Source organism: Callithrix jacchus, chromosome 5 (genome assembly GCF_049354715.1).
Source record: "Callithrix jacchus isolate 240 chromosome 5, calJac240_pri, whole genome shotgun sequence".
Taxonomy (NCBI): Eukaryota; Metazoa; Chordata; class Mammalia; order Primates; family Cebidae; genus Callithrix; species Callithrix jacchus.
Genome location: NC_133506.1, coordinates 17854435 through 17998613, shown reverse-complemented (window position 1 = coordinate 17998613; position 144179 = coordinate 17854435). Strand labels below are relative to the sequence as shown.

Here is a 144179-nt window from a genome sequence, read left to right as displayed (position 1 = left end):
TTCCCATAGGTTTATAAAGGCCTTGGGAAAGGTCAGAAAACTTAGTTTTCTAAAATCACCTCGGTATATTCTAAGCCTTTAGCCTGGGAAAACCAGATACGGTAACAGGATGAGTCCTGGTTAACTGAATAGTTAACAATTTACTATAATGCCCCCGTTCCTTAACTATTCTTAAATGGGATTTTCCCGTAAATCTTTACCCCTTCCCCAGGTTTAGTGAGAAAGTTATGGTGCTCAAGTCGTTGTGTGACAAATCCCTTCCGTTCACACTGGTGATGTTAATCATCTGCCAGGTTTCTGTAATCCTTCTCCACACTCCTGAGAGAGGAGAATTGCAAAGTGACAAGTGACTATGAGGTGTGTCCTACACTAACCTCAGGAGAAAGGGGCCCCTTTTCACTCACATCGCTTCCTCTCACCCTTGGGGTAACAGGAGTGTCAAGGAGCTGTGGAAGAAATAGTCCAGACCCGGAAAGTTCAAGTCAAGGCCCACTGGGAGGAATGTGCTGAAGCCTTCCAACCCTTCTTGCTGTTGCTGAATTATTTTGCCCTGGAAATCACTGAATACCAAATAGAACATCCACATAGAAATCCTGTGTGTAATCCAAAGACTCTCATAAGTGAGGGTCTGTAATTCTATGGATTGCTTTTGGGAGAGCAAAGGGTTTGATTATAAGAGCTAATTGGGTGGTCCTTCCAACTCTGATCTTTGAACTTCTACTGATTCTAAGATAATATTCATTGACTCAAAAATTCCAAACAGCTGCTTTGTCTCCAAATAGTATCAAATGGTAAGTAATAGAAAATATTTAAGAACTATATTACTTCTGGACCCTTCAGTTTGTACTACAAGATGCTAACAATTAAGATCATGATGATCACTTGTCTATTTGTTGAATATTTATGATGTACTAGTCATTTTATGGAGGACTCTATAGGCATTTTCTCCTTTCTTTCCCTGAAATATAATTTCACATGAAAGTCTAAATGACCTTTGAAAAACACAGTTCTGATGATGTCAATCCATTCTAATATCTTTCACAGGCTTCCATTATTATTCACACACTAAAATTTAAAGCTGGGCATCATGGTACACACCTGTGGTACCAGCTACTGGGGAGGCTGAGGTGGGAGGATCACTTGAGTCCAGGAGTTTGAGGCTGCAGTGCTTTATGATCATGCCTATGAATAGCCACAGCACTCCAGCCTGGGCAACATAGAGAGACCCCATCTCTAAAAATAAATGAAGAAGCAATTTTTAAAAATATTAATAACAATGATACAGCTAACACTTGGTAAGTACCTACCTACTATGTATACCAGACAGTATGCTACAAGGTTAACATGTGTTAACTCATTTAATCCTTATTAAGATTATATGAGTTAAATACTATTATTGAATCCCCATTTTACAATGAAGAAGCCAAGGCTGAGAAGTTTAGCAATTTACATAAGGATGCATGATGCAAATAATAGTAAACCACTTGATTGACTCCAGAAAATCTGGGTCCAGAGTCATCATTCTTAACCACAAGCCTTTATGGCAAGTCTCTGAATATAAATGCCTATGATATGGCCCACAAGAGTGACCACATAGCTCATAATCCAAATCAGAACACTTTCTGAGAATGAAAGAGGGTGCTACAAATAATTACAGCAGATCACACAAGTAGACCAGAAATCTCCCAGGCAAAGCAGGACTTATAGAAGGTTCTACTGCTCTGGCTACCTGCCTGCCAGCCTCATCACATACAATTCTCCATTTACTCTCTAGGCCCTTCTTTCTGTCTCTTCAATATGCTATGTTGCCTTTGGATTCATTTTTATTCCTGCACAAAATGAAACACTCTCCCCATCTACTCTCTTCCCTCTCCTCTGCTATTTAGCATGTATTTATCCTGTAGCACCCCAGCTCATGGTGGTCCCCGGAACTAAGTTAGGAAAACTTTTATACACTCTATGAGACAGCATTGCTGTGATTTTAGTTATTGTGCTCCACTACCTCCTGGTATGCTCCACATGGACAGTGTCTAGATCTATTTCCCCTCCCCTGGTTACTACCCTTATACCTGGCACAGATTAAGTGCTTAACAAATATTCCCCCCCGCCAAAAAAAAAGAGGAAAAGAAAGAGGAAGGAAGATAAATGACAAGACACTGGTTTTTGTTCAGATCATATAGATATGAATGTATTTATCAATTTATTCAACAAATATATATCTAGTACCTTTTCTATTCCAGGTACCATTTTAGGTGTTGAGAATATATCTGGAAATGATAATTCAGAAAGCAAAAAAAAGTTAAGGAGAATGATATGATAGGTAAGACTTACTTGGAAGATATATTTAAAATTGGTAGCTGCTGTGGTCTATATGTCTTTTCAAATTCACGTATTGAAACTTAATCCCCATTGTTGTGGTACTGAGAGATGGAGCCAGCTGGGCACAGTGGCTCACACCTGTAATCCTAGCACTTTGGGAGGCCAAGGTGGGCAGATGATCTGACATCAGGAGTTCAAGTCCAGCCTGGCCAACATGGTGAAACCCCTTCTCTACTAAAAATAGAAAAATTAGCCAGGCATGGTGGCTCGCACCTGTAATCCCAGCTACTCAGAGGCTGAGGCAGGAGAACTCCTTGAACCCAGGAGGCACAGGTTGCAGTGAACCGAGATTGTGCCACTGCACTGCACTCCAGCCTGGGCAACAGAGTGAGACTCCATATTAAAAAAAAAAAAAAAGATGGAGCCTTTTGGGAAGTGATTAAGTAATGAGAGCTCTACCCTTATGGATGAATTAATGCCTTGCTAAATGGCTAGCAGAAACTCACTGAGGCCCCTCCTATTTGCCTTTCTTCCCTTCCACCCTGTGAGGACACAGCACATCTCCACTCTGGAGGATGCAGCAACAAGATACTGTCTTGGAAGCAGAGAGTAGCCCTCACCAGACACCAAACCGGTCAGTGCCTTGATCTTGGACTTTCCAGCCTTCAGAAATGTACAGAAATAACATTTTTGTTCCTTGTAAATTACCTGGCCTCAGGTATTTTGTTATAACAGCACAAACCAACTTAGATGGTTACCACGAAGAATTCTCTAGGTAGGGGACATTTGTAATAAATCTGATGACCAAAAGCCATGAGAAGTCCTGCCAAAGAATGCCAGACAAAGAGAAATCTGCAGGCTAAAATAGACAAAGACCAGCTTGGCTAGAGAACAGACTGGGAAGAATGATTGAGAGGGGTTGGGAAGATTAGCTACTTCATATGGGACCCTTAAGTGATGGCAAGTTCAGATTTTATTCAAGTGCATTGCAAAGGCTTGGGTTTTAAAGAGCAGTGTAAGTTGATTTCATTAACTTTTTTTTTTTTTTTGAAGACCACTCTGGTAACTGAATTAAAAATAGGCTAAAGGAGGACAAGAGCAGAACATAGGAAAACACTGCAATAATCTGGGCAAAAAACGGCAGTGAATAAAGAGGTATTCCATGGAGGATCTTCTAAAAGTTTAATGTGTCCAGATAAAGAGCAGATTGTAATTCTGCAGGTTGGGGATGGGGCCCGAGATTCCGAATTTCTAACAAATTTTCAGGTGATGCTAATATTGCTGATTTGATGACCACAGATGAGAAGGAAGACTTCTTGAACTTGCTGATAGATTGCATTTGGAAGGCATGAAAATAAAACAATCAAGTGTTCTTGGGTGTTTTTCTTTGAAAAACTACATAGATAGTAATGGCATTTATTGAGATGAAGGTTCATCACCTCCCTGCTTTCCGAGTTACCCCACTGCTGCTTGATGAGGACAGGAAACTTTGTAGGAGGATTGAATAACCACTGGCTTTGGAAAAACTGGCCAAACTTAGGATGATTATAGTGAAGCACGTTTCTGTCTTTAGTAGAAAGATGACAGAAGCCAGGATGATTCCAAGCACTTAGCTGTAAAATAGCCCATTTTCTGATGAGGATGCATGCATTGCCAAGTGCTTGGCTTACATGAGTGGTTTATAGATCATTCTTTTCCCAGAGACATCAGGTGCCCTCAAAATAATTGGGTCAGAGCACAGCTGAAATAAATGGAACAAAGGAAATTATTCTTATACTTTTGCACACACTGTCCAGCAATTGTTCTCGTGTCCCTAATGAGCCCACAGTCTTCATATTCTTCATAGAACTTGTTTAACTCTGTCATCAACAGTTCTTCTGTAATCTCAGTACTTAAGGAGGCTGTGGCAGGTGGATCACCTGAGGTCAGGAGTTCCAGACCAGCCTGGCCAACATGGTGAAACCCCATCTCTGCTAAAAATACAAACATTAGCCAGACGTGGTGGTGGGCACCTGTAATCCCAGCTACTTAGGAGGCTGAGGTAAGAGAATCGCTTGAACCTGAGAGGCAGAGGTTGCAGTGAGCCAAGATCGCACACTACACTCCAGCCTGGGTGACAGAGTAACACTCCGTTTACAAAAACGAAAGAAAGAAAATAAAGACCTGTCACCGAATAGTGCTGAGCAACAGTGAAGTGCACTCACAGATGAAGACTTATGCTATCTACAAACCTGAAACCTGTCCTTCAACATGCATTATGGTGTATGAAGTTGATTGGTAATCATTTGGCTTTAGATATGCCTCATAAACTGAATCTGATTTTATAGGTTGGGAAACTTCCACAGTTGCTCCTAAGAAATGGAAAAACATGGCAGATCCAAGAATTCTTACACTTACACAATTATCATACTATTCTTTTTGTGTCTCTTTTCCTGTGCTTCTCCCACCTCTTAGGGACTATTTACCTGCTACCTGCTGCACAGCTCACACTGGGGTGGGACACATATACACAACTCCCTGAGCTTTAGACTCCCATAAAGCAGCATTTCCAATAGGCCAGAGTTTTTTCTGATTTTGAGGATCACTTTAAGCCTGAAAATCATATTTTCAGGCTCAAAGAAAAATTTTAAAAGACTTATAAAAATTATCATAAGACTCTTCAGATATCAACTAGGATTTCCCAAAGAACATTGAGCAAATGAACCAAAAACATATGGATTTAAGTTCCCCCTAAATTAAATGTGGGTTTTACAGAAGGGTGTGAGGGCAGGGGTCAATGTAGGAAAGAATATGACAAAATGATTGTGAATCTTTGATAAAACTATTTGAAAAATCCATTTTTAGAAAGAAAAAAAACTGCTGCTTATATTTCCAGTTCATCCTGGTTTGAGATGTTAAGTTTGCTCCAGTTTAGAGAACTGTTCTCTGATCTTGATCTTCAATGATGACCTGATAGAGCAGACCAGAAACATAGTTTTCCTAGGCCTTTTCTTTGTACAGTTTCAGTGGGTTTCATTCACCAGCTTTGATGAATGAAAGGAGGCCGATGGTCTGCAAGTATTATCCTCTTCAGAAATAAAGTCTAGGAAGCATTTTGCATGATCTTGATCTAGTGCCATTTGCAATCATAGTACCTTCTCCAATGAACTTGGAGAAGATCAAGGAAAACACATTATTACTTAGCAATGGAGAAACAAATCTGCATTTAAGACTTGTGGTCTCAGTATCCAGAGCAGAATTTTGAACAAAAAAGAGATGCTCTGTACTTACTTCTTGATTCATTTTAATAGCAATTGCAATTCAAACAAAATCCCAATAAAATGACCTTGATAACTCTCCCTGTGTATAACCAAGGTCAAGTCCAATTTACATTCTTTTCTAAAAATGCTGCTTTGTCACACTGCCAAGGACAAAGGAAGGTTGAGTTCAACTATATATCTTTTAAAATCTTGGGAATGTTTTAACAAAGAGAAATTTTTCTCATAATTACCATATAAAATGTCTGAAATCAATGCCTGCAATGCTTCTAAAGTTTAAAAACAATGAGATGTCCTTTAATCCTAAATTTTTCCTTAGTTATTTCATTAATCTGCTTAGCAAATCCTTCTTTTAATAGACAATATTAAGGCAAACCTACGTCAGGGTCTGACAAATTGACATATTTCCCATCTTAATGCAAATCCAAGAATCATTTCTACAATTGGAATATAAAAATGGCCCAACCTCTTACAATGTTGGCCTCCTTTGTCCATTATGCCTGCCTTTCCACACTTTTCCCACAACTCTCCCAAGTCCACCACAGGCCCACCCGTCCTCATTCTGTTCTTCAGACACATTGAGCTTTGTCCCATCTTAGGGCTCTGATGATGGCCATTCCCTCTGCCTCGATGTTGCACACTCCCATCTTTGCACGCCTTGCTACTTATGTTTGTTCAAGTGCCCATCCCTGACCAATTAACCAAAAGTGCTTTCATTAGGCCTGCCCTTGCCCGAGTCATTCCATAAACCATTAGGCTGTTCATCTTTTCTCTGAGAAAATTATCAATCTCAAAACTTATCTTGTTGCTGTAGTTATCTACTGGTTTATTTCTGTCCTATCCGACAAACTGTAAGCTTCATGAAAGTAAGGTCTTATCCAACTTGTTCATCAATCTATCTGAGGAACTTACACAGAATAGGCATTAAATAAATATTTGTTAAGTGGATGAATGAATGAATGAATAAAGCCATGTAACAATTACATGCCATTAGTGCCCTTTCCAGAGCTGTTCACCAATTCTGTTCAGCCTCAGCTGCGGTGTGGTCCATGTGCTATGAACTCATTCCTGCCACATTCTCTGGAGGATTACTATTGAGCAACTGGAGCCACCTCACCTGCAAGGAGTTTACAGTCCCCCTGAGGCATCTCATAGGCAATGAATAACTGGTGCAGGGAGGACAGACTCTTACTTCTCATGTACAACAAACTGGTGGCGCCACTCACACGCCAGAGCTCCTTGCAGGATCAGGCTAACACTACACTTTACCTGGAATTTCATCTTTTTTTATGCTTCTTTTCATTTCCTGCCCTGTTTCTCTCCTTTCCTCCCTTTCTCCTCAGAGCACTCCCTCAATAAATAACTTTTTCCCAAATCCCTGTCTCAGGCTTCTAGGGAACCCAGTCTAAGACAAGCCATAAATAACAGTTCATAAAGTCAGCATTCATCCCACTGATAATTGTAGGCAGTGCCCAGTTAACATTTAATTTGTGTTATAAAGAATTGCTACTGAGTGTTCTTAATACCACTGGGGAAAGAAAAGGTGCAGCTTTTACAATAGTGATCCAGGAGTCCTTGGAGAGCCCTTGGATGAATTGACAAAGACTCATGGATTAATTTGCACATCAAGCTTTGCCTGTAAACTATACTAATGATATGTTTCACACAAATATATATCCATACTAGCAAATGCATATGGGTATCATGATACTAAAATACTCTTTATTATAAAACATTCAATTCAGAGTAAGGTTTGGTAATTTTATATTTGGCAATTTTAATACTCTTGCCTATGAAAGAGTGTTTTAATGTTAAAGAGAGATTCTCATACTCTGAAGAGGGAAGGGGTGTACTATTGATTTAGAAAATAAAATTCCAAAGTAAAATAAAGGGAAAACACTGTGTTTAGAGAATCAATCTAATGTCCCAGGGTCAAATTCCAAGAAAAAGTTGCTTTATCTGCTTCACGTCCTCTTTTTTTTATACTCCTTCCTAAACATTTTCACTCATTTTCTTATCAACTACAATCCTATAAGTTGAAAAATCAGTCAGGCTAATGTGAAGGATAGGGGGTCAATAACCATTCCCACCCTGGTAAGAAATTGCCAAGCCATTGATTGAATAACTATGTTTTGAGAATCCACTCTGTGAAAGGTATTAAGAAAGGACAGGTCTTCCTCTTAATAAACAAGTTGGGTTTTTTGTTTGTTTGTTTTGTTTTTTATCATCTGGCTAAACCAAGGTAGAACAGTAAGAGAATAAAACTTTGGGACTGAAGAAATTATATGAGGCTGGAAACAAGCAAGTTGGAGGCATGAAACACTTTGGGTTTAGGGAAGTGAGAACCCTGTTCAAGCATGAGCCAGTGGGGAAAAAAAGAGGTACCAGGAAATGAGGATGATGACCAAAGAAAATTTTCTCTGGTCAGAAATGTTACCTGTATCATATGACAAGGAACTTTCCTGACCTAAATCGGTGCTCCCACCACTCACCACAGTGATCTTTCTGGATAACAAAGCTGTTTTTCCGACCTACTTATTAATATATATTATGTGTGTGTGTGTGTGTGTGTGTGTGTGTGTGTGTGTGTGTGTATCTGAACATGCATTTCAATCTGTAGAGTACTAGGTCTTTGTTCACAGGTTTGTGATGATACTATTCATTGAAAATGAGCTATGATTTGGGAAATAGGCCAGCATTTTTCCAAATGAAGTAACCTCTGTATTGGCTAATAAAAACTCCTCTGTTCAACACAGCAAGCCTTTGTTACCACGGTACCTCATTGGCTTTAGATCCTATCTAGAGGTCTGAGGAGAAAGTTAGACATTCATTCAGAAAGGCATGTATTGATCACCTATTATGCACCAAGAGCAATGCTGTATACTGGGGAGCTGAAGATATATTAATGAAACATCTCACTCTGAGAAAAATCACACTTTGAGATCCTACAGAAACAACAATTAATTCTGCCTAGTGGAGTAGGGAAGGCTTTGGAAGGTGCTGATGTTCTGTCTGGTCCTTAAAAAACAAGGAGGTGGAAAAGGAGGTCAAATCACCCCAGGTAGCTGCAAAAATCTATGCAAAACTACTGAAATAGGAAAGTATGGCTTAATTGGAAGTAGTGAAGAGACGAGTCAAGCTGAAAAATATTGCCTGCACAAACTTTTATGCATTTAGGACCATAGGCATTTTGATGTACTATTTTGTAAAGTACCTATTCAAGTCTGTGTCTATTTTACTATTGAGCCATTTGCACTTTTCTTGTTGATTAATAGAAGCTCTCTATATATTCAAGATATGAGTCTTTCTCCAGATACACATACTGCAATTATCTTCTACATGTTGCCTTTTCTCTCCCAACCATGTCTTCTGAAAGGCAAAGGATCTTAATTTAACATAGTACTTTTGGGGCCTTGTTTAAAAACTTTTTCATAGCCACACTATTTATCATTCCCAAAAGCTGGATGTAACCCAAATGTCCATCAAGAGTAGAATGGAACCAGGTACAGTGGCTCATAGCTCATGCCTGAAATCCCAACACTTTGGGAGGCCAAGGCAGGAGGATCATTTGAGCCCAGGAGTTTGAGACCAGCCTTGGCAACATAGTAAGACCCATATCTACAAAATATTTAAAAATTAGCTGGATGTGGTGTTGCATTCCTGTATTCCCAGCTACTCAGGAGGCTGAGGTGAGAGGATTTCTTACACCTGGGAGGTCAAGGCTACAGTAAGCCCTGATCATGCCACTACACTCCAGCCTGGGTAACAGAGCAAGGTCCTGTCTAAAAAGAAAAAAAAAGTAAAATGGGTAAATATCCCTTCAATAGAACATTATGCAAAGATAAGCATGAATCAGTTTTAACCACATAGACAATATGAATAAAAGAAACATAATGCTGACTGACACGGTAGAATAACTACTGCACGGTTCCATCTATTTAAAGTTCCAAAAAATAAAACTCATCCATGGGGTTAGAGGCCAAGACAAGTATTACCCCTGGGGTGATACTGACTGGGCAGGACCTCCAGGGGCTTTTGAGGTGCTGGTTGTATTCTGTTTCATGATCTGGCTGCTGGTTTCATGCACATGCAAATTCATCAACACACATTTTTCTACACTTATGTTATACTTTTATAAAATATTTGCATTTAAAAATGTAAGAAAAGACCACCTAAGGAAGAATGGTAGCCAAGTTTTGTTTCTTAACAAAAATTTCAGAATTTGCAGATCCCTATTAATAAGTTAAGGGTATATAAGAAAGTTTTTACGTTCGGGGCTTTAGAAAGACTAACTTGCTATGAGAAGGAGTGGGTTGTATGGATATGATGGGAGGTAAGGAGACCCATTTGGAAATGCGACAACTGTCCAAGCAAGAGATGAGGAGGCCAGGTTAGAAGCAGAGGCCTTCGCTATGTATAGAGATGATCTTGCGTTTTTTTCACTGAGTGTTTCTTTAAAATCCATGCACCAGTGTCATAAGACCAGAAGCACCTGCACAAAGTGTGGGGGGCAAAGGCCTACAAGTCTTTAACAGATGTTGAGTTTTCAAACAATGCTAGATCTTGATAAACAAAACTCTCTCCTAGATTTATTAAGCCCAAGCATTTTTGTCTGGCTCTTGTCTTAGACTGTACGACATGAACGCTGGTACAAATCCACATATGGATTAGTGGAAAGTTATAGAACTGACATAATATTGTTTTGATACATTTTTCTTTCCTCCTTTCCACCGCCCTCCCCTGCACACTATTCAAGTCCTCTTGCTGGGTGGTTTCCACTTGTCTCCTTAATTCCATCCTATGTCTGCACGCTTGTTAGGAGAAAGAGTGATTCCTTTTCTGGAAAATGAGGAGCTCTGGAAGGCAGCTACTGCACAGGCAACTCAGGTAGGCAGAGTGATGTAAGCTGGATCACAGCCAGACCTCCAGGCTCAGACAGTGCCACAAAGTCTCCCACAGGCCCCCAGTGTCAGGACCACATTGGTGCCACCTCCAAGTGGCAGTAGGGATGGGACAAACCCCTAGCTGTCATTAGTGTTGCTCCATTATGTTCACTGGCAGATATTTATTGGGCATTTCTGACCGAGCCACCCACTCAATTGCATGCTTCATGGGAAAGGCCAGGAAGGAAACATGAAATCTATTCCAACTGCTTGAAGTGAAATCATGATCAAAAGAACCAGTGTGCACCCGACTCCTTCCTGCCTCAGGCCCTGCAAGAGTAGACTCTGCCTGCCCAAGATTTTATTTTAAAAAGAAAAAAAAGTACATAAAAACTTAAGCACAGTATCTCCAAGAGCAGAGTCATGAGCTGAGAAGACACAATGAATTGCAGGTTAAGCGATGGGTTCTGATTTCCTGATCTTTCCAGCATTTCTCCTTGGAGCTGGTGTTCTCATACCATCATCTAGATTTTACCATGAGATGCTCTCTTCTTGTACATTTCCAAACCCTCTTCTATGCTTTATATCTTATCATCTTATGGAAAGGCTGCTCATATGGTTCAAAACCAACTCCAAACTACCTTCCTGAGTTTGCCACATGGCCCTCTCCTGGGAAGCTGAGATGTCAGAATCAAAGTCATTCTGCCCAGAAACAAAAGCAAGACTTCTCCACCTGTCTTTTCTGAAGGAACATCATTCCTGCAACCCACTGTTCATCCCCAAGGACTCCCACTTCTGCTGGACATAAGTGCCGTGGCTTTCTCACATGAGGAGATACAGTCTCACTCACCAACCTGCGATAATTTCTGAGTCTACTTCAGGTCACATACTGACAGTTGCAGAGTGGCTGCAACATTAATAGTAATGTAGAATCATGAGAAGGAAGGTTTCTGAAGGTTTCTCCCAGGCCAACTTAAGTCTGAAAAGTCCTCAGGACTAATCAGCCTCCAATTTACTCATGAAACAACATAACTCTCTTATTTCCTGGCCAATGAGTCATAAAGGGCATCATTTGTTTCCGGGCATCCACTCAATCACTTCTTAGAAGGAAGCTTTGAGTGGCCATGTACCAGACCTGTCCCCTCATTAGATACAGCAAATCCGTGTCTCCCTGAGGTGAATCCTTCACTGTTCCAAAGTATATGGAGAGCAATATCTTAGCTGATTATGCAGTAGACACCTAAACTTGGAATAATACTATTGGCATTTTTAGTCTTATAATGAAAATGGCACTAGAAGTTTTCCCATCTTTTCCCCCTCCTGTTGCACATTTATTTTGAAGCCTGGCTCATCTTATCTTCTGAACTGATGGAAGTCATACCTAGAAGTGTTTCTTAGACACTTCCATCAAAGTTATCATTTCAGCATATGAGAACACTGTAGTAAACCAGAGATTTGAGGGGTGAACACATAACATACCACCATAATTACAACTTCTCTGAAATCTTGTGTTTGTCTTTAAAGTTCATATACTATTTATTTACTCCTCTACATTACTGTGCCCTTTTTAATACAGAACTAGCATTACAAATTGCATAACATCATTTTTAGTTGGCGCTTAAGAAAACTGCACCTGGTTCTATTCTATAGCTAGTCTTGCATGGTTTTGAGAAGCAAAGGACAAACTTCATGAGACCCTTTGACAGATGGAAATAGTAATTCATTTCAGTAAGTGTTAATTAGTATATTAAAATTGAGCATACAGGAAAATGCTTGTTAGATGTCACATGTAGACTGAAGTAAAAGAAAAGCGAGAAGGAAAGAGAATGAAAGAAGGATGAGAGCTGATCCTTTGCCCCCCGCCCCTTTTTTAGGAGAAAGAACAGTCTGGGAAGATTCTGTATCACACTCTTCCGTAGCAACATGAGGACAGAATGGGACTTTGAATTCAAGTGGGTTGCTGGCTCTTCCGTACTTACAAAGCCAAGCCTATACCTGCAGGTGATTTTTCTTTAATTTTTTAAATTTTTATAAATTAAGGGAGTAAATGTGCAGTAGTGTTACATGGATATATTGCATAGTGGTGAAATCTGGGCTTTTCATGTACCTGTCACCTGAATAATGTACATTGGACACTATAGGTGGTATTTCATCCCTCACATTCCCACCTTCCCACCTTTTAGAGTCTCCAGTGACTTATTCCACTCTGCACAGCCATGTGTACCAGTTGTTTAGCTTCCACTTATAAGTGAGAACATGTGGTTTTCAATTTCTGCTTCTGAATCATTTCACTTCAGATAATGGCCTCCAGTCCCATCCATGTTACTGAGAAATAAGATTTTATTCTTTTTACGGCACCAGCACATAATTTTATCTGGTATCTCTTTCTGGAACAAATTACAGGGATACCCTGCTCAGTGCTCCAGCCTGTCCAGTGTTTCATAAACATATCATTTCATAGCTATCATCCTAATTCACCCCCAAAGTCCTGGGGACAGTCTTCTTTGATGAGTATGGAAGGAAGGCAATAGTGATAACACGAAAGGATTTCCTATGAGGATTTCCTCATAGTCAAAAGACATGACTGTGGAATGGAATTTAGTAAGGAGAGTGTCTTGGGTGCTGGAAGACTCTAAGTCTAGTGGGTACTGATTATTGTAATGGTCACATGGCTCATCAAAATCTATGTGTGGGTTTTGTATTTTACCACAAGCTCAAACTAAGATAACACACACTTATTTGACACACAGACCTCAGAAGCACCGAGCCCACTTATGGCTGATTCATATATGACATTGTCTAAGGCCCTGTTGTCATCTCAACTCCTATTCAGCCCCTCCAGCCTCTTCCAAACAAAAACTTGAATAGAATCAAAACTACACTTACTTGTGATATTTACCCTGACAGAAAGTCCAATTGTCATGTCTCATAATCTCTGGAATTGTTTGTGGTTCGTTTTTCCTTCCTTTCTATTTTAAGTCAGGGTCTGGAAGCAGAGACCAAAGTGGGGATTCACTTGGAAGTAATTTATTGATAAAAGGAGAAAGGAAAAAAAGGAGAAGCAAACTAAGGGTGTGGTCTCAGCTGGCGCCTAATCTCAGTCCGATCCCACAGGGAGCACTGGAGCATGGATTGCACCACAGAGTTGCCTCCCTCCCTTTGAGGCAAAGGGTCCTTTTGTGCCCCTGCATCAGTCATTGGCTGTTGGCCACTCACAGGGACAGGGGAGTTGCATAACTTCCCAGGCAATTCCAGGCTAGGCAACTCCCATCTGGCCAAGAGCAATTCTCCAAAGAAAGAGGCAGCTGTGAACCACTAAGAGCCAAAGCTAATAGCACGTGGATATGGAAACACCAGCCTGGTCAAGGGGATCTCAGTGGGTCAACAACAGCATTCTTATACTTACCATCTTACTTCAGTCCAAAAGATACTCCTTTGGACAATGTTTGGGTTCCTAATGCTTCCTTTAAACAATTCTAGTGGAGCAGAATATAATAATATACCAACTCATAGTGTTTATTAAGAGCCTGCTGTGTACCAGTCACTTTTCTAAATGTATCATGTTTACACAATAATCTATAAGGCAGGCTTGATTATTACCCATATGTTACATAAGAGAAAATATAGTGACAGAGTAACTAAAGAACTAATCAAGTTAGTAAGTGGCAGAGCCAGAGTTAGGACCCATTTTCTGAAAACTGCATTAAACTTCCTTCTGCCTGTAGCCAAAGGGTAGTCGCAAAAGAGAGAGAAAAATAAGCTCAGAGCTAAAGTGGTAAAATTCAATTATATGAGATACCACACCCAACTAGGTGAGAAAAAACAACAACAAAAAAGCCTTTTGAATTATGGATATAAGAGCTTGAAGACAGTTAATAGTCTTTTGTGTATATGTGAATTTCAAAAAAACATCTTGCAGTTTTATCCACTTGGTTGATGTTCACCATTTGAACTTTCAACATTTAAATCCCATGAAAGTGCTATTGCATAAGACGTGACTCTATGCCAAAGGAAATAATAGCTAACACTTGTTAAGCAGTTTCTGTGTGCCAGGCACTGTTCTAAGCCATTTACATGGATTATATCATGTAATCCTCAGAACCTTGCCATGAGGCAGCCTCATTTTCAGATAAGGAAACTGAGGCACAGAGAGTATAACTAATTTGTCTGAGGGTATATAGATAGAAAGCATCAGGGCCAGATTTTCAAGTGAGCAGTCAGGCTTTAGAGCTTATGTTCCTACTTCCACTACCACGCTGGCAGAAGAGTTGTAGATGGCTGGAGCTGGGAATCACGTTGGAGAGTCTAACTTCTCCAATTTAAGATGGGAAACTGAGGCCCAGAAAGCATTGGTAATTTCCACAAGGTCACACAGACCCAGGATGCTTTATTTTCATGACAGTGCTATCTATATTTTGACAAGTTTTGTTAAAGAAAAAAATATAAACCAGAGACGGTGTCATTTAATTGACAAGAATTCAGGAGTGGGTTTTTAAATGTCTGAAGTCTCTTTTATTCTTCTCTCCCAGGAAGCGATAACACCAAGAGTTGTTGTTTAGGAAAGCAAGGAAGAAACATCAGTGTCCTGTCTAGCATCAGAAAAAAATGACCTCTTATTTCTACTAATGTTATGAATTCCTCACTCACATACACCGTTGTGATGTGACTTCCAAGTTGCTATTCTATTTTCTGGCTGGAACCTGCAAATTCCAATCTGAATTTAGGGAATGGGAAGGAGGACCAGAACCAGTGTTTATTAAATACCTACTAAATGTCACATTTACTATGCACAGTTCTATATATGCTATGTAAATTACCCATAAAAAATCATTGGCATCACAAAGTGTGTCAGCTAGCATTTGCTGCATAACAAACCAACCCAGAATGCAGTGACTCAAAACATAACCATGTATTACTGCTGGTGAGTGGATCAGCTAGTGGTTCTGCTGAGCCTTACAGGCTTAACTGATTCCAGCTGGATTCCCTCATGTTCCTGCAGGTAGCTACTGGATTAGCAAGGGGCTGGCTGGTATAGGATGTCCTCGGTGACTCATTTCTGTTCCATATCCTACAAAATGATATTCCATGCATGTTCATGTGGTAGTGGTAGAAGAGAGTAAGCAGAAGCCATAAGGCCTCTGAGCCCTAAGCTTAGTTTGAACACACCATCCCTTCCACTCCATTCTGTTGACCAAATCAAGTCACAAGCCTGGCCTAGATTCAAGGATCAGGGGGAGAGGAAAACAGATTCCACCTCTTGATGGAATGAGCTGCAAGGTCACGTGGTCAGTGGCATGAATACAGAGAGTGATAGAAAATTGGAAACTTGTCTGCAATGAACCAACCGCAAATGCCCTGGAATATTCCAGATCACTAAGTTGTATGTTTTCCTCCAAAAACATGTTTCGCTTGCATATCTAGACTACCTTTGAAGATTTTCAATTTCCCTTTAGTTTCGCTTACAGAAAAATTCATGAAAGATGCTGTAGGGTTTTAAGATGGCATATAGAATTTTCAGTTTACCCAAGTAAGACAAATGACCATCTAAACCAACAAAAGCATGGGTGCTTTTATTCCAAATAACAGCAGGACAAAGCTAATTCTACTTCTCCCCTCTTTATCTACTACCTCACTCACTGTTTGAAAGAAGAATAAGCTAGACAGGAAGCTTTATACTCCTGCCAGTTGGGTTTGGTAAGAGACCAGCCCAACAGCCGAGTATCTGCCTTTAGGGAAGACCTGTGGCCTCAGCCAAAATAGAAGCACACCTAGCCCTGGCATTTTGTTTCACAAATAAAAAATAAAACATGTTATTTACAAAAAAAAAACCCAAAAACCTCTAAATCAGAGATCACAGATAGTTTTTATCCTATATGCCAACTCCAATTGGTTATGAGAAGCTTCCAGGGGTGCTATGTTGGAAATATTAGGCGTCAGGCAATTCTAACAAAATTAGTAAAGCACAAGAATTTTCCAGCAACAAAATATCAGTGACTGATTCCCACCATTAGAATAAATTTACAGGGTAAGCATATTCTCATATCCTGGGCCTCTTTCTCATTGCTTCTTTCTACTTCTACCTGGACCGTTTTTGAGAAAGGCAAGTAGAGCAGCAACTTTCTATCATAGGCTCTGGAAGATGAACACAACTTGACTTTTTTTTTTTTTTGGCCTTTTCAAGTGTGTAGATGGTAAAGATCATGGAAGAACACAGGTAGATCTATAAGTACAATCTATTTCAAAGATCAATATATTGGTCCAGACTAACTAAATCTAACCCCAGAAGGAATATTTCTAAAACCCAGAAATAATTCAACAGTATCACAGTGGAGTGCAAATTTTTTTTGCTTGCTCTAGGCCTACCTTGACATGTTTCTCAAGATAATATCTATCCACTGAATGGAGAGGAGTCTGAAGCCAGACCTGTATGGTCAGGCTCCACTTTAACTTAAGGAGAAACATCTCAGACCCAGAACAAGGCTTATCAATGACACAGCAATGTACATGGTATAGTGAAAAGAACACAAAACACAAAGGTTCAGATTCTGTCTTTCCAAGTTTAACATTTCTCCCAGAGTCTCCTAAGAGATGTAACATAACCATCTCAGCGTTTGTGATGAGAATAAAATGGGCAAATATGTAAAGCACCCAGACTAATAACTGGCTCATACAGTTAGAGAGGCTAGGCTCCCTAACTATAGCTATTATTATTAATTGCAAGGCAATAATAATTTTTATATAATAATTATATACTTGTGTATAATAAATATATGTAATAGATAATAATGTAAATAAAAATATAGCCATAGCAAAAGCAAAGTAATTAATTTCTATTATGTGCTAGGAACTGGATTGCATGCTGTACTAGAGAAAACTAAAATATAAAGACTGTTGTTTATCTTTGGGAAATATCTATTTGGAGACAAGATGAGTATATATAAAATAAGTAAGAGCCGTGGATAACAATATGTGAAATATTCAACTAGATTCTGAGAATACTGAGACTCTAGGATCATTGCTTCTACCTCTTGTCAAAACAAAAAAATAGTTTCTCAAGCTCATTGACATTTCCCTTTTCTTATGACAGTTATTTGAAGTGACTCGACCATCCAAACTTCTTTCATCTGATCTTTCAATATTTTTATTTGTACTTTGAGGGTAACCAAATCATTATGTCCTGACCTATATAAAGGATAGGCCATCCTCAGCTAAAGAGAATGAGACCACCACTCATCACTCTGTGCCCCATCTTATACTTTCAACATAATTATCACCCCCCAGCTCAAGTATCATGGGCCCTCAATGAGGTACAATAAAAGTGACAACAGGCCAAGGCCTGACACTTTCAAAATTTTCCACTAGATGCCAATGCTTTGAAATATCTTCCTTTCTTTCCATTACTGAGATGTCATTATGCAGGCAAAGCATGTTCTTAATTGCCCACAGTAGGCTAGAGGCGGGATACATTGTTCAACAATAATTCACGTCCTATTAAATGTCAAAATTGGACTCACGTGATTCAGCCACTGCCTCACCAAGTTACAGGGTGGAAAATGTACATAAGCTAGCACCCTTGTGAACCATGGCAGGGAGGTGATCCCTGAGCCCCATCAAAATTCAGGAAACAATGACTGAAGCATGAGGACGAAGGTCTTTGTCCACTCATAAAGCAGAAGTGATTGTAATTAATTGCTGATAAAATATGAAAGCATTTCTTGTTGCTAGAGATCAGGTACTAAAGCATAGCACAACTCTTTCCTGAGAGCTTGGGAAAGACATGGCTCTGAACTGTGCTTGTGAGAAGACTAATGAGTTGATCTGTGTTGTGGGTATTTGAGGAGGAACAATAATGAGAGCCATAGAGGATGGAGAGAAATCCCAAAAGGTAGGCTCCCTCCCCAGGTTGACATGAACCATCCTGGCTAACATGGCTCCTCTAGCAGAAGGCTGCTTTTGAATGATTTCCCCAAGCAAATAACAATAGGAACATTGATGGTGAAAGAGCAAATTCCACAGGTGATTGGCTATCACAAGAGTAAGAATTTTAAAAAGAGTGGGAGGGTGGGAGAGAAAAATCTGCCTGCAGTTAATGAGTTAACATTCAGAAATCTTTGGAATATAAATTTTTGGAATAAATGTTAGATATTATTCATTTTAAGGTGATATTTGATTAATTCAAATATACAAAGAAAAAGGTAAAAAGCAGGTGGTAGTAAGTGCATTTCTAGAAAAGGTGTTTAAAGTGTCTTTGAAGTCTAAAATATACGGTCCCTAACATTTGAGCCTCAGGTTCAGGATGTGTGTGTTTGTGCATTCAGGATGGGAGGGTGGCACACAGGGGCATGATTTTCTTCAGTACATTGAACTTCACGGTGGTTTAGAAAGTGATAAGAAATATACGAAGAATCAATATATACTAAGAAAATAACAATTTAAAATAAAGTGTAGAAATCAGGTCATATCAGATCTAATTTGATATTCCTAAATGACTCAGGAAATGGTTTCCCAAACAGGGTCATGGGCTGAATAAATCAAAATTATCAGGGGGTCATCAAAATACTAATTCCCAGGACTTCACCTAAATTAACCAAGTGGGAACTCTAGGAAAGAGGTTCAGAAACTTAAAGTTCCGTGGGCAGTGGCTCACTCCTGTAATCCCAGCACTTTGGGTGGCCAAGGCAAGAGGACTGCTTGAAGCCAGGAGTTCAAGACCAGCCTGGGCAACATAGCAAGACCAAGTCTCTGTAAAAATAAAATAAAATAAAATAGCTGAGCATGGTGGTACATGCTTGTAGCCCCTAGCTACTAGGGAGGCTGAGGTGGGAGTATCGCTTGAGTCTAGGAGTTTGAGGCTATAGTTAGCTGTAATCATAACACTGTACCCCAGGCAGCAAAGTAAGACTCTGTCTCCTAAAGAAAAGTTCTCAAAGTGATTCTGACACCAAGTTTCTTGTGTAAGTAACAGTTTTCAGTCTTGCAGCAACTAAATTCATAATTATGCCTTCAGTAGGAAAGAAAACAGGATATGAGAAGGGGAAATTGGGCCCAGTTCAGCCTCTGTCTCTGAGAAGTGCTTATCCTACACACCTGTTCTTTCAATTGCAGCATCTCCTGGGAGCTTTTTAGAAATGCAGATTCTCAGCCCCACCCCTCACCTACTGAATCAGAATCTCCACCTTAACAAGCTCCCGCTGTGGTTCCTGGGCACACTGAAGTCTGAGAAGAATGGTCTAGATCAAGTCATTCAACCTCTCAGAGTTTCATTCACAAACAGGTGGACTTGAAGCAGATTTCTAAATCCTCCTCCCAGACCTACTGCTGCATGCTGACCATCAGAGTGAGGACACAGAGTGAACACAATAGAAAGTTTTGGATAGGATGCCAGAAAAAAGAGGGTGAGATTAGGTACACACACACACACACACACACACACACACACACACACACACAAATAGTTTTATAGAAACTATTTGTCTAGAAAAAACCCAGATCCCATGACATACACGTCCTCATATGAGATCCTGAGATTTTGCACAAGCAGGAGCAGTCCCTTGCTGGGGATGGGAAACTGAGGAAGTGAGAAAGATTGTGGACAACTCGACACCCCAGGGCAAGTCCAGGGGAGAGGACAGACTGCAATCCAGGTGTCTGGGCGCCCAGCCCCAGACCACCCTGTCTTGTTGTCTCAGCTGCATCAGGAAAAAATTAAGAAAATAAGAACAGGACATCATAACAAAGAAAGCAGGTGTTTACAGGGGCCAGTATATGGACATTGCTCCTCAGTCCCATCCTAAAGCCATATCAGTCTTTGGATTATTATTTTAACCTTATTAAAATTCACATCATTAAAATTGAGCATTAGGGCCTTCATATTCTGACAACCATTCTAGCCCTCCTTCCATCTCCTGGCCTGTATGGTTTCACTTTGGAGGAACCAATGTAAAATAATTATATCCTGCTAGTTCCCAAGAGTCAGATGTCATGCATCCTGACTGGCACCTTTACTTTCAAGATTCTAGAGCTCAGTTTCCCATTGTTTACCCTTCCCTGGGCTCTGTAGGTAAATTATATGTGTCCTTATTGTGAAATTCCCATGTCAGGAACTCAGACATTGATACATGGAATGATATACTAATGTGTATTCACTTACCCTAATTGCATAAGAAATATATGAACATAAATAACATTCAAACACACGGAAACATGGAACATAAAAGATGACATTTCCTTTCCACACAGCTCCCCATTATGCTGTTACCACTAACAATGCAGCGCCGATGTGCCACTCTTTAAATTTTTTTATGCATAACTTTTTTGAAAACAAGAGCATACTGCATATACTATTTTGCAACTTGCTTTCTTTACTGTATATCTAATGGTCATCTTTTTAAGTAAATTTATAATGCTCTCTCTTCTTCCTCATGTCTACATTGCATTTCAGCATTTCCCCAATCATGAACCAATCCATGGACACTTGGATTGCTTCCAGTTTTTCTCTATTACAAACTATGCTGCACATCTGAATATGTAACATCAGGAGTGCCCATGTGAAATGCAAGCTCTTGGTATATTATGTTTGCAGATTGCCGATTTGTCTCCCAGTGCACCTTTCAGTCTTCAGCTGGGATTGTGGTGGTGACAGAAGGCTGGATTTATTGGAGATACAAAGCATTTGGAATTATGACCCCCACTATTTCTATTTGAAAGTCTGTTTGTGACAACAGCATGGCCAGCATCAGGCATTATCAGACTTTTGAATCCTGGTAAATTTGACAGGTGTAATTCTACCTAAGTTATGCTTTACTTTGCATTTCTCTTTTTAAAGCAATTTTTTTGTGAATTTCCTTTTGTATAAATGTGACTATTCTATTCTTTTTCTGCTATTTGTTTGATATTAGTCTTTTTCTTATCAGTTTGTGTGCCTCCTTAAAGAGTAGAGCAATTCACACTTTGACAGAATTGCAAATATTTTTCCCAGCTTGTCATTTATCTTTGAACTTTGATGTTGATGTTTTTTCACCAGGTGCAAATACTTTTTTTAATCAATCTTTTTATTTTATGACTTATGAGCTTTCCCTCCTCCATAATTATAAAACAATTTTTTGCATTTTTTATGTTTTCAATATTCCCTTTTTAACATTAAATATTTTGCTCATTTGGAACTTATAATGTAGGGTGTGATGTGTTATTTAGTTGTCCTCATTCCCTGAATAATCTTTATTTATTGATTTTAGATGTAAACTTTGCCCTATATTAAACTCTTATATGTATTTAGGTCTATTTCTACTTTCAATTCTGTCCCAGTGATGTCATTTTATTCTTATGCCAGTACCAGGCTGTCTTAATGTGTTTTTATAAGATTTAATAATAGGGTAATCACTCCTTGCTACCCTTCTTTTTCAGAATGTTGCTAATTGTTCTTGATCATTTATCTCTCTACATAAACTTTGGAATCAGTCTATCTAGTTTTAAAAAATATCTTATTATTGGAATCATAAAATTTATAGATTAAAAAAATTGGCATCCTAATGTTTTCTTCCTATCTATAAACATATCTTTTCCATTTTTCAAGTCATCTTTTATGTCTTTATATCTACGCCCCAAATTGTTCATCCATGTCAAAATATTTTTTACAAAACAACAGCTTATGACCTTACATGTAGTAAAAGTATCAGATTACAAAGAGGGAGTATAATTTACCTATGGAAAAATGCTAGCCTGAAACACCTAGACGTGAACTCTCATTAGTGAAAGATAATATAAATAATCTAACCCACACTAATTCTTGTCATACAAATTGTTCTTCTCCATTTACTGAAAAACAGAAATTGACACTTACAGCACTTAACATAAAAGAATTTCTTTATGTTAAGAAGATAGGTGGATGGGTGAATGGATGGATAAGTGGGTGAATAGGTGGGTGAATGGTTGGATGGATGGATAAATGGGTGGATTGATGGATAGATGAACAAATACCAGATTACTGAGGGAGCTTGAATCTCTGCATGTCTTTTGTCCATTCCTCACATTAATTCAATTCAACAACTTCAGGATTCCACCAAGGCATATGGAAAAACAAAATGTTGGTTGGTTTTCCTTAATTTATTTTCTTTATTAACAGGAAAAAAAAGCAAATCTTTAAAACTAAGATTTAGTAAGAAAGAATGAATGTTGTTCTCCAATACTTTCTCTTCTGTGGTTTTGCTTTAATTGATCTTTCTCCCACTGGCCTATAGTCCATCTGGCATAAAGTATTGCTGCAGATGGAGAGAAAAGTAAAAAGCTTGATTTAAACCACGGATTGATTTTATATTTCCTAACTGGCCTGTGCCATGTGTCATGGAGGACACAGGAAGGGGTGTGAGTGGTGGGGTTGGATGGATGGTGGGTAGAGTTTTTTTTTGGCTGAATTTTAACAAAAGAATTTTGGTTTCCCCATGAAAACTGAAACATGAGCCCAGTTCACTGACATACAGTCTCCACTGGAAACTGAGAGCCCAACACAGAATCATTGCTCCAGCTTCTTCAGATTTCAAGCCATTGTTGTGTTTGTTAATCTCTCTTGCAGCTGTGTTGGAAACTCCTTGGACTCAAGGTAAATCAGCTCAGGTGGCATTCTATTACAACCAGAAATCTCTCTGATGCTTCCATTTGCAATCCTAACTCTACAGTCATTCTTCCAGAGTTTACTCTGCCTCAGAGCAGACCATAGAAATCAACGGAAAGAAATAGGAAGAGGCAAACTTGACCAAGGAAAGGATTTTTTGATGCCCCAGGATGACTTGTTCTTTATTAGTGGGTCTGATGCACATGCTCTAACTTCCACTCTAAAAACGTGGACACATTAGGACCAGGAGTCTTTACCTCAAACACCTGCAACTTCTCCCTTAGGATTTTTTTTCTGAAACAAAAGTGTTAGGAAGTTAATGTCCTCAAAAGCAGCCTTCACCCAGTGACTGATGGCAATAGGTGGATACATACCCCAACCTCCTCACCTCCCAGGTGAGTTCGCTCTGAGGCACATTATACACTGATTTCTAGAGTCCACCACCGGGGTATTGCTCCATTTGTCCACATTGATATCTGAATAGCACTTCCCTGACTGTCTTCCTTTACCTCCCTGTCTCACTTTCCTGCCCCTCTGCTAAAGTTTCCTAGAATGACCTCCCCAGTAAACTACGTGCTCTGTAGTCTTTGTATCTGTGTCTGCCTCTGTGGAAAACTCAATTAAGATAGACTCTGTAACCCAGTGCAGGGCTCTGTACACAGATTACTCTTTGTAAATTACAATAATCATATAGTCAAAACAGAAAAATTAGGTGTGGGTTTGTAATGGAGTTGAGAAGTGAATGCATGATATGGGAACAGGTAACTTCTGCCTGCTCCTTCTAACCCTGTTCTTTCCCATTTTATTGCTCACTCATCATTTGCTCCAAGCCTCTAATACAATTATGCTGCTCTGATTTAGATGTCTCTGACACATATATGCATTCTCATCTCTGTGCTTTTGTGCATGCCATTCTCACATCTGAAAGACCTCTTACTGCTCTTCAACCTGCCCAAATGTTAACTATCCTTGAACATGGCTCATGTTTCAGTTTTCATGGGGAAACCAAAATGGTCTCATTAATGGTACCTGTCTCAAGCTTTGCCTCTTCCAAGATGTCTCTTGTGTCACCACTAAGAGAATCACAGCTTGGGTAGCCTGTTATTCACAACTCACCGCTTAATCATAGGCTTTGTATAACTTCTAACTACTGCATATGTGATTGTTCTTGTCTCCCTAATTAAATTGGACTTTCCTTGGGAATAATCACCATATTTTTGTACCTCTCTACTCCTCCCAGGGCCTAAAATAGTGTGATAAACACAATTACTTGTCAGTGTATGATTTATGCTTTTAAGTAATAAAACAACATATATGTGTATGACCAATAGTAATGAATCATTTTTAATGATCTTCAGAAAGGCCTCTTTCCTCTCATGCAAACTGCCTGGTAGACACAGTTATCATAGCATCCTTGGTGATCCTTTCTAGAAGTTCACAAAAGACAACAGGCCACAACAACACCTTGGTTTATACACACAACTTCCCACACTGCTTTAAAGGCATAATAAAAGATAATGCTTCTCCCTCATAAATAAAAAGTGCTTAAATGTAATTTTGACAAAATGTGTCCCAGGGGTGATTGAAGTCTTTTCTTCTCTGTTGTGATTTTAACTGTTATAAATAGACAACCATAAAAGATTCAAAAGGGAAAACCTTTTAAAGGCTTACTCCAGGACTTGATACCCTCCCCACTTTATTTTTCTTAGCCCTAATGCCGAAGGAAAACAAACACTTATCAGCGTACTAATGGTGTTTATTTCCCATCTGCCTTGGAAGGGTGGCAACATGCCAAGCCCCGAGACAGTTCACCAGAGTGCCAAGTGAGCTGAAGTCAGCCCTTCCATTCACTGTACCCATGACTTCCACTTTGGGGGCCATGGAAAGATTTAGGATCCTGAATTTCTTTTTCCCACCTGTTTCACACTGTGTACCTTTGCCACACCTAAGCAGACTTTCCCAGGCCTGGTGTAGATCAAATTACTTCCATTCTGCTTATGAAGTCACAGACACCTTTATGCCACTCTAGAAACAGCCCCAATGAAGTCAGTAGAGGAAACTCAGAAAGGCTCTTTGCTCCTGCTTTGCCCAGAGTCCCAACTGTTCATGCCAGAGCTGCCCTAGCAGGGAACAGGAAAGCTGTCAGCCATGAGCTGGAGTCACACCCACCTCCTCACCTATACCACATTGTCTCCCCCATGCTGCACCCAGCAATGTCTGGGGAGCTGGGAAGAGCTCTACTCATGTTCCACCACAAGGCTTTTCATCTTCCGGCAAGAAATCCCTTACCAAAGCAAAGTTCAATTGCCCTGTTCAGGTGCAAGGGCCCTGAAAGATCCCAAGAGAAGAAGTAAGCATTTCCTGCTGTTTTTCTGTCACCTTTCCAAGCAGCAAAGCATACAGAGGAAGTAGCTCTACTTTCTCCTCTCCTTTCTCCATGTCTTAGCAGTTTTGGCACTGACATGGGAGCACACGCCCAAAGCAATCATGTCTACAGCAAGATTATGCTTCGGTGGTGATATAATTCTCAATGGCACCCCAGTGTATCAGCTGTTCCAGTGCCTCTTATAATCCACTGCAACTGAAACCTCCCAAGTTCTTGACAATGGGCTTCCTCATGCTGACTCTAAAAGACAAGCAGTAATTAGGTAACAGAATCTAATATCTTTTTAAACAAAGTTCAATTCATTTGTAAGGGGCTTTTAGTGACTGGGGTGAACATGCAGCCATTCTCTATTTTTGCCAAAAATCCTCTCAACACACGAGAGTCATAAAAGGATATGGCTGAAAAAGTTTTAGTTGCAATCATTCCTCTCATTTGTATAGAGCTGCTAGAACTGCTTTTTTCTTTTTCAAATCTATTATTTTAGTTGATTTTCAGATGAATAGACAGCATGACTTAGTAGTTAGGAATGCTGGTTCCAGATGTCTGAGTTTAAATCCTGGCTCAAATCCTTACTGGCTTTGTGACATTGATCAAGTCATCTACCTCCCACCCTGTGTCTCTACTTTCTTATCTGTAACATGTGAATAGCTTTTGTATATACCTCATAGAGTTGAATTTTTAATGTATATATGTATATATATATATATATATATATATATATATATATATATAGAGAGAGAGAGAGAGAGAGAGAGAGAGAGAGAGAGCGAACACATTTGGAACATAGCAAGTGCTAAATAATTATTCCAATTGAGAGTGAAGGAAAGAAAAGATTAACAGATTCCACACCTGGCCTAAGCAATCCTTCGGTGAGGTCAGATATTGTCTTAGCTTGGGCTCCCTCAAAAGCAGGCCCTGAGAGCAGCATTTGGGTACAAGTGACTTATATGGGAGCTGAAGCCCCAGTAGAGGTAGGGAAGGAAGGGAGGCCACTGGGCTGTGTTTATGACCAGTTTACTTCTGCAGGAAACTGGGCACAGTCTTACTTGGGACCCTTGAAGTAACTGTGCAGAACACACCACATACCACAGGACTATTCCTCTGAGGATGAAGGTAGCTGGGGAATTTATCACCAACTCTGTCCCTCATTTTTGAGAGCTGTCTCTGGGACTGGGACCTTGCAACAATGTCTTCCAGACTGCTCCATGTATAGGTGAAGCATCTTCAGAGGATCATATGCATTCAAGTTTAAGGATGCAGGAAGCCATCAGCACATACTTAACCTATCTGCAAGTGACTTCCTAGCATGGCCAAAAGAATATGAGCAGGGCAACGACAACAGTGAATACAGGTGTGCAATGCAAGTCTTAAAGCTCCTGGACCATCTTGTGCATTCAGACAGAACCAAAGCCAAAGGAACCCAGCCAGGGAGGACCTATCCTAAATTAACTTCTGGAAAAGGATACCGTACCATCTTTCCTGGTAACTCATTCCAAAGCCAATCAGACTTCATGGCATCTTTTATACCATCAAAATCCCTTTGGGTGAGATCTTTTCCTCTACATTAATTTTCAACAGAGAGAAAGATAGAGTAAGGCTGACAATATGTTTTCATTTGTAAAATAAAAGGTATAAAAAAGGGCATGGCATGGCTTTAGAGCCTGTTAGGTATGCAGAAAAGAATGTTCTCTAAGCTGAATGAAATGTTCTACTAAAAAAGTGTAAAAACCTATATGAAAATGCCTACCTTCAAATAAGTTGACCCCTCTGCACAGGAGTCACTCCATACATATGCTTCCAGAGTTGTATTTTTGGAAAAACTAAAGTTTTACACAACTATCTTCAAGTTGACGAGTTTACACTTCAAAGACAGAATGCACACCTGAGCCCTTGAAGGCAAAAACCAAACAAAAGTCCTTAACTTTTATCAAATACTTTCTCTCTGCTCTTTCCCATTCCTCCAGGGAGAGCTTCCATTTTATCTTATCCTTCCATCCAAAGGCAAAAAAAAAAAAATTTCAAAATCAATTCATAAATGCAAGAACTTGTATCCATCATCCACTTCTAAATAAAGAAGGGGGGAATACCAAAGCAAAACAACCACACCTATTATAACTGCTTTCTTTGACGTCTAGCCAAATCTTCTTAATATGGACAAGATACAATAAGTGACGAGGAGATGGTAGTTAGGGACGCTGGTTCCAGATGCCTGAGTTTGAATCCTGGCTTTTATTTAGAATGTTGGTTAAGCCCATTTGCAAGTAAGCATCTTTACATCTTTTCATGTGGAGGCCTTATTTTCTCTATATTTGGGCAGGGTCCACCGAAGTAACCAAAAATCACTCGTCTGCTGAGGAACTGTGATGTAGACCAGAGAAAGTCTCAGTTAAAGTAACTGAGGCCAGAAATCCACAATGAAACTGTACTGTATTATTTCATTTTTCAGACTTATACATTCTCCTACACCCCTTTCATTGGGTATGATTTATGTTTGGTTGATTTTGTTACAGGTCTGGAATGTTTACACAAAGGCTTAATAGACATTTACTTTGGAAGTTGTTACATTGTGAGATAGAATCAAGGAATTGGCCCATGGCCGGAGTCAGAATGAGAGGCCACCTGGAAGTTAATGATCACTTTGCTAAGACCAGAGGCCTGTTAACAGAAGGTTCTAGAAAAGTAGAGACTTCATGTAATAACACATTTTATTCAGGCATACATCTTTGGAATGACTAAAGAGAAACCCATGTTTCATAGAGATATCCACCCCAGGACACAACTATTTAATACCTTCATGCTTTAATATCATATTTTGTGCTCTACAGTTTCCATATGCTTTTATGTAACATTTAAAATAATGCTATCCAAAAAGATTCCTGTAACCCCATTTATCAGATAATCTGCTTTACATATTTCATTCATGCTGAGTTTACCTTTGAGGCAAATATAAAAGAATTATGACTTTCACTTTACAGATGAGGAAACTGAGACTCAGAAAGGATCAGCAGGGACTGGCAAAAACCACAGTCCCTTCAATAATTTCGCCACTATTCCACAGCTGTTTTGTTTAAGCTATTAGCTTTTTCTGGGATTCACAAAACCCACAAATACTTATCAAGAAGCATTAACATCACTGGGCTGAGCATAGTGGAGGATAAAAATAAATGTAATCTCCTTGAGATTACAACCTAATTTGGTAGAAAGGACTATTTCTTGAAGTGGCTTGTTTTTACATTCAGAGAGAGGGTAACTCTTTGTAAGAAATTCTCTGTAGTACACAGGGCATGGACAACTAAACAAGTCAATATAAATATATGTTACAGCCTTCCATATGGTATAGTATGAATAATTACCACTTTAAAGAAAGGGCTCAAAGGAATCCTTTTTTAATTTTAAATTCTGTTGCAGGATGTGCAGGTTTGTTGTGTAGGTAAACATATGCCATAGTGGTCTGTTGCACCTATCAATCCATCACCTAAGTATTAAGCCCAGCATGCATTAGTTCTTTTTCCAAATGCTCTCCTTCCCCCACCCGACCCCTCAACAGGCCCCAGTGTATGTTGTTCCCTTCCCTGTGTCCATGTCTCATTGTTCAGCTCCCACTTGTAAGTGAGAAAATGCAGTATTTGATTTTCTGTTCCTGCATTAGTTTGCTGAGAATAATGGTTTCCACCTCCATCCATGTCCCTGCAAAGGACATGAGCTTGTTTCAAAGGAGTCCTTCATAATAAAATGATACTTGACAGACATCTGAAGGAGGTAAAAGAGCAGGCTATGCAGGTATCTAGAGGAACACCAATTCAGAAAGAGCAAACAGCAAGAACAAATAACCTGAGGTAGAAATATGCTTGGCTTCTTCACAAACAGCAAGGAGACCAATTTGGCTAGAGAAAGACTAGGAAGAGATGGCATAGAGAAGAGACGAAGGAAGCCTGGTCATGTTGGACCTTATATGCCAGAGGAAGGGATTTGACTTTGACTCTAAGTAAGAAGAGATGCCTTTGGAGGATTTTGAATAGATAAGTGACATGGTCTGGTTGTTTCTTTAAAAGGAATCATCCTGTGTTCTTTGTGAAAGAGTATAGAGGAACAAGGCTGAAACGGAGATACCAGACTTGAGAGATGGTGATAGACATGGTGAGATATGGTTGGAGTCAAGATGTATTTTGAAGATAGCTTCTGTGGGATTTTCTGGTGAGTGGGATGTGAGGTGGGAGACAATGAGAGGAATCAATGATTGCTCCAAGGTTTTTTAGCTTGAGCCCCTAGAAGGATGGAGTTGCCACAACTAAGATGGACAAGACCGGGGGTGGAACAGATTAGGAAGGTTTAGTCAGAAGGTCAGTTTCTGTCTCATGAAGTTTGAGATACCCATTAAATATTCAAATAGGGGTATTGAAAAGACATTTGAATGTATAAATATGGAGTTTAAATGAGAGACATGAGCCAGAGATATAAACATAGGCATCATAAGGTATTGAAAGCCATGAGACTGAATGGGATCATCCAAAACATGAGTGTGGATGGAGAAGAGGATGAAGATCTGGACTGAGGGGTAAGAGAGCTCAACTTTGAAAGGCTGAGGATTCCAGGAGAAACCAGCAGAGAACATCAAGAAAAGTCGGCAGAATAGGAAGAGAATAAAGAGAAGCAGAGGCTATGCCCATGATAAAACACTTATGCAAGAAAGCTCATAGTGGCTTCATTCACAGTACCCCCAAGACAGGAACAACACAAATACCCATTAGCAGGAGAATAAGTAACCAAATTGTGGGATAGTCATACAAGGGAAAAGATACTCAGCAATGCAAAAGAATAAACAATTGCTACCCATGACAACATGGATGACTATCCAGATATAATAAACCAGATAACAAAAGAGGACTCACTCTCTGATTCCATTGGTAATAGAATCAAGGAAAGGAAAAATGACTCCATAGGTATAGAGGTCAGAACAGTGGTTTTCTCTGTAGTAACAGGGGTACGTATTGACTAGAAATGGTATTTAAGTGAACTTCCTAGAGAAATAGAAATGTTCAATATCTTCATCCAGGTGGCAGTTGGACAGGTAGATCATATACAGAAATGCATCAAGTCATAGCCTTTAAAGTATGCATTTTACTGTAGCTAAATTATGCCTCAATAGTAAACACAAGAGGGGAAGGAGGGAGGGCATGATAATGTCCTATACTATAGAATGGCACAAGACTCCTTGCCCTCCATCCCCTGATAGGCCCTGGTGTGATGTTCCCCTCCCTGTGCCCATAAGCTTTCATTCTTCAACTTCCACTTATGAGTGAGGACACGTGGTGTTAGGTTTTCTGTTCCTGTGTTAGTTTGCTGAGGATGATGGTTTCCAGCTTCATCCATGTCCCTGCAAAGGACATGAACTCATTCTTTTTTATGGCTACATAGTATTCCATGGTGTATATGTGCCACATTTTCTTTATCCAGTCTATCGTTGATGGGCATTTGGGTTGGTTCCAAGTCTTTGCTCTTGTGAATAGTGCTTCAATAAACATACATGTACATGGGTCTTTACAGTAAAATGATTTATGATTCTTTGGTATATACCCAATAATGGGACTGCTGGGTCAAATGGTATTTCAAGTTCTAGATCCTTGAGGAATCACCACACTGTCTTCCATAATGGTTGAACTAATTATACACTCCCACCAACAGTGTAAAAGTGTTGCTATTTTTCCACAAAATACCTAATATAGATGACAGATTGATTGGTGCAGCAAACCACCATGGCACATGTATACCTATGTAACAAATCTGCACATGTATCCCAGAACTTAAAGTATAATAAAAAATAAAAATAAAATGAATATTCTACAGTTAAAAAAAAAAACAAGACTAGTGTAAATTATCTTTGCCCTTATAGAGCTTACTTATCAGACTGAAAATTGCAAATGCATAGATTTCCTCTTCAGAACAAGAGGACTAAATTGTTATCTTTTTACACTCTTTCTACATCCTCTTGCTCTTGCCCCCACCTATAAACATTTCAACCAATGATCTCAGTAACCACAGCCCCAGGTCTGCTCTGCTAGGCCACTGGCCCCCGAGTACCTTAGAGGACACAGGAGATAATGTTGAACACATTGCCTTGCTAACCAACACTTTTGCATGACTACCCTCTGGCTCCAGCCTCCTCCATGCCCTCCCTGCTCTTGCAGTTTCCACTGCTCCCCTAGGTTGGTGACCTGACCCTTCCAGTTCTTCTCTGCTATGCCCCCCAGTGATTGTGCTGTGCCTCCCCACAAATTCTCTTCCCTCTCGTACACTTCCACCCTACTTCTTATTATACGTGTAATCCCAGCACTTTGGGAGGCCAAGGCAGGTGGATCACCTGAGGTCAGAAGTTTGAGACCAGCCTAGCCAATATGGTGAAAGCCCATCTACTAAAAATACAAAATTTAGCTGAGTGTGGTGACATGCACCTGTAGTCCCAGCTACTTGGGGTGATGAAGCACAAGAACTGCTTCAACTTGGGAGGCAGAGCTTGTAGTGAGCTGAGATCACTGCCACTGCACTCCAGCCTGGGCAACAGAGTGAGACTCTTTCTCAAAAACAAACAAACAAAAAAGCAAGGAACCAAGAAGATGATACTTTAGAGGCAGTTCTGAAAGCAGTCAATTCTAGGCAAGAATTAAAAATGCTTCAGAGCTGACATGTAATCCCTTCCTGGAATGGGGCTCCCAGGATGACCCATGCCCAAGCTCTGTCCACCACATCACCCCACTCTCAGCTCCCTGCCCAGGGTCTTAGGGCAGTCACAGGGCAACAGATCACAACAGTGGTATGTTGGGCTGACTTAACTTTTCCACAAGGGAAGTTACAGAAGAACCTGGCTAAGGACTCAGACCAAGTAGTGAGAGGGAAGGAATGACGAAAACTGGTGAGGCTTCTGCAACTTGTGTTACTGCCCTTGGATTGCTTCCAGGACTGACTCTGTGGGTATGAGACTCAAACCACCACACAGAGCCCTGTGCTTAGAGGGGTCCCATGCTTGGTTTAATGCTCTGCTGTCACTATCTTGAAATTGTTAATAATTTTTTAACAAGTACTCAGATTTTTATTTTGCACTGGGCCCTGCAAATAAATTTTGTAGCTGGTACTGATTGTTTCAACTCGGTTATCAGCAAACCAAACATCACTGGTTATTTTTATATACTCCACCTTGAGCCTTCTCTTCAGTAGATTGAAGTTGATAAACTGAGAGTTATAGACCCACATTCAAACCTCTATGGAGACCACTGTTTTCAATGTGTAATTGCAGGAAGATAGGTCGGTTGGATTTCTAGACTGGGAATTCTTCCCCAAAACTGGAAAAATAAGGAAGTCTCTACAAACTGAAAGTCAAGATGATGACTAAGAATGTATTGAAAAGTAAGACTTCAAATAAAACTTTCATCCCTGGCTTGAAGATGATATTAAAACAAACTTACTGCTATGACAATATTCAATCAGTCATAATGCCAAATGGTTGAAAAACACACATGATCTAAAAAATAAACCCAACCTGTCATTTATCAGAGGTAAGATGTGGTAACACAGCCAGGTGGGGTTACAAATCAAATTCTGGCAGTGGCACAAATATAAAATAAAAAGAGGAATCTGGGTAATCCACTGAATAACAATTGCTTCTCTTGACTCCCCCAAATAGCTAAGGATAGTATTTCCAGAGAGTTCTATCTTATCCCTGAGTAATACTCAAATCTTCTATGTTCTCAGAACTCTAAACTCTCTCCTCCTCAGAAAAGTCTTCTCTGGCTATTTAAGAGCAATTCAGTTTTATCTTTCAATTATTGCCCCTTTTCAATAAATCTTTGAGCTTTTAAAGGCTCTTCTGGCCCTTGTCAGCATCAGAGTCAAAAGGCAGTTGGGGATGAGTAAACACACAAGGTGGTCCTTGGTAGCCAGGCTCCGTGCCTGGCTGTAACCCTTTCTTTTTATCACCCACAGTATACTTACTTCTTGTCATGGAATTCACCACGGCAGCCAGCCTTCTCCTCCAGCTCTATTTCCTCCCCTGCCCCTTTACTCTCAAAGATGACCTCTCCACCTACTTCCATGGGAAAATTGAGAACATCTAATGAGAACTCCCACAAGTTTCCTCCCAAACTCCTTAAGTTTTCTTTGGATCATCACCCAAACTTTCTTCCTTCCTGCCCATCTTGGAAGAAACATTCCCAGACACATGGACAGGTTAACCCCTTCACCTGCCTTCTACCATGCAAGGGCTTTGCACTGATAATTATGGTCTCTGTTTTCTCCTTCCACTGACTACTTGTCCAGCTTCTGAACACAGGCTCAAGTCTTTTCATTCAAAAACAAACACACAAACACCAATGACATCCCCTCCTCATTCACGCTTCACTCTCTTGCCTTCCTTTTTCTACCAATCCAGTGTTCACTTCCTCTTCTTTCTATGTCTTCAGTAAAACAAAATACAGTCTCAGTACCATCTAGCACTAAATTTAGAAGGCATCAAATAAATGTGAGACCCATTGTATCAAATAAATGTGAGACCCATTTCTCAATTTCATGCAGCTCAGCTTTTCCTCTCTTTTGTCTTTTGATATTATCTTTTCAGTGACTATAGCCTTGAAATAGAGTTTGAAACAAAGTAGTGTGATGCCTCCAGATTTGTTCTTTTTGCTCAAGATTGCCTTGGCTGTTTGGGGTTTCATGTGGTTCCATATGAATTTTAGAATTGTTTTTTCTAGTTCTGTGAAAAATGACATCAGAATTTTGATAGGGATTGCACTTAAATCTGTAGATCACTATAGGTAGTATGGACATTTTAACAATACTAATTCTTTCAATCTATGAACATGGAATATGTTTCTACTTATTTGTATCTTATTCAATTTCTTTCATCAATGTTTTATAGTTTTCATTGTAGAAATCTTTCACATTGACCAATGAAACATCATAGAAAGCCCAGAAATGAGCCTACACATTTACAGTCAACTGATTTTCAACAAAGGTGTCAAAACACACAATGGGAAAAGGACAATCTCTTCAACAAAGAATGTTGGAAAAGCTAGATATCCACATCAGAAAATAAAATTGAACCCTTACATCATACGATACACAAATATCAACCCAAAACACAATTGTCTTTTCTAGGGTTAGACACATCCAAGGCCTGGGTTTGACACCTGTCCTACTTGTAATCCCAGAAGCATTCTTGCTTCTCAAGATGAGACCTCTCTTCCTGGTTTCTGTGATGTTGGTTTCCCATTTGCTCAAATAAAGTGTCCTTTTCCTATTCTTGTTCATCACTTAATGGAAGTTGTTTCCAAAAATACCCCTCTTGGCTTGTTCTCTTGGCTCAGTATAGTGAGCAGAGAACATCTTTATTCCATGAAGATTCTCATTGGCTCCCATCCTCACTGCATGATTCTCAAAGGTATTTTCTTACTTCTGACCTCACAACCAAATCACAGACCACATCTCCTGCACTTGTTAAACACCTTCAGTCACCTGCCTTACCTTCCTTTAAGTGTGGCCCACCAGTTCTTTAACCTCTAGTTAACTAAAGCAGAATGAATGTGACAGAGGGATCCATCTTGCAAAACTTTCAGGAAGTTTCTTATGTAATTCTTGCTGTGGAAAGGCACTGGTGTCAAACCGAGGCTCAGCAGGCCTGCAGGTAGAATCAACAGGCAATTTTACCCAGTTGGAGAAAGAGTGTGAGACAGGGAACAAAGCCAGATCCTGATCCAAAACAGCAAAGTTGCACTTATGTGCTTGGCACTGTATCTTTACCTCTTGGTCCTCTTGGAAATTACATTGTTCAAGACATTGATAACAGGCAGAGACATCACCAAAAATTAAACAAGCATTGCTTTCACACCTAGAGATAGAAAATTAACTACTTACTTGGCCTGCAAGTCAAGGCACAACGGTGTTGCATGAAGCAGGAAGGGATGGGGCGTCTGACTTGGGCACAGTGGATCAAGAAAAGCTGTGACCTCTTTTCCACTTATTGTTCACACTGTAAATGCTTTCCTTCCATCAATTAAAAGGCCCATGTGGATTCTGTCCCTCCAATTATTCATGGTTCTGTTAAGCATCTCTCTCTGATTGAGACTCAGTTTTCTTAGTGGGAGTGCCTGCATCTGCTTTCCTAATCATGGTATTCCCAAATCCCAAGGAGCTCTGTGAATGATGCTCTCCTGGAAGACACTGGTGCTAACATTTCCCTCCCTGAGTTAGGAAAGTTCAGAAGAGTTAATAAATTTTTGGCTATGTTCATGTCCCACCCTCCCAATAACGGGAAAAAAAAAGTCTCTTTTGAACAAAGGAGAATGAAAAAAAAGCTCTCTTCCTCCACCCACAGCCTGGGCTCCCCATCCAGGGCCTCGTGTTAATTTCAGACCTCACCCTGAAATCAGGGAGGCCTGTGCCCTTGGGACACTCACCACCCCGCTCGGCATGACCTGCAGCATTCACAGCTTCCGAGTATCCTAATGTATTCCATATTCCAGGAGGTTCTCAGAAGGGGAGGGTAATCATTGTCCCATAGTCTCTCCACGCTTGCTTTCCCACTTACAGAGTTCTGCCTTCCCTGATGCCATGTGGCTCCTTGGGCTTTGCTTAATCAAGGCCATTGCTGTGGAAGTCAGCTGTGCACAAGAGGGCCTGCCCAGAAGAAAGCAGGGAGCTATGGCTTTGCCTTCTCGCAACTTAAATGGAGTATCTAATCAATGCCACACCACCACTTTTAGATAAATGGAATAAGCAAACACCCAGAGGTATAAAAAATTATAGGGAAAGCTGAGTGGAGAGGAAGACAATAGAATGGTGCCATTACTTTCCCCTAACCACCATTTTGTATCATATTAATTGAAAACTATCAGCTTTCAGGTTCATCCACCAATGACAAAGTTGGAATTAAGAGTAGCCAACCCACGTGAAAAACTTCCAGGCTTAAAATGAAGTAAGTAGTGACTCAAACATAATTCTGGCACTTTGTGGGGCTAAAGCAGAAGAATTTCTTGAGCCCAGGAGTTCGAGATTAGCCTTGGCAACACAGGGAGATCCCGACTCTACAAAAGATTTGTTTAGTTCTTAATAGGAAAAAAAAAAAAAAGATGAAGTACTGATCCCACCAAACCTAGCCATTTGCCTGACTACTAAACCTAGATTCCTTAACTCTGCCTATCCAATTTATCAGGAATCCCTGGCTCTACCTCCAGAATACCTCCCACATTCAGCTCCTAGCTCATCTCCTTTGCCACTACCTTTTTAATTCAAGGTGCTATCATTTCTTGCCTAGAATGTTACAACTGATGGCCAACTGGGCTCCCTGCCTCCCCTTACCCGCATCCCACTCTCCAGACTGTAGCTGGTGAGAGTATTTTCACACCCAAATTAAATTCCAAAGGTTTCCCACTGCCTTTGAGTGGAATCTAAACTTTTTACACAGCCCTCATAATTTTCCTTGAGCTGTCTTCTTCTCTCATCTTTACCACAATTCCCTAATACTCTCCCCCTCACTTACTGTGCTTTAGGCACGCTGGCCCCCTTGCTGTCCTTCCATTGCACCAAGCTCTTTCCTATCTTCCCAGATGGGGTTTCCTAGTACAGAGTCTGTGATGGGGATTCTTGTGCATGTGGTTTATTGAAGGAGGACTCTAATGACAAACCTACAAAATAGTTTGGGAGATAGAACAGAGAAAGGGAAGACACCAATCAAAGGTGAGTGGCCATGCTTGACCATCTAGCTAACGTAGCTACTCTGACACACTGCCCTTCCAGTTAGTCAATATCATTATCTGATAATATCCTTTTTCACTGTCTTAAATTATATTTCTTATTTAATGTTCACATGCATGTGTATTGACTCTCTCTCCTACTATAATGTAAAGTCCATGAGACCGAGGATTCAGTCTTATTTGCCAATTTAGTGGTAAAGTCAAAATATTCTGAAATGAGACTTCCAAGTTCAATTTCTGACTCCACTATTTAATAGCTATATAAGCTTGAGCAAGTTAATTAGCTTCTTATAAGTCATTGTGTTGCTGACTCCCATTTTTCAGATTAATAGGGTCATTTGAGGATTAAATGAGTTCATGCAAGTAAAGTGCTTGGAATACTGTCTGACACATGTTAATTATTCAGTAAATGCTAGCCCATGAGATGTGCCTTGTATATGAATGGATGGATGGAAAATAGATGGATAAATGAATGAATCAATGACTTCCTTGGCAACTCAAGCTGCCACTCTGCTCCACCTGTATGAGATATAGCAGAAGCCATGGGCATTTCTTTGACTTTTCACCTTTTAAGGCTACAAAAGTTCCTATTCTTTTTCTCAGTCATCATTAGGCATCTAAAGTACCCAAATTAATTTTTGCTTCTCAGTGATGCTTGGAACCACCCAATAACCATCTCAACCACACTCATTGCAAGTCTATAGACTTGAAGGCTTAATTTTCTGGTCAGCAGCATGCTAAATTCTGGAGGCAAGGCTCTAGTCCCACAGTCATAAGCACTCACTGTTCTACCAACAACTCTCTCATTGCTTTGCTCAGGGCACCCTTGCCATGTAATCCAAAAAGCTGGCTGCATCAAGAGGAAAGGAAGCTTTCAGTAAGCTTCAGCCACCAAATGAACTGTGGTTTTGTCTGTGGCCTGGATGAAATGGAGAAAGGTCCAATTAGTTCAACTCTCCTCTGAAAGGCAGAGTTTATGGGAAGTAAGAAGCAGAGGCAGTCATTAAGCAAATAGAAACTGACCAATTTCTGTGAACAGGCACTGTGGGGAACATAAACCGTATCATAGGAGGAGATGAAGAATAGAGGACCCAGTTCAGAAAGCAGTTGCCCTGAGAGGAGATAATTTTATTGACCTAAATTTTTATTAAGGAGGCTTTTGTATTTGTTTGGATGAAAAGGTTGGATAAAACATTTACGATTAATGGAAAAGCACCAAGAACAAGCCTAACCAACCAAACCATTATGGAAAGACCAGGCAATGTATTTGTCAATGATGGGGGAGAAAAAGAGCAGTGCAAACAGAAGTAGGAGAGGGAAGTTAGAAGGCAGAGGGAAGAGAGAGGTGTCTTGAAGAGCTGTCATTGTGTTGCTGACTCACATCCTTCTCTAAGGTGGCTAAATTCAACAATGCCTGGTCTGAGGGGAGGTTTTGTAGAAGCAGTGGAGTGTCTGGGTTTCTGGACCAGCAGACTTGAAATGATCCAGAGACCACACCTACCCTGAAGGCCAGAGGACAAGTGGAGGTAAAGGAGACTCAGGCAAGCTTGGCCTTTGTGAAGGCCATGAGATGGGGTTTGCCCCAAGTTAACCCAGATCTCCAATGGATCAAGAGGTTCTGCAAATACCTGGGCATCATCTAGATACTTTCTCACTCAGGGAGATGTTAAAGGGCAGACACCCACATCCCAATATCCATCTCTGTGGCCCCATTTTCAAACTGGGCTTAGAATCATCATGATCAATCATATACCCAAATCTAAGCTAATGAACAATTTTAAGCAGTGGCTGAAGGTTCAGAAATAGCATGTAGAAAGGCAGGCCCATGAAGATTATCCAGCATCTCTTTTTCTGCATAATCTTGCTGGGTGATTTCATTCACTCTCTTGGTGTCAGATCTCATCTGCAGTCTGGAGAATCTTTAGCCCAGATCGCCTCTTAAGAGTTGTTGTGTATAGCAGTCACTAGCCACATGTGGCTACTGAGCACTAGAAATGTAGCTAGTATGACTGAGCAACTGCATTTTTAAAACTGCATTTCATTTTCATTTCTTTTTATTATTTTTTAAATTATACTCAATTTAGTTATAGAAACACCTTTAATGATGTTTAGAACAATTTAGGTATGTAAACCTAATTTTTAAAAAATTTTTCATTTTGATTTTTGTACGTAGTAAGTGTATAAATTTATGGAGTACATGAGATGTTTTGATACAGGAATGCAATGTGAAATAATCAAATCATGTAAAATGGGGTATCTATTCCCTCAAGCATTATCCTTTGTGTTACAAACAATTCAAAGCTTTTACAACTATCAATTTTTTCATCTATAAATGAAAATTTAACATCCAAGTTGAGGGCTCTGTAAATGTAAAATATAAATTGGATTTAGATGATTTAGTATACAAATGTCAATTTTTCATTAATAATTTTATATTGACTGCATGCTGAGATGATAATATTTTGGATATACTGCATTAAATTAAAATAGTATTAACATTAATTTCATCTGTTTCTTTTTATTTGTCTTGATGTGGCTACCTAAACACTTAGAACTCCATACATGGCTCACATCATATTCCACTGGCCAGCACTGCTCAAGAACCATATGGCCACATCCCCCTTATGTTGTTCACAAGTACCTCAAACTAACATATGCAAAATTACATCATCTGTTGTCTCCCACCTCACCCCAACCTCTTCCTCCTCTAGAATTCCTTAAATGCCTTCATTCATCGGATTATATTGTAAAATAATCTGAAAGTTATTCTTGATGCTTCAAAGTCAGTACCATACAGTAGCATGTAGCTTATGCACTCCATAAGGGCAAGGTAGTATCTGCCTAGCTTATGATTCCATATATCTACACTTAGCCAAATGTATCATGTGGTAAGACCTCAGTAAAGACTTTCTAAATGAATGAATGAGCAAACAAGTGAAGGGGTGACTCACCTCTGGCATGGCTGAGAAGATAAAGCACGCATAACACAGTTAAGCAGAAAAGGGACATTCTAGTGTGCTCCCTAGAGCAGCTGGCCTTGAGGAAGGAAGTCAAAGTCCCTCCTACAAGGCCACGAAGCAGTGACATGAAAACTGAGACTCCAGCAGCCCCCCTATACCCGGGGGTCTGGAGATAACCAAAGCAGTCAGGACCTTCCCTATGAATTAAGGAGATTTGGGACGGTTTTAGCTTCCTGGACCCACACCCTACTCAGCTTTGCAACGTGTCCTCTTTGCTGGAAGGGGAATTACAGAGACAACAAATCTAGGTCAGCAAGAACCATGGACAGACTAAGTAGGGAGTGGACAGCCTCTCTGAATGCCAATTAAACCAGAGCAATGACCAGTTAACAAGTACAAATGAAGAATAGGCTGAAAAAAAGTCAGGCTCATCCAGAAGTCTGGTGGCCTAAACACCATCCCAGAAAACAATAGCAGTGAGACTAGCTACCAACCATTGACATCAATTCATACAGCACATACTGTGTGCCAGGAGCTACTTTAAGTATTCCTTTCTTCTCACATTGTCTCTCTGTATGTATCCATGTATGTGATGTGTGTATATGTGTGTATGTGTGTGCTAGCTTCAGTCTTCATAGCAACCCTATAAAGTTGTAATCATTATCACTCCCATTTTACAGATGACACAAATGAGACATGGCTCTGGGATTAGAACCCAGGCCATCAGTTACAAAGTCTGCATTTTTAACTATCATGCTATTCTATCAACCATAGATCAGTGAAAGGAGGGATCAAATCCTAATTTCTGGAACACCAGGTAAGATTATGAACCATCTGCCCAGTGTTCTGACAAGTTTATCCAAGGAGCATATTTGGGACCAAGAGAAGAAATAGGCATTATTCTCTTCTCTGACACTAGTCACATTCACTCACTTCTGCATTAAACATGTAAAATTTATTTATTTTTTTTAATTGCATTTTAGGTTTTGGGGTACATGTGAAGAACATGCAAGATAGTTGCATAGGTACACACGTGGCAGTGTGATTTGCTGCCTTCCTCCCATTTTTTAAGCTCTGTCTTACCTGTATTTGTATTTATACTAGTCTCTTCAGACGAGGACTTAATACTCTTTGCTACTACTGCAAGACTGGAAGCTCTTAAGGAAAACTGGTATATTTGGAGGGCAGAGATCCTGAATTAATGGAGAGTTAGGTTGGTTATTCTATTTCTGCCTCCTTGTGCCTTAAACTGAGGAATGGATTCAGCTAAGCACAACTTTGTAAAAGAGTATGGAGCAGGGTCCTCAATCAATGGACCTCGGGGGCAAGAGGAAAGTGGGGACACACGGAGCTAACATTGTGTGATGATATTTGCAGTAGTTTAAGACAAGCTAAACAAACACCAAAAAAAGAGGAAACAATAAAACTTCTGACAATATCACTATCCCCACATTAACATTTTTAGAAAGAGAGACATAGAAGGGAATGATATAGAAGAGAACAAGAGAATGTTTGCTCATTACGTCAACACTAGAATAAGTGTGGGAGATTGTTTAGGAAGGAAGATTGCAGATCAAAAAAAATGGAACTTTTTCTAGTCATAAAAACTGGTCAAAATTGAATTATCTCTCTTGTATGGTTTTGAACTACAGTTTTGGAAAGAGACCTCAACCAAAGTTTATTGATCACCAGAATTTGAGTTTGAAATTGATGACCATTTAATCCCTTCCAATTCTAAGATTTTATGCCCTGAATGTTAGCAATATATATTCTATTAAGATACAACTTATACTCCATGAACTTTACCATTTTAAAGTGTATAATTCAATGATTTATCATATATTTGTAGAGTTGTACAACCATCACCATTTTCCAATCCCAGAATATTATTATCAACCCAAAAAGAAACTTTATATATTAGCAGTCATTCCTAATTCCCCCTCCCTCAATCCCTGGCAACCATTAATCTACTCTTTGTCTTATGGATTTGCCTATTCTAGACATTTGATATAAGTCACATAATATGAGATCTTTTGTGTCTGGCTTCTTTTTTTTTTTTTTTTTTTTTTTTTTTTTGAGATGGAGTTTCGCTCTTGTTACCCAGGCTGGAGTGCAACGGCGCAATCTCAGCTCACCACAACCTCTGCCTCCTGGATTCAGGCAATTCTCCTGCCTCAGCCTCCTGAGTAGCTGGGATTATAGGCATGCACCACCATGCCCAGCTAATTTTTTGTATTTTTAGTAGAGACAGGGTTTCACCATGTTGACCAGGATGGTCTTGATCTATTGACCTCGTGATCTACCCGCCTCGGCCTCCCAAAGTGCTGGGATTACAGGCGTGAGCCACTGCACCTGGCCCATGTCTGGCTTCTTTTACATAGCATTAGACTTTCAGTATTCATCCATGTTGTAGCATGAATAAGTATTTCATTCACTTTTATGGCTGAATAATTTTCTATCATCTGGATATACCATATTTGGTGTATCCATTCATTTGGTGGTGACTATTTAAGTTGCTTCATTTTTAGCTATTGTGAATAAGGCTGCTATAAACATTTATGTACACTTTTTTTGTGTTTTCATTTCTCTCTGGGATACACCTAGGAGTGGAATTGCTGACTTGTATAGTAACTCAATTTTTTAACCTTCTGAGGAACTGCCAGACTGTTTTCCAAAGCAGCTGTACCATTTTACATTCCCACCAGCAATGTATGAGGGTTCCCACTTCTGCACATCTTAGCTAACAGTTAGTATTCTCTCTGTATTTTATTACAGCCATGATGGTAGATTTAAAGTGGTATTTCCTTGTGGTTTTGATTTACATTTTCATAATGACTAATGATGTTAAGCATCTTTCCATATGCTTATGGCCCATTTGTATACCTTCTTTGGAGAAATGTTTATTTAGATTTTTGTTCATTTTTAATTGGGTTGCCCTTTTATTATTGGGTTGTAACAGTCCTTTATATATATTCTGGATAATCTATATATCTGACTTTCACTCTAAGTGAATAAATTTGAAACCTAGGTAAATTATCTTTCTAGGGAAAAAAATAGGAAACTTGAAATTCTTTTTTTGTCTCTCTTTTTTTTTTATTGTACTTTAGATTCTGGGTTACATGTGCAGATCATGCAGGATTGTTGCATAGTTACACACCTGGCAATGTGGTTTGCTGCCTCCATCACCCTGTCACCTACATCTGGCATTTCTCCCCATGTTATCCCCTCCCGACCTCCCCACCCCACCGCTGTCCCTCCCTTGGCCCCGCCCAACAGACCCCAGTGTGATGCTCCCCTCCCTGTGTCCCTGTGTTCTCATTGTTCAACACCAACCTATGAGTGAGAACATGCAGTGTTTGATTTTCTGTTCTTGTGTCAGTTTGCTGAGAATGATGGTTTCCAGATTCATCTATGTCCCTACAAAAGACACAAACTCATCATTTTTTATGGCTGCATAGTATTGCATGGTGTATTTGTGCCACATTTTCCCTGTCCAGTCTATCATTGATGGGCATTTGGGTTGGTTCCAGGTCTTTGCTAGTGTAAACAGTGCCACTATGAACATATGTGTGCATGTGTCTGTACAACAGAACAATTTATAATCCTTTGGATATATACCCAGTAATGGGACTACTGGATCAAATGGAATTTCTATTGCTAGGTCCTTGAGGAGGTGCCACACTGTCTTCCACAGTGGTTGAACTAGTTTATTCTCCCACCAACTGTAAAAGTATTCCTACTTCTCCACATCCTCTCCAGCATCTGTTCTCTCCAGATTTTTTAATGATTGCCATTCTTACTGGCGTGAGGTGGTATCTCAATGTGGCTTTGATTTGCATTTCTCTAATAATCAGTGATGATGACCATTTTCCATATGTTTTTTGGCCTCATGTATGTCTTCTTTTGAAAAGTGTCTGTTCATATCCTCCGCCCACTTTTGGATGGGTTTGTTTGTTTGTTTGTTTCTTATAAATCTGTTTTAGTTCTTTGTAGATTCTGGATATTAGCCCTTTGTCAGATGGGTAGATTGCTAAAGTTTTTTCCCATTCTGTTGGCTGCCAGTTCACTCTAATGATTGTTTCTTTTGTGGTACTTGAGAACCTATTATGAATAACCAAAGAAGAGATTATGAACATTTATAAAGAGCAATTTCCCTGTTCTCTCTAAGCCCCTCTCATCCTACCCTACCTAAAATTCCAAAAAGCATCAAAGCCAGTTGGTTTCAATGGTGAATTTTTCAAATGTTCAAGAAAGAGATAACATGTTCCAGAGTCTAAAGAAAGGATACTTCTTAACTTTTTATGAAGGCAACATAAAACTGCACCAAAACCTGAGAAAAAGAGCCTGAGAAAATAATTATAGAACAATCTTACTTGTACATGTTGACATGAAAATCTCATAAATTAAATATTAATAAATGCAATTTGTCAGTACAGTAAATGGATACTACATGGGAATAATCTTTGGAAATCATAAGATGATTTAGTAATGGTAAGTCAATATAATTAACAATGCACATGAATTAAAAAACTCAATATTCAGAAAAGGCATTGAATAGGAACATTTATTTCCAGTTCAACAACACTCCTTAGAACAGTACAATACCATCTCACACCTTATACAGAATAACATCAAAACATCTGAAACTATTTTTTAAAATAGTAACAATGTACTGAAACAGAACTATCATAAACTCCTGGTGGGAGTTTAAATTGGTCAAATCACTTTGAATAAATATTTGATAGTATCTATGAACACTGATAATCTACATACCATATGACCAAGGAATTCTATTCTAGGCTGTATATCCTAGAGAAATCCTTGTGCATTTTATAAACAGACATAAACAACAATTTCCATGCCAAAACTCTTTAAAATAGAAAAAAAATGTGCATGGAGTATGTGTCTGTGTGTATATAAGAATTTGTATATGTGAGCATGTATATATATATGAATATGTATGTATATGTGTGTGTGAATATGTATGTATATGTGAGTGTGAGGGTTATAGGTATATGAGAGTATATATGTGAGTACAAACACCCACTCACAGACACACTCACATATGTACTCTCATATGCATATACCCCCTCACACACATTCATATACATATACATAATCACAGGTCTATACTCTTACACATATAGGTTTGTGTATACAGAGGTATATGTATGCAAGAGTACCTGTGAGTGGGTGTATCTGTATGTATGTAGGAAGGTGTGTATGTATATATGCATGTGTGGGTGTGTACACATGTGCATATATATGTGTGTGCATATGTGCCTAGGTGCATATGTGCCCATACATGTGTGCATATGTGCCTATACATGTGTACATGTATAGGTATGTATATACATGTACATATGTATACAAACACACAGAATAGGAAGAAATATATTTCAAATGTTCCACATGAATTTGTTCTGTGTTTTCGGGAAGAGTTTATGCTCATTAAAATCTGAACCTGTGACTTGTGTTTCTTTTGGAATTTGGAAGTAAGTTCTCAACAATATTTTTAGAATTAAATTTGGCACCAACCAGTACCCCACAATTTCTACAGAGCAGCAAGAATTCACAGACCAAATTTTGGGAATGTTTTTAGCTCAGTAAAAGATAGTTGGTGGAGAGAATTTTAAAATAAAATTGAAACCCTAGAGATAAGTTTATTTTAAAATTTATACTGATATAGACATAGTTATCCCCTTTTCTGGAATTCATAGCAAACATTAGGAGCTAAGAGATTTGAATTACCTCTAAATATTTGACAATTTCTCAAAAATTGCTAAGATGTGTTAAGCAAAGACAGAGAGTATACAATGCTGTAGATGACCTGCTTTATTAGCCAGAAGAACAGAAGAGGATCCACCAGGTGGACTTTGCTTCCACTCCAGACCAGTGAGTAACTCACTCATTTGGAGAAGGTGGCATCAAGGAGCCAGCAAAGGTGGGGGACCACCTTCATGGATCCTGTACAGCAGGAAAGAGAAATGGTGGTGTTAATGGCAGTGATGAATGCAGCCTTCTGGTCCTGTGTAGGAAAGCTGTAAACTCACAGGTTCAATCCCCAGGATAGGAGAGTGGGGTCTGGAGAAGAGCAGTATGGCCCAAACCTGAGCAGACATGCTTAGTGATTGCATCTCGCTGACAAGAAGACACGGCCATGGCTTTTGTTCTGCATGCCTGGAAAGGCAGACAGAGCAGGAGAGCTATCCAAAAGCAAGAAAAACCATTTCCTCACAAAAGGAGAAGTTATTCTCTTATTTTCTTTTCCCCTGGAGCCTGAGTCAGGCAGGAAAGCAATACCCTAAGGTCAGATCTAAGTCAAAGAGGTGAGAGCTCAATTCAGGTTCAATTCCACAGGCTGCAAGACACTCACAGCCCAGATGGACAATAAACCAGAAGAGCCACAGCAGCAGAAGCAATGTCTTATTCCCAAATAGTGCTTAGAGCCCAAGGACAGTCTCTTGCACTTCAGCTCATGCTCCCCACACAGCAAACCAAGCTATGCTTTTTCTGGGTGGCTGGCTCAAAGAATCATACATTACAGTGGAAACTCCGATTTACTTCATTTACTGCCATTTATAATATTTTCCACTATTTGTAGATAATAAATTCATCCTTTTCTTTTTTCCTTTTTGTCAAAAATTATGCAGGCCACTCCAAAAGCCAAAACTGTTCCAAAATCCTTCTCAAATGTCTTCCCCTTCATTTTCTCTGATAGCTTTCATGGTTTCTTTTGAATGGCCCCAATATAAACCAAATTAACAATGCTGAACAATAAAAATTGTTATCTTCATTCACTTTGAGTGGCAAGGGACGTTTTAAATGAGCAGGCTTAAAGTAGACAGATTAATTAAAGTCCCTCCCAGAAAAATAACCACCCATCAAATAAAGTTTCTTCCCAACCCAGTCTAGCTCTGCATCATGGTTATAGACAATTTTAAGTTTATCTGAAATTCATTTAACATGCAGGAGTGAAACCACGAATTCTGTCCATGGGATTACATCTCAGCAATTGCCTCACCCAAGGAGACTTTCAGAAGGATGTTAAGCAGGAGTCTTAGCAGAAGAAGATCAAAAGGAGGGAAGGAATATTCCAGGATTACTTTCTTTCACAGAATCCTGGTAGTTTCCTCAGCTTGTGAAGAGCCAGACACATGTTGCATATGTGCTGCATGTGGAGAAATTAACATACCACTTGGAAACCTTACTTTTTATCAAATAACAGCCTCACGGCAAAGCATAATGAACAAAGCCCAACAGCATCTCTTTCATTTCACTGGCAAAATTGGAGCAATAAACATGTCAACAGCTCATTGCTCTTTCTTATAGTCTGTCATTGTTTGCTTTGGCAACAGCCACTATCCTAGGGCCAGCAAAAAAAGTGGACATACTGGACAAGGATAAAAGGTGTCAGCCAGCTGAGTTCATCACCAAACCCCAACTTGGTAAAGGAAATTGGTATCCAATTTGTGTGACTGCTACTGCACATAACTAAGATGCTGAGTAAGGCTGAATAGCTATCCTGGAGGAGGGGGCAGAAAATTACTTTTGTTCCACTAAAAGTGAATCCTAATTGGCAATTCTCTACAAAGCAGAAAAGGGAAGACATTATATTGATTGTTTTCTAAGATTTCTGAATCTCTAGGGAGATGTTGTCAGCATCCTTCAGTGCTCGGAATATCATTGTTCCAAGGAATCATTTTTTGTATGTTGCCTCCTCCTGTAAAGACATCTATAAAGGTACCCTATATTTCCTACATTAAGTAAGGTAAGTGTTCTCAATTTATGTACTTCAGTCCCTTCCACATGCATCTTTTTTCTCATTAACTTGTGTCTTTATATTGAAAATGTATTTTTTGTAAACAAAACATAGGTGGACTTTACTCTTTCACTCAATCTCTGTCTTTTAATCTGAGTGTGTAATCCATTAATGCGTAGTATAATTATTTATATAATTCAGTTTAGCTCCACATGCTTCCTATTTGTTTTCTATTTGTTTTACTTTCCTTTGTTCCTTTGTTTCTGCTTTTCTGACTTCATTTGGATTAATGAAATATCTTTTAGTGTATTTTTTTTTTTTTTGAGACAGAGTCTTGCTCTGTCACCAGGCTCTGCCTTCTGGGTTCAAGTGATTCTTCCGCCTCAGCCTCCTGAGTAGCTGGGACCACAGGCTGCGCCACCACGCCCAGCTAATTTTCTGTATTTTTAGTAGCGACGGGGTTTCACCATGTTGGCCAGGATGGTCTACATCTCTTGACCTCGTGATCCGCCCACCTCGGCCTCCCAAAGTGCCGGGATTACAGGCGTGAGCCACCACACCTGGCCCTTTTAGTGTATTTTTAATCTACTCTACCGGTTTTTAAACTACATCTCTAGTTTTTTCTATTAATAGTTACTCCAACGATTATAAAATACATTCTTAACTTGTCACAATCTATCACAAATTAATACTATACCAGTTCATCTCTAATGTATTAATCGTATAAAAGTATGCTTCCATTTACTTCCCTTCTATCTTTATGTAATTGTTACCATATGTATAATAAGTAAATCCCAGAATACATTGCTTTACTTGAAATAATCAAAGATTGTTTAAAGAGAGTAAAGGGGGAAGACATTGTATATTGACCCAAAATTCATTGTTTCTAGAACTCATTTTTTCCTGTAAAAAACTGAATTTCTGCTTCCATTCAGTCCTTTTGAATAACTAAGCATGATAAAAGCTAATGCAAATTAGTGCCTGGCTGAAGAGCTAACCCTAGCAATGACCAGTAGGAACGAACAGTAGCTTTCTTGTAAATGTGGATACATATATCACACAAGCGATTTGCAGCAGGGACTTAGGGCCTGCTTATTCTGGAGGAGAGAAACCCAGAGATGATGGAGTAAGCCTCAGAAGGCTGTCAAGCCAAAGGTAAAAATAATCTCTGAAAATTAGATCTAAGATCAAAGAGTTTGAGAAACTTAGAAGCTGATTTACATTCAAGATAAAGAACTATGACTATTCAACATGGAAAAAATGTCTTGAAAACCAGCAATTCTCCATGACAGGGCTGCTCAGTCTGGGGAGGCAGCATGACACAGAGGTTGAATGTGGGCTCTGTCTGGTGTCTGACTTTGAGTCTGACTCCTACCTCACCATTTTCTAGAGATGTAATCTTGGGTAAGTTCACCAACTTCTTTGGACTCATTTTCTTACCTTTAAAATGGGCATGATGATAACAGGACATGCCTCAAAAGGTTGTGGAGGAATCACCTGGAACCTGCCTGGAGCACTGCCTGGCATGTTCTGTTCTGATTACTTAGTAAACATCAACTATTACTCTTACTGTTGCTAGAGGACTCTTCATGTTGTTTCCAATGCTAAGATTCTATTTTGTTCTGAGTCTTCTGTCTTTTATTATGCCTGAAGTCCAAAGCAGAAACAGAACATTTGTTTCCATATCACTGCTTTCTTCTTTCACTCAACCTCAATAAACACATGAGAAATACTCTGTAGTTTTTGTTTAATTGTTAATCACTGACAGGAATTACTTCTTTTATTGAAATAATCTACCAAGACAGGAACTATGGCACAAATACATCATGTCACATTCCTAGGACAATGAAAAACCACAAACCATAGATAAAAACAGACTTATTCATTGATGTATGCTATTGAAAACTGGTCAGTAATGAAAGAAATAAGACTTGTCCTCAAAGTTATCAGACAGTGGAAAAACAAGAGAACTAACTTACGATGACAGCCAATGCTATGAACACTTGTAGGTATTTTAAAGTTCTAAACCATCGCCATGACAGGACCCACTAATTTCATTTTGCAAATGTCATGACTGAAGTTTGGAGAAGTTTATGTTACTCTTTCAAATGCACACCTGCAGCTATACTCTTTCCTCTTTCCACCATATCAATGCTACATCATGTCCATGAGGACAAGGGCACCTAGGCTATGTCAGGATCTAGAAAACTAGGTATCAATGTAACTAGACTCAGTTAATGAAAGGTAGTACACTTGGATATCAGCAGGCAACCAAAGAGGGGGCTGAGGAGACAAATTAAGAATAGAACTTAAATTTAAGTTCCCCAAAAAGTAGACAAGAGTCAAGGACAAATTGAAGTAGGTCATCGGGAAAGTAAAGAAACAACAGCAAGAAAGTGAAGTCAAACAAAAGTAAAGGCCGTCAATAAAGTCTGTTTACCAAACAATTTAGTGCTGTGGACAACTGGATGGAGCTTAACCTCACTGGAGAGCTCTGGGAGCCAATATAGAGCCACACACCTCTGAGTTATTGGAACCAGTGAGGGAAGGAGCTGGGATGCTTATGCACCAGTCCAATTTTTTTTGTCAGTCAGTGGTTGAGAGCTGTCCCTGTAGGGCATAATTCCATGGCACTCCTACCTACCGTGTAAATGAGCAGAGTGGCCTTTGATAGCAGAAGAAGAGTCTCAGACTAAAAAGGGCAAGTGTGGGCAATGTCAGTTCCTGACATTGTCAGTAGGTTGATGGCTTAATATATCAGCAAGAACCTAGGCTAAGAAACCACCTCTATAGAAACCATACATATCACCTAAATCAACTCTTTTATGTTGATATTGAAGTAACTACAGCCATATAATAATATTATTATTATATTATTATTATTGGATGACAACAACTACTACATATATCAGCAGTTCATTCCTTTCTATTTCTCAGTTGTATTCCATTATATGGCTATGCTACCCTTTATTTATCCATTCTGAGGCCAAAAGGCATTTGTTTGTTTGCTGTTTTTGATAGTTATATGAATTTGTGATCCGTGCCGCACACACTGATTTTATTTTTCCTTCTCTGGTAGTTTAAAGGAGTTTATTGTGTAGATTAAATCCACTTTGAACGAAAGTATTTTATATTATAGTTTTCTACATGACACAATAGGTGTGCGTACTGGAGTTCAAGTGCAGGGAATTACAATTAATTTGCCTTTAGTGCACTGAGCATCCAAGGGCAATTAAAGGGCAATTATTATTATTATTATTATATTAACTACTGATATATATAGTAGTTGTTGTCATCCAACAACATGGATGAATCCAGCATGGATGACTCTCAAGTGCATTATGCTAACTAGAAGAAGCCAGATTCAAAAGGTGATATTGTAGGATGCATTTATATGACATTCTAGAAAAGGTGGGGGTTGGGGAGAGCGTTGACTCTAAATGGACAGCACAGGGGATTCTATGGGTGATCGCTATGTGCTATGTTGATTGTTTTGGAAGTTATATGACTGCATACACATCAAAATTCATAGAATTGCACACCAAAAATAGAATTTTATTATGAATAATTTTTTTCAGCAAACCAATCAAATAAACAAATAAAGCAATGGTAGGTTCCTATAGCAGCAAGGAACCTCAAAGTTAAAAACCTAACTCAGGGCACAGGGTTTGTGAAAGTTCCACCCTTTTGTGCTTCAGCCATTGGCAGCAGAATCCCAGCCCCTTAGTAACTGAGATGGTCCATGATTAAGGCAAAAAATGTGCAGACTAACAGATTCTTTGAACCTCCACAACACTACACCTCCAGCCCTGTGGTAGAGCCAAATCATGTGGATTGATTGCAGTCCAGTACCACAAAAATGACAATCATTCAATGAGATAAATAACAAAATGTTTAAAAGAAGAATATCAGACTTTTTAAAGGTTGGAAACATAATTTCAGTCTGGAGACTAGGAATCACATGAATGGTAAAACTGTCTTTGCTAATATATGAAGCGTTTAGGACAGAGGAAGGAATATAAACTCTGGAACTCGACAAAATTGAATGTGAACTCCAGGGGTGACCCTGGCTCACCATAGGACTATGGCAGATTGAATTTGGGGCCCAATTCCTCTCCCCTCCCTGGACCCTGCTTTTTGCCATGTGACTTCACAGTTCTGCCCCTGGCACTGTGGACACTGTTATACTTCCTCAACCCTTAATTTGGGGCTCAGTGAAGAGATCTGGTTTGGCCAATGGAATGTCAACAGAAGTGATGACACAATGGTTCTGAGGATCTACCATAAGATATCACATAAGTTTCTGTTTGCCCTCTTGAGCTTTTCCCATCTTGTGTGTAGCTGCTGTTCCTTTAGCCTGAACCTCGAAATGATCACACACAACATGGACCATGCCAGCTAATCTCCTGATGTAAGAGCAAGAATCAATCATTCTTTGAAGTCACTGAGTTTCCCGGTGTTTGTTATTCAGCATTACTGTAGCAATAGCTAATGGATACAACAATCTAGATGAGCATCTTTATCTCCCATTTATCCATTCATTCATCCAAAACAAATTTTTTTTGAACTCATAAAGTATGCTATGGAATAGAGTAGATGTTAAGCCTTCTGCCTAGAGATAAGCCTAGTTATCTGTGTATCCAAAGCTCATGACCATGTGGGTACAAAGGAGGTCACCAATGCACATATTTTGCCAGTTCCAAACCTGCCCATTTATGTAAGAAGTCCAGTCCAAGGGTAATTCTTGTCAAGCTCTGAGCTGATCTGGGCTGTAATCTGACATTTCTCCATCCACACTCTGTTGCTCATTGCCTCCCTTGCCCTCCATATCTCTGAAGTCTGCTTTACTAAGCTGTCCTTGACTGTGAGGATCTCACAGCACTGTGGGTACTGAAGCTTTTAGCTGTGCTAGGCACTAGCCCCATGGGGCCATTTCAGTTTAAATTTAATTTTAAACTTATTTAAATTTGAACAAAATTAAAATTCAGTTCCTCAGTCCTATTAGCCTCATTTCAAGTTCTCAATAGCCCTATGTGTCCCATGAATACTCTATTGGACAGCACAGATATAGAACATTTTCCTCATCACAGAAATTTTTACTGGACAGTATCAATCCTAATGTGTGAGTCCCCTCTTCTAACTTGCTAATATTGCCCTTTTCTTCCCATGGATCTATACATGCTGTCAGGGTGTCTTGTGCCAACCTCAGTGCTAAACCCAGAACCAACAACAATGCAGACCCTATTGCAGAATCTGCCTCATCACAATGTTTCCTTCTTTTAGAATTAAAAAAAAAAAAAAAAAGAATACTCTTGGGTCTCCAGAGTCCTTTCCTGAAGTGTGGCTTCTGCTGTAACCCTTTCCCCTACCAAATCCCCTCACGCCTGTAATCCCAGCACTTTGGGAGGCCAAGGCAGGCAGATCATGAGGTCAGGCATTCGAGACCAGCCTGACCAACATGGTAAAACCCCATCTCTACTAAAAATACAACAACTAGCCAGTTGTAGTGGCACACACCTGTAATCCCAGCTACTCAGGAGGCTGAGGCAGAGGAATTGCTTGAACCCAGAAGGTGGAGGTTGCAGTGAGCCGAGATTGCGCCACTGCACTCCAGCCTGGTGAGGAATAAATGCTATAATATATTTGTCCAGGAGCAGTGGCTCACACCTATAATCTCAGCACTTTGGGAGGCCAAGGTGGGTGGATCACTTGAGGTCAGGAGTTCGAGACCAACCTGGCCAAAATGGTGAAATTCCGTCTCTACTAAAAATACAAAAAGTAGCTGAGTGTGGTGGCAGGCATCTGTAATCCAAACTACTTGGGAAGCTGAGACAGAATAATCACTTGAACCTGGGAAGCAGAGGTTGCAGTGAGCCAAGATCACTGCACTCCAGCCTGGGTGACAGAGTGAGACTCTGTCTCAAATAATAACAACAACAATAATAATACGTTTAACAGGTTCAGTGAAGGACTTGGAGAATAGTGGATATCAAGAAATGAGACTATTTCCTCTAATCAACTCAAGTGTATTGAAATTGGACAACATTTTCTGATGCTAGATACTGGCTGATTCCCTTACAGTAATGCCTAGTCAGACAAGTTCATGGATGACTAGAAATAACTCTCAGCTAGGATCCATGATTATTTCCCTTCAACTGCACCAAGGTCTTATCCTTTTTGCCACTGGAGGAATTTAAAAAAAGGGAGAGATTCCTGATTAGAGAATCCCAACTCCAAATAGAAGTCTGCTAAATGATTCTAAATGGTTCTAAAGGAATCTCCAGTTCCTTTGGCTCCTTGGCAGCTGCTTTCAGAAACATATCATGACCATTTAAAAAGTCTCAACATCTTGGCCACTTCTCTGTTGATCTCCCTACCTTGAAGGTACTTTGAAGTAACATTCATTCATTCATGTGCTTAAAAAATTAACATAGAAGGAGGCCTCATTGGGAAGACTAGATCTGTCCTGAAGGAAGAATTATTAAGGAAGAACAAAGCTACAGGAGGGTTTCTGTTGTGTTTTCTTCCAAGCTCTTTGGAATTTTTGGTCTTGGACAGACAGATCAGCACAGCCCATTGCTCCCAAGTTTCCAACCCCAAAATATTTTTCTTAATTTTAAATCTTTGAAGAAGAAATGCTACATTTGCTTCATGATTTTTTACTATTGAACATGATGGAAAGAGAATGCTAGCTCCTGTCTCTTGTCCCCCAGTGGAAGTGGGGCCAATGGAAAAAGCTGAATGTTGCATTTTTCTGCCCATCTACTGAGATTTTCAAAGCACACCACTAAGAAAATATCCCTATTTAAAAAGAAGTTCATCCCTGTTACTTATGGCTTTGATGACTAAATTTGAAAAACACTTACAATTCTAAAGTAAGTGAACCCTCAGCCCTTCTAAGATTCCAGATCCTAAACATCCCCAGACACTTCCTCTTAGAGGAACTGGCAGGATAAATTTGCATTTGCCATTCTCTAAAAATTCTGATCACCAGACAGAACTGCTTTGAATAGGCCTTTCAAACTCCAATGCATCTCATAATATTTTGCATGAAACTTTCCAGCCATAGTATTAAAACTCTTTGTTTATTCTGCTTTTCTATTTCATTTTCTCCTAATTTTGCATGTTCTCCATTCTATTCCAGAGCTTGTGGCTTGTTCCTATTCCTTCTTTGTACCTTTCCCCTTATGTGTTTCCTTCTGCCCATGATGCACAAGACCCCTGATTTTCCCTTGGTCTATCCCAACTCAGTCAACAGCTAAACCTTCTGCCAGATGCCACAGCCACAAACCTAGGACTCATCCTTGATTTCTCATGTCCAACATCCAATCTGTTAATAGGCCCTCTTATTATGAATGCACCATCAAAACATTTCCAGAGTCTATATTCATCTGCTTCCTCTGTCCACCCCTCACTCTAAGCCAACATTATTTTCACAATGATATCCTAATTGGCATCTGTGCTTCCATTTCTGTTCTTCTACAATTGATTCTTCATAAAGCAGTTGGAGTGATCTTTTTAAACATATATAAGTTTATTTCACTGCCCTACATAAGCTCACCAATAGCTTCCCTTGAGACTTCTAATAAAATCAGAATTTCTTAGAACTCTTCCTAAGGAACAGTTGGTTCTGAAGGATGTAGCCTGTTCTTACCTTTCAACCTTACCCTCTGGACTCATTTCCTATCATTTTCTCTTTGGTCTCTATAATCTAGTACACTGGGCTTTCCTCTGCACTTTGAATTTTCCAACTTTCTCTTGCCTTAGGACGTTTGCATTAGCTGTTCTCTCTGTGTGAAACAGTCTTCCCCCATAACTCCGAATAACCAACTCATTCTTGATCTTCAAGTCAGTGTTATTTCAGAGAGGACTTTCCTGACCACAGCTCTCAAGTCTTTCTGGATTCCATCCTCCCTGCATGTATTTATACTAGTTAATATTTTCCAGTTTTACTACTTTGCTGATTGTTGTGCTATATTGGAATGTTACTCCCATAGGAGCAGGGATTTTCATCTATCTTGTTCACAGCAGTATCCCCAACACCTAGAGCTGTAACCAACACACAGTGAGCACCGAATAAGTTTTGTAATGAATAAGTGAGCAACCCTCCCAGAATTATTCTCTTCTTCTAATCTGAGAGGGGTAAATAGGCTGATTTCTTTGAGGAGCTATTCTTCATCTCAACCAGAGAGATGATGTTACTCTCTTTAGATGAGACAGGAAGAGAAAGAAGTTAACATCAATTAAGGGCTCACTCTGTGGTTGGCATTGTTTCATCCTCTAAACATGTTATATCATTTAATCCTTATAATACTTCTTTGAGTCACCTGCATCTTCATTTTATAAATAAAAAGCTGAGCGCTAACTCTAATAAGAGCTGTGTGGCCTCACCTAGATTGTCTTTAAATCTCACCACTGTGAATAATAGCTGCTAATGCTCAGAGCCACCTTCTTCTCCTGAAAAGTGCTCTCTTATGACAGAAATACCTTACACGAAGATTGCATGCCCCGTATTGTCCCCTAGGTAAAAATTGACTGACACAGGGGTCCAAAAGTTGACCATCCTCTTGGGACCAATTCCGTGGTAGAAATTACCCTCCAGGGCTCCCCACAGGATCAGTCTAAAGCTAGATTCCAGCCAAGCTTTTCCACACTTGCTCAGCATCCTCTCCTGCCCCTCCTGCTTCCCTCATTCTGGTGCACATTTCTTCTGAGAGCATCCCCTTAATACATCATATGCACCAAAATCCCCATCTCAGGCTCTGCTTCTAAGGAACTCAACTCTAAAACCCTTAGAAAGAATGAATCCCACAGTCAAAGTCATAGAATTAATATTGAGCAGAGCTAGAATTTGATCACGGGTCTGTGTGATCCTTGGGCTCTCACCACTGTACCACACTCACTCTTGAAATTTTATTTTTGAGCCTTCATGGAAAACTGCCATGGATCATTCTAGTATGAGAGTTTCTAAAATATGCCTAACACCAAAAAAAATAAATTCTGCCACAGGAGTTAGTGGCCCTTGTACAGCATGAAGGGGAAAAGGAGGCATAAGGGAAAAGAGGACAAATGGTAGCTAAGGGACTAGCTCTGTGTCCTTCTAGATCCAGAAAGCCAGTATCTACTCTGACCTTCAACACAGCATTTGATTTCTCCATCTGTTTCTTTATCTGAAAAATGGAGTTGGCATCTACGGTGAAAAGTCATACTGCAATGTCTGCTAGGTAGCAGATGCTCTGAAAATTGAACTAATAGTCTCCTAAATCACAAATGTTGCTACCCAATTCCAAAGCTCTCTTGAGAGTCAAATCCTAGGTCTCCAAATATGTTCCTCTCATTTCCCACTCCTCACCATCACTTTTTCATGGAGGCTGGTTTTCAGTGCATATAAAATAAGTTGGTTCAACTAGTTAGGAAAGGACTGGGCATTGCCAGAGAGCTGGGTGTTGTGGGGAGAATACTTCACTGGCCTTTATCTGAGGCATCTAGCTCTGCCTGAGCATGCTACTGGGAGATGGTGCTGGTATTCACACACCCCAAGTGATGCTACAAGAATGAAGACAATTACACATTGTCCAACTATGCAGAAAACTATGATGTGCTTGCTAGACACATATCTAACCTCCTTGATATGAGAAAAGGAATTGAGTGTACTTCAAACTTATTTAGTGCCTTTAAATGCCTGGTTGAGCCATAAAAAAATATCACCTTCAATGTCATAGTTAATATCCCCTATGCCAAGAACATACAATCATTATTCTGTTCATTCCTTACTAAAGACCTGTATTTTTAAATACTTCTTCCCATTTCCAGAAGAAACTGAGACTTAGAGTAGCAGTCCGCAAATTTTAACATCTATTAGAATCATCTGGATGGCTTTCTAAAATCTAGATCACTGAACTTTATCTCCAGAGTTCCTGATTCAGCAGATTTGGGTTGCATCCAAGAGTTTGCATGGACCACACTTTGATCACTGGCTTAGAATTACATAACATTTATAAGACTCCAACTTTTCTCTGTTTACATGATAAAACTTCTGCTCTTTGCTATGGAAAGAAAATCTTTGCCTAGTTATTACCAGTGATGCGCTGGACCTGGCTCCTACTGGGTCACAAGAGCCAATGGTTATAATCTCTTCCCAACTTCACATTCAATTATATCACTCACACTGGTAGCCTGAAATCAGCGATGATGGGAGTATGAAAAACATGGAAATTGGTAGACACTACAAATCAGAGTTATTATTTACTAGAAGTCAGTTATTAAACTTCTACCAGGAGACTACAGATTATGGTCATGTCTTCAGATTTCTGTGCTCATTCTCCATCCCCTTAGAAGTAATTCCTCAGTGACCAATGGCCATGATGTGGCTAGGGAAACGGTTCCATCAACACAGTCATATGGGTTTTAATACCACATTCTGAAGTCAATTTCTTTTCTTCACTTTTTTTGTTTAAGAGGGAAAGTGAGCAATTTAAACATGAACATCACCTCCTAAAAATCACGGTGAGCACAAGACAGCCTTACTGTGGATACTTGAGATTTGCAAGACTTTGTGTGAGGTCATTGCATGGATCACATCCCTTCACTTATATTTGTAAGAAACATTTTTTGGTAACAAATATTCTTTCCCGGTCACTAAATTAGATAAAGCGGGTGGAGAAGAAAAGACAGTGATAGGCCTTGCGAAGCAAATAGTCTATCACGTGGGCTTAGGGAAAAACAAATTTTCTGATAGAAGAAAATCAAAAAGAAATCTTCACCTTGGAATTCTTATTGAGGTTCCAATTTTTAAGTGGGTAATGCATCCATATACACAGTACAAAATCCTATAGGTACAAAAGGATACACAGTAAATTATAACTCTCCCTCCCACCTTTGTTTTCCAACCACTCAGCTCCCATCTTCTTGGAGGAAAAAAAATGCTACTTTCATTCTTTGTTGATCTAAAAATATATTATGCACATACAAACAAAGAAATATTTTCTTTTTTACACTAATGATAGCTCATAATACAAATTGCTCTTCATCCTTCATTTTTTCATAACAACATACATTGGATATTATTCTTTAGCAGTACATAAAGATCTGCCTCATTCTTTTTAACCATTAACTGTAAGATATTTATCCAGTCCCCTATTAAAGTTGTTTATAATATTTTTCAGTTGCAAACAGCACCACAGTGAATAACTTTGTGCATTCATTCCTTCATCCACATGTGGGTATTTCTAGTGCACAAATGCCTAGAAATAAAATTCTAGATCAAGAGACACTTGCAATTTTAGTCGTTATTACTAAATTTCCCTCCAATTATTTATAGCAATTTACATGGCCATCAATAATGCATGACAGTTTCAGTTTCCTATCTTTTAAACCAAGTATATCATTAAACACTAGGGTGTTTGCCAATCTGGAAAGTGAAAACTATCATATTATAGTTTTAATACACATATTTATGATAATGGATGAGGTTCAGTGGCTTTTTACAAATACAAGATTCACTTGTATCTGCCTTTTAGTGAACTATCTGATCATATATTCATCCATTTTTCTACTAGGTTTTCAGTCTATTCTTATTGATATGTAGGTACTTTTTATATATTACAGAAATTTTTCTTTATCTGATATGAAATGTAATTTTTTTCATATGGTTATTATAAACTGAGAAGAAACCCATTAACCACAGGACCTTTCGTTTTTAGCCCACAAACCACGCCCTATACTTAAATACATTTGAAAGGAGTAAAGAACTTTGGTTTGGGTTCAAGAGCCACAGACAATATTAAAAGTATTTATCTCCATCTAAAGCTATAGCTTTCTAAAATTGTGGTAAAAACCCATAAGCTCCAACTAGATCACTTGACAGTAACATATGGAATCTGACTCCTGAACTAACATGAAAAAGAATCCCAGCATGAAGACCATGAGAAGTGATGGAGAAGGACCAGCTTTGGTCTGTTGTCTCAGCAAGTGTCAGAGTGGAATGCTAGGATGTTTTGGGAAGCTTGCTCACTTGTTTATTTTCAAATGCCTTTTGAGAACCCATAAGGAAAGCATAGATAAAAGCAGACAGGACTAGAGATGGTTACTCCACTAGCTATGGGGGTTCATGTGGGCCTTTGAAAGGCACACTCCACACCCACGCTCTACTCTGCCCTCCAAAAAGAAATATGCAAACTGGAAAAGGGTACAGCATGAATCATCTACACACAAGTCCCTAGATGTGCCTGGGTTTACTTATAATAGCAGCTTTCTTTCACGATTCAACAAATATATCTCTTACAAATAGGCAACTTTCTGCTTCAATGCAGGATTGCCAGCTCTCAGCTAATGCCAGAGCCGTCTGGACTATCCCTCACTCCAAATTAAGGTTTTCTTAAACACTGTTTTCAAGAAGTGGGGGGTGGCTCTGGTTTATTTCCGATAATCAAGTTTTGCAAAGACTTCTGGTTAAGAAAACACCACATAAGCCTCTAAATCCCAAGGAGGCCCAATATAAACCTTAAGGAGAAAAGATAAAACTCTCAACAGGCGCCAATGTCCTGGGGCTCAGATCTTCAGAGCAGCGTGAAATCCACACTTCAGGTGGCTCCAAAATGGAACTCCCTAGTCTCTTTAAAAAGTGGTCATCAGACAGTATCTCCTGAAAAATACTGGCAACCAAGCCTTTAACTGCTAACGAGAACACCTAAAAGGGTACTTGTTGATCTACAATTTTATGCCTGTCCCTGCATCCTGCCACAAAGCAACATGCCCAAGAATGTAGATGGAAATGAATGACAGGCTGAACTCGTGTTGTAAAAATGCCAAGATGTTAACTTAAGAGGAGTTTGGCACCCCAAAGGCAAGTATAACACTCATTTTTGCAAGATTGAGGTCGTGTTTCCTACCTTTTTTCCATCTCCCATGGCTCCTCACACTGGGTTTAATGCACAGAAGGTGCACAACAGACGAGGATGAACAAGTAGGCACTCCCACAAAGTGCCCAGATAGTTCCAGGAACATTTTACTCTTCCCTGTCCTCCTGGCCAAGCCCCCTACCCATTCCGTAAGTCCTATTGCAGTTCACTCATTTTCCAAGAACCTTCCAGGCTGTTTATTTCAGTTCATATTGATTTCTATCGCTACTGTCTTCCCACTTTCTGCACTAGGGTCAGAATAAATTCAGCACTTAATACAATTCACCTTCTTTAATCATGGGCTCCACATTTGTGTGTGGATCTTGACCTCACGGCTCCACAAAAAGCTCCTGGAACAAAGAAACATTGACATTGACATGCTCCTCATAGCATGCAGAGAAAAGAAATGAACTTTGCTCTTCATGTTCTAAGTCTTTCATGCTATTCTCTCTGTCTGAAACATCTCCTTTCTTCATCTTTATTTTCAGGCCTCAGTTTAGCAATGTCTTCCTTTAGGAAGGCTCCTTAGATGCCCTGTATTTATCTCTATGACAGCGGCCATCATGCCATGTGGTAATGGCTGCCACATGGATGGACTGTGTCTGTATCAGTGAGTGAGTGCTGCATACAAATCCACCACACCCCAAAACTTAGTGGGTTCAAACGTGAGTCCATGAGCTGTGCCCAGCTGTGTCTGCTCATGTATCTGTGGTTATCTGGGTGGCACTAGCTGATCTAAGATGGCCTTAACTGGGCCATCTGCCTGTGACCTCTCATCCTCCAGCAGGCTAGCTTGAGCTTGTTCACACAGCATCTGGGCAAGGTTCTGAGAGAAAGAAAAGGAGCAAGAGAGAGATTCATACAAGATATTCTGATGCACAGGTGAAGAACTAGCACAAGGTTATTTTGCTGCATTCTATTGTCAAATCAAGGCACAAGCCTAGCCCAGATTCAAGAGTGAGGAAATGGATTCCTCTTGAGAAGAGCTAAGTCACATTACAAAGAGGCATGCTCCAGAGAAGGGTGAAGAAGTGTAGCCACTGCTGCATTCAGTCTCCCATACTCTCCCTCACCAGACATAACCTCCTTGCAGACAGATATGATGTTCTGTTGTTCACTGCTATATCTCTGGCCTCTAGGACAAGACTGGCAGAGAGCAGTCTTAAACAAATACATGAGATAATTAACGAATAGTGCTGAAAATAGAGAAAATGGGGAGGAAAGCCCTCAGGATTTATCATCTATGTGCGTGGCTGAGTGCTTTATTTAATTCTTCCAATTTACTTCATTGGTTCCAGGAGCACAGTCTCAGGACTCCTCTGGCATTGGCTTTGTCTACTTTTAAAATCTGGTTTTCTGTTTGTCAGGTACTATTCTAAGCATCTTATATGAATTAGTCAATAAATTATTACACAGACACTGTGAGGCAGATATTATTATCTCTCAATTTACCAGTAAGGAAACTAAGGCACAGAGAGATGAATAGCCTCTGCAACTTCACAGTTCGAAAGTAGCAGAGGTGGAATTCGAACTCATCTAATCTGGGTCCCAGGTCAGCTGTCTCAACCACTACATTACATTGTACCCCAAAACTTGTGGCTTATATATGCTTTCCCTATCTTATCTACTAGACAAGTTCCCTACTTCAATAGAGTTGTCCAGTACAGTGGCTACTAGCCACATAAGAATATTTTAATTTTAATTAATTAAAATGTAACAGATTTAAAGATTCAGTTTCTTATCACACTGGCCACATTTTAAGTGCTCAGTAGCTAATGGATTCCAAATAGGACAGGGCAGAGAACATTTCCTTCATTTCAGAAATTTCCATTAGACAGTATAGGTCTAGAATATTCCTCTCTCAAAGAATTTCCCTGAGATCACAAGGAGACTAAAACCTGAAGCTTTTAGGTTTTATTCTAAAACCTAAAATGACAGCACATATGATGTGCTGTCATGTGGCCATTTACCAGCAATGTGGGAAATTGGCAACTTGAATTCTGGGGTCCTTCAACATGAGCATGTGTGGGCCACCGAGGCATCACAAGTTGATATTCAACTAATGAATATCACCTGAATGCAGAAATCATGCAAGCACGAAAAGTAACCATTTTTCTTTTAAACCTACGCAATTTACTTCTCAAAAACTCTATGCCCTGGCCCCACACATACTCAAGGTAGAGGGGTACATCTTTTCTGGATGGGAAAAACTCCACTTGATATGGGGTGAAGGAAGGCATAATACAGAGAAGCGCAGTGAGAAACCTTTTCTTGGTGAAGAGAGGAACAGCTGGTGAGCAGGATCGAATGAGGCTTTTGGAATATCTGACGCCCAGAACTAGAGACCTGGCCAAGGATTCTTGCTTCTCTGAATTTCGCTTTAAATTTGATGTCTAAGTAATTCCAAACAGCTGAGGAAATTTTAGCTATGCTATATAAATATCGCTGCTATTTCTCCACTCATAGCTTTTCATGCCTTTATTTAAATTTAATGATCTGCTCTGCAAATTTGGCTAGGGTTCTCCTGAAAGCTGTTTGTTTGGTATTAAAGGTGGGTGACAACAGATGAAACATGGGGTGATGCCTTTCTTTGTGCCTCTGTTTGCAACTTCCCACCAACATTCTGAGAGCAAACACCAACTAGACACTAGACTACAGATGACTTGTCTCTTTTTCTATCTAGGTATTTCCAGAACTCTGAAACCAGTGAGAAAGTAACAGTAAGAAGTCAGCCTTGAAGAGGATCTTGTGGGTGTCTCAAAACTCAGTCATGGTTGGGAAAATAAGAAAGAGAAATTAGTGCAAATGATATGCCATACCACGTGGATTGTCTTTGATGTCACTCTCTTTTATTATAAAGTCTGCTAAAAGGTGTTTGTAAAGTTTTTATGACTTTCAAACCATGATGAGTTTCCAGAAACTAAACCTCAACCCACTAATGATGGATAATTTGATAACTGAATATAGTCTTATACTGCAAGTCATTCCCTTAACTGCTCAAATCCAGGTTTTATCTTTCCTCTTCCTTTTATTGTAGAAGAATATAATTAGACCTGAACTCAGATGTTAAGATGTTTAGAAAACATCTTTAGAAAAAAGAATGGAGTCTGTGGAGGAAGATGCACTACTAATCTTAGGATACTGCTCAAATGCAGTTGAATAGGTTTAGAAAATCTCTGCGGTTAAATTCCTCACCTTTCCCACCAGGATGGTCATTTAATGCCTGTCATATTTTTACCTAATACTATAAGCCCCATACACCCAGACTCATCTACAATATCAGCTTCATCAGAACAGCTAGAGTGGAATATGATCAGTGGCAAAGATTAAGGGGGCTTTGCAAACAGGGGAAGGCATGTTCCATGCTAATTGCTAATCAGTTTCAGTCAATATGGCACCGTGACAAAGGCAGCAGGCCTCATCTAACAAGAAGGAGATGGTCCTGCTTTTCTGGGGTACAATATGTCTAAGGAAAAGAATCACCCAACAACCCCAGGTGACTAATTTCTCTATAAATACATTATTGACATAATGGAAGCCTTTTTAGTGGGATTATAACTATCCAGACAGCTGCTCTGCTAGTTGAAGAGAACATGGTTGACAAAAAAGATTTAAAGGAAAGAATAGAGGAAAATAGCAAACCTCCAGCCAGGCACACTTAAATGACCCCATTTGCTTCAAAATAATAGGATCATGTTGCAGATATGAAAGGAAAAGCCAATGCGCTTAAAGCAATCGCTTTCTGCACGCTCCTCACCATTTCTCTCCCACTGCTCAGCTAAGGGCACTGTTCAACAACAAATGGAGACGCCCCCATTTCCCTTGTGCCAGAAGCAGGCCTTTCAAAGGAAAGGCCACATTGTCTGGTACAGAGTTCTTTAAAGGAATTAGGTTTGGATTTAAAAGGTCTCTTAACGTGGACATGTTCTTTGCTTCCACTGCCAGGCTAACTTTCATAATTTATATGAAACTCTTTGCAAGTTTTACTCAAAAAAAGCAATTCTTTCAGATGCTGCTCTTCAGGAAAAAAATAAGCATATGAAAAACTGATCAAGGAAAAGAAGAATTGCCTTAAAAATCACTTCCACAATTAAATTTCACTTGGATTTCAAAGGACCTTAAATAAAATAGTATCTCTTCATTGTCCTCTATTAAGAAAAAACAATGAAAATAATATATGAGATTGTCTACATTCTTTTAAGGCTTATGGAAAATAGTGCTTTCAGATAAGACTTGAGAGAACATAGAGCCAAGTCTATGACACATTTCCTTATGTTCATCCGCAGTGTCTAGTGACTTACACATTCATTCATTTGGTAACTAGAAATTCAGCGGAGAATGAAACGAAGTAAAATTCTGCCCTCAGGAGCTTATATTCTAGGGGGGAATGCCTTAGGTTTGATTCTCATGGAGCAGAGCCTAGGATGGGGATTCTTTTACATGTGATTTATAAGGAGGAATCTCAGGTAAAACCAATAAGGCAATGAGGAAGCACAGGGCAGAAGAAACTGAGAAAGGATATGGTTTCAGCTGATCCCACAGACAGCCCTGGAGTGTGAGTGGTACCACAGAGGCTGAGTGGCATACCCTCCCAAATATGCCCCCATCCCACCAAACCCCATATCCTCTCCATTTCTCCAAAGTTAGTCAAGGCAATAAAACAAACACATGTGACACTGTCAAAGGCCTAACACAATAGGAGGTGTTTGAGTATTTTTTTGTTTCTTGTTCATGTAATAATTCCATACAGATTTTCTTGATCAAGCAGTTCTTCAAGCTTTGAATCTAGAACCTAGGTTCTTTCTATCTTCTTGCTTCACCATCTTCACATACACAACTTCCATGATGGAAAAAGCAGATGTGGAAACCCCTAGAGGGTGCTCCTGGGAGTTTTGAGGGCATGGAAGCAGCACACATCACTTCCACCCGCATTCTATTGCCCAGAACACAATCAATGATCAAACTTAACTTCAAGGGAGGCTGGGAAAGGTTGCTTAGCTGTGTGCCAGAAAGAAGCGAATACACATTTAAAGAACATCTAGACAGTCTCTACCATCCCTCCTCTCTGACTCTGTGCTCAAAGAACCCAGAAGAATGAACATGCAAGTACCTGTAGAATAGAGAAGACCTTCTCCCAGCTCTCATGACTGTACCTGTGAAAGGGAATCTACTGCCCAGAGACATCTCTGCCACTTAAGAGTGATGAAGAAGGCAAAGGATGGGAGTGGGGAAGAGGAAAGACTTGTAACTTCGCAAATCTGATCTTCTAATTCTCATTTATTTCAGCTCAGTTTCCTCAACTGTCAAGCAGGACAAAGACCCAGTGATATCTACTCTATACATCACACTGGAATTTTTTAGAGGGAAAGTAAAGAAACAAAGAATTCATTTTTGTTTAAATTCAGCAAATTTGAGAGCTTTGGCCAAAGTTACAGTAATTGATTAGTGATGTAGATAAACTCTAACACAGATTTTTCAAGTCCTACTGTAATGGCTCTCATAGCAAACATGAAAGCTCATGGAAGAGTATACATCACTGCCCAAGTGTACAGTGGAATTGTTTTTTGTTGCAAACGTGTGGGTTATCATCACTTTTCAGAAGGACATTTAGGGGCCCACAAAGGAAAATTCTCCAATCAGTCTACAATAAGATTAACAATATCATGAGGCACAGCTAGCTCCCAGAAGGTGGTGATAAAGCCATTAGCTTATTCACCAGAGAATGCTCATTTCCTATTAGGAAAACAACCCTCTTTCAAAAGGAACGTTTGCAGGCGGGAGCAATCAAATGACAAGAAGTAGGATCATAATAAAGAGTAGAATGAAATCGAAATCTTGCATAAACACCCAAGATAACTTGGCTGGGTGATTCTCACCCTACTTACACATGAGCATCACATGTAAAAGCATCACATTTTTGAAATGTGAATGCCTAAGCCCCACTTCAGATAAAGTAAATCAGAATCTTTAAGGTAGGGCCCAGACATCAGGATTTTTTTACAGTTTCCAAAGCAATTCCATTGTGTACCTATATTTGAGAGCAACTGCTCCTCCCGTGGGTCTTCATAACATCTTGTTGAGAGTGAGGGACCCCTGAGAGGAAATGGGGGCCTGAATTATGCAAATAAAAGGTCTGAGGTATGAGCAGAGCATCTGGATAATTATGAGAACAGACACACTAAACTCCCACAGTAGCAGGACAAGCGGCCAGCTCCATGCCCTTCCTCCTGCCACATCCTACCTTCTGGAGTCATTCTTGTCAACATCTCCCAACCTTGTGTTCTCTTTGAGGGTGTCTTACATAAATAGTTTCTGAGCTTCCATCACCAGCCTGAGTGAGGTTCTTCAGGATAGGAAGCTGATAAGATTTGGCTCTGTCTCCACCCAGATCTCACCTCTAACTGTAATAATCCGCACGTGTTGTAGAAGGGACCCAGTGGAAGGTAACTGAATCATAGGGGCGGGGTTTTTCCCATTCTGTTTATAAAGGAAAGAGTTGTTAAACCTTTATAATTTAACGGGTTTGTAATTTAAATGCAGACTAAGAATAGTCTGCATTTGTTGAGCATTTACTACCTGCAAAGCACTGGGCAAAGAGCTTCACAAGTGTTATCTCATTTCACACTATAAAGTAGGTAATGTGACACCCATTTTTCAGAGAGGTAAGCTAAGGCTGAAAACAAACAACTTGCTTTAAGCTATCCAACCAACAACAGTAGAACCTGATTTCAAATCTAGACTGCCAACTTTCAAAGCTCTTGCAGTTAGCCAAAAATGGTTGCTAGATATAGGGTCCTATTCAGTGTCTTGAGCCCAACTACCCTTCAGAGTTAGAAACCTATAAGGGATGGAGAGGGAAAAAACCTGAGATTTATTTTAAATAAAACTTTTAGGGATTATAAAGCTCAAATATTGCATAACTCCATAACATCAGAAAAAATAACATAATTATAATAAAGTCTTTAAAAAGCCAATTGCAATAATTTCCTGGTCCATGCACATGCAAAGCAATCAATCTTTTAAAACTCTACCTGAAATATGAAAGGGGAACACAGTAGATAGAGAGCCCTAGAATTTTTTCACAAAGACAGTGGATATCATAGACTCAGAGCTGACCTTGACCAAAAAAAGGTATATATAGCTTCCAACTTAGGAAATCTAAGCTCTGTAAAGGAAGGCAGCATATTTTAAATCCAAAGGGCATCTTTTTATTTTTAAAAAATCCAAAATATTAGGGTTTTCCTATGGAGAAAAGGCAAAGCCCCACGTGTTTAGAGGAGAGCTGATTTGACCAAGACTCAGCTGTCAAGAGCTTTATTATTCTAGGAACTCAGGGACTAGACTACATTTCAACAAATCAAACCAATTATACTAATATTAATTTTAATAAACTATATATAAGCCAACCAAGTACGATAGACAAGTTGTAAAAATGGTCTCAATTCTTTACCTTCCCCTGGTTCTCTACCCTTGGCTATATAATATAGCAGTATCTGCCCCATGTCTGTAAACTCACCTCTGTGATTTGTTTTGGCCAATTAAATATCAGCAAAGGTGATGTGGGCAAAGGCTTGAAACGTGTTTCCATTTAGTCTGTTGCTCCTCAGCTCTACATATAAGCATGCCCTGGCTAAATTGCTCAAGGTGGAGACATGTAGAGCAGACCCCAAATGTCCCAGTCAAGGTCTCAGACGTGAGGAAGTCCAGCCAAGATCTGCAAAGTTTCCCAGCCAAACCCAAGCTGATAGGCATTTGAGTAAGCCCTACCAAGCCCAGCTCAGATTGGCACAACCACCCAGCTAAACCACAGATTTATGAACAAAAAGATTTATTGTCACATGCATCTGAGGCTGTATGGCTACTTGTTATGTTGCATTATTGTAGCAATCTATAACTGATATATAATGTAATAGAAATTATATTTATGACCACTTCTAGATACTCTACAAATATTACTACCATTATACGTTTTCAATAAAAGGTGTCCTTCCTCCAGCCCCACTCCCAATTTCCCCTAGGTTTGAATCTCTCCCATCTCTTGAGTTATTTTCAGAGCCAAAAAATTTCCTCTATGCCTTCTGGCAATCAGTTATTGCTCAAAGATATACCTCCCTAAAGGTAATTTGTCCTGTATTCCAGAGAGTTAAAGTAGACCCAAGCTTTATTTTACATCTCTTTCTTCTCCATGCAACTGGAAGCTGAACTTTTTCACAACATCAGGTACAGAGTAGGCACTCATTAAATATTATTTGAATGAATGAAGTAAAATAAAAAGTAAGATTGACCTTAAACGGGAGTAAACTCAGAGTATCTATTGGTCTCTTTTGGTCACAAAGATGAAAATCCCATACCAAATTCTTCAGCAAAAACAAGCATTTAACTGGTTAATGTAACTTGAAATTTCCATGGATGGCTGAATCCAGGCATTCAAACAATGCCATCCCATCAGGACCTAGTCTCTCTTTGGATCTCAGCTCCATCTCCTACTTTGTTCATTTCTTTTTCAAGCTCTGAGTGGCACCCCTGAAGCTACAGTCTTACATCTTTCCAATAGAAATAAAAAAGGTGTTTCTTCCCCACAAGTCCCATAAAAGCCTTGATTGGTTCTCTTGACTCTGGCTGTATCACATCCTCATCTCTGAGTCAGTCACTTTGGTTAGGGAAATGCAACGTTCTCATTGGCTGGGCCTGGAGGACATAAGAGGTGGTGGTAGTAAATGGGGGACACCTTCACTGAAAGAAAGTGGGTGTGGATTCACAAAGAAAAACAACAAGATTAAATAGATGTTGCATCCACCCAGGCTCCAAATCTACCTAATTAAGCAGGGGAAACATACATGAGGTTATAATATATGCACACTATATCTGCCTCCTCTTGTGCCCCACCTAGGGTCTCTTACCACCACCCCCACTTTCCACTACAGCATTGTTGTTGCAACCAGATGTATGTGATGTAACTGACAGCATCTTAGTTCAACTGTGTCATGTACCTCTCACTTTATACACTGAGCCTTTATGCCACAGTCATGCAGGATCCCAGACGGAACTCAAGCAGCCATTCTGGCACACATGCAAACTCAGAAGTGTGAGGGAATTAACTTATGGGACATCCTTGACCATGAGTGATGGAAACCAATGGAGAAATACTCCCTTCTTCTCAGGAGACAATCCTGCATGGCTCCTGGGGCTCTGGATGGAGCCCAAGTGCCCACAGCAAGAACCAGCTCAATAATTCACCATGAAATTGGCTTTTCCACTTTCTCTGCTTCATTCTCCCCAATCTCCTGTTCCTACTCCCTGGAATCATTTTCTAAAATAACCTGCACACAAACCCTTGTCTCTGGCTCTGCTTTTCAATGGAATCTAGGCTTAGGTGCACACACACATTCACACCCAAAAATGTACACACCCATACATATTCCTGCCTAGCCTCACCTATGTGCAGGAGGTGAAAAAGAAATGCAAAACTAGATAGGAAAAACTATCCTTTTCCTCTTCTTTCAGCTTAAAATCACTTTATCCCATCCACATTCATTTCTCCCCATCATTAAAAGGCCTTCTGGCCGGGTGCGGTGGCTCAAGCCTGTAATCCCAGCACTTTGGGAGGCCAAAGTGGGTGGATCACGAGGTCAAGATATCGAGACCATCCTGGTCAACATGGTGAAACCCTGTCTCTACTAAAAATACAAAAAATTAGCTGGGCATGGTGGTGTGTGCCTGTAATCCCAGCTGCTCAGGAGGCTGAGGCAGGAGAATTGCCTGAACCCAGGAGGCGGAGGTTGCAGTGAGCCGAGATCGCGCCATTGCACTCCAGCCTGGGTAACAAGAGCGAAATTCTGTCTCAAAAAAAAAAAAAAAAAAGGCCTTCAATAGCTTTACTAGTAGTTCTATAAGAAAACAGAACTCCCTTGAAAACTTCCCCAAAAAATTCTCCTCCAGATCTCAAGAAGGTTCTCTCTCTAATCAAGCACAGACCTTCAGGGTTACTAACCAGGAAGCAGCAATGGGAGGAGATCAGGAAATTGGAAGCGATTATGTATAACTTAGCCCATAAAGGGTACCTAGGATTTCCATATGTAAAGAAGTGACGTGAGCAGAATCTGCGCTTGACACCTAATATGTGAAAGGCATCACTTGTATCAGAGCTGCGGTGCAAGTCTGTCTCCCTGGAAACAGAGATAACATTCATCTCAATGACAGCACCACTGCTCTCGCAGAAGGCCCAGCCACCACAAAGTAAGCAGAAATGGTATTTACACTCACATTGTCTAACTTACCAAGCAAACAAAACACTGCTCTTCCAAATTGTAGAAAATATAAAAAAGATCAAAATATAATTAACGTGTATATTATATATTCACACATCAATAGTTTTTAAAGTATAAAGATTCAAAAGCTAGGTCAGCAAAGGATGAGAACAGATGATTCGTTTAAAAGGATATGGAATTAGATTACACAAAGGAAACAGAACAACCTTGTTGTCACCAGAGATATGCAAACTGAACAAGATGCTGTTTTCAATCAAAATGATTTAAACAAACCTACCATCATTGGCCATAACCAATAATGGTAGCTCTGTGTGTTGCTAATAAAACTGCCAATTGACAGAATGTTTGGAAACGCATTTGGCAATATTATCAAGAGCCTTCATTCCTTTCATTCCTTTTGATGGTATAATTTCATCTTTTGGTATCTTTAGGAAGGAAATAATTCTGGATGCAGAAAACAAACAAATCTGAATTTATAATTATCTTGCCCACTTGCAGCATTACAATAGCAAAAAATATGGAATATTATCTTCTAGTAAAAGAATGCTAATGCAAATTACAGCCTGTTAATGTAACATATTATTATGCAACTATTTAAATTATATTTATCAAAAATTTATAATAATATATTATTAAAATCATGTGAAATAAAAAGACAGAAATCATAATTATATATGCAATATAAATAAAATTCTTGTTCATATTGCATATAGAAGAGAAAAGGTAAGGCATGTATAAAAGTTTGAAGAAATAAATACTAAAATCTTAACAAGCATTGTGTTTGAGCAATTGGTACTACGCTTTGCTTGATTTTTTAATGTTCTGTAGTATCAAGTACATACTTAATGGGAATAACTCATTATTTTTGTAAAAGATTATTGGTTAAAAATTACACCTATATAGCAAAATCTAAAACTATATGAGCCTGTAGACAGTATTAGAAAATAACACAGAAATATAAGCAGTTGTTGCATTTGGATCCTAGAATCAGAGTGATTTGTATTTCCTTTATGGTCTTCATAACATTGTTTTGCAACACCGCATACACACAAAGAGATAATACTGAATTGATTTCAAGAGAGGTAGTTCCTCTGCTCCACAGGGATGAATCAAAATAGATTCCTGCAGTAAGCATCAAGTCATTGCCCTGGAAATCATGACGACTCAATGTTCACAGACGTAAATTAAAGCAGGTCCTCTCCCAAGTCTGAATTAAGGACAGTCCAGAGATTTGGAAACTTCAACCATGATCACGCTCCAAAAATGGAAAGCCTAGGCCTTTTGCCTATCAGAATCTATTACACTGAAAAGATCCTCAAGAAGCAAAGCCAAAGGAGAGAAGTCCCAGCACATATAAACATATCCACGCACATAAACACATTCATTATTAAATAATGGGGGGTCAAAGGCATTCGGCCACAGCAAAGGCTCGGCCATCCTAGATAATGCCTGGCTTCCTACCTTTGGACCCAGCTAAATAGTAGTAGCTTCTTTAATTTCTGGATACCAAACAAAGCTCAAGAGCTAGATTCTAAGTGAAGGGTTTGGGGGAAAGAAGGAGCTTGGGTTAAGCCAAACTGCAGTTCAATTTACTGAAAGCTTCAAAATATTACCAACTCTGTTTGAAATGCATCAGCAACGGTTCGTTTTTTTCTTTTTATCAAAACACATTTAGACTGTGGTGAATGACAGCATAAATCTTAAATAGAAAAGATACAGGGAAAAAAGACCACCCGGGTAGAACATAACTGTAAATGTGTCCATAAAACTATATTTGAATTCTGATCTTATACACAGAAATGCATTTAACCTTCCCAGCAAGACGCTTTCACCAACTTCCAAAGAAAGTGTTACCAATTAAGCTAAAGAAACTTTAAGAGTCAATTTTAATTACACCAAGAGATGCTCCAATCACTTCCCAGCTCCAGCTGAAGCTTTTACTAGAGATGGCTGGAACCAATTTACGTGCTTTTATGTTGCGTCTAGACTTTAATAAGCGGTTTGAGCATGAAGCAAGCTGATGCCAGCATCAAGCAGGCTGCGTATACCCTGCATGTAGCAATACAATAACCCTCAGGTCCTAGCCTATTCTTGCTGATATCAGGGAATATCCCACTGCAATGCAGTTTCAAAAGCAACAGGATCCAGCCTTTATGATAAGATTGTTGCCCCTGTTCCTTAGCCTTAAGTTTTCTTTTCTTTTCTCAATACCAAATGCCTTAGAAGATCAGACGCTCTAGGCTTTTGCTTAGTCTTAAAATTAACAGTGGGGAATGGAGATAAATGATCTGGAGACAGGTGTGCCTCCCAGGATAGAGCAGCTAGAGTCAGGTGTTGTGTGTTACCTACTAGCAAGTGTGAACTTCTGCAAGTCAGATGGCCTCCTGAGCCTCTGTATTCCACGTCTGTAAAATGGGATTCCTACCTGATGTTTTATGTGGATGAAACACAGTCCTTTTATAGTTGGTCAGGTTCCTAGGAGGCAGACTGAGGCCAGTATTCACAGATCAAGAAAGTGCTACCAGAAAGCTCCAGGTGGGGAATGCTGGATCGCAAAGGGGAAGAAGTCAAGCCAGGGTTGATATTCCCTGCAAATTTCCAGCCCCTGCCTAATTCTGCATAAATCTCTAGAGCATAAATTATACCTCAGAGTTTGTCCTGAATCAAAGCAAAGGAGAAAGGCTTTCATAGTCCTACCCTGGTCAGTCCTTGGCTACAGATGGTCTGGGGGTAGTTGGTTGGAAATGTACACTCCCAGGCACTTACAGCTCTCAGTGCAAGGGAAGCAGCTCCAAGTGCCCAGAGGTAACTTTCAGAAAGTGACAGGTTCAAGCTGTTGGCAGAAGCTGGGATTGATGCAGCAAGCTGTCTTGGCAGGGCACAATGTTCACCCCACTTTGGAAACTGTGTTGGAGAAGTATTGCATGAGTGACAGCTGCTACTAACGTTTTTAAGTACTGGTACCTCTTACAAAGCACATCACGTACATTAGCAAATCACTTATGAAGTATGTTCAGTTACTATAACCATTGCACAGTGGGGAAAACAGGCTCAGAAAGACAAAATTACTTATACTCACAGCCTTAGAAGTAGCAAAGCTGGATTGAGAACCTTGTTCATCTACCTCCAGAGGACAGAGCCCAAGTTCCTACTTACTCTGTATACCATTGTTATCTCTGAAGGTCTAAATTAAAAACCAAAATGGCAATCACTTTCATGGGATCCATGCATATAATGAAAATGAGTGAAATAGAAAGATTTTAGAGACTTGAGTGAAACAAAACTCCAAACAAAACACTTTGACCAACTTATGGGACCAACAGGCAGACAGTTTAAGACTCCTGAACTTTCCATGTACCTGTCTGACTTTTCTCATTACTATCAGAGGCTTCGTAGAGAGACTCTGGCCAACATGCACTTAAGTTAAACATTTTAGTCTTTGGGACCCATGTGGTAGCTTATAGGGAGGAAGAAAATAAACTCCTGGTTCCATGACCATCACACACAATGACTGGATTGTGAAAGGCCCCACCTGGAGTCATTCAGTGCATCTGCCCTGTCTGGGTCTTATTGTCTCTGAGCAGCATAAAATGGATTGCCAAGCTTGGTAGGATTTCCTTCACTCTTTTTTGGTAGGGGTTGGGGGAAGGGAACTTGTTTTGTTGCCCAGGCTAGTCTGAAACTCCTGATAATAAGCAATCTGCCCTCATCAGTCTCGGGAGTAGCTGGGACTACAGGCACGTGCCACGAGGCCTGGCCCTGGGTTCCCGTCTCTTGACCTGACACTGACCTAATGACAGCAGGTGACTTTGGTCATTACTGCATAGTTCATAGTTGCTCTCAGGTTAAAAAACAATCTTATTAACTACTAAAATCTATTCTTTGTGAATATATATTTTCAGAGATTTCTGCACAAAAGTGTAAAGGTATAAGTGATAAGTTTTACACTGAAATGTGTGAAATTGACATTTTTGTAGTTTAAAAAGAGTTGAATATCAGCACGTTCACATGGTTCAACACATAGGTCACTGAGAGCAAAAGGAAGAATAAAAGATTAGATTAGATTTAGATTTGCTGAGGCTCCTTCATGGCCCTTTCAAATTGCTGAATGGTGTGCATCATGAGTAAATAGGCACAGTTGTTTGTTAGAGCCATTGCTGTCCTTCACCAGAATGGTGGATAAATGACAATAGATGACTAAAACTGGAATAAAATGTATTATAAATGCATCTGATAGTAATAACTTAGGCATACCCTTAGGATGACCCTGTATGGCAGATGGAACTGAATGTGTATTCTGAGCTAGGGAATCCAGGAGTGGCCAGCCTAGAGTGCCTTCCTTGTCTATGAGGAACATCTGAGTCCCTGTCTGGTTCCATAGAACACCGGCCATATAGAAGATCAAGGCCCCAAGTTTTAGACTGAATGATGATTGCCAGGTGGAGGTTGTTAGAGGGAAGGTGCTCAGTGGAAATGCTATATAAACTGCATGCTTTTTGCAAGCTGTTGTGGTTTTCCCACCTAGTCTGCCACCTCTGGGCCATGCAGGTATCTTGTCCAGCTCACTGCCACTGGACCATATGCAAGGCAGTTCTCCTGTCCAGCTCACCACCACTGGACTCTCTCCCCTGTATGTAGCCCCCAGTAAAACCCCACGTCTCATTAGTGGGCTTTGCATCTCTTCTTCAACCTCTTGAACATGCTGCCTATCCCATTAGAGTCAATAGAGGTTCAGCACAATAGCAAATGGTCTAGAAATGTGGTGTCAACTAAACATTTTAGCCAAACGTCGAGAAGAATAGATTGATTCGAGTTTCCTCTAATGGGTCTATTGAGGTAGTTTAATTAGTGGATAAATAGTTCAAAGGAAAGTAGCAGAAAGAGGAAAAGATCAATTGTACCTGGGAAACTTTCAGACTGGATGACCAATGTTGAACAGAGACGTCCAAGCTGCCTTCCTCTCATGCCTGCAGCTGCAGCATCTGTATAAATCATACATGTTATTTACAAATTATATTCCAGCTAATCCACATGCAGATAAAACTTGAAAATTCAAGATTTAAAAGGCAAAATCATGACTGTTCTGCTCTGTCACTAACAAGAGTTCTAATCACTGAATTTCAGGTCTGGTGTGAGAGACTGTTTTCTAGTCCACGGATGACACATGAGTTTCAGTGTCTATGATGAGTTGGATTGCTGGTGCCTGCCAAGGGCACTGAATGGAAGCGTCTTAGGTCTTATTTGGGCTTGGTGGGAACAACTGTCATGGTCTGTTGGTTGTGTCTATCCTGGGCATGGGAGAACTGGTGGTCACACATGCACCACATATTTGTCATCCCTGCCCTAGGCATGGAGCCCTTGAGGCCTCAGTTTGCTCACCTGTAGAAAAAGACACTTGAACTGGGCTATGTCTTAAAACCTTCCATGTCTAACACATTGGGGTTTTTATTTTTTTTTTCTGATTAGCTGTAAGTGTGATATCTTTCCTGATATTCTGTCACAGATTCCTGGTTGCCCAAATTTTTATTACAGTGAGACAGCAGCAGCAATCCAATGATAGCTGCCCCTTTCTTTACTTTTTCATGTTCTGAGCTACCTCTCCTGACTCCTCTGACCTCAGCTGGGATCCACTCTATCACATTGTTTCAATCATGTAATAATGATATCTCCATATCGTGCCCTAAAATGATATCTCACAAAATTTTGTCACATCCTCATCTCTCTGAATTTGCTCCAGAGAATTAAACATCGATTCATCCCGGAATTGAGCCATTGATGAGTGTACAAACATCATTCCCATTAATTTGCAAGTGACTACTTTCAAGTCACTGAAGAAACTAGATAGGACATATGTGAAGACTTTATGTCTCTGAAACCCATAATTTTGATTAGCTTCTTCCACAGAGACATGACAAAAGTAATGACAACAGCAGCTGCTAGTTGTTGAGTCCCCTGATACGACAGCCCCTTAAGAGCATAAACTCAATTCTTACAACTACCCCTGAAGTTGAGTGTCCTGGATAGCCCATGCATGATATGTTTGGATGCACCATACCTAAAATCCCTGCATCAGTCAGTCCAGGTTCCATCATGTAATACCTGTTTCACTCATAGGGTTCACTAACGAGAGTTGCAGGAAAGGATTATTTACAAAACTATAGTCAGAGTTAAGGGAACCAACTAGGGATGGTGAAGCACCCAGCGTCCAGCAGAAGTGGGAAGCCATTACCACCTGTAGATCTGGAGAAAAGAGCAGCTACTAAAATGCCAGAGAGAGTTGTAGCCAAGGTGGGGGCACTGATGAACAGAAGCTGTGGACCCTGCCAAAATGGCCACATGGTAAGGGACAGATGAAGACGAAATACCCCAACTTCTCTCTCCTTCATCATCTGATCACCTCCCAGTGCTTCCCACTGGCTACACCTAATGGGAACAAGGCAGCATAGGCAATGCAGTTTATGGAGCTCAGCCTCCAGAATACATAGCAGGGCAGAGAAGAGTGGAGAATGATCTGAAGCGGCAGGTGGAGCTTACCAAGGACAGTCCCCTACTGAGCAATGTAGCTGTGTTTAATGTCATATGACCCTATTGGCCTTGCCTTTGCAGATGGTTACAGGGATTGGATCCTGAACCAAATGCAACTACCCATGGGCTGAGCCAGCTCTGAGGAAGCCTGGAATGAGTACTCTTCCAGTGGAGAGTCCCTCCCTAATGGGTGGTCACCTCCTGACTCAGTGGGGTTCTCTCTGTTGGTGAGGTTTAAATGGAAGACAGAGACAGGGAAAGAGTGGAAAAAAGAAGGAAAAAGCCACGTTGCCAGAGTAGAGACACACATACAGAGGGAGGATGAGACAGGAAGAAACTCTGCCATGAATATGGTGGCCATGCTTCTTAGGAGGGCACTGTCGTATCCTGTGAAGTGATCACTTGCCACATTTCCTTAAGTGCAAGTGTTCCTTTTAGTAATCCCTGATCTCCCAGGGTAACCTGAGCCTGCCTTTGATCGTTACAACCTGAAAGGCTCCAACTAGCAAAGTGCAATCACTCTGATACTACAGTTGAGCTAACTGAACTAGAAGAATTAAGAATATACCCTAGGTGACACAGAAAATAAGTTCCCACAAAGGAATCTAAACCTGGTTCCTTCTGCCACAAGCCCATAGCCTCTCCACAGAGCACAGTGCCAGTTGCAACCCAAGACAGAGCGGCCCTGATAACAGAATTCAAGGACAGTTTTCTGATTTTTTCAAGAAAATTTCCCAATGATTGTAGAATTTCCACCAGTAAGCGCTGATAAATGTGTCTATGTCTTTTTTTTTTTTGCCTGACACGCATCCTTTTAAGAGCAATTCATAATGATCTGCATAACACAGGGATGTTAAGAGGACATCTCAGAGCTGTTGGCAGATGTTCCTGGCTAAAATGACTTTCTGGAATGTAAGAGAAGGATATTTCACACCAGCTTCCATTTCCTTTCCTAGGTCCCTCGAGACCTGACTGTGACCAAGTCATGCTCAGAAGGATATGTGACACAAACAACATTTGAACTTAGAACAGAAACTGTTTCAATTATATGCATAATAAAATATTGCATATTTCATTGCTTCAGCTGGTAGAAGTAATGGAACCATACTTGGTGATGTAAGTCACTGAGCTATAACAGAGCAATCGGGAGATTTTGGCTGGCAACTGAGGACTAAGAAATGTGCAGAGAAGATGTCAAGACCTGCAAAAGGTTTTTAAGCCTTCCTGCCTCATGGATGCTTATATTCTAAGACAGGGTAAGCCTGTGTCCTGCAATCCCCAAATGAACCCCTTACAGTCTTTGTCATTAATCTGAAGGGCAAGTCCATTTCCACAGGTCAAGCTTTGCAATGAAGCTAAAAACCCAGTGTGGCAGTGGAAAAAGCTCTCAAATGTTTTTCCACATTCAAACCAGGGCTTCCTTATCAAGTTCATCAAAGCATTTTTTAAAAATATAAATGTCTCACCAATTTGCCCAGGAAGAATAAATCTTCACAGCCACCTCAAAGGCTTGACAACTTTATTTTCATTGTGTGGAGCTGGGTGGGTCCCCTGAACTGGGCTTCCTAAAAGGACCCACCCCTTCTCCGCAGCTTCCAGGCCTGCCACTCCAGTGAGAGCGATCAAAGGGGAAGGAAAGCTGAGCCGCTGAGCCTCGAGGAATAAAGCTAAAACAACAGATTTGTTTCTTGGCTTCTCTCTTAAATACGGGCAGAGTGTTTAAAGCCCTGTAAGGAAACGCTCTGGGGCCCTGGATGTGAGAGAGGCACATCTAAACCCTTTCCCAAGAGGAAATCTCTCACCTCGGTGGGGTAAATTAGCTCATTAAGAGCAGCCAGAAGCAGGCAGGAAACCTGGGAAGTAGGAGCTTTAATTCAAAGCATAGAAAATTATAGATTTCTTTACACATTAAAAAAGCATTTATCTTGGCTGAAAATTAAACAACTTTTCAATGATCAACACATGGTTTAAATCTGCTTTACTAATTTATATCTCTCCACCCATCTGCCTAGTTGTTCGGCTACCAGGAAATTCAATTCTATTCAATAGATCTTTCTTAAACACCTACTATGTGCCTGTGGCACATTTATAAATTGTAAAAATGCAAAAAAAAAAAAAGGCAAGTGTCCTTCCTTTTGTTCAGCAGGTGATACTCACATGTATTAAAAATTGAACCCAGCACCTTGGGAGACCAAGGCAGGCTGATCACGAGGTTAGAAGTTCAAGACCAACATGCTAAAACCCCCTCTCTGCTAAAAATACAAAAATTAGCCAGGCGTGGTGGCACGTACCTATAATGCCAGCTACTCAGGAAGCTGAAACGGGAGAATCACTTGAAGCCAGGAGACAGAGGTTGCAGTGACATTTGCATTTCACTTCTCAACACTTGTTTTTCATATATACCAAGCATTGAGCTCAGATGGGAACACCACAAAATGGAATGTCAAAAGAATTGTCTTCAGTGGAATCAAGTGACAAGATGTGTAAAAGGGGTAACAGGTAAAGCAAGGCAGGGGACTGAACTGTAGAGAGTGAAGTTTCTCCACAAGGTTTTCTAGAGGAAACAGGACCCAAACTGATCTTGAAGTCTACAATACAAGCAAAAGTGGTCCCTAGAGGATCTGACTTCAGTCTTTTCTCTGCTACTGAAACCACAGACAATTTGAGGTCTCTGGACCTTAATTTCCCTCTTTAAAACGATCACATTGTCCTAGAATTATTCATGTGTTTATTTATTCATTCATTCATTCTTTCTTTCGTTCTTTCACTATTCAGGGCCCATTATCTATCCCATATAGTCTTGACTTTTTATGAAGCCTATGGGCCTTTTGTTAGTCTAGTATTAATAAACTACTTTTGTAGTTTAACATTAATGCATAACTTTATTAACACTTTGTAAGGACTAGGTCCAGTGATAGGCTTAATAACCACTGCAATTTCAAAGTATCAATGTGTCTACATTACGCAAGGATCTGTGATTTCAATTGGTGACAAAAATCACAGACCCCACTAAAACTACATTTTGTTGCTCACATTCATGATTGAAGGAAATGCTAAGTTTCAATTAGAGATAAGTTAAAATAAATACATAAGTTTTCCATCCATGTTCACAGACCCTGTGTTAATTTTCCATGGCTGCCATAAAAAGCTACCATAAACTTGGTGGCTTGAGATAATAGAGATTTATCCTCTCACAGTTCTGGAGGCTGGGAGTTCAAAAGTAAGGTGTTAGCATGATATTCTTCCATCCAGAGATGCCAGGAGAGAATCTGCTTCCGGCCTCTCACAGCTTCTGAAGGCTGCAGGCAGGCGTTCCTGGGTTCACCAATCTCTGCCTCCACCTTCATAACACTTTCTCTGTGTGTCTCTGTGTGCACACATGTGTGCACATGTATGTTTGCCTAATCTTTTTCTCCCTCTCTCATGAGGACACTTGTGATGGCATTTAAAGCCCACCCAAATAATCCAAGATAAGCTGGTGCTCCCAAGATCTTTAACTTTTTCTCATATTTTTCCATGTAAGGTAACATGAACAGATTCTGAGGATTAGGAAGTGAGCACATCTTTGAAGAGTCATTTTCAAGCCTACCACAGCACCTCTGAATTCTACTCACACTTTGTAGAGATCTATGGATCCCAGATAAAGAACCCTTATCTTTTACAGAGATCACATCAAGGTGCCCACAAGTACAAATACACCTATAAGACCAGATAGTGGTAAGTGCCATACAGAAAACTAAAGCCAGGTAAGAGAAATAGATCAAGGAAAGAGGTGATAACTGGACAGGGTGGATGAAGCAAGAGACTGAGTTATTTGACTTTGCAGCTGAGAAATATTCTAGGCAGAGAAAATGGCAGGTACAAAGGTGTGCAGTTAGATGCATGCTTGGCATGTTTGAGAAGAGGACAGCAGGCAGGGTGTATGTGTGGATGAGCAAAGGAGTGAGAAGTAGAAAGTAACATGTCAAAGGTAGTTCTTGAGCAGATCATGATCCCCAAGGAATTTGTAGACCATGGGAGAACTTTGGGGTTTATTCCAATGCCTTGCAAAGTCCCTTGAGGATTCAGAGTAGAAGAACACAGTACAGTGTCTATTCTGGAAGGATTGCCCTGGATGCTTAGGGTGAGTTTGTGGTACAGCGGGGAGACCAGAAGAGCAGGCATGCCCATTGGACAACTACTACCAGCAGGACAGGCAAGAGGTGCTGGCGGCTCAGATGATGGTAAAGGGTAGAAAGGAAGAGAAAGAGTCAACGTGGGAATACATTCAGAAAGTAAGGACTTTCTAAGGTGCCTGAGATCTCAACAAAAGATTGTGACAGTGAGGGGTTCAGCGGAGAATGAGGAAGCCCAGTGTGCCTCTTTGACTGCTGGACTGTGATCACACAGAACAAGGTACAGCACAGAGAAGACAGAACCAGAAGCTTGCACAGCAGAAAGGAAGACTGATGCCCACCAAGGCAGACTTTGTTCTGTTGTGCCCCCTCCTTGACATGGAATTTAAGATCTTTATTTACTTGTCCTTTTCCATCTAGAAAGGTAGTTAAAGGTAAATACTAAAACAGCTGTCTTGATTTCATTGCTTAAAATTACTTGAATAAAGGGATATGCTGAAATATATTCAGAGGACATTGTGTCCCCCAAAAGTCCTAACCCCTGTGTGACTGTGACCTCATTTGAAAATGAGATCATTGCAGATATAATTGATTTAAAATGGAATCATATTGGATTAAGTTGGGCTCTAATCTGAAGATTGACGTCCTTATAAGAAGAGAGAAATGTGACCCATACATAGAAAAAAACAGCCATGTGACAATGAAGGAAGAAATTGGAGCAATTGCCAAGGAATACCAAAATTGCCAGCAACCACCAGAAGCTAAGAAGAAGCAAGGATGGATTTTCCCCTGAAATCTTCAGAGTGAAAAATAGCCCTACTCACACCTTGATCTCAAACTTCTATCCTCTGGACCTGCAAGAAAACGGCTTTGTATTGTTTTAAGGCACCCAGGCTACGGAAATTAGCACTGCAGCCCTAGGAAGTGAATACAGAGAACTTGAATGAGAAAGTGAAAGTGACATGATGGCCAAGCTGGGACTTGGGACAGACTCCTAGTTCCCCTGCTTATTTGCCACATTGCAATCCATTGCCCACCCATGTTGATAGGAGGAGCGCAAAGAAAAGTCTCTCTGCTCACATGAATCTCCTCTGACATAAACTGTCACCCCAAATTCCCATCATCCCTGCTTTGACCCAATGCATGTAAGAAAAGCCTCTGATCTCCAGGAGGGGCTCAGACATGCATGACACCATGACCAATCCTGGTGGTTAGCTCCTTTGCACTTTTCAAGCCATCGAGGTTGCCTCTGGGGGAATAGGACACAGGATAGGAAACTGCATTGAGAAAGGGTCAGGAAACATGTGGAATGTGGGGAGTTGCAGGAGAAATGCCCTACTGGCAACTTCCTGGCATCTAATGATCTGTGTGGTGGCAGAAGGAAGTGGGGGTGGGAATGAACTTAGATGCTCATGATAAGGTGGGAAGACAGTGGAAGGGCTCAGAGGAGAGTTGCCATTTAGCTCAGAGTAGAAACACTTGAGAGTTGAAACACTTGAGGCAGGCACTGTCCCTTTGTGTGGCCAGCTGACAAAAGGCCAGGAGCAGGATTTTGAAGCTTGGGTCTTCATCTCAGCTCTGCTATTGGAAAGGATGGAGTTACTGAACACACCTGATAGCATATACGTGGCCTCCCTTTTTAAAGCCCTGATAACTAAAAAGCATTTTTAAATCAATAATCCTTAGTTGAAATTAATTGTTGGATAGGGGAAAACAGAAGTTAGTGTGGCTGTCACCAGACAAGGAGCATCAAGATTACAAACTCCAATGTTACTATTTTGATGTAGACCATTTTATAGATTGTGTTTATAGATTGCTTTGAGTTTTAAGATTATCCCATTGCGCTGAGGTCAAGAAGGCCCACTAATTTGCATTGCTTGAGCCTGTGGAACTGAGGTTTAATATTAGTCAAACTGGATTGATAAAGTATATGGACATTTTTCTACCTCACATCTAAAAACCAATTTAGGAAAATGAAGAAAAATAACATCTAACATATTCAGTATGCTAACTTTTATATCGGTTTTCACTTATTACCTCTAGGCAAAGAGTCCCTGTGGGTAATTATGTTTGAATATAGCACCAGCCTCTTTAAAAATGGTATCATGAGCAATTAGCAGTTCAAAATGATCTTGTTATACGAAGTTTGATAAAATTGTCTCTATTTGAGAAAATACTACAGCAGCCTTCAAGTGTAAGACCAGTGGGCTCACATTGCCTATGAAAACGCAATCAAAGAGGCGCACTGAAGTAAGATGTGCGTCATTCAAATGATTTAAATTATAGTTAAATACCTCACATCTTATGCCATGCTTTTGATAAAGCAAAATAAGGAGTGTGAGCATCTGACAAGTTGAAGGCACACACTCCTCTTGTTTGACACTCTGTCCAGTCTGAAGATGCCATTCCTGGATATGAAATGAGTTCTAATCAAAGACATGCCCATTCCAATTTGAGAAAAACATCATGGTAGTTTATAGAAAATTTCCTTTCTGCACTGACCCACAACCTAAACAAAAGGTCAAAATCATTTAAGTTGTTTCAAGACCGGACAGTTGTGATATAAGCCAGCAATGTGGTGTGGATGAAAGCCCAGGCAATTCCTTTGCAAGCTGCAGAGCTAAGTAAACACGATGAAAACCTGCTATTGTTTACTCCGATACCTTAGTCAACACTTTGGAATCACTTGCTTTGGGCCCTTAGGTAAAGCTGTTTTTAAATTCTCCATTTCACAGTCAAGGTCAACTTCTACTACAGCCAGCAGACCCAGAACCCGAAGGCCACTTCTCTCCTCACATACACATGTTCACTCTCACAGACATCAAAGAAGGGTCTCCTGAGACCCAGAGGCAGGATGGGGATTAGCTCCCTCTCTCCTCTTTTACCTGAAGATTAAATGCTAAAGAGTCAGAGTTTAGGTCTATCAAATACGGGAGCTGCAAAGCAAGAAATAATACATTTGAAGTGAAGTACATACAGATGGATCCCAAATTTTTTGGCCATAGAGATTTTAGCAATGTCAAACAGTGCTAAATTATCTTCTCACCAAACCATCCAACTGAGACTACAAAGCCCTCTGCTTCCGATATCACTCTTTATGGCCACAGATTATCAGTGGGATTTAAAAAACCAATTACCATGATGCATAGCCCTCCTGGCCTCCGTATTTGCACAAAGACCATATACATAAATCTTGATCTAGAAGGCATGAGGCTTCAGCCCCAATCATCCAGCCACTGATACTACCTAGTAGGGTAACTTCTGTGAATCACTGAAGCTCTCCAGAGATGTGTTTTCATTTCTTAAAAAAAAAAAAAGGATGACTCGAAAAAAGCATTTGAAGCTTTTCCTGTGATGTCTAATAACTAAATGACAGAATCTAACTGCATAACTCCATGAGCGCGCAAGGAGACACTATAAACTTAAAAGAAAATAAATTCTCTGGGAGAGTATTATCTTCAATTATGAAGTAAAGGACATTAATCATTAACACTACACCACTGGCAAAGAGAGATAAATTAAATACTAAGGTGACTCTGAGCTGTGCCCAAGGTGCTGACCCGAGCAGCTCGGCTGGTACAATACCAACACTAACAACTGGATGTGCAGCCATGACCAGCCAAACCTAAGATGCCTGGGATTAGGGAAGGGAGAGGGCACATATACAGAGCTAGTCTAGAAAATGATCCAAGGCCAAGAGTCGTGTCTCAGGCCCTGTGACAAGGCAGAGGATACTGCAGTCAAGAGCATTCTTCATTTTCAACAGGCTGGGTTCATTTGCAAGTACACAGGAGCCATATTGTACACAGAGGATTGGTGTCCTGTCCAGCCCGTAGAAGCCTTGTCAACAAAGAACACCCTCCCTGAAGCACAGAATTATAGAATCACTAAAATGAGACTTAGAGGCAATATATACAAATGCTTCCAATGATAAGTATCTTACGACTACTAGGAAGAAACAATGTACACCTGCGCCACTTCCTCATCCTCTGACCCCCCCCCACCCACAACACACACACACGGAGCAGTTTCTTTCGGCTTTGACTGCTCATTCAGAATGGCCACTAAGAGTTTAGCTAGCTCAGATAAAAGCAGAAACCCAGGCACTCTGCTGGCAAACCCTCGATGGGTAGAAATCCTGTGGATTAGTCAGTCATATGCCAATCCATGGAAGTCAGACACACTTTGTGGATATGTGCCAAGCATACAAGTTAGAGCATGCTACTTACCCCCTTGAAAGGCTATGGAACAGTTCTTATGATTGATTGATTGGCCAATCAGTTGGTTGGTGAGTTGAGTTCATTGGTTCTTTTAAGGATTGGTTGCTTAGTTAAGCTGTTGTTTGGGTTTTTTATTTTGCTTTGCTTCTTGAGAATCGACTAGACTATCTAATGTATAATGCTTCTAGACAAGAACACAGAATAATATCTTTCTGAATTTGGAATAAGCAAAGATTTCTTAGAAAGGCCCCAGAGAGCACTAAATATAAGAGAAAAAAATGATAAATTTGACTTTATTAAAATTAAAATTCTCTGCTTATCAAAACACATCTAAGAGAATAAATAGAGAAGCAACAGGCTAGGAGATAACAACTATATCTGAGAATATATAAAGAATTCCTACAACTCTATAGTAAAAAGATAAGCAACCCAATTTTTTGAAATTAACAGAAGACTTGACAGACACCTTATATGTAAAGGCCATATATATATATACAGCCAATAAGCACATGAAAAAGTCTTCAATATTATTATAATCAAGGAAATGCAAATTAAAACCACAATGAAATGCTATTTCATACCTGTTAGAATGGCTAAAATGAAAAATAACAATGACACCAAAAGTTGGTGAAGGTGGGACCAAATGGAACTTTCATATATTGCTTATGAAAGTATAAATGATACCAACACCTTGGAAATTAAGTGACACTTTCTTAAAAATGTAAACATGCATTAACCCTGTGACCCATCAGTTCCACTCCTGGGTATTTATCCCAGTTTATAAAAAGACTTAAACAAAAATGTTCATAGCAGCTTTATTCATAATAGCTAAACACTGGAAACATCCCAAGTATGCATCCACAGGACAATGAAAACACAAACTGTGGTATATTCACGCAGTGGAATAATACTCAACAATAAAAAGCAATAAATGATTGATACATGCAAAACATGGATAGATGGATCTCAAAAACAGTATGTCAAGTAAAAGAAGTTGGACATAAAGATTACACATCATGTATCTCCCATGTAACCCCCATGTGGGTCCCATGTTACCATGTTACCCACAAAGGGACGCCTATCAGACTCACAGCAGATCTCTCAGCAGAAACCCTACAAGCCAGAACAGAGTGGGGGCCAATATTTAACATCCTCAAAGAAAAGAACTTTCAACCCAGAATTTCATATCCAGCCAAACTAAGCTTTACAATCGAAGGAAAAATAAAATCTTTTGTGAATAAGCAAGTACTCCGAGATTTCATTACCACCAGGCCTGCTTTACAAGAGCTTCTGAAGGAAGCATTACACATAGAAAGGAACAACCAGTGTTATCCTTTCTAAAAATATACCAAAAAGTAAAGAGTATCAACATAATGAAGAATTTATATCAACTAATGGGCAAAATAGCCAGCTAACATCAAATGGCAATAATTTTACATTTAAATTGACTAAGTCCCCCAGTCAAAAGATACAGCCAAAACCCATCGGTATGCTGCATTCAGACCCATCTTACATGCAAGCATACATAAAGAGTCAAAACAAGGGGATGGAGAAAGATTTGTCAACCAAATGGAGAGCAAAAATAAATAAATAAATAAAAAGAAGAGGTTGCAATTCTCACCTCTGACGGAATGGATTTTAAAGGAACAAAGATCAAAAGAGGACGTAATGGTAAAAGGATCAATGCAACAAGAAGAGCTGACGATCCTGGATGTGTACACACCCAATACAGGATAGGTAAGACTTGTAAAGAGACTTGGACTCCCACACAGTAGTAGTGGGAGATTTCAACATCAATATTAGATAGATCAATGAGACAGAAAATTAATCAGGATATCCTGGACTTGAACTCAGATCCAGAACAAGTAAACTTAGTAAACATTTATAGAACTCTCCACTTTACACACACAAGATATGCACTCTTATCAGTACCACATCACACCTACTCACAGGTTTAAATGAAATATTGGTTGGCCATTATTAAGCACAATTGATGGTATAAGGGAGGTTTTCAATACCCATTTTTAGACTGCATTCTAGCCTGAGCAATTAAGCAGCACTCCCGTACTCTCTCCCTCCTCCTCTTCCTTTTTTCCTCTTCTTCATTCCTTTTTTTTCTTTCTTTCTTTCTCTCTTTAAAAAAAAAGATTACACATCATGTATTTTCAATTGTATAAAGCTCTAAAGGAGGTCAAATGAATCTATCATAATAAAAATGAAAATAGTAATTGTTTTTGGCAACAGAAGGGAGACTGTCCAATAAGAAGCCCAAAAAAACTTCCTGGGGTGATGGGATTGCTTTGTGGGTTACATGTGGGTATGCATTTGTCAAAAATAATTGAACTCACACTTAAGATCTGTGGAATTCACTGTAAGTAATTTATATATCATCAGTTGAAATATAGAGAAAAAAAGAATGGGCCATCTCAGGGAAAGAGATGATGACATAAAGATGAAAATGGCGGTATTCCAGTCCTCAAGGACTCTTCAATGATGGGGGAAACATTATTTCTCTGACAAGATCAAAGGGTGTAGGGGAGGAAAGGACGGAGTTACTGAACACATTTGACAGCATATATGTGGCCTCCCTTTTTAAAGACCTGATGACTAAAAAGCATTTTTTAACCAATTGAATAAATAATCCTTAGTCTAAATTAGATAGGATTATTTAATTGAAATAATCAGGATAGGGAAAAACAGGTTATGTGGCTGTCACCAGACAATGAGCATCAAGATCACAAACTTTGGCCAGGAGCGGTCGCTCACACCTGTAATCCCAGCATTTTGAGAGGCTGAGGCAGGCAGATTGCCTGAGATCAGGAGTTTGAGACCACCCTGGGCAACATGGTGGAACCCCGTCTCTACTAAAATACAAAAAATTAGCTGGGCATGACAGTGTTTTCCTGTAGTCCCAGCTACTCAGGAGGCTAAGGCTCGAGAATTGCGGGAACCCAGGAGGCAGAGGTTGCAGTGAGCTGAGATCGTGCCATTGCACTCCAGCCTGGGTGACAGAGCGAGACTCCATCTCAAAAGGAAGATTACAAACTCCAACATTACTATTTTGATGTGGACCACTTCATAGATTGTATCCCAAGGGCTTTGAGTTTTAAAATTATCCCATTACACTGAGGTCAAGAAAGCCTACTAATCTGCATAAGGCACAATCTTCTTCAGGGGTCCTGAAGACCTTGCAAATATCTTCCCCATTGCCCTGTCCCACTGCCCAAATGCCCACATCACAAATTCCTTTGGGTTAAAGTAGAGATAGACACTTAAAAACCCAATACCCCACATCTTCCCTGAAGCCCATCTTTAACCCATGAAGTTTGAAAACTTGGTCTTCCCTTTGTAGACATTCTTTCTCAAGTGATACCCTTCCTATCCTCCCACAAGCTGTCCAGCTTTATTTCCTGCATCCTAAAACACACACATCAGCTATAAATTCAGCCCTCTTCTCAGAGACTTAATCCAGAGTATTAGATGGATCCTAAGAATGGAGAGCTGGTGCATTATAACACCAGGCTTGGGAAACCCAAAGGCAGACAAAAAGAGCTAAAACACTCCACTTCCTAAGCTTCTAGATTACTCTCCTGCAGCCATTGACTGTTGAACATTAAAATATCATAGTAGCTCCCTCTTTGAAAGTTCAGAGTCACTGAGCACCCAATCATGCCTCCCTCTTCATTAGTTCCACAGGTCACCCTGTCCCAATTCATACATAGCAACAAACAAGCCTGACCAAATAAAAACAAGCACGCTGCAGCCCAACAGCAGATCTGAAAACTTTTCAAAAATGAAAAACCACAGAGCTGAAAAACAGAGTTACGTATTTGGTCTATTAATGAAAATAAAAAGAAGAGAAAAAGTCAATTAAACATGAGAATAAATCCACCTGTGGGTCCCTATCTCTACTGAGGTCACCAGAATTCCCTCCCTCTTTATTTGCAAAGTGTTCAGAAGCTAATGAAGGAAGCCAGCAAATAAACCAAGATTAATGGCTGATTTGTCATCTGGGAAGGAAAAGGTGAGCTCCATGCCTCAGCCAGAGGAAGCAAACCGGAGGAGGTGGGGGCTGATTTATGGGGTTGGGAGCAGACTAATTAGAGCCTCATGGCAGGAGATAAGGGGGACCAAAGGCATCTGGGGAAAGCAAAGTGAAATAAGGCAGGGACCCAGCAGAGTACTTAGTGCAAACTGCAAGCTGGAGAGGGCAGGGGCCACAGAAACAAGCTCCAGATGCAAAGCAGACCAACTCTGAATTCCAAGAAAATTGCCTTTTGGAAAGTTCCCAGAAGCCACCAAGAAAAGCCTATGTTCCTGCATCTCAGATAAGGTCTGGAAACAAAGTCATCGTGGCTCAGTTTTGAAGAGCTGCCCCCATGCAATTGCTCACACCAAGTGGCCAGTATGCCAGGGTCACCCAGCCTGCCCTCCTGTGTCCTTCCTAGCCCCGTTGCTCGGTGCTCCAATAGGTCGGTTGGTTGAGCAGAAATTGTCACCAAGATGTAGCCTTCACTTTGAAGGACTGCACACACTCCAGCTATGTTTGCTTCCCACAGACTTCCTGCATGTAGAGAGGAACCATCAGGGTGGCAGTGGGGCTGAACCTGGGTCTGGAAGAAGCAGCACACAAAGGAGGGAAAACCTTCCATGCATTGTGCCCTTGAGAGAAGCCCAGGCTGGACAGTGCAGGGGTGACCTGTTCAGACGACAGGCACTGTGTTCAGGGTAGGATCTCAGAAGGTCATGGACCACTGGAGGGTATCTGGGAAGAAGGAGATTGAGAGAGAGGACATCCTGCCTTATTTTCCTGAGAAAAGGCTCCTTTTCACAGAACAGCTGGCACCATTTGCAGTGTGTGTGTGTGTGTGTGTGTGTGTGTACACGTAAATGCACACATACACACCTGCAAGTACTCAATCTCCTCTCATATCCTTCAAAGGCTAACCCTGGGTTCTGTCTACCTTTAATGGGATATGTCACTAGATGTAGCAAACAAGCACAATGTCCCTCAGGCATCTGCCTAACACAGCATTTGGGCGATGAACACACAGAAAGCTCACACTTCACCACTATGCAATATATCCATGTAGTAAAATGGTATTTGTATCCCATAAATTTATACAAATTGTAAAAGCACAGCAGTCATTTTCCCTCTCTCATTTTAAAAATGTGAACAAAGAGGAGGCAGAGAGACAGAAAGAAAGGCAGGGAGGGAAGAAGAGAGAGAAAGGGAAAAAAGGAAAGGAAGGAAAGGAGGGAGGAATAAAGAGAGAAAGAAAGGGGAAGAGAGACAGAATAAAAGGAAGCAAGAGAGCCGGCAGCTGGTGCAAGAAGTAGGGTCTTTTCTCTCATTTTCCTGTCTTTTAATAAATCAATGTAGCGGCCTGTGACTGCTCCCTGTCATCCTTAAATGCTCAAGCAAACAGCTTTTCTTTGAGACTATTCAAGTGGCTGCCAGGGAGGCTGGAGCTGAGCAAGCAATGCAAGCCTCTGGCCTGCCGGCCTATAATTCAGGTAGAAAAGCAAGCATGAAGTCAATATTCATGGTGCGGGTAAGAATTGCCACCACACAATGAAATGGTAATGAGCCGGCTCACAAAGGCGACAAGCCGGATAATCAGCTTTTAAGGAGATGCTGGGGCACACGGGGCTGCCAGGGCCTGATCGGGCGCCCGGGTCGTGGGCCCCCACCATCTGCAGGCATTGGCAGAAGGCCGGCGGGAGCCGGGGTGCGGGGGGAAGGGGTGCGGGGGCGGGGGGTGTTTCACCAGGCCCTCTTCCCCTGGCCCCGCCTCTCCATTTTGTCATTCTGGGGCCTCAAGGAGCCTAAACTTTGAGGACAAAAAGCCACTTTGCAGCCACTGCCTCTTTGCTAGCTTTCAGATGAGTCTGGGTGATGATTGGTAGGCAAAGGGGAAACCTGAAAACCTTGCAGCTGTACCTGGCATATATGCTAAATGCATTCAGGGATCATTACCTGACTAGCTTAGGACCCCTAAGCAGGAAATTTTACCCAAAATCACAGAAATTGGGGAGCAGAGTCAGACACTGGGTATTTATGTATGTCAGTAAATGTAAATACACAAAGGGATTTATTTTTATTTCATTTACAAATTTCCACTTAAGATACCTTTTTAACAGGCAGATCATTTAATCTCTTCAGCAAAATTCAAATCAAACAAGGGTCCAAATGAAATGAAGCCATCAGATGAACAGCCACATGCAAGCCGTGTTTAGACGGCCCTGAGATTGTTCCAGAGTGACTGGTGGCCCTGGATTTGAAGATCATGTTTTTCTTGAGACTTCAGTTTGATTTCATCTTTGGTGTTGTCTACTGACGTCTGTTTTGAGATTGACTCAAACTTGGATTTTCCATAGAGTTTCTGATTATTCTAGAGTAAAACTGTTGTCTTCATCACCATCATCATCATCATCTGTATTTGTACCTCTAGTCATTATAAAATTAATTTAGGTGACTGTATTAGTCTGTTCTCAAGCTGCTGATCAAGACATACCTGAGACTGGGTAATTTTTAAAGGAAATGGGTCTACTGGACTCACAGTTCCATATGGCTGGGAAGGCCTCACAATCATGGCAGAAGGTAAAGGAGAAGCAAAGTCACATCTTACATAGTGGCAGGCAAGAGAGGCTTGTGCAGGGGAACTTTCCTTTTTAAAACCATCACATCTCATGAGACTTATTACCATGAGAACGGTATGGGGAAATGCCCCCATGATTCAATGATTCTCCACTTGGCCCTGCCCTTGACACATGGGGATTGCTACAATTCAAGGTGAGATTTGGGTAGGGACACAGCCAAACCGTATCAGTGACCTATAAAACATACATACCAAAAAGCAAGGAAACATGCAATTTAAAATAAAAAAGTGAAAGGAAAATGAGGGTAAGAAATAAGATGAAGCCCAACGTCCTGTATCTTGGTCCTTAGCTGACCTGGAAGCTGGTTCATGGCTTTCTAGTAATCAGTTCTAAAAGAAAAACGCAATCCTTAAAACCAGTGAATCTCAACTCAGCCCCAGAGTGTCTGATACATGTGGTTTGGGGGTAGGGACCCAGGCATTATTTTTTAAAACTCTCTGGTGAGATAAAAGTTGACCAGTTCCTCAGGATGTAATCATTCTTGACGTTCATAGGAAGAACACTATGTTATTTGTAAAAAAAGAAAAAAAAACCTCTCAGCAACTACCTTACAGTAAAAGCAATAAAGATGGTTATATTAAGACATGAATAAAGCACAGGCAATCAAGGAAAAGGGACGAGTACTCCAGGGAAAAGAAGTAGGATGAGAAAAGAAAAATAAGTACACAAGCAAGTCATGGAACATTTAATCGCTGGTGAAAACATACACGCATGTGGAAGGAATAGAGTAAACTGATAAAAAGGGAAAGCAGAAGGCATGAGGTTAAGAGTGCAAATGCAAGAGAAAGTGCAGTTGGCTGGGTTCAAATCCCAACTCCCCTGCTTACTAGCATGTGGGACCTTAGGCATGCTGCCTACCTTTTGAGGCATAGGTTCACTCATCTGTAAAATAAGCTAAGAAATGAGATAATCTATGCCAAGTGTTGAACATGGCATCTAATACAATAGTGCTGTGAACGTCTGTGTTCATCCCAAATACCTATGTTAAAATCTTAATCCCCAAGGTAAGGGTATTTGGAAGGGGGCCTATGGGATGTGATCAGGTCATAAAGGTGGAGCTCTCAGGAATGGGGTTAGTGTTCTTTTAAAAGAGGTCTGAGAAAGACCCCTTCCTCCATGGGAGGTTAAGTGAGAAAATAGTCTATGAGGAAGTAGGCCCTCATCAGACACCGAATCTACTGGTGCCTTGGTCTTAGACTTCCGAGACTCCAGAACTGTGAAAAATAAATCTCTGTTGTTTATAAGCCACTCAGTCTATGATTTTGTTATAACAGCCAAATGGACTAAGACAATTAGCTGGTGTTATTATTATCAATATTATTGCTGTTTCTATTCTTTATGCAATGAGAACAAGGGAGTAACATTATTTTATGGAATGTCTCCAAGAGGTACTAGTCTTTATATATATATATATATATATATATATATCTTATTTAATACTATAACAACTTAGTCTAATAGGTATTATCATTATCCCCAATAGCCAATTGGATTTTAGTGTAGTGAAGTACTGTGCCCAAGGTTGTAAAACAAGGAAGTGGTCAGACTGAGATTCAAACCCAGAAACCACTGAACATTCCAATGATAAACTGAGGCCAATCTGCAGTAAAGCAAATAAAGCTTAGGCTTCACAGACATCTTCACTTGCCCAGGATGCTCCAAGGCTCTAAATCTAATTTTGCATTTCTACTCTGTATTTTTCTGCTTAAGTAGAGATCCCAAATTTACTCAGTTAGATCCACCAAACCTGGACCCATCTTGATGATAATATATGAATAATGTGGTCTGATCAGAACTGTGCCTTAACAAGGGACAAGCAAAAATAAAGTGACAGGAGGAAGGCCAAGAGGAAATAAGTTTTGTGGGTAGAGACAGAGTTCAACCTTAGCCACATTGCATTGAGGCGACCACAGAATAACCAAATTGGGCTATTTGTAAATATGGTTCAGGAGAGCAGGTAATATGAGGAGATATAGACTAGAAATAATGGGGCAAACAGTAAGGAAGAAATTAGTACTAATAAAGACTGTTCTAGAGCTAGGCTGTCCAATAGAGAAGCCACTAGCCACATGTGTCTATTTATATTTAACTTAAATAAAATTTAAAAGTCAGTTTCTCGGGCCCATAAGCCTCATGTCAAGTGCTCAGTGACTATATGTAACTAGTGGCTACAACAAAGAACAGTGTAGGTACCTTTGCAGATACTTCTACTGGATAGTTCTGGTTCAGAAGTTCAGAAAGTGATTAATGACAGATTCATAAAAAAAATCTGAGGAACAAACAGAAGAAGAAGACAGGGAATAAATTGGGGAAACTGGACCATGAATCAGGAGGAGAACCAGGAGATGGAATTCTCAGCAAAGAGTTTCAGAGTTTATTCACCAGCTCAGTAGTTAGCAAAGACCTTCAAACAGCACCCTTTCCTTACAGCCACAAACACTCCCTGAACATGGCGCTACCCAGAAAGGAAACCTTGAGAAGGACAAACGATAGCAACAGTTAGGGAGGCAGATGCCCAGAGGCTTGCTTGCCCTCCCTTCCATCAGGAGAAGGCTTTAAAATTGTATTCAAACAGACAAGGCACACACCAGCCCATGCCCACATGCACCTCTCCAACAGGCAGCTGCCTGCATACCTACGCAACTTCCTGTTTGCTTGTGCAATTACCTACGGTTCACATAAGAATGCATGTTCTGAGCTCAGCCTTTTCTGGCCCGCACATGTATGTGCATATTTTGAAGGTGCAAATGAGGCACTGAGCATAGTTTTTTAATGTAGCCCTAAGGGGTACATTATTCTGATCAACACTAACATAGCCGTCCTACATTAAAACATCGCCTTTAGGTCCCACTGGAGGCCACAGTGTTAAACAAGCAAACAAACCTAGTTTCCCCATGTGGCCCAAAGTTTCCCTTTGCCCTTCACTTCTGTCTCCTCCTATTAAAGTCCCACTGCCTGCCAAGCACCCACCTCATCCTAACTCCAGGTCTTTCCCCAGACTCTTGCTCATACCCCAGGTATTTACATATGTATCTGGGTGTGTCTCCCCTACTTAATCATGACCTTTTCTTTTTAACCTTTGCCCACTCCATACTATCATGCATCAACTTTTGAAATGTGTCCCAGTGCACTTTCTTTGGAATGAGTTCCTCAGTCATAGAGTCTGTGACTGCAGCAGAGTGTAGCTAGGTGCTCAATAAGCCATTTTCCTCTTCCTCCTAACAGCTGGACCACATTTCCCAGCCTCCCTTGCAGTTCTATTCAACCGTTCTAACCACTGGAAAGCGGTAGAAGTGATACATATGACACCTCCAGGTTGAGGCAATTAAGGACAAATATTTCTTCTACATATTTGCTCTCTTCTCTCATCTAGTGGATGGAAACACAGGACCCAATCAAAGGTTCTGTGGCTTTGGAAGGAGCCTTGGTACTAGACAGAAGGAGCCTTGGTACCTGCTGTGTGGAGCAGTCTCTCCCCACCCTGCCCACCTTTACTGGACTTTGATAATAACAAGAAATAAACATTACGGTGTTTGAATCCTAAGATTTGAGATTTGTTTATTAGAGCAATCAGGCTACTCTGTTGTAAATTGACTGCAAATTTTCTTCCAATTATTTCACTTCCATGCAATGTGATTTAGCAGTTTCTTCCATCAAGGGTTGGTGTTTATTTTCCATTCCTTGGACCTAGGTTTGGCCGTCTGCCTTGAACTGAGACATGAAATGCAGCAGAAGTGACAGTTCCAGTTCCAAGCCTAGGCCTCAAGAGACCTTTGAGATCTCAGTCTCCACCATGTGAAGAAGCCAGTCCAAACTGCTGGAAGTTGAGAAACAGCATGGAGGAGAGCAAGTTGTCCAAGCAGACCAGAAGTTTATAAATCAAGCCAAGCCAAATCAATCAAACTCAGCCCAGATCAGCAGAACTTCCCACCCTGCCAACCCATAGATTAATGAAAAATAATAAGTATTTGTTTTATGTCATTAGTTTTGGAGTTCTTTTGTTACACAGCAAGAGATAACTAATATGCCCGACTAATACAGTAACTATTCTAATAGACCGTTATTCAAGCAGTAATATTTATTAGACCCATAGTCATACATCTTCTAAGAAACATCTGTTTTTCTTGTTCCCTAACCAGACACTGGTGGCAGGCACAATCAGAAAGACATCCCCCTGTCACCACCACCACACACACACACACACACACACACACACACAATCCTGGGCTTTTCCAAGACACAGATGTATCCTATCTTTACTCTGTTGTCATTTACAACTATTTAGTGTCTCCCAGTCGTAGCCAACAGACCCTAATGGTGTCCAAAGTTTTACATTCCATTAAATATTTTAATGGCTTCCATATTTTTGCTTAGGGGTTTTTTTCAAAATCTGTTTTGAAAATGGGCTATTGCTTTTATTTTACTTGTGTGTCAGATATTTTATAAATAATCTCTGGCAAATTCCCCTAAGAAAATTCTAGTTGAGGCTATGAGTTCCTTTTGCTACATCCCCCCAGCCCACAGCTTCAGCAGCAGCTGGGGTGGGTCATGATGGCTGAGGACTTCCTCTCTTCAGCACATACCACATGCTTCTCACCAGCCCACACACAGGGGCAGCCACTATTTGGGAAGAGGGAACATTAAATCCCTCAGGAACAATCTTTAGCACTGGGTGATGCGAGTTGATGGAGAAATACCTTATTCTCTTTAGGGAGTTTTTAAGAGCACACCCCTGCAAAGCATTCCACATGGTTTCTCAAAGGATCCCCTAGAGAACTGATCCCTAGTTCCATGTAATTGTAACCAACTCAATAATGTACCCTTTTACTGGCTTTCTCTCTATCCCCGTCTCATTCTTCCCTGCTCCCTCACTCCATCTTTGAGGGCTCACATACCTGTATCCAAACTACCTCTACCCAAGTCCTTACAAAACAATACACAAAACTTTTGTGTGTATGTGTGTGGCCTTACGGCTAACCTTATGCTCTTTCTCAACACTCCACCCCGCCCTCCCCGCCCATACAGTAAGTGGTGATTTTAACTCACATTTTATCCCAAGGGTCAATTCTCAGCATGGTGTTGGTTCACAAACTTCTTGCATTCTTTGTTGAATGAATGAATTAGTTAACAAATGAGAAGCTTGATCTGGTAGTTTTCAGATACAGTCATTCTTGCCCTGTTTTTATGAATAGGTGGGTTTCTTACCTTCATTCATTCAAATATTTAATATTTACCATGTGTTAAGCCTAGTGCTAGCCACTGTGAATGTAGAGACAAATAGGGTCCTATCAGACAAATGTCAATTGCACTGAGTTTGTTTGTTCATTCATTCATTTGTTCATATTCCAGGGCACAGACCTTCAGATCTAAGATTCTCACTTAAAACCCAAAGCAGAGTTGGCCTGGAAGGAAGATAAATCTAGCACAATTGGGATGAAATCTGGTTGCCTATTAGACACATAAGGCAAGTGGCATCTGTTTTAGTTTCCCATGTGGCACACTGGCCATGAATGGACACAGCTAATAATAAAAGAGCACTAAAACCAAAACTTTACTTCAGCCAGTACCTTCCCACATTGGGATATTCCTGCTTTTCTCTCCCAATACCCGAGCCCATTCCTCCTCTTTCAGCTGCCATCTGCACGTAATTCTAGGAAGCCTTGTTCTCGTGAAGATCTCCTGGTCATAAATGACTTATTGCAAAAGTTTTTCTGCCCATAATACATCTTCAAGATGGTTCTTAAGACTCAATAGTGGAAATTTAGCTGTTGTAACAATTCCAATACTCTTCAGGCTATACCTGCAGCATGACACCCATGAACTTCAAGAGTTGACCTTATGATGGAGGCTATGACAGTGAAAGACTGAAGTAATGATAAGACACCTCTCTGCTTCCTACACATGCTTCAATTCTTGTACCTTGAAAGTCTGTTTCTTCTCCATGTGACAGCTAACAGTAGATAACTACTATCGGTCTTATCTTGGCTTCACAGGGACATGCGAACAACTAAATAACATCCAGAGAAGCTGAATGGCCCTGAATAAAAAGGCCTTAGATTGCTAGGAATAAGGCACAGAAATATGTTCTAATTAATTCAAGATTTGTCTGGCAAATTTATTTCAACTAAACAATTAAATATTCTTTTATCATCTTTATTACTCATATTCAATGCTTATTTCAATATTTTATGCAAGTTTAAAATCAGTCCACTTTGATCTAAATGTGTTTAAAGAGAAATGTTAAAACTCTGCCCTAAATTGAAAACCAGTGACGCTTGTCATAAATAGGCATTAATGTAAAAAAAGTATCTAATTAATTAACCTAGTAAATAAACAAAATATTAAATAAATATCTTGCTGAAAGAGTCCTTCCTGTCCTACACACACTCATTCTTAGAGCATGAGAAGAAGATGGTCTGGATAGAACCCTGTACTTGCTGTCTTCTAGGATATGGTAGCTCTGTGTTGCAACCAGGTATCAGCTCCCCAGTTAGTGACTCCTTCTCTGTATCAGTAAGCTATTGCTACGTAACAAGTAGTGAGGCCTTAATAAATATGAAGAATAATTTGTAATTGATCTGTTAACTCTGCTATTGAAAGGATGCTTCTCAAGTCTTTGAAATTGTTTTTCAAAATTTGTTCTCTTTAGAAATTTAAGCAGCTCTCCCCACATAATTTGTTAGTCAAGATTTTTTTTGTAAATGATTCCTTCAATGCTCCTTTTAAAAGAGAAAAACTCTGACCACAGGACTTCGCAGCTATAAACCCAGCACTTTGGGAGACAAAAGTGGAAGGATCACTTGAGGCCAGGAGTTGAAGACCAGCTTGGGCAACATAGCAAAACTGTCTCTACAAAATAAAAATAAATTAGCCAGCCATGTTGGTCCATGCCTGTAATCCTAGACACTTGGGAGGCTGAGGCCGGAGGATCACTTGAACCCAGGAGTTTGAGATTACAGTGAGCATGACTGCACCACTGCACTCTAGCCTGGGTATCAGAGTGAGACCTGGTCTAAAAAAAAAAAAAAAAAAAAGAAGAAAAGAAAAAGCAAACTTTAACCCTCATTCATTACAAATATCTCAGAGTCTCTATCAACAAAGGCTGGTGATATTTCAGAACTAAGACAGACAATTACCTCTCTGGGTTCAGAGACAGAAAAGAATTTGATGATTCTGAAAGCTTCTACTTAATGTACAGTCTAAAGACATTGCAGAGAATCACAACAGCCCTTTAACACTGGTGTCTTTCTCTGTAATTACTGTCATGTCAAATAACAACATGTCTTTATCCTTTGTGGAATGAAGCAAGATATAAATATAAATAATATTCTCCCATACATCCACACTTGAAAAAAAATTGAAGCAGGTGTTTTTTAAAAGCAGTGTGTTTGATTTAACATTGTTTAAATATTACCTCGCAACAACTAAGCATTACACCATTGTATTGATTATTTGAATTGCATCTAGTTTTTCCACTTGTTTGCAGGGTCTCCTTGAGTACTTCATTTTTATCTGACAGTATTTTTCAGTGGTTTCACACAAGGAAGTATCTACTTGTTTTGAGCAGCAACAGTGCTTCCAAAACTTTAATATGTATACAAATCATTTGAAGATCTTTTTAAAAATACAGTTGCTTTTCAATTACTACTATCAGTGTAATAGGTCTGGGGCCAGGACTGAGATTCTGTATTTCTGACCAGCTCTGTAAAGAAGTTGGTGATGCAGGTCCCCACAAGAGGCAAGAGTGGACTTGTGCTGTTCTTCTAACACTTCAAATTTGACTGAGATGGAACATGATACAGCACGTGATGATCAGGCTGGAAAATAGGCAGCAGCTTACATCATATCTATTAATGTTATTCACTTTGGGATCAGCAGCCTAAACCCAGCCCAGTGTAATGCCAAAGGTATTATCACCTGGCTGGTCTTTTGCTGAACAAAAACAAGACACCCATTTGTGTGGACATGAGAAGCAGGAGTGCTGAGGCATCTTCTCTTCTCTTTGAATCATCTTCTAAATTTGCATCTAAATTACTTTCCATTCTAAAAAGGCTGGATTCATTCACTTCTCTTTGTAATTCTCTTTCCTTTCTTTGCTCAGACCTTTTATCAAACTGCTATCTTGCATACACATTAACCAAAGCTAAATAATGCAGGTGATATTGAGGCAGGAGGTGGGACTCGACTTCAGAGGCAGGGCTTGGACACTGGACCAAATTGAGGACTAGCTAAAACACAGGGCAAAAGCGGCTTTCCATAAGACAGGCCCACCAGCGTCCCACGTCAGTTTACCATTGCCATTGCAGCATCTAGAAATTACTGTCTGGGTAGGACCTGACAACCTGGAAGTTACCACCCTCTTTCTAGAAATCTGCAGCACTGCCTCTGAGCTGCTACTCTGGGCACACTGCCTATGGGGTATCCCTGCCTCACAAGGAGCAGTGCCTCTGCTGCTGCTGCTGCTGCTGCTGTACACTGCTTCAGGAAAAGTTGCTGTACAACATCACCCACTCACCCTTGAACACTTTCCTGGGCAAAGCCAAGAACATTCCCTGGCTAAGCCCTGCGTCAATATCTACAGATCCAAGTCTTCATGGTAAGGTGTACACAACCTGCATTTTTTTATTAGGTGTTTGGTCTACCTTTTCCACTTAATAACAATCCCTATGGATAGGGCTGGCATTCTATTAAACAGCACATAGGACAAATAAGCAGGAGAATGTTTCTAAAGAGGTGGAGCCTCTGAGATTTGGGTTAAGCCCTGAAACGAGAATATCCTCCAATTTCATGATCACAGTGTTTGGATCTAGAGGATTTCTTTAGCCATTAGTCTGCCATTTCAGAAAGTTGTTTAAGAGCTTGCTACCAAAAATGCAGTCTGTGAACTAATAGAAATATCCATTGGCCTCACATGGTGGCTCATGCCTGTAATCCCAGCACTCCCAGCACTTCGGGAAGCACAAGCAGGTGGATTGCTTGAGTTTATGAGTTCTAGAGAAGCCCGGGCAACATGGCAAGACCAAACTCTCCAAAAAAAAAAAAAGAAAGAAAGAAGAAAAAGAAAGAAGGAAGGAAAGAAAGAGAGGAAGGAAGGAAGGAAGGAAGGAAGGAAGGAAGGAAGGAAGGAAGGAAGGAAGGAAGGAAGGAAGGAAGGAAGGAAGGAAAGGAAGGAAGATAGATTTAAAAAAAAATCAGTCAGTCATGGTGATGTGTGCCTGTAGTCCCAGCTACTTGGGAGGCTGAGGTGGGATGGGAGGATTGCATGATTCTGGGGCAGCAGAGGTTGCAGTGAGCCAACATTGTGCAACTGCACTCCAGCCTGGGCGATAGAGCCAGATCTTGTCTCAAAAGGGAGAGGGAGACACAGACAGAGAGAGAGAGAGAGAGAGAGAAAGAGAGACTCATCAATCGAAAAATAGGAAACAAGGTTCTGGCTCCAATTCTGCCCCCTCTTAGTGGAGTGATGCACAAATCATGTTGTTTCCCTGAGCTTCATTCCTGTTCATTACAAAAATTAATTTTCACCTCTAACTTTTCTGCCAGCTCAGGCATCCCTTGACCTGAAATGCCTCCACACCAGAAGCTGCTCGTGACTACAGACCCACACAGCACAAGTAGCCATGGGACCACAGCCACTTCTGCAGATGGAGCTGCGGCCACCATATTTCAGGGCAGGAAGGTTTGAAGGCATCTTATGCCAGCTCCCTCATTGAGCACAGGGACAAATCCAGGTCCTGGAAAGCAAGATGACTCCTCCTAGGTCATTTGGCTCTTCAAGGGCAGAACAAGGACTAGAACACAAGTCTCCTAATTCTCAGTCCAACGCTCTGCATAACGCACTCAGGCTTGGGGAGGCCACATCAGGACGAAAAGTTGCCCCTCTGTGCTGGATGCCATGGAGCATTTGTTCCTTATGGAACAAAAGTGTTGGAGTACCTGTAAGCTCACAAAAAGCAACAGACACTTGATCTTCTCGACATTTTTCCAAATACCCAGGAAGAACTTTATAAAGATTTGTTGAATGAGAGATTCCTTTGCATTTTATTTCAGAGATACATTTGTTGACTTTTAGCATCTCTGAGTGTGTAAAGGGGGCTTTAGACCCTTCCCAAATTCCCCCAGCATTTATCTCTATTCTCAAAGGCTGCTTACTGCAAACATGAGACTCTCTTCCTAAGGACTTCTTTTCAGACCACAGTACATGATCAGTCTGAGTGCAGGGCATTCCAGAAGCACATGAAAGGTCGTATTCCTAGAATAACCCTCAATCAGTGATGAATGAGGAGTTGGTGATCAACATCTTAACTTCTTCACTCATGGGACAGGACAGCTCTGAGGCATATTCTACAGACTTCCAGAGTGCCTTAGCAGGCCTGGGCTTTAGCTATCCACAGTCATGATTGGCTTGGTAACATCCACTTTCTTCCTTCCCTTCCTTATCTCACTTTCCTACTCCCCATGGAATCCCCTCCCAAATACACAATTTGTACCAAAATCATTATCTCAGGATTTGCATCCAGGGAATCCAAACTAAGGTACAGTGGTATCAACTTGGTGGAAAATAAGAACTTTCAAGAGGTCCCTCAAATTCTTTTGGATGCAAAAACTGAATTTTTGTCTGATTCTGTCTTTGGGTTTCCCCAAAAGCAGCTGCTAAGAAAAGGATGTGGGTGCAGGTAGTTTATTTGAGAAGTATGTCAGGAAGCAGAAGTGAGAGGCCAGAGCAGTGAGACAGAGAAGGGAAAGAGAGCCAATACAAAGTGTGTTCGAGTCAGTTGCTGTGGGAAACTATGAGCACAACTCCACTGGGGAGCCCTTGAGAGGCCATAGGGAACGCACCTCAGAATTCTGCACTGCAGGGCAGGAAGCTGATATTCATTCACTGACACCCCTCCTGGGGCCTCAGCTCCTGGGTTTTCTAACGTGCCCCGTGAGCAGGTCAGCCACATCTTAGAGATCACAGAAGCTCTCAGTGTTCAGGGGAGCAGCCTGCAAGGGACCTCCAGGGAACCAGCAGCATCTGCCATAGATTCATCAGTTCTGAGCTTGCTTTGTTTTGGCTTCCTTGAAAGGTATCTTTGGACTCCATCAGTTCCCAATGCAAAACTTCTAAATCAACTGAAAAGCAGGAAGGATGAGAAATGGAACTATTAGGGGAAAAATGAGCCTGAAACCTTCCTACCTCAGTCACACAACAAACACAACTAAAAATGCTCAGCGGTCATGTCAGTACCAGGCCTGCCCTATCTTCAACACCCTCTCCTGGCCATCGCACCTCACCCCGGAGTCCAAGCTGCATTCAGGCTTGTGGGACCGCACAAGTCTTTCCTTTGATGCTTCACTGTTCAGTGTTACTGAGATCGCCTAATCAGGGGGGGCCCGAGGTCAAGGCTCTATCAGGAGTAAGATTTCTTAAGTGCCATGTGTGAGACACCATCTGACACTGTTTATAGATCGATTTAGCCCCTTATTGACCATGGGACAGAAGTTAAAAGCATTGCTTTTGGAGCTCAAATGTGTTAACTTCTGAAGTGATGTTTGAATTAGGGTTAAGAAGGGCCCAAAGTTTTGATCTGCTGATTAGGGAAAAGAAAAAAAATAGAAGGAAGAAAGGACATAAACTAAAACATTTTTTTCAGAAAGGAAATCAGATTCTTTTTACTAAAACCAAGAGACCAGCCCATGATTAATCTGTCAGCTTCAGAGCTGACATTAGATGTTATGTAGTCACAGAAACATCTGAATTCTTCGGCTGCCAAAATGTGGATTTTTCTGTTAAAATGCAATTGCTGGTTTTGAAGAAACTCGCTGAAAAATGTAACTTCTTTCTTCAATAGGTCAAGGCTAGAAACAGAAGTATCCATTGGATTCATATCCAAAACAATCACCTTTTTGCCAACTGTAAGTCAACTAAAGCACATCCCTTGCCTAAAAGTTGACATTAGTGAGACAATAGTTATGCAGTAAAAAGACACAAGCAGCCCCATAACTCGTGCTGTTAGAATTAGGCCCGCATTCCCTGAAATGACTTTGGATTTATAATGCCAAAAAAAAAACTCTAGCAAATAAATTCCCCTCACCTTTATGAGCTCTGTGATAAAATGCCTGTAATCTAGGTATTATGCAGTGGGGTTGACCTTTTTTTAAATTATTATTATACTTTAAGTTCTGGAATACGTGTGCAGAACATGCAGGTTTGTTACATAGGCAAACATGGGCCATGGTGGTTTGCTGCACCCCTCAACCTGTCATCTACATTAGGTATTTTTCCTAATGCTATCCCTCCTCTAGCTCCCCAAAAGGCCTTGGTGTGTGACATTTCCCTCCCTGTGTCCATGTGTTCTCATTGTTCAGCTCCCACTTATGAGTGAGAACATGTGGTGTTTGGTTTTCTGTTCCTGTGTTACTTTTGCTGAGAATAATGGTTTCCAACTTCATCCATGTCCCTGCAAAGGACATGAACTCATCCTTTTCCCGACTGCATAGTATTTTATGGTGTATATGTGCCACATTTTCTTTATCCGGTCCATCATTGATGGGCATTTGGGTTAATTCCAAGTCTTTGCATTGTGAACAGTGCTGCAATAAACATACGTGTGCATATGTGTCTTTATAGTAGAATGATTTATAATCCGCATTTCTTATCTACTATGTGGCATAATAGGAAGCAGTGGCAATTAAGAGAATTAGATATGAATAGGAAATAGTTATTTTGATTAGAACTAAAGACTGGGCATGCTGGATATTCAACAAGTGGGAATTGGTGTGTATGGTGTGTTATGAGCTGACACAGACAAATTTCTTCAACGCAATCATGATTATTGCATTAGCAAGGACCTAAGGTATGACACAGCCCTGGGGGCTATTTGGACCGTTCAGAAAGAGGAACTGAAGTTCAATAGGATTTGAAAAGTTTAACAAACTCTATTTTATTCTAATCTTTTAAAATTAGTAAGGTGAATTAAATATGGGTTAACTCTCTGTTAAGCTAAATATTTGATGATCCAAAGGCTTAGCAGAAAAGAGATTACTGTGGAAATTACCATCCCCATAATAAATAGGCCAGAATCCTTAGAAAATGAATGAAATGATGTCTGTAGATAAAATATCTAGAAGAAAAAGTATTGTGATAATACGAACTGGAAAGAATTTATAGGCAACTCAAAATATGTTCTAAAATTATTTTGGATCCTATTAAGAATATTAAAAAGCAATAAAGATCTAAATCTTTTAAAGGCCTCTGGATTAAATGTAATATAGGTGCAGATATTTTACCACAGCAAGACATTTACGAACAATGGTTCATGCAGTCTTTGTATCTCTTATGAGTCATGTCATATAAAGCTTTTAACTCATTCTGAGTTCTGGAAATAAAAATGGAAACTTTTATCATTTACATAATTGTTTAATAAACGTTTGTTAGATATCCGCTATGTTGACCTATCAGTATGCATGCCTGGAGAACTCCAGATAGCCCTACCTTACCAGGTGGCAGCGGCACATTCCAAATGATTGGAGCATGCCAGATGGTCTAAGCATATTTAATAGCATTGTATGTGTGGCAGGGTGGGGCACAGGAATGGCATATACACATCATCATAGAAGGGGCTAGAATTAATATCTTTCAAGTCCTACACAAATACCTGAGTTCAGTAGGATGGTAATTTGAACATAGACCTTGATAGCTATCTGAACCACATTCTCTGAGAGCCACTAAAAAGACATTCATTACTGAATTGTTTAGTCAAGAATTATTTCCTGAGCATCCATTAAGTGCCAAGAACAATTCTAAGTGGTAAATTACATCAGGGGACAAAGACAATGTTCCCGGTACCTATTGTTACAGTCAAGGTAAGTCTGAAAAATTTTTAGAAACATAGAGTTTTTGATCTATTTTTTTATCACACCTTTATGATAATACAAAGGCTTAATATTGAATAAAATGCTTTCGTGGCAATCTCATTTGATCTAGGCTGAACTCTACTCCTGAGAAAAATCACATGAATTGAGAATTGCAGGAAGTCAATTTTCTCAAACGTAGTGAGAAAAAATGTTCATGTGAATGAGGTTTTGGTGCTTTCAATGGTCTATTCCAAAAGTCAAGGTTAAAGTTGCTTTTATTGGAGAATCAGTGTTTTGAGGTGAGCTGTCAGACACTAAGCAAAATTATGTGAATCGGGAGCAGAAATTGTTAAACCTGACAGCCAAGCTCAGAATTTGCTGTTCTTGAATTTTAAGCCCAGTTCTTGGCCTGTTGAAGCATTTTGTCTGCACTTTTTTCTCTCTTGGATGGAAGGAACCTTAATTTCTTCATATTTCAAAAGTCTTACCAATACAAAAATCAAAAACATTCTGCAGATATATGGGGCCACCTTGGGAAGGCAACCAGAGAGGTAAAATAAGAATGTTGGACAAAATAACTTCTAAAGACTTTTGTCTTGGCATAAAATCTGTAATTTGATGTAATTATTAATTCTCTATGATTAGCAAGCTTTAGACACTGCAGCTAATTACATAGATATATGAGACTCTGCCTTTAATAGCCTGATGCAGAATTATAAAAACATAAGGTGATATAAAAGGTAATAAAAGAATGCAAGATAATGTTACAAAAGAAAGAAAAAACAGAAGAAAAGGTGTGTAGGGAGACTATTCTCTCAAACTGAGGAAACAAGTAGTTTCTTTACATCAATCTCTGCCATTTATTTACTCCTTGCTCTCTTCAGTCACTGGATGTATTAGACACAGTCCTCTCTGCCCACCTAAGTTCACCTCCATGTGCAGCAGCCAGTTTTCACCGTGGGCTGGCAGCTTCCCCCTCATGTACCAACACCCTTCTCTGCTTCTCAGCCCTGTGGATTTCTCTAGCACCATACATGTTTGCTCAACCCAGCACAGGACAGCCCAGGACAGCTCAGAAGCACTAGGGGTTTAACACCTCCATGGCAATTCTTAACCAATGAGAAACAGAAATTGATAAATATGCAAGGTTCCCTGACAGGTGTTCCACACGATTTTCCAGAGGGCCCCCAGCTGCAGCGAGCCCCACCACCCAGAGCAGTAGCTGGCTCCTTAGCACAGCCTGAATTGGCTTCCTCCCTTCTCTGTCTTACCCTCTACCACCCCTCACCTTGCTTTCTGGGGTCACCTTTCAAACAAACTACCTGCTTTGGGGGGAACACAAACCAAGACCAAAGGGAGTGATAATTTAACAGCTGTCATTACTAGGAAGGTTTCCATTCACCTAACCCTAATGTCTCCACCTATAAAAGTCATTTTCTCCCTTAGTAAGTCCTTGGCAATACAACCGTAGCCCAAACTCAGCATTCCCTACAGAGAAAGTCAGTGGAATGTCTGTAACTTTCCTGACCGGCCCTCTTTCCCTGCTTTCAACCACCTCTTTTATTCTTTCCAAGTTTCCCTACTCCCAGTATATCTCCGTATTTTAACATACAGTGAAATTATGACTGTAACATAGAAAATGGAGAAATTTGAAATGGTTCATGCTGAAAATTTTTTTCCCAAAATTGATGTGGTTTCTAATGATACCAAGTAGTAAAAACAACAAAAGGGAACATCATGGTTTCTTCCCATATTGGCCAAACACTTTTCCTTTCCCAACTCTTCTTCACAGGCTCTTTCTCCTGTTTTGAGATTTAAAATGCTGATGTGAATGCCTTCCTTCAGTTTAGCTTTTCAGAAAAACTGATAATAACATTGACTAAGGTTTATCGAAAGCTTTATATCAATTAACTAATGACTTTCACAACAGCCCCATTTTTATCATTCCATTTTTTCAGACTTATCAAGGCATAACTGACAAATAAAAATTATATATATTTACAGTGCACAACATAATACTTTGATACAATGTATACATTGTGAGATGATCACCACGATCAAGCTAATTAACATATTCATCACCTCACATAATTACCTTTGTGTGTGTGTGTGTATGTGTGTGTGTGTGTGTGTGTGTGTGTGAGAGAGAGAGAGAGAGAGAGAAGAGCTTTTTAAGATCTACTGTCTTGGCCGGGCGCGGTGGCTCACGCCTATAATCCCAGCACTTTGGGAGGCCGAGGCAGGCGGATCACAAGGTCAAGAGACCGAGACCATCCTGGTCAACAAGGTGAAACCCCATCTTTACTAAAAATACAAAAATTAGCTGGGCATGGTGGTGCACGCCTGTAGTCCCAGCTACTTGGGAGGCTGAGGCAGAAGAATTGCTTGAATCCAGAAGGCAGAGGTTGTGGTGAGCCAAGATTGTACCATTGCACTCCAGTCTGGGTAACAACAGCGAAACTCCGTCTCAGAAAAAAAAAAAAAGATCTACTGTCTTAGCAAATTTCAAGTATACGATACAACAACATTAACTATAGTCACCAAGCTGTACCTTAGGTCTCCAGAACCCATTCATCTTGCATAACTGAAACTTTGTCCCCTTTGACCAACATCTCCCCATTTCTTCCATCCCCTCACCTCTGGCATTCATTCTATTTCTATGAGTTCAACTTCTTTTAGATTCCACACATAAGTGAGATCATGCAGTATAATATTTTGTGCATGACATTTCATTTAACATAATGTCCTCTAGGTTTAATCTTATGTTGTTGTTGACGGCAATATTCCCTTCTTTTTAAAGGCTGAGTATTATTTCATTGTCTGTGTGTATCACATTTTCTTTGTCCATTTATCTGTCGATGGACACTTAGGTTGATTCTGTATCTTGGCTATTCTGAATAGTGCTGCAATGAACATGGGAATGCAAACATCAGTTCACAATCTCATTTTCAATTTCTTGGATACACATCCAGAAGTGGGATTCTGAATTCTATGACACCTTTATTGTTGATTTTTTTGAAGAACCTTCATAGTGGTTTCCAAAATGTCTATATTAATTTACATTCCTAAACAGTGTGCAAGGGTTTTCTTTTCTCCACATCCTTGCCAACACTTGCTATCTTTTTTCTTTTGGATAGCAGCCATCTTAACATGTGAGAGGTGATATTTTATTGTGGTTTTTGACTTGTGTTTCTCTGATAATTGGTGATGTTAAACATTTTTTCATATACCTGTTGGCCATTTGTATGTCTTCTTTGGATCAATGTCTATTCAAGTCTTTGTCCACTTTTTATTTGGGTTGTTTTGGTTTTTGCTATTGAGTACTGTGAGTTCCTTATATATTTTGGATATTAACCTCTTATCAGATATATGGTTTGCAGATATTGTCTCCCATTCTGCAGACTGCTCTTTCACTCTGCTTACTTGTTCCTTTGCTGTGCAGAAGCTTGTTAGCTTGATACAATCCTGTTTGTCTATTATGGCTTTTGTTCCTGGTGTCTGTGGGTTCATATCCAAAAACGTATTGCCCTGACCAATATCAGGTGCTGTTTCCCTGTTTTCTTCTAGTAGTTTTAGAGGTTCATATCATAAATTTGTCTTTAATCCATTTCAAATTGATTTTTGAATATTGTGTAAGATAAAGGTCCAATTTCAGTCTTCTACTTGTAAATATCCAGTTTTCTCAACACCATGTATTAAAGAGACTGTCCTTTCTTGGGACCTTTCTCAAAGATCAATTGACTGTAAATTCATGTATTTCCTGGATCTCTGTTCTGTTCCATTGGTCAATATGTCTATTTTTATGCCAGTACCATGCTGTTCTAATTGCTATAGTTTTGTAGTATATTTTGAAACCAGGTATTGTGATGCCTCCAGCTTTGTTCTTCTTGTTCAAAACTGCTTTGGCTATTTGGGATCTTTTTTGGTTCTATATGAATTTTAGGATTGCATTTTCCATTTCTGTAAAAAAATGCCATTGGAATTTTGGTATGGATTGCTTTGAATCTGTAGATTATTTTGGGGTATAAATATTTTAACAATATTATTTCTTCCAATTCATAAGCACAAGCTATCTTTCCATTTACTTGTGTCTTCTTCAGTTTGTTTCATCAGTGTTTTCTAGTTTTCAGGGTATAGATATTTTATCTTCTTGGTTAATTTTATGCCAATTTTTAATACTACTGTAAATGTGATTGTTGTCTTATTTTTTTTTTTTTTTGGATACTATTTTGTTAGTGTATGCAAACACAATTGATTTTTGTATTTTGATTTTGTATCCTGCAACTTTACCGAATTTATTTCTTAGTATTTTGGTGGAATATTTAGAATTTTCTACTCATAAGATTATGTCGGCTGGGTGGGCTCACACCTGTAACCCAAGCACTTTGGGAGGCTGAGGCAGAAGAATCACTTAAGCCCAGGAGTTCAAGACCACCCTGAGCAACATAAGGAGACCCTGTCTCTAAAAAAAAGATTGAAAACTTAGGTAAGCATTGTGTTGCATACCTGTAGTTCATCTACTTGGGAAACTCAGTGAGAGAATTGTTCTAGGCCAGTGAGTTGAGGCTGCAGTGAGCCATGATCACACCACTGCAATCCAGCCTGGGAGATCCTGTCCTGTAAAAAGAAAAAAGGAAAAAAAATAGATTATGTCATCTGCAAACAGAGATAATTTTTCTTTTTCCTTTCCAATTTGGATGTCTTTTATTTCTTTTTCTTGATTAAATCCATCTGGTGAGAAGTTCCAGTTCTATATGGAATAGAAGCAGCAAGAGTGAGCATCTTGGTCTTGTTTCTGATCTTAGAGTAAAAGCTTTTAGTTTGTCACCATGGAATATGATGTTAGCTGTGGGCTTGTCTTGTATAGCCTTTTTATTTTTTTATTTTTTTACTTTTTCTGTGGAGACGGCAGTCTCGCTTTGTTGCCCAGCCTGGTCTCGAACTCCTAGCTTTAAGCAATTCTCCTGCCTCAGTCTCTCAAAGTTCTGAAATTACAGACATGAGCTACATGTATACAGCCATATATGGCCTTTATTAAGTTTAGGTGCATTCTTTTTATACCTAATATGTTGAGAGTTTTTATTATGATAGGATGTTGTATTTTGTCAAACGCTTTTTCTGCATCCGTAAAAATGATCATATAATTTTTATTTTTCATCCTGTTAATGTGGTATAATCACATTTACTGATTTACATATGTAGAGCCATATGTGGGCCTCAACAAAATACTAGCAAATTGAATTCAACAGCACAATAAAAAAGATAATCAAGTGGAATTTGTCCACTTGCATCCCAGGGACAAATTCCACTTGATTATTTTTTATTGTGCTGTTGAATTCAATTTGCTAGTATTTTGTTGAGGTCCACTGGAACCTGGGGCCAAGGAAGCCAGTCTGGTCCTAGTACATGTCTGAAGCCTGGATCTGCAGGGCCAACCTAAAGCCTGGGGTGGGCCTGGAGCCTGGATCTAAGGAGGCTAGCTAGGTTTTACTGTGGTAGGCCCTATGCTAAGGTTAGGGAAGTCAGGTGCTCCCCTCACTCTCCTTCCCCCATGCAGAGGGGGAGGAATGATACAGGTAATGTCAAACTGTCCTTCCTGCTCTCCTTAATGCAGCTTTTCTTATTCCTGTGTTCCACCCATGTGCTGTAATTGCTCATTTAGATACCTTAGCTTTTGTCAAGGTATCTGTGCTCATGGATACTTCTTCAAATTGATGTTTCAGTATGGAGACAAGTACTGGAAAGTCCTATTCTGTCATCTTGCTGACATCACACTCTTTCCATCATCCCCATCAACAAATGCAGAAACTGAAGTAGCTTGCCCAAGGACACTGTCTTAGTTCATTTGTGTTGCTATAAAGGAATAGCTGAGGCTGGCTAGTTTATAAAGGAAAGAAGTCCGTCTGGCTCAAGGTTCTGCAGACTGCACAAGAAGCATGGCACCAGCATTTGCCTCTAATGAGGGCATCAGGAAGCTTAAACTCATGGCAGAAGGGGAAGGAGAGCAGGCATCACATGCAAAAGATGAGGAAAGAGAGAGGAGGAAGGTGCCAAGATCTTTTTAACAATCAGATCTCATAGGAACTAACAGAGGAAGAATTCACTCATTACTTTAAAGAGAGCACCAAGCCGTTCATGAAGGATCTAACACTAAGACCCAAATACCTCCCACTAGGTCCTGCCTCCAACATTGGGAATCACAGTTCAACATGAGATTCAGAGGAGACAAATACCTGAACCGTATCAGACAGTCAACACCCTAGTATTAAAACTGGGATGTAAACTAAGGCAGTCTAGCAGAAAATGGACATTTAATTTCCATGTTAATCAGCCTTCTCTGTGGTGATGTTTATTACTAAACTAACTCAAAACACAACAGAAAACCACAAACCCTTGAATTATTCCTCAGAAGATAAAAGGAAAGGAAGGCTAAATTGACACAAAAGAGCTCAAACCAGCATAGAGAAGCAAAAGCTGGTTTATACTGAGCTGCCACCCATAAATTACCATGATCTCCAAGACTGCACAAGTAGTTCTTCTGACTACGGAGCATTTAGAAAACCTGGTAAATATGTGCTATGGCACACCATTCTGGGTTACACTGATGTCTTCAAACAGATATTATTAACAATAAAAAAGAAAAGACTCTCAACTCAAACCGCTCCAGTGACAACTGAAATAATTGTGCTAACTCAAGTGTTCTGTCCTGTCCACATAGCTATTTCAGCTGTAGGGTATTTTGGAGAACTGCAAAGAAAAAGGCAGTTCTAGGGCAGAATCTACATGATCATATCTCATAATTTAGTTCCTATATCTCTAATCAAGACAAAATGCCAAAAAAATTGTTTTATATCAAATCACCTCCAGGGAAGCAACAATCTGTTTAGACTCACACCAAAAAACTGGCATTTATCAAATTAAAAAATACAAGAAAATGTCTTTAATTACTTTTGTGCTGGTGTCAAATTATGTAACTATGAAATTCTTCAATTTTAACTTGACTTGGGGTTAGCTAGTAAGGGTATTAATTGGCTTTTCATTTGCTTAACTTATCATTTCCAAGGCAGCCAGGAGTAATCTTAATTGCCTGCCTTTCCCACAAGAGAAAAAGGAATGGGACAAGAACTAGCATATAATTGGTTGAGGGTGTTGTTGTTGTTCGTTTTGTTTTTTGTTTTGCAAATCTGCTTATGCTTGTGCATAACTACGGAAACACAGAAAACCCAGGGCTCTAGATGTAAACATGCAATTACAGTAACGAACAGGAAAGCAGAAAGAGAGTGGAGAAAGACTAGGCCATACTTACAGTTTTACTTTTTAAGGAAGAATCAAGAATATCCAGAGGGTTACTGGATATCTGCCCCATGAGTGGAGATATCAGTGGCAATGGAATGTTTTTAAGGGAGGAAGGAATTCAAAATACACATCTATACTCAGCAAAGCCTGTTGATCTTGTCATGGTGGGTGGCAAAAATTGACAAAGAAACCTGAGTCACTGAATATTTTTTGTTTGCCATATGATTCTCTTTATGTGTGTGGGTTTCATCTGTATAGTTTGATATAAACAAAAGCTACAAGCACTTTAACTTAATAAGAAAAAAAAATCAAGCCCCCAGATTCCAGTTCTCCCATTCAAACATCACTTTCCCCATCCCTCTACAAATACAAACAACTTCACATTAAGGAAAGTGAGGCTCCCCAATTCACTGCTCATGAATGACATCATACTCCATTATTCAACTCTCAGTATATGAATAAGCTACAGAACAGTTTACAAGCACAGAGCAATCCATTTTGTCAATGAGCACATTAAATTGTTTCTCCTTGTTTACCTCCAAGAATAGGATAATTTTATAAACAAGAATGCCTGGGAACACATGCAAATTTCCAATCAACACCCATCTTTGAAAAGTCACAGGGTCTCTTGTCAACAGTCCAACTTACAAGGTGTCAGGTTCCACTTGCCTTTTTTAACATCTAAAAATGAGCCAGAAAGACAATCCTTCAGGACTCCTATACCCCTGTGTACTGCAGGAAGCACCAAGAGCAGACAGAGCTCTTAACCTTTCTCTTAAAGGCCATGGAGAATACTCCTGTTACACCCTCCAAAACATCTTTGTGATGATGACTGCTCTACTGAAAAAAAAAATGTTTTCTTTTCTCATTCTGCCTTTGAACTATGATAGAAGATAGGTTTTCCTGATGTCATGGCTATTGCCAAAGAATAATGATAATCCTCACTTAAGTAATACCTTGTATATATATAAAACACCTCTGCATTCCAAAAGCTCAAAACACTTTTAGGAAACACTAGCTCTATCTAGCACTTCCATCCTCAGCAAGGTAGATTGAGACATATACATAATCCTCACATACAAAACAGGAAAATGGAGACACTCAGAGTCAGGTAAGATAATTCTCTACGATTGCACAATGCAGTTGATGATGAGGCCAGAACAGTCTGAATCCATTTACTGGGCTGCTTTCTCTTCTCTTACTACGATTCCAAAACACATAAATAAATAAATCTGATATGCATTTGAAATGAGAATAATAATGGTTACCTAAGGCAGAGAAAACATTTATCTTACCATATCATAAAAATATATACTATTTAAGGGCCTTTTTAATGGCCAGGCACGGTGGCTTACACCTGTAATCCCAGCACTTTGGGAACCTGAGGCAAGCGGATCACCTGAGGTCGGGAGTTTGAGACCAGCCTAACCAACATGGAGAAATCCCATCTCTACTAAAAATACAAAAATTAACTGGGCATGGTGGTGCATGCCTGTAATCCCAGCTACTCGGGAGGCTGAGGCAGGAGAATCGCTTGAACTCGGGAGCTGGAGATTGCAGTAAGCCAAGATCACACCACTGTACTCTAGCCTGGGCAACAAGACTGAGACTCTGTTTCAAAAACAAAAAATAGAAAAAGAAAAACAAAGAAACTGTTAATATTCAACTGCTTTCAACTCACAAAACAGATATGTCACATGGTTCAAAGTATTACTTTGGGGGTCTCTGAGATGTCAGTGGAGGGGAAAAAAATCTCTAAAGTATGAATACCAGGAGCAAAGTCAGAAGCTGCCTTTGAAAGCACAACTGAGGGCTTCAGATAAAAGGGGCAGGCTGATGGAGAATTGCAATTCAAAAAATGCACCAGTTCACAATAAGTTTAGTGAGAAAGGGTGTGTTCCCACCATTGGAGCAGAAACTTGCTTTCTCAAGCCCTTCTAGGATTTTGCCCTTTCCATTCATCCTTTCCGATCAAATTCATCCTTTAGGTAAACACAGGAGGGATTAGAGACCTTTAATTGGCTTTGAGGAAGAAATGGTAATCTGAGATGCCTGGGCAGGAACTATCTTGTGTCTTGTAGGAGAGAAGCAGGGAGAGAAAGAGGAAAGGAAATATTTGCAACTTGACAGGCAGTTCTCAGCCAAAGAGCGAGCATTCAAGAATAGGGAAGACTGTTAAACCATTCACCCAAATTTTTCTCTGAGCTACCAGCTTGCCATTTTGAATGTCTTCTTCCCCTCGAGCTCTTCCTTTGTGAAGTAGAGAGGTTCAATGGCATCCCACAGTCTAGATCAGTGGTTTTCACACTTTCATATGCATCAGTATCACCTGGGGTCTGCCAACGGTAAAGGGTGCTAAGACATAGGGTGCTGGGTCACATCCCCAGAGATTTTTGATTGAGGAGGTCTGGGGTAGGTCCTGAAAATTTGCTAATAGGTAACTGGGTGATACTAATGCTGCTGGCCAAGGAGCTCACTTTAAAAATCACTAGCCTAGCTTCCAGCTGTGTGCAACGCATTGTGTTTTCTGTCATGCAGTGCAATTACCTGGACTGTATTTGCACATATGAAAGCCACACATGATCCAACGAGGATGAGGCAAAGAGGTGATGCTGCCCAAGGGATTGTGACAATGGGTGCTATCATGCTGGCTTTGGTGCAAAACCGTTTGCAACCCAACTGACTGTGGGATTGGATTAATGATAATATCCAACAGTCATTGACTAGTTAGGCTGTGCCAAGCAGTGTGCCAAATCTCTACCCATGTTATCTTTGAGGTGTAAGTACTGATATTACCCCTGTTTTACAAATGTAGATTCTGAATGTTATTGGAGTAAGTCCATCATCCCTCAGCCAGATAATGGGGAACGTGGAATTGAAACTCCTAACTCTGACTTAGCCACAGTGCATTATACTTCCTGAGCTCCAGACACAATAGGTCAGGAAAAGAGAAATCTACCCACTGTGTTCTTTGATAAAGGAATAAATATGGGTGACTGGGAGGTCATAGTTCTTTCTTTGCTCTCCCTGCTGACTTCCCTGAGTAACTCAAACATTCTTCTCCAGCCCCATTCTCTTCTCTACCTTATCTGCTTTCTGTGTTAAAATGCAGGAAGCAGGAGTCCCCCTGCCAGAGGTGAATGTCTCAGTCCTTAGGAAAAACTAAGGAAAACCCTCAACTGACTATCAAGAAACAGGTGAAATACTTTTAAGTAGTTCTCTCATTCCCTACTATCTCCTCTTCTTCCTCTTTCTTGGTTTGACAATGACATGGGATGAGTGATGAATCATATTTAGATTTACTGACATTTTGCAACATTATCATTTCCAGATTTTATGCCATAGGACTAACTTATAGAGGAGACTTTAAAGTAAGTCTATTTGGAGGCCTAAATAATGAAACCCATCCAAATAGAGACAAAGATTGAACCACGTGATAGCACACACAACTGTAAAACAAACAGCAACTGCCAACAAAGAGCTCATTTTGGTATAAAAATTAATTTGTACATAGATTATTTTAGAGCTCAAAGTTTATTTTTCCAAAGAAGCTAAGCTATACATCGTAAATCTATTCCTGACTGCTTGTAATGCATAGTTAGTGCTCCTACAATTTAACACTGATAAAACTGAAGAATCAACCCATCTGTCATATGCAACACGATGTCTGTGAGAAACAACATAAGTCTAATTTCCAACAAGCAAAGTACTAGGTTTTCCCACAACTCTTGCAGAGGAAGAAACTGTGTTTGAGGAGGATAGGCAGGAAACCCCCAAGATGGGATAAAGGGGAGTCTGCATGAGCTCTGGCCTGTTAGGCTGGAGAGGCTGTTTCCTGCAGCCAGTCGCATCCTAACTGGGCATTTGTATTTCAGGAGGCAGCTTATAGAGCTAAAAGGAAATTCCACAACATCAGACAAACCCAAACTGAGGGACATTCCACAAAGTATCTGGCCTGTATTCATCAAAAATATGAAAATCAAAGAAAGACTGAGAAAATTCCAGATTAAAGTAAAAGAAAAAGCAACTAAAGATGTGTTAACTGAATGCAGCATATAGTCTAGGACTTTCTTTTGCTATACAATATTTATTTTTGGACAGTCAGGGAAGGGAATGAAGTCTACTAACTGGATAATAGTATTATGGCAATCTTAATTTTCTGATTTTGGTAATGGTACTACAGTTATGTAAGAGACTATCTTTGTTTTTAGAAAATATGCACTGAAATATTTAAAAGTAAAGAGATATCACATCTGCAACATATTCCCAAACAGTTCTGGTAAAATATGCATACTATATATATACAGAAATATATATATATCTCGAAGAACTGTCACATATATGTGTGTGTGTATACATATATATATATTTCACATATATATGAAATAAGAAAGAGGGAGGAAGGGAAAAAAGGATGGGTAAAAATGCAGAATGTGGGTATGAAGCATACACAAACGTCTTTTGTACAATTCTTGCAACTTTCCTGTAAGTTTGAAATTATGCCAAAATACAAAATGTATTTTTTTTTTTTTGAGACAGAGTTTCACTCTTGTTACCCAGGCCGGAGTGCAATGGTGCGATCTCAGCTCACCGCAACCTCCGCCTCCTGGGTTCAAGCAATTCTCCTGCCTCAGCCTCCCAAGTAGCTGGGATTACAGGCACGCGCCACCATGCCCAGCTAATTTTTGTATTTTTAGTAGAGACAGGGTTTCACCATGTTGGGCAGGATGGTCTCGATCTCTTGACCTTGTGAGCCACCTGTCTCGGCCTCCCAAAGTGCTTGGATTATAGGTGTGAGCCACCGTGCCCGGGCCCAAAATATATTTTTTAAGGAGAATCCATCATGTTATTATAATTGTCAGTCATGTGTTAGGATTCTCAGTCATGTAGTCCTGGGCCCAACCTGCATTTAAAAATTTTTTGTCATTTGAGTAACAATCAAGTAATGCTCCAAGTCCTGTGCAGTGTGAGGTCCTTGCTTTGAAAGAGTCTGCTCTGGTTCTTCTTTGCTGGGGTGGCTCCTAGAGGGAGGATAGAACCAGCCTACCAGCCTGTAGCCACCTCCAATGGACCCACCACTGTGAGTATTCTAAACAGAACTTCCCATTCTGAAGGCATGAGCAATATTCAATACTTTCACCCAAAACTTTGGTTGAGCCTGTTTAATTTGGCTTTCCTTTAGTTTTACTCTGCTATGCTTAGATAACTGTGTGGATCTATTTACAGCTTTCCCTGTTGTCTGAGAATATGGCTTTGAGACAGTGTCATAAGCCATTTCCAACATAGATGCTAATGATTTCTTTACATTAGCTGCTCCCCTCCACTTCTCCTGAAGGTTATCTGTGCCATGGGACATGGGCTGGTCCCCTTCATTCCAAGCAGCTCGCCCAGACTGCTTTGCCTGGCCTTTCTTCCGGCAGCTATCATGGTAAAAGGCTTGACACAGCCCTGTTCGGGCTTGTCCATGTGCCAAAATCAACATACAATACGTACTTCTGGGATTTTTAGAACTGACCCCAAATATCTATTTACCCAGACGTTGACATTCTCATGAGTAACAGGCAAAGCTCCGAGGACACATTGTTGGTGGCAGAACAGAACTCAGAATTCCGCTCTGAATTGTAGAGTTAGAAGGGGACTTGGAGATAATCAATTGCAACCAATTGCATCAACTGGTTGGAACTGATTTTCCCTATCATGTTAGCATAGGGAAAATGGGGCTGTAAGGGGTAAATAACTTGCTCATCAAAACCGGCATTAGAAAGCAGGTACTCTGTCTCCTAGATCAGTTTCTTTTGATTCTACCAAAGGAATGAATGCATTTGAGCTAAATGGCCCCAGGAGCTTGAGTTATTAGGTGGGTGATGGCAAAGGCAGCCTCCCAGATACATACTTTGGGATTAGAGACAACAACGTTTCCAAATCCTTTTTTCAGAGTCCTACACGAAGAAACCTCAAACCCAGGATTCAAGCCAACAACAATTACTCTCAAGTTCCTATGAAATCCTGGATGGATGTTGAACTGGGCAACGTACTAGCTGACTCCTGTGGCAGATGCGAGCCTCAACAAAGCCCCAGGACTGGCACTTTAAGAGAGTGGAGGTGTGTGTACGGGTCTGAGTCACATGCAGTAGGCCATCCGCTCTTATTAACAGGATGAGTAAGCGCAAAGGAATACGAAGTGCATTTCTGAAAAGTAATTCAAAATAATATGCCTCCTATTAACCCAACTCACACACTTCTCACAGCTTATAGAAAAGCTTACTAAGATGCTTTACAGAGAAACTTCCAGAAAAGTATACCGGAACAGGGATATTTTACTGTCTCTCAAGCCTAGTACAATCCAAGGCAATCAACACTATTGACTCATGATTTGTTCACTTATTTATTTAGTCACATGACAAATAGTTATTAATTTCTACTTCGTATTAGGTGTCACGCTATATTACAGTAAGGTGCCACCCTCAAGGAGCTCATAGGGCTGCTACAAACCCTAAGTAACATATATACTACAAATAGATGCGTGTGCATACACACACATAACTGAGTTGCGTTTTTAGTATCGTTTGTGGCAGCTCTAATAATAAAAAGAGGCAATTCAATTGAATTTTGACCAAAAGATATGCATAGGCAGTTCAAAGAAAAAGACATAAATGCAAAGGCCAGCTAAACATACGAAAGAGTGTTCACGTAGAACACCACACTAGAATGGTCTAGAACAGTGAGATGCCATTTTTAGACATCAGATCAGGTGAAATTTAAAACACTGACAATATCCAGTGTCTACAGGCTCTGGAGAGACAGCCTCTTTCACTGTTGGCACTGGGAATGTAAATTGAGATACACTTTTGAGAGCAGTCACCATCAAAATCTTTAATTCACCCACTTGTTAGCTCTCTATTTCCACTTGCAGACATCCATCTAAAGTGGACATTAATTCCTTTCTTTGCCACACAGCATTCTTTCCTCCTTCTAGTGACAGGAGCAAGGATAACCCTGGGAAATCACTCCTCTTTCCCAGGTACAGTTCATGTGACAAGGTGTTATATGCCTAGACCTAGCCTCTGTGTGTGTGTGTGTGTGTGTGTGTGTGTGTGTGTGTGTATGTGTGTGTGTTTAGACAGAGTCTCATTTTGTTGCCTAGGCTGGCGTATAGTGGTGTGATCTCAGCTCACTGCAACCTCCACCTCCTGGGTTAAATTGATTCTCCTGCCTCACCCTCCTGAGAAGCTGGGATTACAGGCACCTGCCACCACGCCTAGCTATTTTTTATATTTTTAGTAGAGACAGGTTTCACCATGTTAGCTAAGCTGATATAGAACTTCTGACCTCAAATGATCCACCCATCGCAGCCTCCCAAAGTGCTGGGATTATAGGCATGAGCCACCTCACCCAGCCAGCCTTGGTCTATGAATTCATTACATCCCCCTAGCCAAAATAATTAACCTAGAGGTGGGCCTGTGATACAATTTGGGAACATTTCCTTAGGCAACTAAGAGAAAACTCCTCTCTGTTTTCCAATGGCCTTGGAGTTCTGAGGTTAGAAGCCTGGAGCTCCTGGCACGGAAAAGGAAAGACCTAGAGAATGACATGACATGGAGGACAGCAGAGAGGTGGTCCCCAGTCCCTGTGACACTTGACCCCTCAGTAGCTGATTCTAAAACCAGGTCCACCCTTTCACCAAATAAATTTGCTTTTGCTTAAACTAGAAGAAACTGGGTTTTATTTTTTATTTTTCTTTTGAGATGGAGTTTCAGTCTTGTCACCCAGGCTGGAGTGCAGTGGCACAATCACCCACTGCAACCTCTGCCTCCTGAGTTCAAGCAATTCTTCTGCCTCAATTTCCTGAGTAGCTGGGACTCCAGGCACCCACCACCAGGCCTGACTGCTTTTTCTATTTTTAGTAGAGATGGGGTTTCACTATGTTGGCCATGCTGCTGTGGAACAACTGACCTCAGGTGATCTGCCCACCTCAGCTTCTCCAAAGTGCTGAGATCACAGGCGTCAGCTACCACGCCCAGCTGAGGTTGTGTTTTCTATTGCTGAAAACTATAAAGCTCAAACAGACACACTCATCTACAGGATGGCTAGCACATGTGTGCAAGACAGAAGCACTTAAATACTAATTGCAGCATTTTTCATAACAGAGGAAAAGTATCAGCACCCTAAGTGCTTATCAAAAGAAATGTTTCAATGATTATAGTACCTCACACTATATTATGGAATCTATTATTGAAAAAAAGCAAGTCACAATGCAACATATATAATGTGATTTCATCCATATAAAAAGGACTATATAAGAATATGTTCAAATTCACTTATCATTGTATATACACACATATTGGTAAATGCATTTACATTCATATATCTACATACTATTAAATGTGTAGATATAAAGAAAATATGTGGAAGTATATATACCAAAAAGTGGTTAGTTCTGGGAAGGAGAGTAGGCCAAGATGAGAGGGAGAAGTGGGGGAGTAGGTGATGAAGGAGAAACATTTCATTCTTTGTTTTCCTGTGTCATTTTAAATGTGTGTTTAAAAAGAAAGAAAGGGGAATCCATACACAAACAATGTCATATGCAAAGGCAAGAAAATGCTGAAAGAGAAACTAAAATATTTTACATTAGGTTCCTCGAAAAGCCAACCCTGAAGCAAGGGTTCCAATGCAAGTAGTTTATTTGGAAGGTGATTCAGGAGAACACTGTTAGGGGAGTGAGGAAGTGAAACAAGGAAGGAAGGAAGAAAACAAAAGATGCATCAAGCCCGAGTTACCACTGAGGGCAACTGGAACTAAACCCTGCTGTGGAACTCCATGAAGAAATGTCAAACACGTGCCTCAGAGTCATCTCACCCAAGGGAGGAAAGAATAGAGGTATTGATACACCCATTCTTGAAGGTCATTGGTCAGGGATGCTTCCAGGGCCCATTAACTCCCTGGCACTTGAAGCCTTCCCCACACATGAGAAGAATGGGTGCTGCTGGTCAGGGAATCCCTTGGGCAGAGTGTCAGGTGCTAGTAGCTAGAATTTGGGCCAGTGTTCATAAAATGCTAAGTGTTGAAGGCACAAAGATCATCGGCTTTGAGTGTGTTCTTCCAGGACTAACAAGGAGCTTAGTGTAGATGGGAGCAGATGATGTCAGGAAAGGCAAGAGAAAAGACCTGGAAAGACCGGGGTGAGGCTTGGAGGTTGAGATGATGAAGAAATCTTTTCCACCATCTTAAGAACTTCTTGACAATGGGAAGCTACCAGCTTGTGTAAGTCAAGAGGTGATTAGGTCAGAGTCATATTTTAGAAATTCATTTTAGAACATCCTGTCTAATTGTAGAGGTCTGTTTGTATTCAACACATTCCTATATAAAGACCCACTAATTATGAGTGTCACAAGTAACACTCATCCCCTTTAACAAATATCTGTTCCGCACTCTCTATGAATATCTATTAAGCCCCAAGAATATGTTTTAAATATTTTTTTCAAACAGAGTTTACAAGTGATTTTTCTTAATGAAATACAGATAATTCCCTAATCATCATGTGAGATCTGTTTGATTTGCAGCCCCATGTATATGCTCTTGAGGGGGGAACAGAGGTGAGAAGCTCCAACCATGGGGAATCGTGCTCACTGTAGATGCCGCCCTTCTCCCGTTAGCTAACACATGAACTCCACCTGTCAACAATGAAATTACTAAGAAATGCTGTTTATAAAATGAAATTGGAGCACACACTGGAGTCACCTGGGACCACTGGGAAGTTTGTTTACTTGTTTTTTTTTTCCAGCCATCCAAGAAAGAAATAATGGTCTTCAACTCAGGATGAATTTTCAAGTGTTAAAAGGAGGAGCTGAATCTGGGCTGGTCATTCTCCATTTGCTGCTTACCTGACCAGATCCCTTTTGCTCTCCCCTCTCTGCACTCTTTGTGCCCCAGGAGCCTACCTCTTATCTATGGTCTACAGCACTGAACTCCTTTGCCCTGTGATTTTTGGTTGCCTTTTGCCAACTGGAAGCACTGGCAGGAGATCAGAGGATGAGAAGAGGGAGAGCAAATGATGGCAGTGATTGTCTCCCTGACTTTCGTCGCTTGCTGCCCACTACCTTGCCAGAGTCCTGGCCCTGGCTTCATTCCCCTGTTTTAGCTCCCATCAGATGGCTTTTCCTCCACAGCTCCAAGCTTAGAGATCAGGTACTTTTGGAAATTCAACTGTCGCCCCTAACACTTGATCTTCCTGGGGATGGCAAAGGCATCCTGCAGCTGCCCTTGGATCTTTTACCACTGTTTCTTTTTTCTTCTCTCTCTCTCTTTTTTTTTTTTTTTTAATAAGATGGAGTCACCCTATCGCCCCAGGCTGGAGTGCAATGACTTGATCTCGGCTCACTACAATCTCCGCCTCCTGGATTCAAGCGATTCTCCTGCCTCAGCCTCCCTAGTAGCTAGATTACAGGTGCCTGCCACCACACCTGGCTAATTTTTATATTTTTAGTAGAGACAGGGTTTCACCATGTTGGTCAGGCTGATCTCAAATCAAACTCCTGACCTCAGGTGGTCCACCCACCTTGGCCTCCCAAAGTATTGAGATTACAGGCGTTAGCCACTGCATCCAGCCTTGCCACTGTTTCTTAGCTTCCTCCTCCCTGCTCTGGTAGCTGACCGTTCATTAAACTCTCCACCTTTCAGTTCTTTGAGTGCTCACTTTCCTGCAGGATCTGAAATTTCTACAAAGAATAAAAGAATGTTTTAGAGGTTGCATGAAGTCTGGTTAGACTTCATGGTCAACCGGACATGTGCATGGGAGGTTGGGAAGAAGGAAAAGACAAAGACTTCCTGGTTTCTGGCTAGAACAGGGAGACAGATAATTGGCAGTGTGAGGGATGAAGCCAAAGAACCACACAGGAATGAGCAGGCAGAAATGCTGCATGATAAGGGTTAGGCAAAATTGCTCACAGGTCAGTTGGCATTTTGTACACCTTGACTTGATTCTCTGAACTGGAGATGCTGCCACTTGGACAGAGAAGTTGGAGATAGAGCTAAGGACTGCAACTAAGGTTGGAGACAGAAAACTTTGGGCAAATTTTGTGACTTACACCTCTTTCCTTTTTCTCTGCATCCGCTTCTCCTCCAGCCTCACCCAACTCCTCTTCAACCCAGATTCCCCACATCCCCACATAAGGTTACCTTTTCAGCACAGTATCCCATGCTTTCAAAACTTGTCCTTTTTCACCACCAAAGATTTTCTAGTTTACAGTCTTTCCAAGTCCAGAATACTGTTTTCCAAAATGACAATGAACTCTTCTGATAAAGTAACTTCTTCTAATGTAAAAAGAAACTCACGTACTATTCCAACAAAGGATTTGTACATTTTCAAAGGACAATGGCCAGACCACCAACTGGACAATGACTGAAGTCTGTATTTCTCAAAGCAGAATCTCCCTGCTCCTGAGAAAACAGAGTATTCTGCAGAGTGGCCAGGACTTTGGAAAAGATATGGGCCATCCTCCTGAAGCATCATTTCCACTCAAAGATTTGCAGAAGGGTAATAATTTTATGTTAGATAAAACATGAATATATAATGGAAAAGACACAAAGTTCCTAGCAAATTTTAAGATAAAATGTAAACCTCCAAAGGATTCCCTGCCAAAAGTTCCCATTGATTTGACCTGCTCATGAGGATGCTTAGTAGGAAAGGTGGACTAAGTTGGAGAAAATTGTCTCTCTAAGGACTATTTAGAAGGCGGAATTTCTGGACATTGGAGAGCAAATATTTTAGAGCCAGCAAGTCTTATGATACTCACATAAATCATGATTCTTTGGCCCACCCAGACACCACAGACAACGCCTGTGTCTTATGTGGCAGTCCCTTGCTTAGTTGCCTTCCCTAACTTTGGAACTTGATGCATAAAATACCTTTCAGATTATGTAAATTCATCTACCATAAGCCTTCTTTAGGTTTTTCTGTCATACACTGAATTTTAAGTATAGCACATTTGCTTTCTTCCTGCAGATAACATATCCTGATTCCAGAAAACTCTGCCATGGGAGAAAAAAAATGCATACACCAACTTCTTGAAACATTTGGCACCTGCCACAATCACCAATAAATCTAAACTGGACAGCTTGACATTTCCTCAAACAAGACCCCACCTCTCAAAGAACATTTGTCCTAACATGAAAAACAATAAAAGCCCAGCTGATAGAATGCAAAACATTCTTCCTTGTCTAACTGCAGAAGCAAAAACAAAATAATTGCTTGCTTAGGCAGCAATCTGAGCCATTCCACAATACATGAATGTTATGGTCCTGTTCAAATGGCGTCAGTAATAACCCTCAATAATTTTCAAATTGGAAGAATTTATACACTAACTCTACACTCAATTTTTTTTTAAACCTACCTGCCCAAAGATATTGCACTCTGATCTTCTTAAGTATTGTATATGCCTGAATGAGGGCTGTGGAACTTGTTGCATCCTTTTCTACTTTGTAAAAACACAGTTGTCAGTTCCGGCTTTAGAAACAATTCAACTTATAAACAATTTAATGGAGGCTTCCTGTCTCCTCCTTTCCCCTTTAACATGGAGCCTTCCTCCGTTGTTTCCAAAGGAGGACCTTAGCTTCCCCACCAAACCACCACGCCCACCAACCCTCCTCCCTCTCTCTATGCAAGGGCTGCCAAGATTTCCCAAAAGGAGGACAGGATATAGCACAGCCTCTTCAAGTTTCTCAATCTCTCGAGCTGCCTCTCCAAGGGCTGAAGTTTGAGCCTCAGCAGCTTCTGAGCACATTTATTGCAGTCAGCCACTTGGGGAATCTAATAGACTTTTGCGATGGCCTGGGAAGATAACCATTGCTTGGAACATTGTTCTGTAGGAAAAATGCATTCCAAGTTCCAGGGGACTTTGGAACAGAACATTTTCACATGATAGCATATGATCTACACAATATGTTGCAGTCTGATGCATGGTTTCCATGGACCCACAAGATTTCATGGGAGTTTCCTAGCAATGTCACTAATAATTAATCTAGGGGCCTTTGGGAAAGACTAGAAAGACCATCCATTTACTTAAAGCATTATTAGCAAAATAGGGGCGAAAGTTCATTCTTTGAATTTGATTTTTGTTATTTTATAATATATCAGAAATAGTCACACTGGAGAAAGCTGAACTGTTTTGCACTCCTTTTACTTCTTTCATGGCTTGATATTATTATTTTGATTTCTATGTAGGCAAACCAAGCTTAAGGCCTGTTAACAATATTGAAAATGCCTTGATACTCGATAGAGAAGAAAAGCATATTTGTGCAAATGCCAGCCTTGGTTTTGGTACTACCTGGGTAACATCTTGGTGTCTGTTTTCTCACCAGTTAGGTTTGCCTAAGGCTTCCTTCCAGTTTAATGTTTCACCATTCCAGTAATTTCTTCCCTGTCTTAATGCACAGTTCTCCGATGCTACCTTCCTTCCCTGGAGGAATCTTTGCCAAGAAGCCTTCTGGTGTAGCTACCAACATAGCTGGGCCACCCGGTTCCATGGATTGGTATCTCCATCACCTAATGAAGCAGAGATAACATGGAGGACCTCAGTCAATACTATCTACAAACCTCAGTAGTCGTCATTTGCAACCCTCCCTGAGACTACTCCTGATTCGGTGTTAACATTCACAATATTTAATTAGGCACCCTTGAATTTCACGTACCAAATGTCAAGCAGATGACAAAATTCTCCCAATTTGATAAAATTTGATAAATTTGAATGCTGACATTAATTTGCTTTTATTTTAGAAAACAGATAGCAAGACATCTCAGATTCTGAAAATGGAAAAGTCAATATCACCAAAGTCCCTTTGTGGGTGTAAGAGAAAAACTTGAGTTAATGCTTTTTGCTATCCGTTCTTTGTGCCTCCCTCCCTCCCCTCTCTCTCTCTCCCTCCTTTTTTCCCTCCCTCCCTCTACCCTCTTTTTCATGCACACACAAACACAAACAAATAAACATTCACCATCCCCTCACTGTGTGCCAAAGTGGTCTTTCAATGGTCAAAGCATGTTGAGCGTAAAGCCAAGTCCTACTTGGAAGAGAGGTTTTTATTCCAAAGAATATTAGCTAAAACAACCTGCTAAATCAAAACAGCTTGTGTGAGCTTTGGAATCAGATTTTTAAAAAAGGATCAACTAAACTATACCTCTGTCTTACCACCTGTTTCTGCATACCTGTAAAAATCGTCTTTACATTTTTAAAGAGTTGAATATAATTTTTAAATATAATATTTTAAGACAAAAATTACATGAAATTCAACATTTCCGTGTTCATAAATAGTTTTGTTAGAATACAACCACACCTGCTTGCTTCTATATTGTCTATGGCTGCTTTCACACTACAAAAGGAGACTAGCAATTGCAACAAAAACCACATGATCCACAAAGTCGAAATATTTATTATCTGCCCCTTTACAGAAAAAGTTTGCCAATCCTTGCAATAGATCTGCACTTTGATTCTGTCACTTAACATCTCTGTGGCATTAAGCAAGTTTCTTACCGTCTGTGACCTCAACTTTTTTTCTAAATTAAGTCATGATATACAACTTGCAGATATCTATAATGATGCTTGGCACCACATATATTGGTTCTTCTGCCACATTGCTTTCCCATGTCTGTCTCTGTGTAGCTGTCAGAGGCAACAGGCCAACAGATGTTGGCACAGCTCAATTTGAAAAGAGGGCAGACCACATCATATCTTGGTTGCAAGGACCAGGGCTGGGCTTCTGGGTCTGTTTTATTAAAAGTTATTTTTGTCCAGTACCTGGACTTTTTATTATTTTCCTTTCAGTGGAGGCAAAAGTGGATATTCACAAATTTGCATCTCCCACTTTTGCTAGCATACTCCTGGGAAACTCTTGACCAAGAGGAGAGTGTGTTTTATTTGTTAAACTGATAAAATGTATAAAAATAAGTCAATAAGCCTTAAAAGTTGGACAGCCCACTCCATGAAAATCAGAATTATTTATTCAATATGCAATTACTGCAAAGCATAACAACTCCCACAGTGAGAACCCAAAATCACAAGGTCCTTGGAGACTTCCCTGCTGTTCTCCGGATCTCTCTGCCCACTTCATTCAAAACTTCTTTTACCACTAAGTCAACTCAACAAGGAAAATGGTACTCCGAAACCAGCTGAGCAGATGATTTTTACCTCAGAAGGAAACCACTATGTTTAGAGAAATTAAAGTACAACTCGGGTAGTTTTCTACCTAATTGGGAGGCAGCGTGCTCCTGTGGAATGAACTTTGGAAAAGGCCTGTGTTCAGACACCAGTATGCCTTCTACAGCTCTGTGACCTTGCCCATCTGGCTCTCTGAACCTCAGTCACCTTATCTGGGTAATGATGGAAATAATTTTTCCCCGTAAGGTTGATAGAGGATAAAATAAGATGACTTACAAAGCACATCATGAGCTCACGAACAATGTTTAGCACAGAACGCTTGCTCAGCAATTGTTTGGTCTTCTTTCTGTACCCTGATTCCAAGTGGAATCAGGGGTTCAGGATTGCCACCACAGTGAATACCTGCCAGTGATGGGAACTGTATCGATATACAAGATGCTAGTTAATATTTGTAATAGCTCTGTGTAGTGGACATTTCTGGCTTCATCTTTTAGATGAAGATATTGATGAATCCATTCTGAAATAATGATGGAAAAGTGCTATATTCTTTGAATATATGTATGAAATGTATAAATGTAAGGACAAGAGGAATTGTCTGTAGCTGGCTGGTTCTGCTGGCCAGCTTTGTTCCACAAAAATTACTAATGGTGTCCAGAGCTGCAAAGATGGCAGGAATAAATTACTTTATCTTGCCAATTTTAAAAAAAAAACTTTTTATTAAAATATAATATACAGAAAGTAGTGTTAAGCATATGGTTCAATGATCTTTCGCAAACTGAACACGATCTTAAAACCAGCACCCGACTAAGAAACAGAACCTGACTAGCACCCAAGAAGCCCATGGTAATGCTTTCTTCTGGTCACCAATACTAATTGCTATCCTGACTTCTTTTGTTTGTTTGCTTGTTTGTTTGTTCTGAGATGGAGCCTCATTCTATCACCCAGGCTGGAGTACAGTGGCACCATCTCTGCTCACTGCAACTTTCACCTCCCAGGTTCAAGGAATTCTTGTGCCTCAACCTCCCAAGTAGCTGAGATTACAGGCACCTGCCATCACAACTGGCTAATTTTTGTATTTTTAGTAGAGAAGGGGTTTCGTTATGTTGGTCAGGCTGATCTCAAACTCCTGGCCTCCAGCAATCCACCCACCTCAGCCTCCCAAACTGCTGGGATTACAGGTGCGAGCCACTGCATTCAACCTACTACCCTGACTTCTAACAGCACAAATCAGCGGTGTTGGTTAACAAACTACAGCCATAGAATGTGTGTTTTTGTGGATGCATCTGCTTCTTTTGCTCAACATTTATGTTTATAAATAAGTTTCATCTATATTGATGCATGTAATTTGGAACTGTATCACACACTCAATACTGTATAGCACCCCATTTTGCAAACATTGACTTATCCACTCCATTGCTGATGGGCATTAGAGTAATTCCAGTTTTGAGGAGTTTGAACATTCTACTACATGTCTTTTTTGGTGACGATTTTCTGTGTTCTGTTAAATACACACCTACAAGTGGGCTTGTTGAACAACAGCATAGCTAGTTTCAGCTTTAGTAGATACTGGCAACCATTTTCCCAAAAGGGTTGTGTCAATTTATACTCCTACCAGCAGTGTCTGTCAGTCCCAGTTGTCCCACCTACTTGCCAACAGTCGGCAACTTCCATCTATTTCATTTTTGTCATGCTGGTGGGTGCCTGCATGCATTCTTATTTTTGTTCCATATACCCAAATTATTCAACATCAAGAATAAAAGACAAGAAGTGAGTACAGGAAGGGCAAATTGAAGGAGCATCACAAAGACTCCAAGAAAAACATGAGGGCTACAGCCACGTAATTACTCACTAGAAACCATCATTATCAAATGCATGTAGAACTCTAGTGCTCAATGACTCAGCCCCCCGGCAATGGTGTATTTAATGCCAATGGTGTATTTAAATTAAAATTTCATAACAGATGCCTGACTTTCCATCATCCCACATTTGGACTTCAGAATTGCATTTTCTTCCCACCACTTTTTAGGTCTTCCAGAAGAGGCTTAATGAAATTTGGGATGATAGCAAGGAACAAGTAGGAGAAATAGGAGAAGACTGGGTTCTGGATATAGTAACAATTGGTAAACCTAAATATGTACTTCAAAATGGGAAGGAGTCGGGAGGGAGAGACCTGGGGAGTATGTTCCCAGTACATCCTGTCTATGGGGATTACGTCACCGGTTGGATACATGGTAATAGTAATATCTTGCCATTGCATATCCTTTTTCAATTTATAAAATGCTCCGGGAATCTATGGCACACCTAGCAAGAAACAGGTCTTGTAAAAACAAGGTGCTGGAGGGAGGGCTACTGCATATCTGGCCTCATAGCAGAACCTTTGCTGCAGTAGGGGAATAGAGACTGCCCTCAGTGAATGTGTGTTTAGGACAATAATGAGGGGCTCATGCTTGTCCTCTTTCTCTCTCTCTCTCTCTCTCTCTCTCTCCCCCCCCTTCCTCTCTCCCTCCCTTGGTCCCTGTGTCTGTGCCATGCCATCTGACCTTGGGGAGATGCTGAAAATGAACTTCCCTCCCTGACTGTTCCCATGCAACATACATCCCCACCTCCTACAGCAACCCCAAACAGTTTCACTGCTAAACGTCCTTTAGCATGCAGCCAGACTCCATAGCTCTTAATAATAGCCAATATTTACTGGGTGCCCACCACATGCTGGGGAGTGTGCTAAACACATTGCATGCATTATTTATTTTAATTTGGCTTAATTTCCACAAAAGTCAGTCACACAGCAGATAATTCACAAGGCGCAGGATGAATCCAGCTCTCCCTCTCTGCCCAGAAACCCATGTGATCTGAGGAGGGCTTTTCACTCTCCAAAACACACCCATGCCTGCTGACACTTAAGAGCCCACAGTTCCAACTTTGTTTCTGTGTCAAAAAGGGTATGTATGCTTGTTTGATGCATTAATGTTGATTGGGCACATTATCAAACATTGACACCTTAAGGGAACATGTTTAGAAGAAAAAAGACCTTTTGTAACCTGGGAGCCTGGGATCATGAGCTTTTGAGATGTCAAGAATGTGAACTGCAGAACAATTTTCCCTTCCCTTTAGTGTTTCTAAATCCACAAATATTTTTGTAGATTTCCTTTGAGACAACTCTCTCAGACTCTGGGACAACGACTAACTCAACAGGTGAGGATGAAACAGACATCAAATTATTTCTCCAGTCCCAAAATGATTGAACAAATCATTTCCCTTTCATTCTGTACTTGGAGCTAAGCTTAATTATTTTACCCAACAACATATGAACCTCCAAATGCATATGGTTTAAGGAAACAATACAGACATTTGAAAATGGCTAGATATTTCATAGTTGACAGAGGCATAATGGGTCCTTTCAGCCCACTGGGGTATCATTGGGATATATGGTGGTGGTTGACACCAGGCAAAGGACAAGCCCAACACTACCACCCATTCCCAACGCCACCAAGATAGGAGGAGCACTGTCTTCTTTCACCTCTCATCCTCCCCTTGCTCTATTCTCTGGTCTTACCTACCTCCAATCCATGTTCTACAGTCTAGACAAAGAGAAATTTCAAAATCTGAGTGTTTCATTCCCCTGTAGTTACCCCTTTCCTCTTGGAGACAGATGCCAAATGCTAACAGATACAAAAGTAGAGTGAGAAAGGAGGAATAAGTACTAGTGTTCTACAGCACTATAAGGTGTCTATAATTAACAATAATTAATTATATGTTTTCAAATAGCTAGAAGAGTAGATCTTGAATCCTCCCAACACAAATAAATGATCAAGGTTTGAGGTGATGGACATGCTAATTACTCTGATTTGATCAATACATATCGTATACATGTGTGGAAATAACATACTGTACCTTGTAAATATGTATGGTTATTATGTGTCAATTAAAAATAACTGCAAAGCAAGTAAAATATCCTAAATGCTTAACAACATTGACCTGACCTGTTGTTAATAAACAAATTATTCAATTAATTCAACATGAAAAAATAGTTTAGTACTTACTGTGGGCCAGACCTTGTACTAAGACATGGGATACACCAATGAACAAGACATTCAAAGATGTAGATAAATGAACAGGCAATTATGGTCAATGGACATGGGGGGGTATGCTGGTCCAACAACAATGACCTGAGGAATCTGGCTCCTACCTACTTTATTTGACCATCTCTCACCAGTGCGTATGCCAGTCATTTCAATATTCTTTTAGTCCTTCAGACATAGTGAATGCTCACCAATATTCAGGCCTCTCACCCCACCGTTCTGCACATCTGCCTGGAAAAATAATTAAACTTAGCTCCTGCTCCTTGTCACTAAATGAACTCTGACTCACTCCCTAGTTCTCAGATTAGATTTCTGCAAGAAGCCTTTGTCAGGTCCCCCAAAGTGAGTAAGACCCAAGTGTTCCTAATGCCTTCCCTTGCATTACCTCCACATCCATTGACCATAATTGCCTATTCATTTATCTACATCTTTGAATGTCTTGTTCATTGGCGTATTCCATGCCCTACTACAAGGTCTGGCCCACAGTAAGTACTAAACTATTTTTTCATGTTGAATTAATTGAATAATGTGTTTATTAAACTCAGATCATTTCTTCTCATCAAATAACAGATTGCCAAATTGCCTTCAACCTTCTAAGATAAGCTTGCCATTTCTTTTTGAGAAAGGAAAAGAGAAACTTAACGGAGAGAAGAAAGCCTAACACTCTGCAAAACTAAATGAATTAATTCCATTTAGCCAACAAGTAAATAAGGATTAAGAGTCAAACAGCAACAAAACCTCCCTTCCTTGGCATATGTTGAATGCATGACCAGCTCTGAAATGTCTTCTATTTTCCCAGACTGCTTTTGTTGCTTAATTGTTCAGCAAAAAAAGAAGGAAATTCAGGCACTCCCAGGTCTCCCTCCCAAGGAAACCTGTTTTACTAGCTGCATTTTATATAGCAGAAGGCCCCAGAAGGAACTTATGGAAAAGAACAGGGGCTTAACAACCATGCAGCCTTCAGTTCCAGAACACACATTCAAGCTCGTGAGAGACTCCGGGTTGGTGGTGTTTTCCTTGTGTTCCTCTCAGAGCTGCTGCGTCATTCATTGAACTTGTATTTTGGTACTGGTACAAAGCATTCCCTTTATGGTTCACTCCCAGTCTTAAATCTTACATGTGACCACATGTAAATGTGTATTTTTATGGTTCTATAATCTCAAGACTTTTAAATCTCTGTCGCTTAAAGGCACACAGTGAGCTGAAGCTGAAAGCTCTGGAGGTTTCTGATCATCTAGAAATAGCTGATGGGCTGGTTGTAAGTGACTTCATGGCTTCAGTTATTTCAGGGACTGGACATAGAAAAGAAAAGGGCCTGGCACCTATTTAATTCTTCTGGGACTTAAAAACAGAAATTAAAAGTGATCAGAAAACATGCAACCTGTTTTGATGTAAATGCCTCGGCTGCAGATACCTGTATCTGCTTGCCCACTGGCATGCTTCCTTCTTAGGGCCTGCTCCTCGGCTCTCTCACATCTGATGTCTCACATCACAATTCTGTATATCCACAGAATTGATTTTCTTCCCTGAGCTTATGGGAAATCCTTGGGTGGCCTTAATGAAAGGTGGAATTTAAAAAAATAAATTTTATAGTGCATATTTGAGTTTTACAACATGATGTTACAGGATACATGTAGATAATAAAATGATTACTATAGTGAAGCAAATTAACATATCTATTATCTCACATAGTTTATTTTTTGGTGACAAGAGCAAGTGAAGTCTACTTATTCAACAGTCTCTAATTCAATATAATTGTATTAACTTTTTTAGTCCTCTTGTTATACATTCAATCTCTAAATCTCTTGTTCATCCTATACATCTGCAATTTGGTTCCCTTTGACCTATGTGTCCCCATTTGCTCTCCACCCCTCTTTTCCTCCATGGTAACCAGAGTTTTATTCTGTGTACTTGACCTCTTTTTTAAAATATATTCCACATATAAATGAGATCGTGCAGTATTTTTCTGTGTCTGGCTGATTTCACTTAGCATAATGTCCTCCAGGTTCGTCCATGTTGTGGAAAATGGCAGGATCTCTTTTTTAAGACTGAATAATATTCCATTGTATTATGTATATACCACATTTCCTTTATCCATTTGTCAGTCAATGAACACTTGGGTGTTTCCATGTCCTGGTTATTGTGACTAGTGCTGCAGTGAACATGGGAATGCAGATATCTTTGCAAGATAGTGACTTAATGTCCCTTAAATACATACCAAGAAGAGGAATTGCTGGGTTGTACAGTAGTTCTATTTTTAATTTCATACTATTTCCCATAATGGCTACATCAACCTCCATTCTGAAATGTGGGAAATTTACAAGGAAAATCAAAACAGAAAAGAGATGCAGAATGCAGGAAATGTGTTCTCTTTCTGTGCTGTAGAAAGCTTTCCTTAAGTTCTCTCCACTCACATTTCTTTTTCTCATCTCTCATTCTTCACTCTTACAGATGAATATTTTGTGAATCTGGAGCAAGATCTGTTTTTCTCCAAAATTAGCATCATTTTTCTGGCACTGAACACAGGGGATTATGTATCAAAAGAATATTTGCAAATGTCAGTTAGATGAAAATGACTGCATCTACTGCTCTATTTTGATGTCATTAAATAATATTCTATATCCAGAACACTTAAGATGTTTTAGCAGTACACAAGTTTAATCCTCATATGCACAAATATTTGCTTTTTAATGTCAAATTGGTCAGTTATTACTTTTTTCAAAATCTACTTTGACTTTTGTTTCTCCTTTTTTTTTTTTTTTTACTTTTTTTTTTAATTAATTTGTTTCTGAAAGATGGTCATACAGAAGAAAATAAGCTTGAAGCCCTCAACATTTCCATCAAGGTCTTCACTTCCAACTGAATAAATTCTGCATTCAAGGACCCCATACGGAAGTAGAATAGTGGAATAGTCATATTTCCAGCCAGTCTGCATCTCTAGCTTGAGTTTGTTTGCAGTGAAAATTCCCAAGGTTTTGTTTTATTTTGTTTTATCCATTTGCTCCCTCTCTGATCTGTACTTGTGCCAGCAAATCATTTCTGACCCAAGTGAACAATTTTACAGAGAGCCCTGTTCATTTCCACTTGTTAGATTTGGCCCAAATTCAGCAGTCATGACCTTTTGGATTTTAAGTCAATCTTAAAGCCAATTTAAGTTTCTCATCTAGAAATTGTGTTCCCTCTCAGCATTATGTCCAGAATACACTTGATGATTATATTTTCAAATATTCCTCTGAGGAGCTGATTATAGTGTTGGTAAAAGTTGGTCAAAAACAAGTTTTTGGCGTTACCATTATGGCTAGATTTAGAAAACTTGGGTTTTTAATTGTTGCAGGCCCTCAGCTGGACATCATCAAAGAGTTTTGACAGTAACAAGGGGTGAGAGGTGATGGAGGTGTTACATTTCCAGCATTTGAGTTTTCTAAGAACTGGAGGACTTACAAACAGTGACGGCTTCTGACGAAGCCAAGGTGGAACTAGCTAAAGGTTTATGAAATTGTTTTATTTGGTATTTTGAAAAAGAAAAATGAGCCCTCCTATACCGACATCTCTATCTCATATGTGTATATTTTAAAAGAGTTGGCCCTGAAAAAAAATAGGAAGCTGATATATTTTTTTTTTAGTTGAGGGGTTCACTCTGCAACCTCTGCCTCTGGGATTCAAGCGATTCTCCAACCTCAGCCTCCTGAGTAGCTGGGACCACAGGGGTGCCACCACGCACTGCTAATTTTTGTGTTTTTAGTAGAGACGGTGTTTTGCCACATTGCCCAGGCTGGTCTCAAACTCTCAAAGCAATCCACCTGCCTCAGCCTCCCAAAGTGCTGGGATTACAGGCATGAGCTAGAAGCTGTTTCTTATTTACATTTTAGGGGATTGCTGCAGATAGCTCTCCACCAACTGGCCCCATACATTCCAAGAACAAGCAAACTAGGCTCTTTTCCTTTTCGTGGAGGACCAGATATATCTCAAAATCTTATAGCACATTCCAAAGTGGCATGTAAAATCCGAGGTAGAAGTTTTATGTATCTGCTTACTTACATATACCTAGACTTGAGCTATAAAAATACTGAAGTAGGTGGCCAAATGTTAATACAAGAAATTTCCAGATCACTACTCTCCCTCTCTGTTCTTGAGGCTTCAGCTCACTTACAACTATGCTCTTCTGTACTCATGGGATGTGATCAAATTACATTCATGCATAAAAGAATTCACATTGTGCCGTTATCTATGTTGTTAAATAACTGAAATCCAATAAGAATCTTCAGGAACTACCACACCTATCTTTCAAGGACATTTACATTGTGTGCACATTTGTAACTGTCACTTTCTCATGGCATTTATAATGAGAATGTAAATAAATAATGAGGTAATGAAATTAAGCAAGGCAATCAATGAAGTAATTATAAAAATGAAACTAAATTGCAAGAAAATAAAATTGTAGATTTCATGTTAAATACTGAATCTTCTCTTTAACAAACTTTTTCATACAATTCTAACAGTTGTTTCAAGCAAGATCATTGATTAAAACTAGCAGGTGAAAGTAAGAGGAGAAACAGGATATTTATATAGTCTCAAAGCATATCCCCACAGAATACTTACTGATTACAACAGGAGATGTGTAATTTTATAGTGGAGGAACTAGCAGACAGTCTCCTAACCAAGTGATCAAAGTTAGCACCACCAGTGATGAGATATGTACACTACATGCCTCTTGATATGCTGCACTGGAAGGAAACAATATCTCTTCTGTGGTATTCCTACTAAAAGTGCATAATCTGAAAAGAATCATAAATAATATCAGACAGACCTAAAACAAGGAAACTTTTACAAAATCACTGGCAAAATGTTTAAAGTTCAATGTCACAGAACACAAAGAAAGACTGAGGAAATGTCTCAGATTTAAGGAGAATAAGTAGCGATGACAACTAAATGCAACATACAATCAATCCTACACTGGATTCTGGACCAAGAAAAGGATATTAGTGGAATAATGTAAAGTCTATGCAAAGACTATAGCTTAGACAATAGGATAATATCAATGTTAATTTCCTGATTTTGATCACTGTACTGTAATTATAGGAAATATTACTAACTAGAGAGTCTGAATGAGGGCATACTAAAATATACAATATTTGTAACTTTTTAATAAGTCTGATATTATTTCAAAATTAAAACATAAAAAAACCTAAAGCCGAAATAGGCGAATAAATGTGCCCCTATCTACATCCCATCTTATAAATTGCTAACGAAGAAAAAAGAGAGTGGTCAAGAAATCTAAAGTTTGAGAACTAGTGAATTAGATGATGTATGAGATCCCTTTCCATGCTACAATTTTACAATTCCAAGAATTATTAAATTAAGGAAAGCACAATGTATCAGGATCAACTGTTTTAAGTAAATGTGCCATCAATAAGAGATAATTTATTTGAATTTCTTACAACTTGATTTTCACACCAAGGATGTAGAATCACCTAATACTTTTATGAGAGACATTGACTACTAGAAATGAATGTGTTTCTTGTCTTTTCCACTAGTAAGTACATGCACACATGTATATAATCAATGCATCTCATTCTAGATGATACATGAAGTTGATAATTTAAACTATCCATACTCATTGTAACCTATCTTGGTCTGACATCCAGCTTCCCAAGGCTCACAGTTTGGAGTGTTCACAGATTAAAAATTTCATTTCAGATTGACTTAAATATGCAGGAGATAAACTTGCTGCTACGAGTGTAGAAGATAACATGCAACATATTCTGTGGAACTATTTAAATATGACCCACATCATTGTGCCTCCATGTTAATTTTTTAAAATAACAACATCCACTTAACTTGGCAATGTCCACACTTTAAAATGAAGGTAGAAAAGTATATTTGAATTTGAAAACAAATTTCCTAGCTAAGACTAGCCTCAGGAACAACTTATCATTGCTGATTCCTACACGTTACAACATTGTTTTAAGGAAGTATTCCATGTTGTTTTTACCAAGGGTACTTTCTTCTCCTGCAGAAGAATGGTGAAAACAGACTTAGAGACAGCACCTTGGGGTTCTGGCTTTTTCTCTGTCACTCACCAGCACTGCCTCAATTTCCTCAGCTATAAATAGAAGAGACTGAGCAGGAAGGGGATCTTATGCCATGTATTACGGACCTCTTGGCAGTGTGATAAAGCCCATGTCTTCTTCTCAGAACAATGCTCACAAATAGATAAAATATATAAAGTTACCCAAAAACCTAATGACAGAAAACACAGTACTAAAAATAGTTTTAAATGTGTGATATAGTAATGTGTGTCTTTTCTGCAGTAACACACTAAAGAAGACTATCCAGTAATGGGTCCAGTAACTACCATAATTTCACAGAAGTGATGGGCAGAGATGATGTTCTGACATATCTACACTATAATATGATATAAAGACACCTTTGATTCCCACTGTGTCAATATCATGGGTATAGCTGATGTTCTTATGATTTTTCTGTCCTAATTTGAAATACAATGAAAGAGTATATTTCTTTTTTTTTTTTTAGAGAAGGAAAGAAAAAAAGGAGTGAAGGAGAGGAAGAAATGTTGCTTTATTCTAAAAAAAATGGGTATTAATAATGGCCAATCAATGTTTCATTTAAACCTATGAGTAGGTGTGATGTGGTATTGACAAGAATGTATATTTTGTGTATTTAAAGTGGAGAGCTCTATAAATATTTATTAAGTTTACTTGTTCCGGATCTGAGTTCGAGTCCTTGATATCCTTATTAATTTTCTGTCTCATTGAGTCTAAGTCTCTATGTATCTGGGTGTTAGGATCGTTAGCTCTTGTTGTTGCACTGATCCTTTTACCACTATATCTTTGTTGCTTTAAAATCAATTTTATCAGATACGAGAATTGCAACTCCTGCTTTTTATTTATTTATTTATTTATTTTTGCTCTCCATTTGGTTGGTAAATCTTTCTCCATCCCTTTGTTTTGAGTCTTTGTGTATCCTTGCATGTGAAATGGGTCTGGATGTAACATGCCATTGGGTTTTGGCTGTGTCTTTTGATTGGGGGACTTAGTTGATTTAAATTTAGGATTACTGCCATTTGATGTTAACTAGCTGTTTTATCCATTCATTGATGTAAATTCTTCTTTATGTTGATGCTCTTTACTTTTTGGTATATTTTTAGAAAGGCTAATACTGGTTGTTTCTTTCTATGTGTAATGCTTCTTTCAGAAGCTCTTGTAAAGCAGGCCTGGTGGTAATAAAATCTCTGAGTCTTGCTTATTCATAAAAGATTTTATTTTTCCTTCAGTTGTGAAGCTTAGTTTGGCTGGATATAAAATTCTGGGCTGAAAGTTCTGTTCTTTAAGGATGTTGAATATTGGCCCCCACTCTCTTCTGGCTTGTAGAGTTTCTGCTGAGAGATCTGCTGTAAGTCTGATAGGCTTCCCTTTGTAATTAACCTGACCTTTCTCTCTGGCTGCCCTTAGTATTTTCTCCTTCATTTCAACCCTGGTGAATCTAACGATTATGTGCTTTGGGGTTACTCTTCTTGAGGAATATCTTTGTGGTGTTCTCTGCATTACCTGGGGTTGAATATTGTCCTGCTTTGCTAGTTTAGGAAAATTTTCCTGAAGAATAGCCTGAAGAATATTTTCCAGCTGGGATTCATTCTCTCCGTCACATTCAGGTACACCTATCAAACGTAAATTTGGTCTTTTCACATAGTCCCACATTTCTTGGAGACTTTGCTCATTCCTTTTTATCCTTTCTTCTCTAATCTTGTCTTCTCGTTTTATTTCATTAAGTTGGACTTTGACCTCGAATATCCTTTCTTCTGCTTGAACAATTTGAGTGTTTAAACCTGTGCATACTTCTCGAAGTTCCTGTATTGTATTCTTCAGTTCCATTAATTCACTTATATTCCTCTCGAAGTTGTCTATTCTCATTAGGATTTCGTCAAACCTTTTTTCAAAGTTCTTAGTTTCTTTACATTGGGCTACAACATGTTCTTTTAACTCACAGAAGTTTCTTATTATCCATTTTCTGAAGCCTGATTCTGTTAATGGGATGCACTTGTTCTCCATCAAGCCTTGTTCCCTTGTTGATGAGGAACTGTGATCCTCTTTAGAGGGAGAGGGTTCTGATTTTGAGTATTCTCAGCCTTTTTACGCTGGTTTCTTCCCATCATTGTAAATTTATCCACCTGTCATCTTTGTAATTACCAACTTTCAAATTAGGTCTCTGAGTGGACGTCCAAGTTGTTAATTCCCAGGGCCGAAATATGAGCCGGCCAAAACAGCAGCATTAAGACTGATGGTGCTTTTCTGCCCGGGAATCTCCAGTCTGGCTTCCTTCTTGAGTCCGTAATAGGCAACTCTGCCTTCCCGGAGCTCCAAACCTCGGTCAGAAGGGGAACCAGTCCCATTTACTCTGCACCAAGAGCTGCCACGCTGAGGTGCCGGCACAACCGCTGCGCCGGCCGCAAGAGTCACGCTGGCAACCCGTGTGGCTCCTCCAAACTTCAGTCAGAAGGGGAACCAGTCCCCTTTACTCTGCACTGAGAGCTGCCAGCAAAACCACTGTGCCGGCCACAAGAGTCGCGCTGGCGACCCGTGGAGCTCCTCCACTGGGAATCTTCTGCTCCATGAGCGACTAAAATTTGTCTGAAAGTGTGGCATCCTCTTGTTCTCTGAGCTTTCACTGGGAGCTGCAATCCCGAGATGTTAGCGATCGGCCATCTTGGATCGTTCTCCTGAAAGGGTATATTTCAATATTAATTCAATTAACATTTCAGTGTAGGATTGTATGTTGTCTTCGTTAGCAAAGACAAAAATGTGATTATTTTCCCATTCAAGTTCACAGATTCCCCTTGGATTCTCTCCAAGGATCCTTTGAGTACAAACCCCTGGACCAGATGACATCACGGTTCTTTCTTTCCCCCTCGAGTCAGAGATTTCTCTAGTCTTCTCTGGCTATGCACCATGAGGACCTGAGTCCATCATGTGTATATGTATGTGCCTCCCTCTGGGGACTCGAGTTTAACAAGATATCAAAATATTTCATTTGCGAGTCTTGGCTGCTGTACAGCACTTAGCAAAGCAGAGCCAGTTTTTCTAGTTAAGATTGGTCAACACCAGGTTCATTTGTCTAGCATTTCACAAAATATTTTCCCACATTTGTCCCAGTGCTATTTGAAGGCTGTAACTGACAATATAAATGTGCCCTAAGGTGGAAAGTCCAAACTTGGCCATTACCATGCAGATGCCCAGAGTCAAGGGATCTCCACAGATCTGCTAATTATTCCCCAGACTTTTCCACCAGCAATAAAAATCCCATTTGTTGCAGCTTGTTTGTAGAACAGCCCCCATTTCCACAGTGGTGGTATTAATTAGCAAAAACCTGTGAAAATGACTAGAGTTTATATGCATTAAGAGGAGGGAAAGAATGGACCCTGAGTCACTTCTAAATTTTCTTATAAATTCTCCTATAGCAACCAGGAGCTAAAAGCTCACTTGTCTTAGATACTGTGAATTTTAATGCTTGCAGTTCTAAGTGGGAATTAGTGAGGCCAATTAGTGAGTTCCCATTAGAATGACTTGGTGAATCCTGAATGCAAATAGATAAATTTCTTAGATAATAAATCACCATTCCCTGATGGCCAAGTGGCACCTGACAGTGAGGCTGGAGAGATCCTGGAAGCTCCATTCTTGGAGAAAAAAAATCCCTGCCAGTGGGGAGCTGTAGAAACAAACCATCCTTCCAGGGTTCCAGAAGATATTCCAGATGATGATATTGGGGTTTGGGGACTGCAAAATGATGAAGGGTGCCCCTGTCCTCCAGCCCAGGAGGACACACAAGCTTTAACCTCAGAGACATCTGATATACCCACACAGAGATGGAGGCTGAAGGAGAAGAAAGAATGAAGCCATAGTCATTTTCGTCAATGATCTTATCAAGTTTTCCTGTTGGAGCAGCTTTGTTTCTTATGTTTGTTTGTGCTCATTTTTAAGTGGCCCTATTTTCTACTCCTTACAGGATAGCCACAGGAGAAAATGATCTGTCTTACTCTTAAAAACCCAGTACTTAATCACTTTCTAAGCAAGTGTGACTCTACTTCTGAAGGGTTAAACAAATGGATAAAGGGTAATAATTCTTTCCTCTTCACTTTCAGTGAGTGTTTCAGAATGTTTTACTCCCTAATTTCCACCTCGAGCCAACAATCACTGCTGACTTTAGCTAAGAATTCTATTTTTTAATATTTTTATAGCTGCAATGCGAGTTTCCCATGCAGTTTTTATTAACTCTGTTTCATTGCAAGGCCTTGCAAGCAAAAATGGCCCTTATTTTCATTTGGAAAAATCTATTTTGGTGACAATCTAGCCTCGGGGTAGCTATATGTCAGTCTCTTTGCTTTTTTTCCTGTTGAAACAAGCATGGGAAAGTTGCAAGACAAATGCCACACAGGGCAAGGCTGAAGGAAGCAGCATACCGATCCTCATCTTTGGCCAGCTCAATTCCAGAAAGTGAAAGGAAAGCGAACGCTGAGGAGGTGCAATGCGCAAGGTAGAAGAAAATTCCCACATGTCTACCCACTTTCATTCCCAACAGAGAAAAGGCCTTATATTCTCACCACACCACTTAGCAACTTTTCCCAGAAATGATGTTATTTGGGACTATGCTGGGAGGCTGGAGTATAATGTTTACAAGAAGCAGCATGTCTTCTTTAACAAGTAATGGGAGCTAGGTGCCTGGTGATTCTGGACTGCAACCCCATGGTGTCCTTAACTCTTTACTCACTGTTACCCCTTTGAAGATAAAACCAAGTCCTTCTGAGGTGTCCCATAGGGACTATTGAAATTCGAACTCCCACACCCTACATTAAAAAATGGCAGTATGGCAGCTGGGCCAGTGCTAGGTGTGCACATCCTGAGGCCAGGTTTTCCACACACAAGCTTGTCATCTGAAGCCTTAGTTGCTTGATTGAAAGCAGTATTAGGATCCCCAAACCTTATAGCTAAATTCTGAAAACAAATGGGAAAACGTAACAAATGGGGAGCAGGGAAGTGTGAATATCTTTGAACAAGTCTGACATTGGCCCAGATTTTTACATTATTTCACTTAATCCTGCCATCAACACTACCAAGTAGACTTAATACTCATTTTTTATATATGAAGCTGAGGTTGGTAAAAGAATTAGCAGCCAAATAAGCAGGTATAACTTATATTCTC

The 144179-nt window shown here is 40.1% G+C and overlaps 1 long non-coding RNA gene across 1 annotated transcript; it reads right to left on the bottom strand.

Annotated features, from left to right (window-relative positions):
• Positions 1 to 71904: 71904 nt before the first annotated feature.
• LOC118153565 (uncharacterized) lies at positions 71905 to 138066 on the bottom strand. Its single transcript, XR_013536337.1, has 4 exons — positions 137565 to 138066; positions 127063 to 127280; positions 110951 to 111061; positions 71905 to 76061 (listed from the first exon to the last, which is right to left on the bottom strand). It is a non-coding gene; the product is annotated as an uncharacterized LOC118153565 (long non-coding RNA).
• Between the last annotated feature and the right edge of the window lie 6113 nt (positions 138067 to 144179).